General features: G+C 41.8%; 2 protein-coding genes across 3 annotated transcripts; one reads left to right on the top strand and one right to left on the bottom strand.

Moving 5' to 3' along the window:
- Positions 1–19,952: 19,952 nt before the first annotated feature.
- Positions 19,953–82,246, top strand: VOPP1 (VOPP1 WW domain binding protein). Its single transcript, XM_030446339.1, has 5 exons — positions 19,953–20,368; positions 60,757–60,815; positions 75,630–75,707; positions 77,786–77,922; positions 81,799–82,246. Exons 1-5 carry the CDS (start codon positions 20,318–20,320, stop codon positions 81,978–81,980), a joined length of 507 nt encoding a protein of 168 aa, XP_030302199.1. The 5' UTR covers positions 19,953–20,317; the 3' UTR covers positions 81,981–82,246.
- A 4,855-nt stretch (positions 82,247–87,101) lies between these two features.
- On the bottom strand, positions 87,102–120,187 carry LANCL2 (LanC like 2). 2 transcript variants are annotated; one of them, XR_003987205.1, is made up of 10 exons: positions 119,134–119,781; positions 107,969–108,086; positions 105,193–105,400; positions 102,850–102,997; positions 102,084–102,230; positions 98,618–98,800; positions 96,377–96,553; positions 94,180–94,252; positions 89,172–91,612; positions 88,492–89,003 (listed from the first exon to the last, which is right to left on the bottom strand). XR_003987205.1 is itself a non-coding variant. In XM_030445311.1 (9 exons), the coding sequence occupies exons 1-9, from the start codon at positions 119,341–119,343 to the stop codon at positions 91,497–91,499; spliced, it is 1,380 nt and encodes a 459-aa protein (XP_030301171.1). In that variant the 5' UTR covers positions 119,344–120,187; the 3' UTR covers positions 87,102–91,496. The 2 variants fall into 2 exon arrangements, 1 of the variants encoding a protein (XP_030301171.1); XM_030445311.1 differs by having other exon boundaries at positions 87,102–91,612; positions 119,134–120,187.
- Between the last annotated feature and the right edge of the window lie 21,335 nt (positions 120,188–141,522).

Raw genomic sequence — 141,522 nt, 5'->3', positions numbered from 1 at the left:
CTGGAGAAAGAAATGGTACAAACTACAAAGCAACCTCTTCAGTAGAATTAGCTGAAGCAGTATCCATTATGGATTGCCTGTACAGCCACTTTTGGATTAAGGTGTACAATATGCAATATACCTTTGAAATGTGATGTATTTGTACAGCAGGAGATATCTAAATTAGCCTCATATTGGATGACAAAGTATTTTGTGTGGGCTCTGAGAAAGGCATTATGTAAAAGCAATAGGAAATCCATCAGTCCTGGGGACTGTTACAGCAAAAAAAAGGGAAAAAGGGAAAGTATTTTATTTACTGCCAGTAGACTTAACAAAGGACTCAAGGTGAAGATGGCAAATAGGAAACAAAACAAGGAAAAAGAAACCAAACAACCCCATGGACTGGATCTCCACAGTTTTGCTGCATGCAACAGAGAGTGCTGATGTTACCTTTTTTTCAGTCATGTGAGGCAGTATGGTAGAGCAGATATTGGGATGGGTGATGTATTTAGCTGTGAAGGGAGAAATAAGAAAGGGATGGTGTAATAATTTCCTGAAGATAAAACCAAAAGATAGCTACAGAATATGTGCTCCAACACCAATGAAAAACAGTTGCAAGCCTTTCATAAGCTGCAAGAGGGAACCAGGAGGTGGTAGTGGGAAGTAATAAGCATGAAGAGCTGAGGAGCCACGTTTGTAATGATCACTGGAGCCAGAAAGCACATTCTTGCTTATCACATCCCTCTGCCCAGCTCCTCAGAATTCAATGCTCTGAGCAGGCATGCTGGGCAGGCAAGGGTCCAGCTGCCAATAAGTCCCATCTACCTTCCTAGGGAAGGCTTTGCAGCATATAGAAGCACAGATAGAATGTGAAACTACATCAGTAGTTGTAGAGAAATAAGATAAACCAGGTGCCTCGAGTTGCCAAAGAGTGGGTGTGAGTCCACTTGTGCCTGGTTAAGGCAGGCCCCCTATTACCAGGGGGCCAATAAAGGTGGGACACACACCCACAGAGAGAAAGCTCAGCTCACTCTTGTGTGAGGCAATGGAGAGACCAGCAGCTCGTCGAGCCTCAGGAGCAAGAAAGGCTCCTCCTGCTACAAGTAGTTTTTTTGGTCAGGGCAATATGGCCAGGCCATACACTGAGAGGTGCCGTGCAAGATGATGTGAGCTTGGATGCTTCCTGAGAGTGGCTGTGGGACCTGGCATTCCCCAAAAGCTGCAGCTGTGTGCACATAGTGTGGGTTTGAAGACATGGATAGAGTGCACTTTCACTTTAGATGGAAAAATAGATTAAAACGTGGATTCCTGCAAGTATGAGTCTCAATAAAAAAAGGAAAAATAAGTGGCAGGGAGCAGTTTCTCCTCTGACTAGGGTACCCCACGGTTTTTCCATAAGGAGTTTTTCCATAAGGCTAACTAACCCATGGGGTTTTGCACTCAGGAATGGTCTCCTGAGAGAGCATCACCAGCAAATGCCAGTTTAAGCCCAGGACTGCTTGCCATGCTCTTGCACTTGTGCAGCAACCCTTTTGCTAGATGAATGATTTTCAGAGCTACTTTTTGGGCTAGATTTGTGAGGATGATTGAAAAAGAAAAATAGCTGAAGGGAAAAAGAAAGTTATTTTTAACCCAGATTGGTTCATTATTTATGCTTAATAGGAGAGCCTTAAAGAGTCAGAAAGGCACAACTGGGAGAGAATCATGTTGCAGGGCAGTGTATGGCCTCATCTGCCTCAGGTGGGGCTGTAGGGCCTGGGTTTTAGCCTCTGCTGTGAGCTCAGCTTCTGGAAACAAGGCAGGAATGACTCTGCTCTGCAGCTCTTATTCGTACAAGTCGCTGTTCTAGATTTGCAATGAAAAAGGTTGGCTGTTAAAGGTTGCTGCTTTTCCAGGAAGACTATACCTTCCTTTATTTTTTTTTTTACTTTTTAGGACTCTTAGGTTGGGAAAAAAAGTATAAGTTGTGTTGTTATTTTTTTTCTCTTCCCAGCACCCCTAAGCTGTGTTAGCTTTTGGAGAAATTGAGTGTTCCTTTTAGAATGTGGAGAGAGCCCTGCCATGAGCATAGTGAAAGAGGCCAGTTTAGGAAAGGATGGTGGTCACTTCTTGTGTTATGTACTCTGATCCTCTGGCCACCTTCCCAGTGGAGGCTGGGCAAGAGAAGGAAAACAAAGGCAGAAGTGAAACTTTGGTTTTTATATAATAGTAAGCCTGCCTCTTTATAACTGTTCATGTCACAGTTGTGCTAAATCCATCCCTTTGTAGCAGCGGGGTGGTCAAGCACAACTTAGAGACAGTACCCAGCTCAGAAGGGAAAAGAGATAATTAGGGTGCTGCTAGCAAGCCATTAACTGAGGCAGAGTGCCAGCCTGCTATCCATGGACATCATTTGTGGAAGCTGTGAAAGGAGCCTGTGCTTCTTGAGCCTCAGCTCAGTGCCTGAAGTACATAAATTACTTTCTCCTCTTCTTTCTTTGTTTTCTTTTATCTTGGGAGATTACTGAACTAAGAGTCTGCCTTCTCGTAATGAGGCCAGAGTACATTGGGATTATCTGCAGGCATCAGTTAATAAATAGCAGAACAAAAGGCAAAGAGCTGGCTGAGGGTGATCTGTGTCAGATCTTCACAGAGCAGCAGCCCCTTTCTGTGCGGGGTGGGAGCAGGGAAGATGAGAGACGGGGCAGGAGGGTGCAGCTTGGCCATGTGCCTTGTGCAATTAAACTAAATTGCCTGACTCTGTTACCTCTTCCCCCCTGCCTCAAAAAGCAAGGGTCTGAATGGCTGTCAGGCTGTGGCTTGTAATGAGACTGAGCTATGCAGTGGCATGTGTAGTGTCTGCTGTGGTGGAGGAAAGTGAAGTAAGAGATGATGGGCTGCATCAGTGGGGACAACATGATCTCCCAGACTACTCTGAGAAACACATCTATTTTGACTTATTACTCGAGTGGCTATAGTAAGTCATCAAGCAGTTACCACTCATCACCTCAGCAGGAGATAGGACCAGTGTAAACAAAAGCCATATTTACTTAGTATTCTTTTATTATTATTTCATTCAGAACTTGTTTCGGAGCCTATCAGTAAGGTTGCCCAACAATTTTCCCTTGGGAAAAGCTGGTTTCAATTGCTTCTAACAGTTCTTGACCATTTGGACTGGGATTTTCCACACCAGATACCTGACTTAAACAGGGTAGAACTGGAAAATTTCCAAGCCATTGTGGTTTGAAGAGTTTTGATTCTTTTTTTTTTAGCTGTTACCTAGGGAATATACATTATTTTTCCGCTGGTAAAATGTAACTTTTTTTTCATATTTTGAAGTGATAAGGTGGTATTTGCTGCCCCATGGTGATCTGCCAAAACTTGACAATATTATATACGGATGGAAAAAGATAGATATAAAAAATTCTTAACTGAGCACCGTCCTTCCCCTGGCAGCTCAAGGGTAATGGGATGTTGTGCTCTGAGAGTAATTGGGCAAATAATTATGTGCTGTTTGTTTGCTGAGTCTGCTCTTCTGTTTTCAGCTTGCAGATTTCTGTGTTTCAATGTGTATTCCTTTGGTGAAAGCCAGGCCAGCTAATTAGTCCCAACTAAAGCATTAAGGAGGTATTTTTCTTTGAATAAAGACTGCAGGGTTGGGCCCTTAGTGTAACTCAAACCTCTGTCTTTAATAGAGGATTGTATTTATTTTTGACAGACTTGGGCATGAAATAAAAAATGAGAAGCTCCATTCCCTCCTTCAGGAAAACACAGCAATTGGCAAAAAAATAATTGCTTCTATAGAACATCACATGCCCGGGTATTCTTCTAGCTGCAATCTTGTGACATTAGCAATGCAGATAAAGTCTTGCGTTTTCATCTGTTTGGATCAAGGAACCTGAAACAGTGACAGTCTATTTATTTTTATGGTTGCTGAACCTCTATTAAGAGGTATTATGCATGGTGTTTGATTTTTCTGCCTTTACATCTTCACATCCCCATGGTTACTGTTTGATTAAACTTTGATCAAAGAAAAGACAAATTCTGTTGTTAGTTATTTAACCCTGTGTGCAAAGGGGCTCTGTGAGTAAGAAAGTCAATGCTAATTCATTCAGGCACAGGATCTCAAATCCTTTTTCAAGCAGAATTCCTATTTATAGGGAAAAATTTGACAGTTTTTGGCATACTATGCATGAGATGGTATTTCATTTTATTCCTGATATAAACCTGTCATTTCATGGTGTTTTCCCCCCCCATCTATTCACTAGAACTGCTTGCCTGAAAGAGAAGGAACGCTTTAAGGCTGAAAAAACATCTTTATGTTGGATGGCAGTGACATTAGGCAATTAATGCTTGATTGGAAAGTCAAACCCATTTCCTTTTCATTCTTTAAAAATGGTTGCTTATTTGCATCTACTGAGAGTGAAAGCCCAAGGTAGGATAGATTTGTTACATCCTTCTGATGCTGAGCAGCTGCAGCTAACTGCTAGAATGAGAAGTGACCCATGTAGAACAGCAGAGGATGCTAGCAGCCCTGCACACTTCATCTGTCCATATATATAAAGAGGGTAATTTGTGTTGGAACAATAAATAAATGCTCAGCTGGATCTGAGCATCTTGTTTCCTGAGAGGAACCAGGTTCAGGGGATGCTTCTTGCAAGGCTTGATTGAGTAGCAGCTCAAGTGGCCACCAGTGCCAAGAACATAGCTGGGGAGAGCTTGTCCTCTGTGGATGGGACCTCTTTGGGTGTTTGACTTCAGCATTATGAGCTGCAGTGCAATATGGCCATCTCCCCTCTGTACTGGGATGAGTCAGGATCAGGCCAGCCTCATCCTTGCTCTGCTGGACCAGGGAGTGAAAAAGGGGTTGCAGCACAGTTTACCAGGCAAATGTAGAGTCTGGAGGCAGGCTGTAGAGCTCAGTGTGGGAGCCTTGACAAGTCTGATTTTAGGATTTTCATCACAGTGTTTCCACTGGCAAAAGAAGAGGAAACTCTGGTGAAAGAAAGAAGTATGAGACCTGGCCACAGTCAATACTGTAAGTGTGGGACGGTGCCAAGCTGGGTGGAAAAATGGAATTATCACTGGTTTCATGGTTCTGGAAGTGACTGGAAAGAAGTGTTAAATTTGGTTTAAGCCAGGAAGCTGTCAGTCAGAAAAAACAGAGAGAAGAAATTCAGGTAAATACTGCTACTGTGACAAAATTAGTGACAGTCAGGAGGATTGTTAGAAATATAAAATAATCCTGGGATAAGCTTTACAAGCACTTAAGGAAAAGTCCTTCAAATGATGTGGAAAATGGGACAGAGAAAGAAGGTAGAATTTTGCTTAAGCTGAGACAGTTAAAAAACTTGATAGCAGACTGGGTACCCCCTAAAACTGTGAAATGTGCAGGAATCTTGAACTCTCGTATTAACAGGTTAATGTGATAATTCTAGAAGACCTAGAAATGAACTACCTACTCATCTGCATGTGGAAAGAGTGACTGGGGATTTTACAACTGCTCAAAAAGCAGTAAATTGCACTGTAGATCTGTGTGATGTGAGCAAGAGCATTTGATGGCCATTCAGTTGATCTGGACTTCATTGGAATTGAAAAATGCATGAGATAGGAATGAGTTTGAACTACACTGTTTGTGGCAAGTTAAGGGTAGCTGCCTTCCTCTTTACACAAATCAGGAAACAAATGCCTTATTTATTTTTACTTAATGAGCAGAGGTTCATTCATCATCTGCTCTGACAGCCACAGGAGACAAAAATATCTTCAGGGTGTCTCAGGTGAATTATAGTAGAAATTTGCTATGAATTTAAACACAAGTTGTTGACATATGACTTCTATGTGGATTGATGACCCTTGGTCTTTCTCCTTTTCTCCTGTGCCCTACTCAGCTATGGATTATCATCCAGGGATGATGAACAATGACATTAACAGTTCAAGGACTAACTTCTGGAGTGACTCAAAAATTAATCAGGCAGGGATCAAACTCTCTGGCACTTACAAACCACTATTTTTTTATGTGGAGACTTTACGTGGCACTTCCCAACCACTATTTTTGCCATGTGGGAAATGGCATCCAGTGGTCCATGTAACAGATTCTTCTTTACATGTGACCAGATGTAGGGCACTAGCAGGAAGAAGATTATTGCAGCCTTTGGAAATGGGAAAGTCCCCATTGTGAGTCAGTTTTAGGCTAACTCCAAAATATGAAGTGAATGAAATTTCATAATGCTGCAGCTAAGGAGGGAAATGTGTCATACCAGCTTTGTCACTAAGGCTTCAACAGAAATATGACCCAAAAACTGTTTAAAAATGGCCACAGTAGCTCTTTTTATGTGCCCCAAATGCAAAGCATACCAGTATAAACCATTACAGTCAAGATAGAGGACTCTAGAGTTGCTGAAGCCTTAAAGACCTTTTCTTCCTATCTTTCTCCTCTCCACAAAGCTGAGAGCGCAAATTTACTGTACCAACAAAAATGTTGCTCAGTCAGAGTGTGGCAGACAGATGCCTGGGTGATCTATGCAGCTACTCACCAGATCGGGTTAATCAGAAACTGAAAGAGAAAGAATGGGATTTAATTATAGATACCTCTTTGACTGAAGTTAGTACTTCTTGAAATGCATGTAACTGCAAAGTGCTTTATTGAGCCTCTACACTTTCCACCCAGGTGTCATGCAGTTCAGTCCCAGAGTCTTACCAGACAGGCTTGCATGCATATTTCTGGCTAGTTAGCCAAAAGGAAATTACTGAATGGGTCAGTTTTTACAATGTCCAAGGCTAGCTGTTCACAATAAATGCTTGACAACTGAGAAGCAGGCAGTAAATGACAGTCAAATAAGAAGTAGAAATGAGGGCAATGAGAATTCTCGGCACTTATTCTCTTCTAAAATGGTTTGATGGTTATATGCATCTGGGATGGTATAATATGCACATTCAAAATGCACTTAGAAGGGCTGCTTTTGGCTTTTGCAATACGGCCTCCTCCTGCTTGATTGCTCATCCACTTCTCTCCAACCTCTAAGGAAACTTCTGCAAGCTTCTCTGCTTCTCTCTGCCATCTCCTGATTCACCCATGCTTTGGCACTTCACAGGGATCTCTTCTTCTTTCCAGCAGCCAGGAAAGCTTTTTGTTCTTCCTCTAAGATTCAAGCTCAACACTTGCAAGTGGCTTCTAAAAGTCCAAGAATGTTCCTTAAGGGGACATTCCAAAAAGCTCCACAGCAGAACCAAAATATCTTTCTTCCTACCTATCCTAGCATATGCTACAGCTGCAAGTAGGAATAGACATATTTCCAAAGTGTAAAAAGTAAAGGTGTTCTTCTGAATCTGAAATCAGAGATGTGAAAGCTGTGACAGTAAAAGTTGCCTATCTCACACCATCAGTAAAGAGGGAATTTGCACCATCAGAAAGAAATGCAGAACTGCCCAAACCGGGCCAGCTCCCCAGATACTCACAGCAGATTTAGACAGATCTTATTACAGAAGCTTTACCAATATTGCAAAATCTTTTTTATAAAGTATGAAAAAGGGGAACCCAGCATTTGCCAGCATTCAAAATAACCTCTTGAGACTCTTTCCATTTTAGCTTACCCACATTTCCAAGCCCTGGGGAAAAAAGTACATAACAGACTGTTGGAAGTCTTGATGCAAGAGTACAAATACTACCTGGGAAGATAGATAATGCAGTGATGGCAGCTCAGAGTGAAGAGTCGTGTTAGCAATGAATTCCTTCACTGAACTCCAAAAGAACCCATGAAAATAGTGGATGTGCATGAGGAACCCTAGAAAGGCATCTCCTCCCCATTATTTGAGCAAGGTTACATGCAACTGCTGTATTGCTGTAGCATACTGAATAGTGCTAATGCAGGTAGATGATGGACTGTGGACTACGACCCAGTATTTCTCACCTTGATTGAAAGGTAAGCTGGCAAAATGGCAAAAAAGTTGCAGGATATTTGATTTTGAAGCCAATTGAGTTTTGAGATTACTTTCTTAACAGGCAAATGTCAAGTAATGAGTTTGTAGAGGATTTTTAAATTACAATTTTTCCTTTGGTTTTCGACAGAATTTGATTAGTAAAAATGTTTTTTGGTAAATTTAGGGGAAAATTGAGTGAGATTCTTGAGAGAACAAGAAAATAGGCTTATGAGTCAGGAGTTTCCTTTTAGTTTAATGGATGTAGCCTGTACGTATTGATAAGCCATGGCGTTTAAGTAGATGACTTCTGGCTTATGTATGAAAAGTCACATTGAGCCTGACAAGGAGTTGTGTTGGAAGTGCCTTTATTTTGGTGGATGACACTCCCTGCCAGTGGCTCTGCTGAGCTTCAGCTGCAGCTTCATTTGCCTTCCTTGGGGTTAATGTGGGGTGCTGCATGGAGAGGTGGCAATGGGAGACCTTAGATCCAGAGGCTGAACTCTTTCAGGCCAAACAAGCTCCTTTAAGCAGAAAAAACAGGAGGAGCTGAGAGAATATGGGCATTAAGCTAAAAGTAGACTAAACAAATGCTTCTCAGGGCTGAGGATGACTGGCTGCAGCTGAACGTGTTGGAGCATGGAGCAGAAGGAAGGCAGGACCTCAAGAGGAATAACTGAGTTCCTAGGACTCAGCATTGCTGGAGTGATAATCAGTTGTGACTCAGAGCACAATACAGGAGAGAATTTCTTCTGCTTTGGTCAGGAAAGTTATCTTTGTGTACAGCACTGTTATAAGACAAGACTAGATTGAGAATTCATCTGTTCAGTGTCATGCAGAAATCTTATCCATCAGAAATATCCCTGTGAGACCCTACATGCTGAGTGGCTTACTGCGCTAAGGTGAAATGAGGTGACAGTGCTTTCCATGTGTACCTAGGCTGTCTCTTTTTTGATGACTTTCTTGTTAGAGATGAAAATTTAAAATTGTAGCACATCCTGTGTGTGGATGCCAAGACAAGGAGCAATTTTCCCTGGTGTGTACTCAAGGGGCTTCTACACATTTTTTCGGAAGAGTCTGTGTCCCTTGCAAAGACAGAACTATTACAGAAAATGAATAGCTTACAGAGGCTCACCAGAGCACAAAGCATTTTTCTCATTCTGCATACAGAATAATTGCAGAAAAAGAGGGATGAAAGCCCGAATGAAGTGTAGAGGCCCTTGAAAAATGCCACCAGACCAGACTGTTGCCACCTCATCCTCCTTTCCTATTGACCTGTCCTTTCATCTGAGCATTAAGTGTCCACTTCCTTTAAATAGCTTTTTATCCTAACCAACTCTCCTAATTCACAAAGCTGCTTGAACTTGTTTATTTTTGTTGACTGCCTGCAACAGGAGGCTTTAATGCTTCATTCCTTGTAACTGAGTAAGATTTCTGGACTCTGCTTGCATTGCTTAAAGCAGCCAGGCAATGGTCATCTGCCTCAACAATTGTAACTCAGCTTCTTTAGCCAGAAATAAAATAGACTTCATGTGTTTTGGGACTAAGAGAGTGAAGGAGAATAGTCACTGTAAGACATGGTCTATCAGGGAGAGCATACGTAGTTTGTGTCAGTAAACGCAAACAGGGAGAATTCTGATTCATTTATCTGCAGACTGAGAAAGCTACTTGATATTCTTCCTCCTTGGCAGAAAATGACAGCACACAAAGCAATCATGTTATTAATTCAGATGAATCGTAGCACACATCCCTGTGTTATATAATTATTTCATTAAAGTGAAGGATCAGTTTAAAACTTCATTAAATCTAACCAGCAGAAAATAATATAATTCCACTGCATTTGATTTAATTAAAATTTGTTAGTTCAGAATATGAAAATGCATTTTAGCTCAGGAAGTTTTCTGAAAGGAACATCGCCTCCTGTATCACGACCCTTCTCAGCACAGGTACACAACAAAGCAACATACAAACAACACAAAACAACAGATACAGAGAGCAGGGGCAGCAGATGGGCACAAGGAGTTCTTGGGGTCCCGACTCAATAAAGCTCACTGACTTCAGCAATAAAGGTGGCCTGCATGCAGTCATTAAAACCTCCTCTAATTAGTCAGGAGGGGTTTCTGAATTAGCAGAATAAGTATTACTCATTCAATTCAGTCTCCAGAGCTGGAGGCACCTAAATTCATTTTCTGAACTGCAAGAAACAAGGGCTCTGGGCCAAAGCCTGCTGAAACCAAGACAAAGATCCCCTGCTGACTTCAATAGCTTGCTCAGTCTCACCCAATGGAACTAAATGACTTTTTTTTCTTTTCCTAAAGTGAGGTGTTTTTTTTTCCTGTGCTAGCTTTGTACAATATTTTCTATAGCGGCTACCTTCGTTCATACCCTGCTGTTCTCCTACATGCAATTTCAGACAATTATTGTTTTCAATACTTCTAAATTTTACATTGTCAGGATAGTTTTCTCCGTGGTTTCACAGAGTGAGTTGACCAAGTTAAAATTAAAGGTTGCCAGCATAAATTAGATTAGGTTGGTCTAGTGATCTGAAAAAGTGCTGTAACGTGTTTGTCTTTATTTCCTTCAGTAAGAATGGCTGGGTCAAAAGACTGCTATTAGAATTACTCAGTTTACACCATTATCATTACAGGTCTGATGGTATCCTATTTGGATGCGACAAGACCAGGTGATAAGGTACTTCAACCAGAAATTTAGTAATTCCACTGGTTTATTTTTAGCCATGAAATTTCACATTCCGTTTGAAATGCGTATCAGTATAATTAGCAATAAAGTAATGCCATTTATTGACAAGACAACAACAAGTTGTTACAACAACAACTTCTTAAGATCATCTATATTATGAAATCTCAAGCCTGACTTTAAGAGAATATCTTATTCCAAGATTTGGAGATTTCAAGAAATTGGCATCTTGCTTTTTATATCTTAGCACAGGCCTGAAGTCTCCTGTCCATGAGGTATAAATACAACAGACGTAAGAAGGGTGATGTAAGTTAGCAGGATTATCTACAAACAAATGTTTTAAGTTTGACTCTTTCTAGGCACAATGTACACACTTCAAGGTTGAGTTTCTGCTGGAGTCATGGCTGGCTCAGTCTTCTTTTGCTTGCCTTTATACCTGTTGCTTTTTGTACACCAAAAAGCAGACTAATGTCTGCTTAAGAAGGAAATACTAGATATTCATCCTGAATGGAGTCCAGAAGCATTTCACTTTGGGAGCTGCAAAACTCTTTGCAAGGAGAATCTCTGCAAGCTTCAAAGCAAGGTCTATTAACAACAATACATAGATAATACTTGTTAAATAATTGGTGTTTACACTCCCATTTGCTGCTGTGGATGGCTCTGCTGTGTGGCACAGTAAGCTGAATGGTTTACTCCACTGGCAAAAGCTGTATTCCTTTTTAGTTTGATGGTACCTGGCTGTTTGTCATCAGCTACCTAATGCATGAGTGAGTAAAGATTGTTACGTTGAAGCTGTAGGATATGAAACACTTCTCTCTGTGGGAGCAATTCCCAACAAACACTGTATTGGATCATAACTCTTCCTTCTCAAGCCGATTTTTAACACAGCTGCAGTCGAAAGAGATTCTCTTCTGGATCCATTTTTCGTTATGGAAACTGCTATTGTTTTAGACCTATTTTCTGCTCTTTTGTATGCTTAGCTGTTTGTTTAATAATTTAATCAAATCAAAAATGCACGTGGGAATGCATTGACTGTAGAATAGTTCTGTTATTTTGAGGGCTATGGTTGCACGATGTCAGTCAGTTTGAAAGTATAGGGACACCATATCTGCTGTTTTTTTCCTTCCTTTTGCAGAGTCAGTGGCTATTTTGAAAGAGATTACACAGACAGGAATGGGATGAGTTAGGACGGAAAGACTTGTTCTAGCAATAAACAGGGAGATATTTTAAACTCCAGTTTTTAATTTTGGAGGAATGTTTGTCCTCACTGAATAGCATTAGTGTTTTGTTAAGGCCAAGCAAATAATATATCACTGACTTCAACAGACTTTACTGTTTACTAAGTCCTTACATCTAGATTTACCCAATGAACTAGACTACACCTAACATCCTCTATTACCCATTCTCTTTCCCCGTTCATAATCTCTCTTGAAAATTTGTTTGCCTGAAAGCTCAATTATTTCACATGAGTGTGTGGTGGATTCTCTCCAGAGTTTAAAACAGCATGAGTCATGACTTTGCTTTACCTCGTGTTGTTTGTGGCAGGCAGCTTTGCAGATGTGCATGCCCTGTATGTTTATCTAATCTGTGTATCCATGCCATCAAGACTGCTTCACAACACTGACTGGTAGATAGACTGTATTACTGAAGGGCTTAGGGTCACTCACTGAGCACACTTTTAGACCTTCACTCAAGTGAGAAGGAAAGGTCACCCATCTATCACAACTGATGTTCTGTTCTCTGTTTTAGTCCCTGTTGTTTTTTCAAGAAGCTGGGGATAGGCTTGATCTCCTCTTTCCTTTCTTTTTATGCAACCCTGGTAGGGGTGGTGGTGGTAGTGGTGGCAATAGGGAAACAGGGGATAAGAGGTGGATGAAGATGTCACTGTGGGTACCATTAAGGCAAATATTCCCTAAGAGTGGTTGCATGTGTGTTAAATATAGATGGAGAACACATCTCAAAGGTGGCTGATTAAAGGTTAAATAATCTTCCTTTTTGTAATAGTCCCCATGAGGCTCCCTAAAGTTGCTAAAACAGACTGAGTGAACAGCATCGTTGCACAGTTCTTTTAACAGCCTACATATTTCCATTATTAAAAATAAGTTTGTTTTACTGATCATATATTCCATTAGTATTGTTATGATTTCTTGTCAATTCTAACATCAATTGCAATTTATCCCTTGTGATTTCTCAAATACATCTAGTGTTGATTTTTTTTTCCAGTCCAGCAACAGCTTAATCTTCTTCCCATCTCATTACAATATAAGAAAACTGAGGCTGGTGAGGTTACTAAATGCCTGTAGTTCCCAGACAATAGATGCATTTTTTCCATCTTTATTTAATGGGATGTTATTTCTCACATTGAAATATCCAGACCATAGTGATGGAGAAATTCTCAGTGCATTATAGAGAAATTCACACTGGAGGAGGAAAAATAAAACAAAATAAGCAAGTAGTTAATACTCTAAACAAGTGGTTAATGCTCTAAACAACTGGTTAATACTCTAAATGAATATGGAAAACCCCTAGTAGGCAGCTTACTTCATTTTCTGTTTGACTTCAACCTGAAACCTAAAGCCTGATTCTCCACTTGCACTGGTTTTATATTTTTCCCCACTGACTTCAGTGGAATCAATCCTAATTTACATTGGTATGAGATAAAAATGGACCACTGAGGTCCTCATTGTTCCAGCCTGTAACCAATGACCTGTTAGAGCTTTTTTATTCTCTGCCTAGGGAGGTGCTGTAAGGGTTCAGAGACTGTGTACAGCACAGATGGGAAAATGAGAGAAGACAAAGCAAAAATAAGTGCTTCAGGACTATTTCATTCCCGGGAGGACATGCTCATAGGCCACAGGTGATGGGTTGCATTTCCATAATGCCACTGTGTGCTTGGTATTGCATTCCCCAGGCATTTTCTCCAGGGTGCTACGAGAGCTCGCTGACAGTGTCTGGTACACAACATACGCCTGACTATGATCAGTTCTGGTTCTTAGTCTCTGCCAACATCCCTTTCCTTTCCTCATCCTTTTTCTTTTAACACTTAGGGAGAATAAACATGTTTTAAAATCAAGTGGCTGTTCTGAAGAAGAAATAACTGGTGAGCAAAGTAGAGAGAAAGCAAGGGCTGACAGGGTCACGTAGACGTTTAGCCAGAGCATCTTTTTTTCTTTTTTTTTTTTTTCTTTTTCCTTTTGCAGTTTATTTTACTGCCTAATAAGGACCCTGGAACAAGAAGTGGTTTGGTATGTTACATACTTACATAAAAATTACAGCTGAGTTTATTCAGTCCCCAGTAATGGTAGGCAGCAGCTTTTGGTTCTGTGCTTGGCCATAAGGGGAGGTGCACTATGACTTCTTTCCCTACCCTGCCTTCCTACCACAGGCTCCACTTTGCAAGGGAGGAGACAAACTGTATTTATCTGCCCCTTTCCCATTATCACTCCCAAGGCTTGCAGGCCATCAGCAACTACATGTATCAGCACTAGGAACCTCTGCTTTAGATTATTCCCACCTTTGCACACCATGCTGCTTATGTTCATCATGCCCTGTTGTGCTTAGAACACTTGTGTTAAAACTTAAAAACCTTTTGTCTTCAGAGTCACACCCCACTGCACTTCCTCATCCCCTTGTGAGTTCCAGACTTCCCTTACTGACAAAAGCTTACTGATTTTATGACCCTGGGTCCATCTGGGCAAAAATTAAACTGTTTCTCTGCCTCCCACAGATGCAATTCAGCACTGTTTTCCTCCCTGGCAGATGCGATCATCTGTCCAGAAGGCGGCCTGTTCTTTTTGCTCCCTTAAAAAACATTTGAATGCAGAACAGAAAGTTACTGCTCTGTTTTAACAGTATGCTCAGGTCTGAGGCAGCACAGACTGTGTCTAGCTCCAACAGCGTGTGTTTAGACTTCTAAATATCCACTGTGATCAATAATGGGCATCCAAATAGGAATTCAGAGCCTAAATGTTTTGTTGGTACTGAGCTTTGGTCCTATACCAATTCTCTGAATGAACTTAACCTTCCTTAATCCTTCCACCAAGCTAACACTTGACGTTTCACCATGGGCTCCAAACAAAGAGTTTGCATTTACAAATGATCCATCTTGCAGGAAAAAATAATCCCTCTGAGCTCCTGCGTTCTCTCGCACAAAGCATTGCTATCGTTGCTGAGAGAGTGAAACTTGGTTCTTGGTTGAGAAAACTGAACAAAAAACCAGTTGATCTGATTGACATGGCTATTCTGGCTGCATTGAGTAGTATGTCTAATCAATATGCTTTGTCCTTCAGAATACTAATGCTTATTTTGTACTTGCTGCTTCTCAAAGTACTGTTTGCTATAGAATTATTTGTTTAGTATGTCAGATAAGTATCTGACTCCATGAAGAAAGTCTGCAAGTCACAGGGTGTGAGCAGCATGGCTGTTCTTAGGGAGCCCAGGCAAGGTGGTTTATAGATAATCACCCCTAATTTCTTATCATATCTGTTAAATATGTTAGATTTTCTTGAGAATGGTGTCTGAAGTGGCCATAGATCTCCAGTGTGGTAGTATATAGTGACCATGACTACTACGGATTCCTCTTTGGAAGTCTCTGAATACAATTCAGTAAGCAGCCATTCTGTTTCAGTTCAGTGACTTTTATTTAATGCCAGTACTTATAGAAAACTGAACTTTTCATGTCCATTGTATATATTATTGAAGATTTAGAAAATTAATATCTGGATGCATTAGAATACTAAACTACAAACTGGGTACATTTTTTTTGACTGGTGCTGCCTCAGCTCAATAATATCCTCCACACAAAAATTAAGTTGTACCTAGACATAAATATTTACATTACCATTTGAAGGAGGTCTACAGTGTCTGGATCACCTCTCTAAAGCTTCACAGACTCTTGCTGAAGATATAACTATTGAAGATGGATGCACTGGGAGTAACATGTTGCTGAATTTGGATGAGATTATTAAAGCTTAAGCAAGTCCTATTGCTTAAGTCATATTTCCTTTAAAGTTGCATTTAAAGTCAGCCACTATGAGTAGTTATTGGTGAAAGTGATGAAAAAAAAATGCTCTTTATTCTGGGCAGTGTCTTATAATTTAACTATTATTTTGCAAAGAGATTATACCTTTGTGTAAACTGCTAGGCAGTTAGAAAAAATGGGCATGGTTTTTCAGAAAATGTACCACATGTCTTAAAAGAGGAATAGGATCTTTTAAAAACCACACCACTGATAAACAAAGTGCTTTGAACAAGATGCGGAAGCTGCAGAAATATGATATCATATTTGGCTTGGCAGGCTATTGCTGCATTCAGGAATACTTTCTTCTACCTATTTTAAAATGACTAATGCTAATGTAGTTTCTCAACAGAATATTTCAGAATGTTGACGCATTTACTGAATATTTTATGTAATTTAAAAGGACTTTATTTTACTTACTGACAAAGGCTATTGCCATTTACATAGTTATAAAAAAAGAAACTCAAAATGTATTTGAAGTGGTCCTGCACTTAAAATACAGAGTTCAGAAAACAAACAAGAATTTGAGTAATTTTTAATAACTTATGTGAAGGAGCTAGTGGCATATTTCAATACACACAGAATAGTGAATGTAAATAATAATTGCAGAAAAGCAAATGACAATACTGTATTGATTGTTACCTGCTCCACACACAGCCCTTGTGGAATCAAGTATTTCTTGATGGTATCAGAACAATCTTTTCAATATAAACAAGAAATCACTCAATAAAAAGCAGGTCATAAGAGCTATATTCTTTAAAAATATACACTAGTCTGGGTTAATAAGAAATAGGGCCTCCAAGATACACTCATGTGAATGTATTTTAAAGTCTACCTTAGGAACTGTTGTACCTGTCACTCAATTTGAAAAAGAAATAGGTAGAGGAGTGGCAGTCTCCAAAATAACATAGGCTTTTGTGGTGCAGGAAATACAGATGGCTGAGAAAAAGAAATATGCTAATATTAGCAGCTCCACTGAGAGAATGATGGCAATATTATTGAGGAACACCATGGTGGACATGGATATTTTGAATATTCCAGCTGCAGTGCTAGCCTCAATCAGACAAAATAAAGATTCATTAATGCTACTGCTCCGGGAACTATTACATTTTTTAATATACAGATATGTTTCTATGCTCAGATTCTGGATGCTCTAAATATTAAGCTCTTTGAACACTGTATCTGAAGAAAGACTGGGATCTGAAGGAAGACAGGATGTGAAGGAAGGGGCTGGGATTTTTAGCTTGGGGACTTTGCCTCTGACAAAAGCCTTATCTCACTTCACTGCTGTGTCAAACTAGCACAGTGTGTGCCCTGCTCCACCTTGCTCATGAGCTGCCACGTGGAGGATAGAAAGTGCTCATTTATTGCCAGGCAAGCTCTAAGGGGCTTTGCTGCAACTTGCACTTTTGCTGAGAAAATGCCACATGCTGGGCTAAATTCATTTTTACTCTAACTCCATTAAAGCTAATGGGCTTTCCCCAGAGATGAAGATGGTTACTTGAAGCTAGAAGGAAAGAAGACATCACATAAGGAAGCTAGGATATGACTGAAATTAAATCCAAACCCATTTATTCCTGGGTCAGGAGTTGGTTTGCCTTTTATCTTTTGGCCTGGAAAGAATTTTATAGCATAGGATATCCATACCCCTATTTAGTCTGGATAATAAACCATGTACTGGCAAGCATATGCCTCATTTGGTATCCCTAAATGAGTCAGGATGTTTGGCTTCTCCATGAAGAGTCATCATGTCTCAGTGTGTCTTCAAAATGCTGTCTCCTAAGTCATGCCACGCAGAAATAAGGGATGGAAAGGGAATTTAATTGTTAAAGCCGTATGTCAGACTCTAAAAACTGGCTTTTTCAAACTTCTATGAATTGGAGCCTTCTTGAAGGGATTTCTGACTTAGTATGTGAGACAACATGAGCTAATCTATCTTCGATGATACCCAGTGTACAGTGTGTCTTTCTCTGTATCCCAGATGCAAAAAAGCTTTACTTTTCAGCTCAGGCTATATATATATAGACTTATGTGTCTAGTTGTTGCAGTCAGTCTTCATTGCTGGACAAAGTGATGGCCATGACATCTCCTTGGGCATCTTCTAGCAAATTCAGAGATGTGAGTTTTCATCTGAAAACGGTACCTCACAGTTGCAGATTGTCTGGAATCAAATAGACAAACAGAGGTATCAGAATCAGTGGTTATTCAGGAAGGACTTGTACAGGTTGCCTCTGAGTACACAATGTCACACAGTGCGTGGGACTTTGTTAAAGTTTACAGTCACTTCTTACCTAAAGCACATGACCTGGGCCTGAGAGGACATATGATTAATGGTGCCAGCTGGAAGCTTCCCCTAAACTCCCCCAAAAGTTCACTGCATGGAAATAATTACCACCTGATGACATTTTACTGAGCAACTTGGCATCAGGAGATGGCAATTTTCTTCCTTGAACACCATGACAATAAGGAAGTGCTGAACAAAGGAACTGTGTGTTGCAAGGATGTGCTATTTGTTTTTACATAGGCAGCCCACAAAACGACGGTGAGAGGGTAACACATCCTTCAGACCTGCTGCTGGGAAATGTCTGTTTCAGAGGGAAACAGAAGGTAGGAGAGGCTCCCTCTTTATCTATTTTGACAGTCTGCAAATGACTAAGTAGCCTTCCTATAGAGCAGAGGAAGGAGACCTGCATACACTCTGCTCCACCCTAAACTCCGAAGAGCTGTACTTCCCTCCAAATAAAACAATTGACATATCCAGATGCAGTTAGTGGAAAGGTCTTGGGAAAAGGAGCAGTCCTGAGACCTCTAGAAGATGATCCAGTGCTGTCACTAAGCACACTGAGACAATGAAAGACCAGGGCAGGAACACAGCCTCTCTGAAGTGAAAAAAGCACACCCTGTAGGCAAGGGACTCATCTTGCCCACAAAACTCCTGTTCCCACCCATAAGGCTGACCATCACAAAATCACAAATCCAGAGAATGGATTGGGTTGGAAGGGACCTTCAAAGATCACCTAATCCAACCCCTGAGAATAGACAGGGACATCTTTCATTAGATCAGGTTGCTGTTGTTGTTATTTTAATTATTATTAATGTTGTTAACAGGCTGAGGAAGGTGGGGTTTTTTCAGCCTAGAGAGGAGGAGGCTACGAGATGACCTTATAGCAACTTTCCAACATCTGAAGGGGGCCTACAAGAAAGCTGGAGTAGAGCTTCCTAGACAGGTGTGCAGCAAGAGGACAAGGGGCAATGGTTTAAAACTCAGAGGGGGAAATCTAGGTTAGACATTAGGAAAAAATTCTTCCCTGTAAGGGTGGTGAGACACTGAACAGGTTGTCCATGGCAGTTGTGGCTGCCCCCTCCCTGAAGTGTTCAAGGCCAGGTTGCATGAGCGATCTGTTTCTTGAGCAATCTGACCTAGTCGTAGCTGTCCTTGCCCATGCAGGGGAACTAGATGATCTTTAAGGTCCCTTCCAGCCCTTAGCCATACTATGATTCCATGATTCAAAGCCCTGTCCAACCTAGCATTGACATACCCAGGGATGGGGCATTCACAGTTCCTCTGGGCAAGATATTCCAATTTCTAATTACCCTCGCCGTAAAAAATTCCTTCTGTATGTTAAGTCTAAATTTATCCTCTTTTAGTTTAAAGCCATTGCACCTTGACATGTAAAAAGTCTCTCTCATGTTTCTTATAAGCCCCCTTTAAGTACTGAAAGGCTGCAATAAGGTCTCCCTGGAGCCCTCTGTTTCCCAGGCTGAACAACCCCAACTCTCTCATCCTTTCATCGTAGGAGAGATGCTCCAGCCCTCTGTCCATCTTTGTGGCCTTCCACTGGACCTGCTCTCACAGGTCCGTGTCAACCTTGTGTTGTGGAGCCCAGAGCTGGATGTTGCACTCAGGTGTGGTCTTCCAAGACTGGAGCAGAAGAGAAGGATCACCTCCCTCCACATTATTGGCCTTATTTTACTCCACTGAGCCTATCCTGCTTTTCGGCACCTGAGGCACCCTTACCGGCTGGTCACCTGCCCCCGGAGAAGCTGCACAACCCCTCCCAGGGCCAGGTCACGGCTCTGCGGAGCCCGGGCCGATCAGCACCGCTGCCTGGGATGGGGGAGGGCTGTAGCTTTCTGAGGGGATCGCCATAACGGCCGCTCCGCGCCCGACCAACGGAGCAGCCGTTTCCGACCTCCAGGGCAGGAGACGAGGGCGTTAGCGGGGCAGAGGACGGGAGAGAGAGGGACGAAAAAGAAGCTTTAGCGGGGCAGGGCGGGCCCGGTCCTCTCCCCACCCTCAGCCGCGGTGCCGCCCGGCCTCTTTGTGCCGCCCTCCTTCAGCCGCGCTGCCCTCCGCCTCGCTTCGCTTCGCCTCGCAGCGGCGCTGCCCGCCCGGCTCCGGCTGCCGCCTCTGAGGGGGTTCGGCGGGTCAATCCGCCCCCGCCCTGCTGCGGGGCTTCTCCGCCTCCGTCCCGCCCCGTTTCTTTGCCCCCGGCGCGGGTTTCTCACCGCCCCTTCCCCCGGGTTGACTGTCAGCCCGCCTCGCTCGCTGCCCCCTGCGTCTCCGTGTCCCTGTTCCCCCGCAGCCCCCGGAGCTTCCCCAGCCGCTGGGCGCCGGGGATGGCGCCGCTGACTGCACCCCTGCGCGCCTAAGGAGGCAGGGGCGAGCCCTCCGCCGCCGTGGGAGGAGGAGGAGGAGGAGGAGGAAGAAGAGGAGGAGGAGGAGGAGAGATGAACCGCTTCCAGCCCGGGGTCGCGCTGCTGCTCTCGCTGCTATGGGAGGTGAGGTGGGGCGGGGGGGAGCGCGGATCTGCCTGCCTGCCTGCCTGCGGCACCTCCGACAGCCCCGGAGCGGCGGGGGGAATGGGCCATCGGTCGCGACCTGGTGCCGCGCCGGCAGCGGGAGGGAAGCTGGCAGCCCGTACCCAGCTGGAGGGTGAGAGGTGGTGTTACAGTATGTATTTTGGGGTTAGTGTCTTTGCCGGAACGGGTTTGGGTCCACGATCTGCCGGGCAGTGCACGGCCAGGAGTGAGCGAGAGCGACGGAGCGGGGTCGGGCTGGACAAAACCCGTCTCTGCTGTCCAGAGAGGCTGCCGGGGGGGCGGCTGCTCGCAGCGTCCTGGCTTGCTTTCGTTTTAGTTTATATTGTGGGAGCAGAAAAGAGATTATCCGTCTTGTGCTGGCGCAGAGCGACACGGGACGTGTAAGTAGGGGTACGAGCTGTTGGATGCTGTCTCTTCCTTTTAAGCTGTCCGACTCCAGGGAGCAGGGGGCGTCAGCCTTTCCTAAGGGTCAAGCGTGCATGTTTTGTTTCTATTTTAAGTACCCGCTCGTGGACCGAATGTACATTGCGAGGTGGAGGTGAGGCGGCATCAGCGGCGTGGTTAAACTTCTCGGAAAGCCCGGGTATCGTAGCTTTGATGGTTAAAACAAACAAGGAAAAAAAAATTAGATAATTAGTAGCTGACGTTAATTAGAGGGGAGATTTCTGCCACACAGTTATGTCACCGGGCTAGGAAACCAGGTCCTTTTTTAAGCAGGCAGATCCATAGATGCTTTCTGAGGGCGAGCTGCCTCTTGGTCTTTGGTTTACCCTTGGGGCTGAGGGCAGGCTTGGAGCATCGGCCGCCAGCGTGGGACAGGTTGGTGTCGGGCACGCATCCATGTGCCACTCCCCCGTGGCAGGTTGGCTGACGCGCTCCAGTCATCGGCGGGACACGTGTGGTGGCAGCGTGCTGACGGGTGGTTCGGAAACGCCCCAGGGTTTCTCCTTGGTTCGTCTCGACATTTATAAACCCAGAGGCAGTCTAGCTGAAGGTGTTGGAAGGGTGGAGAACTGTGTTATCTCTGTGATGGAGCAGTTTATACAGAAAATTAATTTTTTATTTTTTATTTTTTTTAACCCCAAACATACCACCAAACCCATACATGGAAACCAGAGTGCTGTCTGTGTAATTATTTTTTACAGTAATGGGTATAATTTATGAAAATTATGTTTACTATATGTTCATGCCACCTATGTAGATGAACGATTTCTGGTATGTTGCCCACAATGTCATCCAGCATTATCCCATTAAAACACTCAGATCAAAATCACCATTTAATGTAAATAAATGTAACTCTTTTTGAGTTAATTGGGCTACATCTGGTTACTCTGGCTGTAAACCTATCTCAGAGCCTGACCCACGATTGCTCCTTGGCTCTGCAGAAGCTCTTTGCCCAAATGGCAATATGTCGATTAAATGAGACGGCACTGGCATTTCCCAGAGGGAATTGGCTCATCTGAGAATGTGAAAGGCTTCGCCCCTCCAGGATCTGTTTGATTAGATGCTTCTGCTCTCTTAATGCACATTTTGCTGAAAGAGATCCTGTGTGCCTGAAAAAAAGTAATTTGCATAAATTCTCTTTGGATGTAGCCCATGTTGCTGATATTTCAGCTTTTATACTGGTTTTAATCATGGGTTTTTTTCCTTTTTCTTTTAATCTAGAATGTTTGTTTTGCCATCTGGTTTTGTGGATTTTTTTCTTTTTTGGAAGTACTTAGGATACCTTTTTCAATCAGATTCTATGTAAACAAGAACTGTTACAGATTTTTTTAAAAGTTGTACTTTGCAGGAGGAAAAGGCACAGAAACAAAATGCTGGGGGTTTAAATAACAGAATGAAGACATCTGGTTGTTTAGCAGGCTTATGGTATTTGAAACTTTAGCTGTCTTCCCTACCAACTTCTATACTGGCTGTTATCCAAAATAGTATTGTTACAATTTATGAAATCTAGCTGCAGCTTTGAAGTGATCTTAGTTAACATGTAACACAGCATGAGTTGAGGAATATATTTTTCATTTAGCTTTTTGAAAAAGGCTTTTTCCTGTTATCCAAATAATGGCAGGGCGGGAAAGTCATTTAGACCTTCAGAGCAATTTGTTGTAGCTTAGTGATGTTTAAATTGGTTAAATTACACAAGATACTTATCACACGACATTCATATATTTTCCATGTGTGTATATTAAAAAACACTACTGATTAAAGGAATAAGTTCCTTCACAAGTAAACATCCACCAAATGCATGGTGGGTGCATGCGTGGATGGGAGGAGTGTTTCTGTCTGGCTTTCAGGTTGAAGCCTGGTCAGTGGCTGACAGTGCCATGCTCCTGTGAGAAAGTGATGGTTTGCTGTTCCTGATGTAAGGGCAGAAGAGGGCCTGAGGGGCAGGGGAAGGTGTTTGCATGCAGTGATGGGTGGTTTCATGAAGGTGGCTGAAGGCGTTGCTACTGAAGCAGGGTTTACAAGGATGAAAGTGCTGGCGCTCAATGCTAGGCCAGGGGTCTTTTCTCTAGAAGAGCCTGAGAGAAGCTGTTTACAGAAGTGCCTTGACCACTGTGGTGGTAGGAGAAAGGGATTAATTCCAGGCTTAGTTGTTTGACAAGGGGTTTCCACCATAACCATGAAGACTTCCTATAATGGAAAAAAAATCTCCAGCCCCTGGACCCAGGAAACAGCTCTGAGACGACTTTGTTGTTAGTGGAGAAAAGCCAAAGATGCCCTGAGTTTTGCTTACCACTTAGCCATGCTTAAACAGTTTAACATAGAAGCTAAAGTGAAAGGCTTTTAAATTGGATAACTTGGCAGGTAATTCTGGTTCTTGCAGGAAGAAATGAACTCTGTTGGAACTTCATCTGTCTTTTTCAAATCAGTTTGGCTACTTGAAGGTAGCAGTGTGTTATTAACCACAGTGCCTGAAATGCCTTTTTTTTAATTTATTTTTTTTTAACCAGGAACCTCCATGTCTAGGAGACCTGTAGTACTGGGGCATGTGATTTTGACATTCACAAGCAGCCAGTGGCCTTGCTTGGTAGCATGGCTCATTGGTTCCCCTCATGGGAGTGTGTGTTGTCTGTTTTTCACTGAGTAGATAGCTCTCAATTCTGCGACAGACTATGAGGAGGTCCTTAAAATCATGTCTCTTTGGGTTATATATAAAGATTTTCTGCTTTTATTTCATCCAGCATCCTCAGGGCTTTGGCCATCTGCACTTAAATTTGACTTCAGTGAATAGCGTTGTCTTTGGGATGGGCAAAAAACCCTAAACAAGCAGCCTCCTCCTCCCTGCCCCCTCCTGAGCCCTTGGTGTTGATCTGAGCTTATTTTCAGCCTGAATAAGGGCACCACAGTATCTGTATGGTTTGCTTCTCAGGCCGAGTGCTCACTTTCTCTTCTGCAAAGCTGCAGAAGTGCTGAGTGGAGGAGACCTGGTTGCTGAAGCTCAAGTTAGGGATGAGAAGGCTGAAAAACAGAGCTGTGTGAGCCTGGTAAAAGACCCTGCCTGTGTTGCAGTGATATAAAGAGGGTGTTGTATTGTAATTGCTGCTGGGTACCTTACTGGGTAGTTTCAACTTTCAAAACTGTCAAAAAATGTTTGGTGCCTAAGCTCCTTATTGGTCCATATGGTGTGTCCAGAGGAACCTTGGAACTAATGCAAGTACCTGAATATTTAAGTCAAGCTTTTTAATGCTCTTAATTAAGATAAGATGAGACCTGTGGCAGTCACTGAAGGTGGTGTGGTATTTGGGTGTAAATCTCACGATATAGTTACATCCAATATGTATACAAAATGTAGATCAACCCTTCTGGAAATACTATCATTGATATTTCTCCACACTCAGTTTCTCATCTCCAAAAACTATGAAGTGAATGCTGGTAGAAACACTGATAATTGGATAGTTGGAAAAAAGCCATCAGTATAGTCCTTTTGTTAATTTGTCAGATGAAAGATACTACAAAAGAGCCAAGTGTCTTTTTAAAAAGAACAAAAGGATGGACGTGTCATATGAGCATCAAACTGTGTTAACTTAAAATAAAATTCAAACACTCCTGACAGTCTGTCATACAAGATTTGTTTAAATAAAAGCAAAATTTGCTAGTGCTTCTCAGTTGGGTAACTGCTCTGTGGAGCTTTTCAGAATTATTTTTGTAAGCAGACTTCAGCATAGCAGATTTTAGTAAAAAAGAGAAACCTACAATCTCTGTCCTTCCTGAAGAGGTTTTGGTGTTGTTTTTTTGTATTTGTTTTGTTTTCTTTTTAAATCCTTGTTGGAACAAGCACATTAACATAGGCAAAACCATCAGTTTTAAATAAAAAACCCAACACATTTTGATCATAGTGGGCACACGCAGAGTTCAAGAAGGTGTCTGGATTATGCACAACCACCCCCATGCCCCCGTTTTTTATATTGTTTTCTATCCATTAGCTATCAGGTTTTTCTTTATATTTGTTACAGGAATGTATGTACCCTTGAATGGACAAATGTGCATACACACTGGGGTTGTGTCTCTATAATATTCCTCTCTGTGGAAGCCCACTGATAGTGTCCTATTGATGTTTTAACTCTTGTTGGGTGGTCATCAGTGGGTGGTGAGAGTAATAATCCTTTACAAACTGCTGGAGAGAAACCTATCCCAAAAATTTTGATGTTAGTGTAGGTGTGTCCCCTACCACTCTCTTGATTGTTACGTTTAGTTACATAGGGGTTTAGGAGCTTAAAAATTATTTTTTTTTCCCTTACAGTGGGTTGGAAAGCAGCTATTGCGTTGCTGTGTGAAGGAAGGAAAGAGCTTACTTATGATTTATAGTTTGGAGATCTAACTGGTGCTGGCAAGCTTTCCCTGCCTCTTGACAGCAGTGAGATGGGCTGTGATTTCCAGGCAGGAGGTCTGAGCTTGGATGCTTTTTTCACTTTGTTCCTGCTGAGAGGGAGATGGATTGGTGTTTGCTGCAGGAAAGGAATGGTGGCCAAGTGCCATTTGCATCCTTTAAGGGGAGGTGCAAATAGCTATGTTTTGGGTTTGTTTGGGGCTTGTTGTTTTTTTTTGTTTTTTTTTTCATCAGAAGAAGCCTCTGTAAAACCTGTTTATATTTTTTATACCAGTCAAAAATGTTTAGTACCTTCCATTATGCTTTCTCTATAAAAGGGAAGTCCTCTGACTCTCTATTTATATTGGTACTTCCCACTCAGCTGGTGCAGGTGTCTGGAAGGATAGCTGTGTTAAACATGACCAAAACAAGCCTGTAGACTTCAGCTGCTCTTTGAACATGGATTTTGCTAAGATTGGTGAAAAAAGGCTCAATGGAAACTCTCTTTGGTTTAATGCAAATTTATTTTGGTTTACTCCACTAAGAAGCAGCTTAGGAAAGCTGGAATCAGCGTGCCTACGTACAGATTTGCACTTTTCATCTCTGTAGGCTGAGTTTACAGACAGGAATATATAAATGCTTGATCTTATGCTTCAGAATTTAGAGTAAAAATTTCTTATTTCTTGCTCAGATGAAGTGGCTACCAGTGTAGCCATGGAGGAATCTGAGCAAACCACAGATGCTGTGGAAGTCTAATCTACCAAAAAGAGGCTGGGAAAAAAATGATGGAATATTTTTCCATTGATTCTCCAGAGGTTTGTGAAGTTCTAGCATCAAGAAACATGCTTCAAGGGAGAAGAGGGAACGTATGGCTTGTAGTGGGATTGCCCATTTCAGTAGCAGACTTGTTATTTTAGTATGTTAGATGTTGTCTAAGCGGACTTTCAGCAAAGACAATACTACATTTTTAGTAACAAATAATAATAATAAAAAAATAAAACCCCTACAGATCCTTCTCATGCAATGCTAGAGGGAAAAACCACCCAAGTCTGTTTTTTCTTTCCTCAGAAAATGCTGTTGATATGACTAACTTTTCCAGATGGTACCCTGTTGTTTTCCCATATTGCTTGCCAAGTGTCCATCAAGAACTTCTCAATCCAGAGCTAATGATGTCCCCAGCCTTTGCTTTCTGTGGGGTAGGAGGGAATCATGGCTGGAAGCCACACCTCTGGGGAAGGTCCACCATCAGATGCAGTGTGGGAGGGGACTGTTCTCCTCAAGCCCAGCTGATGGGTAGCTGTAAACACAGCAGTTCTCCAGCATACTCTTCATTCTGTCTCTCTTGGTTGGAGGCCTGGAAGGAAAAAGCTTGGCCTTTCATTAGAAGTGACTGTGAAAAGATCATGCAGCTAAGTAGCTGGCAGTAGTTATGAGGGTGGATCCTCTTTCCTAGGTCTTGCACTAGTGGAATTAAAGGTGAAGCTCATGGACTCTAAGTATGCAACCTATACCTTTCCAATTTATCTTTCCAATACACTAAGTTAAGGCTTGTATATCTAATGTATTTTTATACCTTTCTAGTTACACACATTCCAGTCTGTTTGGGTTCTTCCTCATAGGTGGAAGAATTGGAGTACCCTGAAATGAAATTATTACAAGAGGAATGTGAGCAAGTGGAAGGGTTGCAAGAGTCTCATAGACAGCAGACTGAATACCACAGGCAGTGTGTGTTTCAAGATTGTTATGTTTGATGTGAGAGGAGTATTTTGCACATTGTCATCTTCTTGGGGTTCAGTGGTTCTGCCACCCAAGGAAGGGTGATGTTTTTGTAGACCTACTCTGCTTAGCTCAGTGTTGGCAGCAGGATATTTGCAGTGACTTGTGCCACCATGGGGTTAAAAGGTGGTAGTGATCTAGAAGATGTAGTCCTCAAGAAATCAGATGCTTTCTTAGGGAATGTACACTAGCAGGGGGAACAAAACAAAACAAAACAAAGGTGCTAATGGCTGTAGTAGCAAAGGCAGACCTTTGTTTTCATGGGACAATGAAATTCTCTTGAGTGTTCTGGCCTGAGTCTGTATTTCTTCCTTTCTGGACAGGAGACAAACCTTACCTATCCAGAGAAGTTTAGTTTGGTCTGGTTTTATTACAGTCCCTTTAGTATAGACAAAACAGATTAAAATTCAAGTGCTTGTACTGCACTGTGACTCCTATTTGGGCATAATGGTCTGATAACAGTGTAAGAGCCTCTACCTGGAGGATTGCCAAGGTGTAACCCTGTGTTTCAGCTCTCCCAGTTTTATTAAATCTCTTCACTGTAGTGGTTAGAAAACCTGTTAATATGGTGAATTCCTTTTTTCTTTCCCAGGGGTATGTATGAATGTGGAAAGTCTGTGGGAGTGCTTCTTGCTGAGGCAGGTGACTGTAAGGGCATTTCAGCAAGAACTGGGTAAGGATGAAGTCGAGCAAGTGTTTTTCTTTCGTTTCTGTTCCTGGGAAGGGGAAAAAATGTCTTGCTCATCACTACAGATAATTATCTCCATGTAAGTGAGATCCGGGAATTCATTGCTGGCTCTCTTGCAGTGTGAGTTCCCAGCTCAGCACCCTCCTTCCTTACCAGATTTGGAACTGTGTGTTCTACCTGGTACAAGAAGGGTAATGAGTGTAGAAGTCCACTCTAATTTGTTTAAATGCCATTAAATTTGGAAGGATTTCTGTCCAAAACAGAACAGTAAACTTTCCTCTCTGCTTTCAAATGCTCAGCCAGTTGTCTAGCCCCCCCGAAAAAAGGGGGGGAGGGTATGTGTGTGATAAGTTTTTGAAGCTACTTTTATATGCTTTGTTTTATTTTTAAGGCTGACAGGAGCTGCTTCTATCTTGAGTGCTGCCTTGTCTATCCCAAAAGTTATCCCTAATGAGAATCATGTTTTTCAATGGTTTGAGCAGCAGTCGTGCTGAGGATGCCTGCTGGTCCCGAGCTATCAGCAGTGCTGTCATAATGGGCACTAATGTGTGCACTGAGGTTTGCATGAGGAACCCTGATTCTGCTCTGATCTGTTTTTTCTGATGACATCTTCCATCTGTGATACAGTAGAAATAATAGCACATAGGACTGGGTTAAACTTCTTCAGAACTGGGTCACCCAATAGTTTGAGATAGTGTAAGGTAACGTTAAGGCACTTCATTATCTTTTTCAGTAGCTGAAACAATAGCAGCCCTGTTCCCACACTTGTGCACATGTCCTTGCATGAAGTGTATTGTGCCACCTATGCTAAGGCTGGGGGTTTGACTGCATTTAGCTGTGCAAAACCTGTATTTCTAGGGAAAACAGGGAGCAGAGAAGACAGTAAGTGCCAGATAATGGCCAAATACTACTGTTTAACCTTGAGAAAAAACCTAAGGCAGATGCCTTTGAATTTGTGTGTTAGTTGGGAGAGGTGAATTAGATAAAAAAATGTTAAGTTTGTTTTGTATTCTGTTCATTTGGTATTCATAGAACTAGAAGTCTCAGCATAGTAATAGAAAAGTGTCCCAGGATCTGCAGGTGATTTGTGGATCTTGAAGCTTGCATTTTCTGAATTCCAGGACTTAAATTGTGCTTCTCACTGACCGCAGTGAGATGATGACTGACTTCTTAAAAGCTGACTTCTTAAAGCCCTGGGTGAACATTAGTAAACTGTCTCCCTACACCCCATATGTGGCAATTGTCTGTGTAGACATCTGCAGTGTTCCTAGAAGGCATCTGATGAGATCCTAAAAATGCTGTAGGAGACATGTTGGGGTATGCCTAGAACCTTCTGATAGCTGAAAGTTCCCCGAGTGGCTATGCTGACCTACAATGTTGGCTCGTTGTGTGGGTGCCCATCACAGCATGTCCTAGGGCAACTCGTTGTGGTTGCAGTGTCACCCAGCTTTCCTTGTGCATGGAAGTCACAGGCATGGCAGTGGCACAAAGCCAGGAGCATTTGGATTAAGCTTGTTTTAATTCTGTAGTAATCCTGACCTCCTATTTTTACTAAAGCCTTAATCCTGGTTCCATCCAAGGCCCATTAAAAGTCAGCGGAGACATTTCACTTCCTTCAGGATACCTGGAGAGTGCTGCGCAGCTTCAACTTTGTCAGTCTCAACCAAGTAGGGGTTCAGGTTATCCACACATCTTCTGGATGATGATGCAGCATGGGTAAGGATGCTTGTGCCTTCCCTGGGTAGAAGGCACACGTTTATACACTGGTGCTTCTGAAAAACTCGATTGTCTTGAGTTGGCTCTGGCTGTTGCGCATCCATGCACCTGCATCCACCTGCACATCCATGCAGCTTTCTGTGGGGAAAGAGCTCCTTCAGCTGGCTGCGGTCACCCTCCATGTTGCATAAGGAGAAGAACATCGTAGTGATTATATAAAAGAGATTATGTAACGGGATAATTTGGTAATCGCCTCTCCAGTGAGTGCTAAGAATAGCTTGTGAATATACATTTATTTCTTTGATAGCCATCTGCAGTGACTAAGTGCTGGAAACTGTGGGTGCCAGGCCATGGCATGGTGTGAAATACTTGGCACCTGCTGTGTGTGTGTTTGCACTGAGGCACCCCAGCTCCACAAACCCTTATGCTGCTCTGGCAAGACATGTCAGCTCCTCTTCCCCTTGCATGGTGTGTCCTGCTAAGCAGGTACGGTCAAGATATAAAACTGCTCTGACTGGAAGTTGTCCAGGCTCTCAATGAACATGTGCTGGCTTATGATGGTGTGCAATGCATAAGCAGAGGAGGAGGGGACATGTGTTGCTTCTCCATTGCAAATTACCCCATTGCAATTGGGGTAATTTTTGCTTTCTCTTGGTTCCCAAAGTATTTTTTTTTAAATTTTTTTTTATTTGAGGTTCCCACCCTCTCTGAGGTGTTTGGGTGTGCTGGACAATTTCCAGGATCTTGGTGAGGAGCAAGGAGCCTCCTGGGCTTCTTTGAGATTATGGAGACCCACGTGTGCTTCAGCTTGACTCCTACTTGTCTCTCTGCTGGTGGGTTTGTCCCTCACTTGCAGAAGGGAGGGTGACTCATGAAAAAAATCAGATGCAGCCAGAACCAGTGGGAGCTCCTGTAGTACTAAGTGAAGTCTTGAGGGAGAAACTGAGGAGCAGATGGGTGCTGTTCCTTGCAGAGTCTTAGCCCAGAGAAGGTTGTATACGGGTAAGCTAAGGATAGCTTGGGAGAAGGTAGAAAGAGGGTTAGAAGCTGCATCAGGGAGAAGAAATGAGCGAAAGCAGTTCTCTGGGCACTGGTGATTCATCTGGGAACATTTATCCTGGCTCTGAAAATTTTCCTGCAATTCTTGGCTTGAATGCTGGAGTCCGGGTGGCTTCTAGGTTGTTTTCTGGATTTAGTGGGGGGGGTTTTTTTGGTGGGTTTTTTTGTGTGTGTTTGTTAGTTTGGTTTTGTTCTGATTTTGTTTGTTTGGGGTTTTTTTGTTTGTTTTGTTTTCCCTGGCCTCTCCTATTCTTGCTTTTGTGAGTTTAATAGGGTTTTACATTCCCCTGCCCTTACTGTCCTGAAAGTGCAATTGCCACTTTTTGTCATTGCTCCAGACACATCATCTTCTCTACCTTGAAGTGCTTTATTGGCTCCTCATCTCTTGTTACCTGAAGCTCAAGCTGCTTAATAACCTTATTTTCAATCTGTCACAATCTTTTCTGCACCTACAGTTCTGACCTGGTTCCTTCCATCTCCTGGCCTTGATCCTGACTCTAGTTCCACCTTTCTTGGCTTATGATGGTTTTCTTCTCTCTTTTGTACCTTATTGATTTCATGATTCGCAGTAGTTTCCACTTCTTTGGGTATCCAGTCACCATTCTCTTTTAAAAATGCTTTAACTTTTCCTGCATGCTGCTCTTCACTCTTTTCAGTTCCATCTATGGTTTAGCCCTGGAACATCCAATATGGACTGTGCCCATGAGTTCTTTACTTTCACAGCTTTGCAGAAGGAAAGGTGCTTAAAAGTAACCTGTAACATTTCTCATGTGTTGCAATTAGGTGTTGGGTACAGATTTAAAAAGTATAATTAAAAATAGTTTTTACTTGTGAAAAAATATATTCCATCTTGTCCCTTTTGCCTGACTATCTGCTTCCTTGCATGCTTTTTCTCCTTTTTGCATGTTAGGTTAGAGATTTGAGGGTCCAGCTTGCTGCTTCTCTCCACAATTCCCTTTGCATCTTGAGTGAATCCTTGTTACAGCAGGATACCCTGTGTACAGGCCCTTTGTATTTATGCCTCTTTTAAGTAGGGGAATGTTCTTAATAAATGGGTTTTTTTGCATAACAAAGGTGGAAAGTAGGCAGGGGAGGCTGCATGTGCAGCTGGTACCCTTTCTGTGAACTATAGAAACGACGGGCAGGCGTAGGACATGGGTGATGTGAAATTACTGTGATGCCATGTAAATTCTCTGGTGTTAAATGGACCTAATTTTTCAATCTCAAACTACACATCTGGAAAAAGTTGAGTTAATTTCAGAGCTTTTGTGCAAGGCTATGTAAGGATGAGTGAAAGGTGTAGTGGGAGAACATGAAACCGTACATGAAAACTGTTTAATTTGCAACTATGTACATTAAGAGTAACCCTAATGGGACTGATAGGCAAGTGTGAAGTAGTTAAAAGAGGAGGACTGCATTCCTGTACTGTATGACTGCTAAATCCAGTGAAGTTGAAATGATATCTCATGTGCATCAGCATTAATGAGAGGTCTGCAGGCAAACTAAAGTCTAAGATCAAATAAAAAAGATTATTTTTTTGTTTCATCTGGGTAAAGGGCTCAAGGTATATAAATACTGTATAAATAGCTATGAGGCCAATCTTCAGATCTGGAGCAGAGACACTGTACAAGATTTTTGCTGTACTTTTATCTGCCTTGCCAGTGTCTCATGCAGCATGTAAAAATCTGAATAATTTTATTAGGAGTGTGTATTCTTCTGTGTTCTGGGACTTCCAAATGTTTGGCAATGCAGGTTGTTAAGTCCATGGCAGAAACCTTGGGTTTCAGCTGGAACGTACTGTCTGCATTGGATTTGGTGGCAACACTCTCCCTGTTGCAGGACAACAGGTTACATGTATTGGAGATTTAATTCTGATCCTAATCAGTGATTTGCCCTTCCAGGCAAATAGACTGTACAGATAGCAAATTTCTTATGAAGGTTCAAATTCAGTCAAATAAATTAAGATAAATAGATTTCCAAAACCAAGTCTGATGGAGAAAAGAAGTGTCTGCAAACATCACCCTGCCCAGATTGCCTGATGGAACCAAGTTAATAACTTCTAATAAGTTTCCTTTTGAAGTGTTCCTGCAGCAAGCTTTTAAAAAAGATCTAGAAAGGCTTGAAAACAGGAACACTTTTTACAAAGTCTTTCCTTCAAGCAAGAGCATTTAAACATGATGTGAAGCAAGGTTATAAAGGGACAATTAATACTTGTTTTCCTTCTACTGCCCAGAGAAAGCTTGGCAGCCTTATTCACAGCAGTAGGGATGGCACTTGTAATTTCACTGTCAGCATTTGCAGGTGTTACTCTAGCACAGCTAATGCCTCCCTGGACATCTCCAAGGTGACTGCCTTACTTACAGAGATTTTAAACACATGGGTCTTGAGGAAGCAGAGACCTGACTGAAGATGTCTGCAAAACCAAATGACTCTTCCAAGGTGTTTGATCTCCCATTCTATGCAGGTTTGCCAGATTTGTCTCTACTTGGCCCTCCCTCAGCCTGGCAGGTGTTTTCGTAGCCAGTTGGTGGCAGGGATGAACCACCTTTTGTGCCTGGAAGTTGTACATGTGTCAGCTGGACACAGAGTGGCTGAGCAGCCAGCAGGACAGCCAGCTGGCAGGCTGCTATCCTGATGCTGTGCTGTGTACAGCTTTTGCCTGCAAGGTCTGCCTGGACCTACAGGGACAGAGGTGGTGCTCACACCCACATGCACTCTCACTGAAGGCAGCAAAATTAATTCATGTGCCTGACTAATAACTGACTCCTTCAAGTGAAAAAAAAAAATAAAAATATCACCATTCGTATTTCCTTCAAATAAAGAACAAAACCTGATCTGGTGTAAGTGTCTAGATGCTCTAGATGGAACTGGATGATCCTTAAGGACCCTTCCAACCCAAATCATTCTATGATTCTATGAAATAAGGCTGTAAGACTTCAGAAGTCTCTGACAGTTTATCACTTAGAATTTTATGGGAAACCCAAGTTTTGCAATTATTTCTGATGACAAAAAGTAAGTTTGTCTGGCACCTCTTGAAGGATTTCATAGTACTTAAAAAACATGAACTGTGCCATAGCATGTTCCAGTCACATCCAGGCCATACTCATAGCCATTGGGCTATGGTTCAGAAAGCAGTGGTACAGTAAGCAGTGAAAGTGCCATGCACAGTGCTTGTGGCAGAATTAGAAGCTTGGTATTTCTGACTCCTAGTTTCCCACTCCAGTGCAATATAAGGAAGCTGCTTTGACTTCACACTAACCACCAGGTAAGCACATGCTTTGCAACAAATATTTTCTTTTCTAAACACAGGTATACTTGGAAGTCCCATTCTAGACATCATGTAGATGGGATGAATCCATCCAGGCATGTGATCAGTGTGGAGAAAAATTTCTTGGACTGAGACTCCTTTCCCTGTGGAATTGTCAAATTGTCACCCTAAAGTTTGTTAAGTGCATCCTGTTACTAGTGGACTGTGGTCAATAGGTACATCTAGACTTTTATACTATAGTGTCATGGTTTAACACTGTCCTGGCAATTAAACCGAATAATAGACACTCTCTATTAATCTCTCTCTCCTCCTTGATAAAGAAAGGAGAGAGAATAAGGGAGAGAGACTTATGGGTTGGAAATTAAACCACACAACTTTAATGAAACAGTAATGATAAATAGGAAAAATTACTAAATATATACTAATATACAGGAAAATGGAAACCACATTCCTTCCCCCTTTCCCCCAGTAACTCTCACGTCACCACCGAGGCTGCAGGGCAGCCCTGGGAAAGTGCAGGCTGGACTCCTGGAGTCGGCAGCAGTCGGGAACTGGAGGCAGGAACACACAGATTCAAGCTTGGACAGATCAGGAGCACAGGCAGAAGAACGGACAGAATCCTTCCAGGATGCCGGTGAAGGAAGGGAAGCAGGAAATCAGGAAATCCGGAAATCCGGCTTGGCCCTCGTGATCCCTCAAATTTATACTGAGTATGACGTGTATGGGATGGAATACTCTGTTTGGTCAATTCTGGCATCTATCTTGTCCGTTCCTCCCCAAAGGAGGGCTCAGGTGGGACCTCTTTATCCTCCTGGAGGGTAAAATGTTCTCATCAGAGCTGAGCAGTGTCCTTGGCTCTGCACACCAGTCTCTAGTAGTAACTATAAACATCAAGTGTTATCAGTTCTGGAAACACACACTGTCTGAGAAACTTGCTGTTAATTTCAGCAAGTGCAACTACTTACAAGAGACTTAGCTAAAAGCAAAAGTACAAGACAGAAAATCACCTTTATCCTGGCCCAAACCAGGACATATAGGCATCCTCATTCTACTCTTTTGGTGTATTCATCTGGACATTTACTACTGAGCTGTACTTGTATTGGGATTCTGTACTTGACTTTCTGTTGATCTAATTAACCTCAGACTTCTAGTGATGGCTGTATTGATTTGGGTAGAGATGAGCTAAGGGAAATCTTCACCTGCATCTCACCTCTTTGGATAGATGGCTAATTCTGTTTAGCTTATTGTTGTCTTTTTATTGCTGTCTTCAGACACTGAAATGCTAACACTCATGTTTGAGTTTGGGTTGGTTTTTGTGTTTTTTTGGTTTTTTGTTTGTTTGTTTGTTGTTCGGGTTTTTTTTCTTTAATTATTCAATGAAATATGCAGCCTTAGGACAGTCTAAAGTTTTGTGAAATTGGGTCAAGGCCACTGAATAGTTTTGGGAAAACTAGAAATAACATCACATTAAACCATTTCAGCACTTTCAAAAGCTGGTTTTGTTTAAATACTTCCGAAAGCCAAGGAGTTGAAAGTATAGATTTACAATATGTGGTCAGAGGAGAGTGAAACTTTTTTCTGAAAAGCTTGGCATTCACCCAGGGAATGGGAGGCCTTATCTATCTCCTTTATGTCCTCAGGATCATTTGAGTGTGTGTCACTCTTCTGAAAGAGTTCCTAACATGCAGGGATAGGGTGTACTGGAATGTATTTGTCAGTTCTTGACATTAACCTCCTTCTCCACTGTGTAAAATGCAAAGGCAGTAGTCATTAATCTACGTGGAAAACTGCACATGGAAAACTGCAGATACTTTTTTGAAGAGAGAGACCTGTGTTTGCATTGCTTGTTGCAAACATACCCCTTCAGAGACAGAACAACACAAAAATTAATGAGAAGAAGGGATGAGACTGTAGATTTCCTGCTTCCTGTTGAACACCATCACCATGACATTGGAAGTGCCTACAAATGGTATTTGGGGAATTTGATTAGACTTGTTGGAGAAGGAGGTAATTCTGTCCATGCTATTTTTTATGCACTGTCCAAAGAATTTTGCTACTGTCTCATGCTCAGGATAGGATGCTGGTGAAGATGGATGTTTGATCTTATCTCTGTGCATTTATGCAAATAAAAACACTGCCAGCACAGGAAGCTGAGATGTTGTCTTCTCTGGTCACCTGCAGCTTAATGTTAATTCATTTTCTGGAGAGGGAGAGAGGTTTCAGTACTTCTGGGTGGGAGAGAGACTTATCATAGATTTGCCATATCCTGACAGAGCACGTTAACTGGTGCAGGTGAATCTTAACTGCAAGGTGACAATTGCTGCTGCCTCCCTTCCCTTACCTTTCTGTTCCGTGGGTGTGTCTTCTGGGACACTTAGCAGATTGCAAACCCCAAAGATTTAATTTTTTTTTTTAAAGTTTTGATTTAGGAGCACCAGAAACAATTAGTTTCAGAACCCCAAAAATTAGTTCTGTACCCAGCTCCTGAATATGACTTGTTTTCTCAGAAGATTTCTGTTAAAATTTCAGATCAAGCTAGTACCATCTGGAGTTTACCTGCCCCTACATAATTAATTCATATGGTGATATGAAATATTTATATTTCATGAATAGCTTGTAAAAATCTGTCTCTTGTCCTCCGTTTACACTGAGAGCATCTTGTAGCAGCTTAATGAATGTTATTGTATATCTAGGTTAGAAGTGTGGTAATACTGGGGAGATTTATTTCAAATAATCACTGTTTCTCTGCACTAGGTAGGGAGATGGGAAAGGTGGTTCAGAGAAGGCAATGCCTAGTGTGCCTTTCCCAACCTTAAAGATTGTTCTGAAATGAGTCTGTATAGATTTGGACTTATAGCATTGCTATGTGTCTTTTCTAAGCACTAGATTTTTGCAGGGCTGTGGTGTTTCTGACCTTGCTGTGACAGTTCATAATTCCTCCCTTAGGCACTCCCTGTCTGATGGGGAGTGCTGAGGATGGTTTTGGATCTGGCCTTTTCCTTTAATGAAAATCTTAAAGCAATCCTAGGTACTTCTAAAAAATATGTATTTATATGAACTGATGAAATGTCCCCAGAACTCGATGTTTAATACATAAAGTGGTGAGCTTATAAATTCCTGTGTAAGTCTCTTCTGTCTGCTGCTATAATTGATTTTATTTGGTGGTGTGTTTTTTTTTTCCTAGCACTTTGAAATAATCCAATGATTTACACTTTTTCTGGACTAGTCCAGTTTTCCAATCTTATTTCTGGCTGGTGACAGGGCTGGTAATTCTGCATTGATTTAGCACTGGCAGCTCTATTGTAAAGAGAGACCATTCAAGGGCTCTGTATAGTGAAACTGAGATGAACAGTTTTATAAAAAAAAATATGCACATCAGCACCATCCATACTGAAGTTCCTCGTACCAACGTGTAGAACTGGCGCTCCCGATGCTTTGTTGATTTAGACTCAGAGGAAACCCTGTGTGTGCAGCCTGTGATCACAATTTTATGTGCATAAATAGTGCTTGATTGTACAATGTTCCCAAAGACTGCTCTATTCTACTGTCAGGCAGACACAGAGCAGGCAATGTCAAAGCCAGCTGCCTACACATATGCCTTGCAAATATGCCTCAAACCTGAGCTGGAGGGAATACATCTGTGGGTACATACACAGCCCAAGCTTCCCACCTCCTCAGTGCTCCCTGCCTTAGCTGAGGCTGTCAGCCAAGTTGATAATCAGTCTTGGTGATGGGGTTAACTTTTTTATTGGCTGCAGAATAGCAACCAGTGACAGCTGATATAACAGTTAAATAAACCTGTGCCCTTTCATTAAAGCTTGGCTTACGATAGAAATATTCAGTTGCCTCATTAATTTCTTCATAGATCTGAAGATGTTTTTCCAACCAGTGTTCTTACATGTCATCTACTATACTTAATAGGGAGCAATATGAAAGTATGGCCCCATGGCAGAGGGCAGCATCACTTAGGAAAATGGGGTTCTGCTAGTGGCTGGGCACATTTCTTTATGATCTTTATCCTGTGTTCTTTTAGCAATTAGGAAACAACTTCTGTTCACAGGTAGTCTAGGAAGCTATGGATTAAAAGATGTAGGAAAGACAGAGGCAAGTTTGACTGAACTGGTTTAATCAAAAGCTGGTCTATATATTAATTGAGCAGATTCTACTGTTAACAGAGGTAAGGAACAGGGATTCCTGAGTGATAAGGAGGAGGACCAAGAACCGCAGAATTACCACTTGCCATGTTTTTGTGTCTCACACCATGATGACTATGAACTGGAGTCCTGTCCAGTTTTGAACTTAAAAGGCCTCTAGTTAAACTCTTTTTTTTTTTTTTTTTCTTAAAAAAAAAAAAAAAAAGGAAAAAATATCTGGATATCAGTTTAATTTCTGCTACTGTAACTTCCTGGGTTCTCTTTTTCTGTTTGTTTCATGGCCTCGGTCACATCAACTTTCTTGTTGGCCTGAAAAGCCTTAGGCAGTGTTTGACTGGTAACATAGCTACAGCTGTACCTCAGGAAGCCACAGGCGTTAGCACTGAAACATCTTAAACACTTTTCTATCCTTCATCAGGGCATGGCTATCCAGTTTCTGTTGCATCTCGATTCTGAAATTTGGATGCATTATTTTGCAAGAAAAAATCACTCTTCCTATTTAAATACATATAACTTTGATTTGTTCCAATTATATCCTTTCACAGACAGAACAACACAAAAATTAATGACAAGAAGAGATGAGACTGTAGGTCTTTTGGTTCCTGTTGAACACTATCACCATGACACGGGAAGTGCTTACAAATGGTATTTGGGTAATATGTTAGGCTTGCTGGAGAAGGAGGTAATTCTGTATGTGCTATTTTTTATTCACTGTCCCAAAAATTTTGCTACTGTCTCATGCTCAGGATAGGATGCTGGCATAGATGGGCATTTATTCTTATCTCTATGTATTTATGCAAGTAAAAACACTGCCAGCACAGAAATCTGAGACTTACTTGACTGCAGATTGCATTTGATTGCAGAATCTGCTTTGAGTTTTGTCTTCAAATTAATTCTATCTCCTAGCAAAGTTCAGTGATAGTATTATCTCAAAATTATATTCCCATGGTTTTCCAGGTGCTTGACCTAATTTTTCAGAAAATATTTAAAATAAGAAATGTCTTCCAGAGATTTTGATTTGTCTCAACCTAAAATATCTTTTGTGGCTTGATCATAATGCTTTCATGAAAAGCACCCTTAATAGACTATCACACAGACCCATCCATATGTTATGTGGTTGTTTAGGAGGCAGAAGTGAGAATCAGATGCCTCTTAAGTCCTCTTTTAGCCAGTTCTTGGGCCATGCTGTTCAATGGGACTTTTCCTTGGGTGGGAGGAGATGCTTCCCCTACTTGGAGAGCTGTTGCGTTAAATGGTCTGTGTCTTGCAGGCCTAAGGTCATCTTTGTGGTGGTTTATGGATTTTTAAATCTGCACGGTCATGGAGTTTGGATTATTTGGCTTCAGATGTGTAGGGAGAGTCTGAATATTTAATGGAGTAAGTTTTCCATGTATGAATTTGCAGATGTTTTGCTGGATTGGTTGTTTTTTTTCTCAAACTGTCTATAGGGGCAGATATCATGTCTTTTAAATATTTTATGCATATTGTGTGGGTTTTAGTTAATTAATACTTTATGCTTTCCCCTGAGATATGTGGTAGTGGTTACAACTCAATTACTTGGTGATTATACTGAAAGATGAATATTTCATTTATTTGACATAGGAAATAAAACATATTGTCTCCATGCTGGTTTATTTCATTTATTTGTGAAGACTAGCACATTCAATATCTGACCAGTGTTCTACATTTATTCTGATGAAAGAATGAAAGTAATTCTTTGAGGACTTTTTAGAAGGTACTTTGGTGCCTTGCTTTATAAGGCTGCTTCTAAGGCACCTTTAAAAAGGCTTTTTGCCATGTCACCTTCAGACACAGACCAGTCATATTCTGTTCACAGCATTAATTAATTGAGCTCTTGGTAATTGCACATTGAGAAATATATGTGATGAGATAGCTGAGGCAAGTTTCCATCTGTACCTGTGCTCTGTCCTGGACAGTGGCAAGTGCTTGTGCCAGGAAAGGCCACGAAGAACAACTCTGCTGTCTGGGGTCCTTTCCCTTTATACTTCCCCAACACATGGACCAGTTAGATCAGAGATATTAGGGTGTAGCTTCCTTTTAATTTCCATTAATTACTGTTTCAGATCCATCTTCCATGGATTTATCTAGTTCCTTTTGAATATATCTTCTGTTGTTTCTTGCAGCAGCAGATTTTGTCTATCTTCTGGGTAAAGCAGTACTTCTTAAACTAATTTCCTGCTAAGACCAGGAGAGTTCATTGAAACTAATGTTACAGGGCTTATTGAGTAATAGTTCTGTATTCAGCCTCATTCAGCTGTGCATTTAACCTTGCCTCTTGCACACTACCCAGGCATTTGTTTTGAAAGCTGAAGATTCCCAAACTTTTTAGACCTTTCTTGAAAGTTAGCCTCTCCATCTCATTATTCTTTGTGGTTATCCTTCTGAGATACAAACACTTCTTGGAAAACAGAAGTAAGGGTTTGGAGGTGCACTTTAAATTCCTAAGGGACAAATTGGTCACTAGTATCAGCTGAAAATCTTGAGATTGCCTTCCTATATGGAAACTCAAAACTGATTATTAAAATAAAGCTAATTTCAACTTCTAAGCTTTAAAGGAGCTGTAATAAAATATCTATTTGATTTTCTGTAGATTCCAGTATTGTTACTGACTTTAACTCTGCATGGAATAGTGGAATAAAGGATGTTTCAACAAGAGAACTTAAGACCATGAAACCTACCTTGAAATGATTTTTTTTTGTTTGGTTTGGGTTTTTTGTTTGGTTGGTTGGTTTTTGAGAAGGGCTGTTTCAAGTGCATCTGATACTTAAATTTAGAGACCTACTGTTTCTACATCATGTAAATGAGGAGTGGTTTATTACCATGCTTTAGACCTGAGCTAGTTGAACAAATGATGTGAAATTCAAGCATATGGTTTGATCCCAGCTCTAAATTCTTCTGAGACTTTACACCACAGATACACTCTTTCCTTTGTGATGAATTGGAAATCGTACTATGCAACAATCCTCTACTTGGTTCCTAGGTCTCTTCAAAATTGTTCTACAAGTTCAAGAAAGCCATTTGATGGGGCTTAGAAAAAAAGATAAGAGCGAGGAAATGAATTACAGACAGCCTAATGCCAAAATAATTTCTGTTTATACAGATCCAGAAAATCAGTCAGCAAACTTGTCAATGCAGATGGGATTGGAAAAAAATATTGAGATAAATAAGTCACTGTTTCTGTAAGAACACTGATAGTAGTGACATGTTGAGAGCTAGATCCTAGATAAAAATATTTGTAGGTTTGCAAGGCTAATGTGTTCAATGTAGGTACTTGCTATTTGTTGACACTATGATCCTGAACACAAGTGTTTAATTTGTATGCAATATCAGAAAAGAAACTATTATGAGATTCCTAGATGCTTCTGATGTTTCTGTGATATTACTGATGCTGCAAGATGTTCTTGCTTTATTACTGATTGGATGAAAATGTAACTTAGACTTTTTGCATCCCTGTCCTGGTGCTTTCTTTCTAAATCAACGCTAATCTTGAAGTAAATCTGTAAAGTTCATGATAAGCCTCCTTCATGCTTCACTTTCCCTAACCATTGAGAAAGGCTTTCAATAAACACCTGCTATTTCCTTCCTTGTTTTCCTGCAGGTCCTACCACAGATTCTATGTCATGAATGTGAAGCCCAGAAAGGCCAGCAAAACTGTTTAGAGACGGAGTTTTGAGCCTTTAAACAGCAAAGGTGTTTATTTTCAGATCCGGGGAACTCCCAACTTGCGCTGGACAAAGAGTTCCGCCCCTCGAGGGAAAGGGCTAGGGTATTTATACAGTTACAGGGGAGGTTACATACATATTCATAAGTTTACAACATACAATTATAATATTCATGACAGGTGGAGTCTGGGCAGAGTCCTCTCCTGGGAGATGTCAGGGGGGTCTTTGGATGAAGTAAGAAGTCTTTCTCAAAACTTGAACTCTTTCTTTCTTGTTTTTGATGACTTCATCCTCTTGTTACAGAGCAAAATTAGAACCATGTGATGATTTTTCCCTTATCTGCTGGTTGTGGCATTTTTATCTTTGTGCAGGTGTTCACATTCTTTTGATGCCTAGTTAGCCTTGGCAGTGCCTTGTTTTGAGAACAAGACCTACACTTTTACAGAAGTTAATCCCCTCTCTGCCTAGTTGGCCTTGGCAGTGTCTTGTTTTTAAAAGCAAGATCTGTACTTACAAGACAGAAGATGTTCACACTGCTTTAGTGGAAAGTTACAGGAATTAATCCCCCAGGAGTAAACCCTGTCAGGGTCTTTCTCTGTTTCAAATGCAACATGTGAAAGCAGTTGGGTGGCTCTGTTGAGACCATTTGCTATCATGTTGAGGAATGGTGCCTCAGTGTTTGCTCTGTTTGCATTTTGCTTTCTGATGCTTATATTGTTTTATACCTTGATAGCTGCTGTTCCCTTTTTGTGTAGTGATTGTGCAGTAATGTCCAGGTTCCTTAGTAGGGCTCCAAGATGCAACCAATGTTAAATACAACACAAGTCATCCTGACATACTTTGTCAAACTCTACTTCTGGTGAATTTATTTCACCACTATTTCTCTCTGTAGTGTGGAGCACAACAAACAGCTGGTTCTTCTAGCAGAAGGTCAGGAGAACAGACTTTCCCACTGTTATTTTTCCCTTTAGTCCATATGGATTTCTCGTTAGACCTGGGGACAGACGCACTATGCCTCTGCAGTTGTATAATACGATGTTGCTTGCTTTTCTGTCCTGAACTCATGATGAAATAACCTAAATGATAATAAAAGCTTTAGCACCAGCTTCATTTCATGTTAAGAGACTAATGAAAGCAAACAGTAAGTAAGCTGCTGGCTCCAGTACTCCTGTAAAAGGCATTAGCAAAATAACATTACTGGTCCTTGAGAAAGAAAAACAGCAGTGACGAATTAAAAAATTTGCTCTGAAAGCAGTCAACCATGTGTCAATGAATCTACAGACCCATTCTTAGCATGCTAGCTGCCCTGAACTCTTCCTTTGAGCTTGAGAAGTCAGCACTTTCTCATAATTTGTTTCACAGCCTGGCTTTTTCTTTGTTTTCTGTAAATATCCTTTTCAGTGTTTCTAGCAATGCTGGCAACTGCCCAGGTGCCCAAGGAGCTTTTCCAGTTAACTTGTGTTCTTGGAGACCTGACAGATCATGCATTTTATGCATGAGATTGGCTCATCTGGTCACCTCTTATGCTCTTGCCCTGCAATGCTAGCAAATAATGTATTTGCAGCATTGTAGCTCATGTGCCAAATCCAGTGTGTTAGCTTTGAAGAGCAGGAGTCTCCCCATAAGTGATACCCAAGATGTCCCTGCTAGGAGGCGTGGCTGTGGGGAGGTGGGAGACAAAGCACGCCCATCTCATGGGACCCAGTATATGGAGCCTTCTGTACCCGTTAATAGTTGAAAAAGTCCTGGGAACCCTCTAATAACTCAAGATTTGTTAAGTGTGCCTTCAAAGGTGCTTATGCCATCAGTTTACTGCATATTTCAAAGTATAGAGAAATGGTAAAACTACCTGCTTACCCTAATCAAATACATCCTTTAGTGTTTTTCTATGTTTAAGAAATAAAAGCACTGCTAAAAATTTGGTACATGCATGGGCAGCCAGTGGTCTAGTTTCAGACATGGCTACTGCTTAGGGTGATTTTACCTTTGTACTTTCTCATGAATGGTAAAACTACCAGCAAGCTTGTCAGAAGACCTCAACTCTGCTGAAACTCCCTTTATTTTTTTTAATGGTTTGTGGTTAGGTTTTGCCTAAACCAACACATGGTTCTGAGATATTTGGTCCCATCTTCCCTGTCTCTTCCTTTGTTTTCCTTCTTTCAAGCTAAGAAAAACTCACTTTTGGAGTTTCACGTGCTGAATGTAAAGATGTCATCATTGCTCTTTTCCTGGAAAAGCTTTCACCATTTCAGACTGTCCTAAGACATTTTCTGAGTATATGCATTCCCCAAAAAAAGCTTGAGCAACTAAAAAGTCAGTATCAGCTAGAATGAGACTGATACTGGAAAATGTAGATGACCTTAGAACAAGTGAGAGGATGAAATTATGCCAAAGCAGAGCATTAGAATTATGAAGATAATAATATAATTAGAATTATGAAGAATTATTATCTCCTCTATTTTGTGCTGTGTTCTAGTAGTTATGCATTAGATACAAATAAGGGAACTGAGATTACTTTCTGTGCCCCTCTAACCTGGAAGGGCTTTTCATAAGTTCATATGGACTCTTCTCTTCCATTTCTATGCCTCTGCAGAACTGGGTGAACCAGCACAGCATCATTGCCTTTACCTCTTGTCCAGATCTTGTTTCTCTGTTAAGATTGGTTTTACTGTTCATACAGAACATCTGTCAATCATCTGAATGGATAGAATATAATATTTTTATTCCTGTTATTCTTCAGTTTTGTTCAGCAGTGTGATTGGCAACCTGACAGTTCACGATTTAAGTGTCTTGGTCCCATGTGTTTCTCCCCTTCATTATTTTACTGACCTTTGAAGCTGTGAACCTCTGAAGAGTGCTCATACTCTTGTTTCTAGTCTCCTGATGTCTGCTCTGGCTTAAAGAGGATATTTCTAGCCTATTAAGAATGTCTTTACCATACTGCCTTTTAAATTGACAATTTTGGTAGAGCTTTTTCTGAAATAGGACAAGAATTTTCTAGTTATCATTCTTAGACTCTTGGTGCAGTGGGGAGTTATTTTCTACAGTCTTTGCTATTTAGTTGTCGGTCTCATGTTGGTGATCTCCCTCCCCTGCCAACATCAGCAGTTCAAGGGGTTATGATTACTTTCACAAATGACCAGGGAGCTACAAAGCCTGATGGTTGAAGACAAGAAGTTTGACATTTCATTCTCTTTGAACAGAATTATAGGAAAGTGAACACAAAAAATTCTCTGTGAAGAATTCCAACAGTGTCTTCCTTCAAAGCACTACTAATTCAGTTTCAAAGTGAAGAGGTTTTACTGATGATGTTTCCCTTCCTTTCTTTTTATTTAAGTGGATGTTGTACTGTTCCAAGAGTGGCCTACTTTGATATTCCTGGAAGAAGTCATCAAGTCATCACAGATGCAGTCATTGTGGATGACTCTTTCCCCAACCTGCAAAATACTATGTGAACAAGGGACTATGCTAAAACAACTTTGTGATATGGGTTTTAAATTCTTTCTTTTTCCCCTTTCTCTTTCTTCCTCCCCACCCCCCTCTCCTTCTACCAGTGAAAGGAAAACACAATTAGCCCTTCAGTTTCATTACCTGGTAGTATAGTTGGAAGTCTTAAAGTCTCACTGAAGACTTCTGGCTGGACAGAGCTGTAAGTGTGAAGAACATCCTCTAGTGCAAAGGTGTCCAAACTGTTGTACGAGAACCACTAATGGCCCATGAGCTGGTCTTGGCAGATGCAGTTACTGCCTGCTTGTGTATGTGTAGTGTCCACTCATATTGGTGTGGTAGCAGCTAAGTTCTCTTTCCAAAAGCTCTGTATTAAGTAGGCTGTTAAAGTACAGGACCAGAATCTTGTTTCACCCCTTTGCACACCCTTTTACACATGTTGCAGTGCATACAGGAATGGTGCTGTGATATCAGGTGTGCAGTTTTTTGTGAAGAAGTTTCCTGTTTTCTTTGGTTGTCTCATTTTACCTATTTCTACAATTGCTCTGTGGCATAGGTGGTTGCTTACATTATTCGTAGCTCTAACACTAAGTTTAAAAGCAGAATAAAATGATTTCTGTGGTATAATTTCCTTTTCTGGAGGGAAAAGCCTCTTTTTAGCCAGCTGGTATCTTCTCAGAGAAATATGCAGCCTGCATGGACCCTGTCTGAGACTGCTGTGGCTGCTGAGCAGCTGTATCTGCTTCAAATCATGAAGCCCCTCTCTGAGTTGCTAGGGATTTTACCCTATGGGTCCCTACCTAGCTGGATAGGTGTCTGTATGCCTTGATATAGTTATTGTCCCATGATGTGACCCATATGCACAAGTATCTTCTGTCATGAGGACAGACGTGTGCAGGGAGCAAGCTGCTGACAGCCAGGACAATTCATCTAACATGAATAACAAGTTCTGCTGTGTTACTGCTGTCTCTGTGGCTATAGCTTTGCTCTGTTCTCTTAAACAGTGGGAGAAGGGGAGCAGGAAGGACCCATGACACCTTCTCTGAGCAGAATGAAGTCAGAGAGAGCCCAAAAGGCCAAGGAACTGGTGTTGGTGACTGAACCATCTTAAGCACGTTCTCCACAGCTTTCACCATAGCTTTGTCCCTTTGCAGAGGCTTCCCCCAGATCCACTCAACTGCTCTTCTCCATCTTGGGACTGAGGGATCTGACTCAATCATTTTTGCCAGACAGTTCACATGATCTCATAGAGAGAGATGAACCAGAGTCTCTCATCTGTTGGGTGTGGGATGGAGCCTTTGCTTTCAGGAGGACGGATGGCCTTGCCCAGGGAAAATTTGCCATGGGCTAAACTGTTTGGTCTTTTTTTTTTTTTTCCCTTACCCTGGAACAGATCTATATTTGAGCATAATAGAAAGTTCTTGGTAATGCTGCAAGCTTTGATGTTTTAAAAATCTGTTTTTTTCCCTCTTTCAAAACTATTACTTTTCATGTTTTAAGTTTTATTCTGCCAGTGGGCTCTCGGCAAGGGGAAAGCAGAATCTTTTTTGCTAAACATTACCTGGTGAATGCTCTGGGTTTACGACGTCTAACTGTGCCTTTGTGCATGTGAATGAGTCAAATTAAGACCAACAGAGATAGAAACTCTGTATTTCCAAGCATAATCAGCAGTTTCCCAATTTCACTGTCACTTCTGAGCCTTTGAATTGTACTCTTGTACCTAAGCCTTAATTTTTCTTTGTAGTTCATCACTACTCATGGATGCTGTGTGTGAATTTATAAGCAGTGTCTTGCTACTAATTCTGCTTGGTGTGGTTTGTAAGTGGGTAAACATGAGGAGATACTTAGCAACTGAAGGCAGGTCTGCAAGAGATGCAACTGAATAAGCATTTCTGCTGCATCTGACTCCAGTGCTTCAAAAGAGGTTTTAGTATTTAGATATGGTTTTAGTTTTTAGATTCTCCTTGTTAAGCTTAAGAGGCATGTTTTTTCCATTTCTGTCCCAAACAAATTCCAAGTAATTAATTACTTTTTTCTGTACTGAACTAAGGAAACCCACTCATCCAGATTATGTACAAGTTGGTTAAATATCTTATTCATGGATATAAGTAAAGCCTCCCCATGAAATGCATTTCACACCAGAAACACTCAATACTTAAAAAAGAAAAAAAAGCTCTTCATCTGTAAAAATGTTTTCAACTTCATTAATTTTTTATTAAGCACATTTTTTTTCTATACGTGTTCGTAAGTCTGTGAGCCTGATCTAGCCAGCTGGTGAGTAAACTAATAATTTTAAAAGAGAATCATAGAATCATAGAATTGGCTGGGTTGGAAGGGACCTCAGAGATCATCGAGTCCAACCCTTGAACCACCGTTGCGGTTGCTAGACCATGGCACTGAGTGCCACATCCAGTCTTTTTTTAAATATCTCCAGGGACGGAGAATCCACCACTTCAGTGGGCAGCCCATTCCAATGACGGATCACTCTTTCCGTAAAGAAATTCTTTCTAATATCTAACCTAAACTTCCCCTGGCACAACTTAAGTCCATGCCCTCTTGTCTTGTTGAAAGTCGTTTGGTAAAAGAGCCCAACCCCCACCTGGCTACACCCTCCTTTCAGGGAGTTGTAGAGAGCGATGAGGTCTCCCCTGAGCCGCCTCTTCTTTAGGCTGAACAACCCCAGTTCTCTCAGCCTCTCCTCGTAGGGTCTATGCTCGAGTCCCTTCACCAGCCTGGTTGCCCTCCTTTGGACCTGCTCCAGGACCTCGATATCCTTCCTGAACTGGGGGGCCCAGAACTGGACACAGTACTCCAGGTGTGGCCTCACGAGGGCTGAGTACAGGGGCAGAATCACTTCCTTGGACCTGCTGGCAATGCTGTTCCGGATACAGGCCAGGATGCCATTGGCTTTCTTGGCCACCTGGGCACACTGCTGGCTCATGTTCAGCTTCCTGTCAATCCAGACTCCCAGGTCCTTTTCTGCTTGGCTGCTCTCCAGCCACTCTGTCCCCAGCCTGTAGCGCTGCATGGGGTTGTTGTGGCCAAAGTGCAGGACCCGGCACTTGGCCGTGTTAAACCTCATCCCGTTGGAATCAGCCCAACTCTCCAGTCTGTCCAGGTCCCTCTGCAGAGCCCTCCTGCCTTCTAGTTGATCAACACTCCCCCCCAGCTTAGTGTCGTCTGCGAATTTGCTGAGCAGGAGAAAATGTTTGGTGTGGAAGTCCAGTGGTCTATGTCATGTTGTCCTCCTGTCCTTTCTCTGCTTGCTGTATTAGTTGACTTGCCTTTGGCATTTGCATGAGCTAAAATATCTGCCTTCTGCTCAGATAGCCTTGTGCCAGCATTGTAGCTGGAGCATATTGTTCCATCATTAAATGGGCAATGTTGAATACTTGGGAAATTAACAACAGCTGCAAGTTCTTCAGCTATTTTTATTTGTACTGTGGCTATAATTTTTCTAGTGTGTTTGCACTGGAGTTAGAAAAGGAAAGGAAAATAGATCCCCCAAGAGGCTTTTTTGTTTTTAATTAAAAAAAGGCCCTGCTGAACAAAAGCATCCATAAAAAAAAATAGTAGTGAGGGCAGCGAAGCAGTTTATTCAGTGTTACATGGGCCCCTTAGTCTGGTTGCTGGTTTTCTGTGGGTTTTAGTGGCACCTCAGCACATGGTGAAGTAACCAGAACATTCTGTGATCTGCCTTCTCTTTTAAAAGTCCTACTGCTAGTAGCATCTGTCTTAGTTTTTTGTAAAGGTTTATGGCAGCAAAGCAATTTTCTGGTTTATTTATGTTTTATGCTTCTAGCCAGACATAAGCCTAAATCCACAGCAGCCACTCTATTCAATGGCCTTTGGGTGAGGCCCTAAAAAAAAGCTATGAAAGTTTAAGAGAATGCTTGTAAAACAAGATTTATTAAGTATCCTTTAATAGTCCAATGGCTCAGATTTCTTCCTAGAATTTCCATGATTGTGTGTCGGGCATGACAAGGCCATAAACCTTTAAACCAAAAGGTCTGTGTGGATCCCTGACCTGGAAACTTGCCCTGGTTCCGAACGGGTTCAGGCTTCTGCCCTGCTCCTTCCCCTTCAGCACCAGGAAGCCCTGCTGGTGCAGAGGGGAAGTGGGAGGTGATGCTGGGGGAGAATGGATTGTTGGTGCTTTTTGGAGCACCTGGAATTAATATTGCTTGCAAGAGCTAGGATGTTGTCTTGGAGTTTTGAAATGTAATGAGAAACAGCAGCGGGAAGGATCACTGAAGGGAAAAATGAGGCTTTTGCTTAGCTGTGGCCTTTTTAATATTCTGACTATATACTTGGTGAATACAGGAGTGAATGAGGAAGCCCATGCTGAAGCATTACCCCTTCTGAAAGTAGAAGATGATGCTCCTTAGAAGCTTTGCCATTGAGCAACTGTAGGAGTCAGACATAAGCACGTTGTTTATTTGAAAAGCAATTTAGCAAGAATTCTTTTTTTTTCCTTTAACTGAAGAGAGAGATGGTCCAATTCTTTTATTTCCTTGTGTGATCCAATGCATGTCAAGATGTTCATTCTTTAAGCTGGACATAATTTTAGAAAAATGCATGCCACTGTAGGAATTCACAGCTGTTTCTTTAAAAACATTGAAAATATTTTGGTATATTTTTGGATTTGAGTGGAAGAAAAAAAATGAGGTGGTTTGCTGTTGTTTTCAGTAACCTACAACTTTAATGGCAAAGCCAAACCTCTTCCCCTTAGCACTTGTGCATGTGCTTAGTGTAACTGCTGTGAATGGTCCAGAGTCCTCTTATATGGAATACTGTTCAGGTGCTCAGAGGACTGAGGCTTTATTTGTTATTTAATGCCTGATTTGGGGGTCTATAAACTGGGGTAAAGATTTCAGCTGTTTTAGAGAAATGTAGCTTTACTGACATTCTTTGACACCTCTGCCTTTAAATTTTTAGAAGTTTTGATCTTTTAATTAAAAAATAACCATGTCATGGAAAGCGTGAGTCAAGGGCAAACACCTTCTCAATGGTGAGATGCCAGGCTTTTCCCAAACTGGAGGCTAAGCACAAGACAGAACAAAGGGCAAAGGCACTGTAGGAGGATGATAACAAGATTTCTTCCCTGGGCTGGCATAAAGAGCTGTAGCTAATTCATGGTGTGTCATGCTTCTGTGTCAGAAAAGGCTTTCTGGTTTGAAACTCCGTTGTGGGTGACAAATGGGAGCTGCTGCTTCTCACTGGGAAGGGGTGCACTAGCTATCTATCTGCAGTGTAAAAATGCCAAAGCCAGCAGAGCTGTCCCCTCACTTTTACCCTTCATGAGATGGTGTCATTCCTCTCTGGTGGCCTGTCAGTCAGTCAGCCCCTGTTATTTCTTTGGCTGCCACCCCGTTCTTGTGACCTCTGAAACCTGTTTGGGAAGGTGCTGGGAAGAAGCTTGACTGTGTCTCAGTCCGTGCTGTTAACTCCAGTTAGCCCTTTCTGCTGCCTGATGGGTTTGTTGCTGAGGAGCAGAAGGGGGGAGGGCAGGGGAGGTAACTTCACTGTGGTCTAACATCCTTCTGGATAATCCACATCGTGAAAACTACGCCTGGGGGGTCACGGGAGGTGACTCCAGCATGATTCTGGTTTGATGCTTTGCTTTTACCTGTTATGTCCAGTTGGCAAATACACTGGTGAAAAATGAATTAGCCCAAATTTTATTCCAATTCTCATTTTGCCAGTTGTCTTTGACACATAATAGTGTGCTTCTATTCCACTTCTTTCTCCCATCCCTGAGTTGACATTTGGGGTCAGTCTAATCAATCCTTTGCCTGAACAGAACTGCCCTGGAAAAATATAGGAATTATGATGGTGCTTTAGTGCCTTCATTCTGTGTTGCTGTTTTTCTCTGGCAGGAACCTTGTAGCACTTGGAAGAGCAGCTGGCAGGCCTGTGAGGAGAGGGTCAGCAAGGCCATCCTGTCTTGTGGAAGCAGAAGCAATTCACTTGATAGCCCTGGAGTTACCCACTGCTTTCATGGGGTTTCAGCCTTCAAAGAATGTTCAATTTACACAACATTGACAATACTGACCAAACATGCAAGTGCATCTGTGATTGTTTCTGAGTTGTCAGTGCTGTTTCTATCTGTTAATATGGGCAGGTACTATTAAAATCATCAGCACTTTCAGTCTAGTTGAATAATTTTCTAGCTGCTGTATTTATAAATTAAACATTTATGGACATCTCTCATGCTATTATCTAGCCCTAGCAATACCTTCAGCTGGGGATCTGGAGTTTTTTTGGAATGCAGACCACATGCTAATGGAGAATGAATGTTTCATTTATATCTCCATCTCACTTGTGCAGTTCCCAGTTGCAGAATGTCCCTGAGGTAACCTCAGATATTCTTTGTGAGGAAATAATATTAGTGTAGAGTGTTGTGATGCCTGTGTCAAAGGCAAGAGTGGATTTCATTGCAGTATCCTGACTTTTCTTTGTGTCTTACAGCTTCTCCACATGTGAGTAAGATCTATCATCTGCAACCAGGAATAAAGTCCATAACATTAGATGAACCACATCCCAAAAGAGTAGTAACCAGAGGTCCAATTTGCATTGCAACTATTAGAGGAAGCTGAGACTTTGGGGTCCCAAGAAAATTCACTTTTATGGATCAATGTTTGAGCAAGGAGAATGCTCTAATTTAACAAGAGAGGGGACATGGAAAAAGCTACCCACCTCCAGCATGTCCTTTATCAAGTTGAGAAGTGGGGTATTTGAGGGATTTGAGTGGGGGATTTGATACAAGACATGGCTGCTATACCAAGAGATTATTTGAATTTTTCTGGTTATGTAAATCCAGGATCTCTATCTAGACAGTCATATTTGAAGCCTGCAGTAGACACTTCATCTTCTTTTGTTGTTTGTTTGTTTCCTCCTTCCAGAAGCCCATTTTGAATGTGAAATCTCAGGTGATCAAGTCAAACCAAGGAAATGCCAAATGCTTATATGCTTTTAATTGAAATGAGGAGATTTATCAACACTCTTAATGGGTTATGTTGAAATTTGAAAAATGGAGACATCTGAGATTTTTGTTTAGATACATTCAGGCTTCTAATAGAGGAAGAACCAAATGCCTTATGCAGGAAGTTACTGCATTTGGAAGAAGGCTTTGTCATTAGTAGGCTGACTGGAAGGAGCTGACAATTTCCTGTTCTAGTGCTTTCATAGGAAAGACTCCAAGGGCAAATGCTTTGTATTTCTTCCTGCTCAAATAAGTAGTTGTGACATACAGCTGTTGGATTTGTCTTACTGAATTTTAATAATCGTATTCTATCACTATGGAAATATATTGGACCAAGTAGAAATTTAGATTCTTGGTTAAATTCAAAAGGCATTGATGTTTCAATCCACTTGGTGAGTGTCTGTCCAAAAGCCACCTCCAAAAGCATCCTCCAAAATAGAGGATGTCCCTGAAAATTTGAATTGACTTATAAAACAAATACAAATTTGTGACACTTGGTCAAACTTTTCTGCTATTTCTTTGAGGAAGGTTCTGTCCTGAGAAGGATTCCTATTTTCTGTCAATTAGTAGGAACTTTAAGAGACTGTGTGCAAGAGTGGAAAAACCCGATTATCAGTCTGGATGAGCCTGAATAAGCTTGCAGTGTTCCAGGAACTGAGTCCCAAAGCAAACAGTTTTCTGGACTGCAGCATGGAGATGATTATATATCAGCATTCTAATATTGCCATTAACATAACTCTATTCAGTGAGCTAGCCTTGCAGACCAGACCATACTGACCTTTGCTGTGTCACTGTGTGAGTTTTAGTGTTTACCTTAAGGTAGCTTAAACTAAAGATCTGATGTAGCTGAACTAAATGAACTGTAGTTCCTTCTAGAACTGTTTCTCCAGCCACGGTTTGGTTGTTAAACCAGGTTGGACCTGGACCATAAATTACATCTGTGCTTTTCCCTTGGGAAATTGAGATGGGTTGTGAGGATGTGAATGACACAGTAATGATGGCTGTTAATGAAAGCATTTGTAGCTAAGCATCTGATAATTCACTGTTGAGCAGGTGGGAGTTCACCAAGAACAAAGCTTCCCCTGGCAGAGTTTTTAAGTAGGGATTTCTCAAGAAGTATCTGGATTCTGACTTGCTAGGGTTTTGTAGAAACTGTTTTTCAAATCACAATGTTTCCAAGGTAACCTCTTTAGTCTCCACTATATTAAAATGATCACTTATTAAATACACATGTGATGTGAATAATCTGATTTAAAATTAACACATATTCCTAAACTCAATGTAATACTAACCATGATGAGTTTCTAGAATAAGCTCTTGAAGGCAGGAACTTAGCTTGGCCTTGCATACCTTACAGAAGAAGAAGCACTTAGATGATATTTCCTGATTACTAATATCTTTTTTTCCTTACACTGAGTGTGTGATTGGTCGTGATTGGTCATCTTGTTTCTTGAAACTGAGGAGCTGCTGCTTTTAGTGTTACAGATGTTTTCAGGACTTCAGAGTACAAAGGATTTTAATCTGGTATTTGCAATTTTGGAATACATTTCTCTATAAACTAAAAAGGGAAAAGTCCTAGTTAAATAAACAAATATTTTATTTTCCAATAACTCCTCATATGAAGGATTCTGAGGAAGATGTGCATCACTGGATTAAATGTCAAGAATGAAAAATAAGAGTTGCAGGGAGGGGAGCAAGAGTTGCTGTGATTATGCAGCTGCACTCTGTCCTGTCAGCTCTCTGGCTCTCTCTGGTTGTGGAACAAATGAGCTCATGGGGAATGCATAGCATCAACAGAACAAAGCCTGCTAACTCCCAAAGCAACTGCCCTGCATCCTGATGACTGTCAAAGAAATCTATCCTCCTGCAGCCTTTGGACTGTCATCGCTTAACTAACCAGCATCTGTATTGCACTGCCTCGATCTTGTCTGTGCTGCAAATGAGTGAGAAAACTGAATTCTTAATCCGTCTTCCTTTGCTCAGTCTTTGCTTTGATTTTATTATTATGGGAGATGAAGGATGGCCCCTGAAGATTTAAGTACTAGGTAATTTAAAGCCTATTTTCATTCTTGGGGTGGTAAAGTGAGAGAATGATATATACATAGGAAAGAGGAAAATTTGCCTGTTCAGTAGGAACTGAAGGCAATGAATGCTGGCATGGTTTTAGATAAAAACCCAAATCTACACTTTGTGCATAGTAGTACTGTAGATAGTATCAGTTCCTGGGAGAGGGGAGTGCCTACACATGGTTAGGGCTAGAAATGAAACAAGCTTCCAGTTTGTAGGCGTAGGAAAGCAACTTAGATACCTATGCCTTGATGGTGATACTGGAAGTGTTATCTTGTTCATTGGAGGTTTAAACATAAAATCATTCTACCACCTTATCCTTTTGTCTGTAAAACCTGGTAAATGCTCTGTTTAGTTTTTAAAGAGTCTGAGTGTAGAAGTAATAAATTTCCTTGCTCTTGATCTTCCTTTGGATTTCTGAGAAATCTTGAAGATTGGATATGATTGTTGCATGCAAGACAGTCAAATCATAGAATGCTATGAGTTGGAAGGGACCTTAAAGATCATCTAGTTCCAAGCCCCCTGCCATGGGCAGGGATATGTACCACTAGATCAGGTTGCTTCAAGCCCCATCCAGCCTGGCCTTGAACACTTCCAGGGAGGGGGGCAGGCACTGCCCTGGGCAACCTGTTCAAGCATCTCATTACCTTCACAGGAAAATTTTTTTCCTCAAGTCTAACCTAGATCTCCCTTCTTCAAGTTTTAAACCATTGCCCCTTGATGCACACCCATGTAAAAATTCCCACCCCAGCTTTCTTGTTTGACCCCTTCAGGTATTACAGAGTTTCTATAAGGTCACCTTGGAGACTTCTCTTGTCCAGGCTGAACAACCCCAATTTCCTCAGCCTATCTTCATAAGGGAGTTGCTGGAGCCCTCTGATGACTTTTGTGGCTTTCCTCCAGACACATTCAAGGATCTCTGTGTGCTTCTTATGCTGGGGACTACAGAACTGGATATAGTACTCCAGGAGGTCTCACAAGAGCGGAGTAGAGGGGGAGAATCCCCTCCTCTGACCGTCTGTCTGTGCTCCTTTTGATGCAGCCCAGGACACAGTCGGCTTTCTGCACTGCAGATCTCTGAGGTCCCTTCCAACCCGGCCAATTCTATGATTCTATGATTGACAGCTCGTGTTAAGCTTCTGGTCCACCATCACCCCCAAATCCTTCTCGGGGCTGTCCTTAACCCTTTCTCTTCCCTTCAGTGTGTTGAAATATTGTGAATCAAGTCTCATAGCAGTGCTGGAGGTGTTAGATGGGTGGTCCATTACCTCGAAGGGCCGTACAGCCCGTTGTGTGCCCGGGGGTGGTGCTGGGGGGCCGGGGTGCTGTCCGCGGTGCTGAGGGCGCCCCGAGCCCGGTTCAGCTTGGCTCGGCCCGGCTTGACCCGCTACCGTCTGCTGCTGTGGGAGGGAGGGAGCCAACCCCTGTCTTAACTAAACTGGCCTCTGGAAAACCAGGTCTTCAGCTTTTCCTTTTTGTCTTCCTTTGCCTTCCCTCCCTCCCTCCTTCCCCCAGGAGTCTGATGAAAGGGTTGTATTCAGTTGAGCCATGGTATCATTCCATGACTGAAATGAATTCCAATTTACTGCATGAAGATGGAAAAAAAAATTAAAATAAATGAGGTGTGCTCCTGAAATGACATTACAAAGGATATTTGTATTTCTTTTGTGGGAAATATTAATGAATCTAAATATAAAATAATGCTTTGTGATAGACTCCTATCTAATGCTAATATATATTAGAATATATATGCTATAGCATATACCCAGCTGAATGAGAGGTAATAGCCATTAAGAGAGTCATCCTGCAAGACTAGGACCCGTTTCTGTCATATCAGTATTATAGGTAACACTGTAAATACCTGCTTTTTTCCTTCTGAATCTACCTGTTTGGTTTCTTATCATTGTAATGCATAATGGCAATTGCATGTAGCATCTAGCTTTTTGTCTGGTTAAAAAGAAAGAGCCACACCCTCAGTTGCTCATAAGTGATAGGGTTCCATTGAGTTTGTAATTGATAGTAGACCCGTGCTTCCCACAGAATCTGGCTTTGAGCAGATGTCACTAACTCACTCTGCATGTTCCTTCAGCATACAGATAGCAATCACGCTCCCACTGCCCTCCACAAACATGCCTGTCCATAGCAGGCTGCTTTTTTCATTGGCACCTGTAACAGGAAAAGGTCTGTACTCATATTGGAAATTATTTACTATCTGCAGATGAAGCTGTAATTGTTTTTACTTCTTAATTATTATTTTCCAGTTCTCCAATAAAGCACTGAGTGTGAATTCACCACAAGAGCAATTAATTGATCAGATCTTTTTTTCTTTTTATTGTCCTGTGGACTGAGAGATAATGATCTGCAATGTGGAGGATATTCCTGCTAGAGATAGTATTTCTGCAATTCCTGCAAAGCATAGCTAATGATCTGCAGAGTACCATCTGACATTCAGTGAGGAGGCTGCCTGCTCTATTTTCCCCCACACCATGTGCCTGTTACATATGTACTTGCATTCTGTATTTTATGGTGTGATCAAAACCAGTCTTTGGTTAGTGTTTCAGTAACTTTTCCTTCTCATTGTTCTTACTGGCAGCAGTAACATTTGGAATTTGCAGTCTGTGCCAGGAAACACATTTTTCTTCTTAAAGGAAATCTGAATGAATTTAGAGGCCTCAAGAAGGGATGGCTTAGAGTTTATGTTGCTGCAGTCTGTCAAAGAAGGCAGGCTACAAGACAGATCCTAGTTTATTTAAAAAACAACAAACAAAACCCCAGATCTTGCATTTTTATTCTTTCCAGGTACACAAACTTAAGGAATGTATTCAAGCATGTGACTAATTCACATACCATTAATTCTGTAAAGATTACACATGCACACAATTAAACCTGCATAATTTATTTTGAAAATTAACATACTCTTATATCTTTATTGTGTAGCTGTGCCAAATTGTTTATAAGCAAAATGTGAAGAGTCTTTCTCCTAGAAAAGTTGGAAGCATCAGCAGGGCTGTACCAGAGCTTAGTTTAAAAAACATAAACTTTTGGGGGTTTTTTTTGCTATTAGTGAATGGGCAAATGGCTTCTTAAAGATATGAACAAATGTTTGTTAGAAACTCTGAGGTGGACCCCTTTGTAGAGGAGCTGGTGGAGTGGACACCAGGCCTGATGTTGAGGTCCTTTTGTATTGCAGTAATACGAGTAATCTTCCTTTTGTTTCTGTTTTGTGGACTGCAGTGAGTTTTGCTGCCAGCTGTGGTTTCTTGAGGGTTTGGTAGTCTCAGGCAACTACCAGAACCCCATTCTTCAAAGGCTATGTGAGGATGAGAGCCTGATGCTGATGGTATACATGCCCTCTCATGCTTGTGTAGCTCTCCACAAGCTGAACTAAGAGGCTGATACCACTCGGAAGAATAATTTGGACCTTGGCAAGAGACAGATGACCACAGCCTGCTTCCGAGGGTGTATGAGGGATGGGACAAAATAATCCATATCTGTACTGTGTTCATCTACTCCTACTTAGTACCTTAGTTCCAGAGACTCTCAGATCCTTAGAGACAATGATCATAGTATCATAGAATCATAGAATTGGCTGGGTTGGAAGGGACCTCAGAGATCATCAAGTCCAACCCTTGAACCACCGTTGCGGTTGCTAGACCATGGCACTGAGTGCCACATCCAGTCTCTTTTTAAATATCTCCAGGGACGGAGAATCCACTACTTCCCTGGGCAGCCCATTACAATGTCTGATCACCCTCTCCGTAAAGAAATTCTTTCTAATATCCAACCTAAACCTCACCTGGCACAACTTAAGACCATGCCCTCTTGTCTTGTTGAAAGTCATCTGGGAAAAGAGTCCGACCCCCACCTGGCTACAACCTCCTTTCAGGGAGTTGTAGAGAGTGATGAGGTCTCCCCTGAGCCTCCTCTTCTCCAGGCTGAACAGCCCCAGCTCCCTCAGCCTCTCCTCATAGGGTCTGTGCTCGAGTCTCTTCACCAGCCTGGTTGCTCTCCTTTGGACCTGCTCCAGGACCTCGATATCCTTCCTAAACTGAGGGGCCCAGAACTGGACACAGTACTCGAGGTGTGGCCTCACCAGCGCTGAGTACAGGGGCATATATTTATATATATTCTCATCTTAGCAGTGAATTCCTGAGAGGCCTGCTAACCAGCAGTGAAGATGGTGCCACCTGCTTTATGTTGGGCTTCACTGGTGTGAGGTTGCCACTGAGATCAGTAGGAGTGTTAACCAAGCAGGGTCTGCAGTTCTTCATCATGCATGTGTAAGCCTGTTTGATGTGTGTGTATTGGATTCAGCTCTGCTGTTCACATTAAAGGTCCACTTGCTTGTCTGATTCCTGTGTAGGAGAGCTGAACAGCTGCCGTGCAATATACATACCACTGTAGTAGCAGAAAAGGAAGATTCAGGATTGGTACCTACTATTCAGGGTGCCACATATAAGGACAGTTTGTGCACTGAAGAATTTCTAGTGCAGATCTAATCCCTGTAAACTGGAGAGAACTGTTACTTGCAAAACTTCCCTAGGCTGGAGCCTTTCTAGTGATAGCTGTAAGCATATTGGCTGTCTGAAATAGAGTTATTAAAAGGCAGAAACAGAAATTTTACAACCTGGGAGATGAGGAAGGTGGAATCTTACCAACTAATTTTAGAACTTGTAAAGCAGATTAAAATACAGAGAGTAGAGTGAGCAGAATGAGTGCTGAATATAAATGTCGTCTTATGCTTGTAAAGGTTACGCAGGCTCCGTGTGCTCAGAAATATTGCTGGGAAAATATCAGTTAAAGTGCTCAAGACTGACAAAGGCTTTAAGGCTGTTGAGGTAAATGGTGAATCATGTTGGCTGAGAAACAGGAAGGAAAAACACTTAATGTTGTACACCTCAAGCTCGACTCTGAAATCGGGCTTCCCAAGGGGCTGACCTACAAGCACCAGGTTTTAAGCCAGGGTCTGCTGATCTGCAGACTTCAAAGGTAAAGAGCCAAAGTATTTTTTTACTGGCTCAGCAGCAGACCTGCTGAGTCTACAATGCATATGTGTTTGTAGAGTGTTACGGAGACAACTTGGCATATTCCTCATTTTAGGGTGAGAGGAAACAGGAAGCTGGTGAAAAGATTCAGAAAAAAAGGCTAGTGATATTGGAAATTTTGAAGGAGGGGCTTAAAACAGGGGGAAAGGCAGATGTGGAGATAGATCTCTGAACACCACTTGCTTCAGCAGCAGCTGCAGAGCCCTCCTGCGTATAGTGCCTGAACCACAGCCTTGATTTGAGAGGGGAACAAGCCTCTCCACTCTGTTTATTCCAAGGAAAAAGCTCCACTCCTTTCAACAGAAGTTAAAGCTTGTGCATCCTGAAGGCTGGCATGAGGTTGTTGTATTAGCAGAAAAGCCTGATCACACAATCAAAAGCATCTTCTACTCCTCTCATCCCTTTTACCAGTCTTAACAATTAAATCTGCAGCAGTTTGTCTTCATGGACTGTAAATGATCTATCTGTGACTTAGCTCATCAGATGCTCATTAAAGAGCTTGCAATCTTTGTTATGCATGTGAAATGAGAGCCGGGAATCTAAAACCACTTTGTCTTTAATTGGATTAATTTAGTATTTTGGGATTTGGGGAAGCTTATAAACTTGTATGAGCTATTGCTTAAAGGTGAGCTGCCAAGTGAACATGAAGGATGATCTAAGCACTGCCACTCCCTGCATTCTCCGAGATAGGGTGTCAGGTGTGAGTTGCAGAGGGAATTGTTGTTAAAACCCCTGGAAGATATTCCTTGCAGTCTCCCAACATTCTGGCTGTGTGTCATCAGGTAGTGCAGCTTGTGGTGGAGAGCTAAGACTGCAACAAAGGTGGCATTTTAGTCTATCAGTGTTAGTGGGATACACACAGATATTTTGTGGGTTGTCTGTAGACTTTGGCCTTGACATCTGGTTTTCTTTTTTAAGCGCCGTTATTGTTCTGAGCTGCTGTCTGTACTCAGGCAGTGCCTGGAACGACGTGTGCTTCCCACGTTGCCTGCACACAAATGCTGAGAAAATGCCTGTCACCATCCTTTAACAAGGATACTCTGGCAATCTGCAAAAGAGAACAATCCCCCTGGGCTGCAGAAAGCAGTTTCCTTTCCCTGGTACTTTAATGAGCCCTTGAGATATTTCCAAACTGTAGGAAGAGGAAATGGCATGGATGTTTTTCCTATTTTTCTCTTTTCCGAGCCCAGCTCCACACACCAAAGACTTCCAGAAAGGCAATTCCCTGTAGTTTTTGAATTTACATTGTAGCCTTATGCATAGTGTCATCAAATTGCTTATGTCTTGGAGGCCTCTTAAGTGACTACAATCACAACAGGGTCTTGAGTTCTCATAGTCCGGTTCTGCCAGGGAATACCTGCAGCTGTATCCTGTGTCTGGACTGAAACTATTGACTTTGGTTGTGAATCATGGGAAGCTATGGGGCCCCACAGACAAAGCCCTGTGTAAGGGATCTGAACCCTGGCTGAGCTTGCTGCCATTTCCATGAACTGACTTCCCAGTTGCTGTGTGTGTGAAGACTGAAACCTTCAGAATAGAAACCTTTTCTAATTGCTCAAAGTCACAGTATTTAGAAATACTCTGTGCTTGTGTTTATACTTGTACATTCTCCTATGTAAATATTAATAGCATGTTTTTTCTTTCTTTGTAGTGTACAGAGGCGAAAAAGCACTGCTGGTACTTTGAAGGATTATATCCTACATATTATATGTAAGTAGTCATCACTTTTTTGTTTTCCAGTGTTCAAGAGAGGATTCATTTCTGTAGGCTCTTTGAGTGTTGTTCTTTCACTAATTATACTTTTACCATAGCTTCTCTGAGCCTTTCTAATTTAAAAAGAAGATGCAGTAAACTTCCCTCCTCCTCCATGTCCCATCTCCTACCCTTTCTCCTTATTAAAAAAGCCTACAGATTCATTTTACCGCAAAATCCCGGTGACCTTTCGATTCAAAACAAAATGAAACATCTTAAACAGCTCTTATTTCAGAACGCTGAAAAGGAAACTTAAGTAGAGCCTGTGAGGACAATTCTCCCCTTGTTTTGAACCAGGGCAGGTAATCAGGCAGAGTACCACGAATGCTTTGGAAATAAGTTTGTCACTGTTGTTTAATTTAGAGAGTCGGGATCATTTGTTATCCATTTGTTAACTGTCCTTTTGTTAGGTGGCATCTACATTCACGTCAGGCTTGGGTGTGAACCAGTTGTCAATGACCTGTAAGTGCATGATAGAGGATCTCTGAATTCTAGTGTTCTGTTTTTGTTGTTGCTTTGACTTTAAAGGCAGAGGAAATGTGTGGGTGGGAGGTATCCTCCCTGTGGATTTGGGGGCAGAAAGGAGATAAATGTACTAAACTTTGTTCCTGGGTTGTATAGGTTTATAATTGCAAACACCTGTAAACATAAGTTTAAAGACAAAATAAAGTGGGGTGGAGGAGTAGGTAGCAGCATTAGATCATTTGTTCCCTGAGCAAGCTCTTCCTTGCTGAAGGATTGAAAATTACTGTAATCTTTATGCTACCCAAGAACTTTCCTCCCTTTTCTTCTCCACCTCCAATTCATCTGCTAGGAATGGGAGCAAAATCTTTGATGCAAAAAGCAGCCAGGAAGCCAGGCGAGAAACAAAGCTTACTGAAAGAATGAAACACTGTGTGGCTTAATCACATCTGAGCCTGAATATTAACTGCCTAGGAGGTGTTTGAGTGTAGAACTCACTGTCTTTTTTTTTCAGGTGACTGAAATGTTGAGAATTACTCATAAAAGGTTGGCCAGAACAGATGGGTGAATTTAAATAAGTTCACTTTCTTTGCATGCTAATAACAACAGGACCTTAGTTCCACCTACATCTTATTTCTTTTTGCTGCAGTGTGGGAAAGAAGATGGGATGGTTTGAAATTATCAAAATCCCACTGTACCTTGTCATTCAGGAGTGTGTTACTCATCCTTACCTCGGTGTTCTTCGTATGTTTTTGCCCACACACTTTGGAAGCCAATGTTTGTTTCCCCTGATAGTACAAAGGGATACTTGGATATTGTGTATTAGCTCAGACTCATTGTGCTACAGTTAAACACATTCTGAGTTCTGTGAAAGCAAGGGTTACAAAAGGGAGGCTCATTATCTGCAAGTGATCTGGTACATGCGAGGCTGCTTTCTCATTGGTTTCCTTTTCAATATTATTTTACTGTCTTCCTTGTGTGCCAAAATGGTTTATTTTCTAGAAAAGCAGTGTGTTTATTTTCCAGGCTATCAAAGAGGCTAATTATAATTGCACACAGCTTTGAACAGTGGAAGGAAGACGTTTATGAGAGGAGCTCTGATGTTGATGGGTTGTTGGTTCGTTTTGGGAGATCTTTTAATATGGAGGGGAAACTCTTGTATATTGGCTATGTCAGGTCAGTCAGAAGACTGTTACTAGTGGTTGTGTGTGTTTGTAGTAGATACTGCAGCACCTTGTGTTATCCAAGTCATTGCGTAAACCTGTGGTGATTGCCAGTCTCATGGATAGTTTAAGTAAATGGAAAAAAGGAAGGGGGAAGGTGTGTGATTATTGTGATGAGTGTCATGTTAATGCTCTTGTTGTTATTGTGATTAGGAGTTTAAGTGGGGAAGAAGAAACACTAAGGAACTTTTATCTGGGAATGATAAAGCTCAAAGTATAGATTATGTGTGACAAGTGAAGAAATGTGGAAGTGAGGGGAGAAAAGCGCATTGGAACCCAATAAGTTTAAAGGGGGCATGCATCAAAATGATAGGAAGGTCACTGAAGTCTGCAGTGCCTGGGGTTTCCTACTTAGTAACTTCTGCACTTCAGTTTCTGCTGTCTGGCATCCCCAGCTGCTTCCTGCCTTGGCTGTCCTTTTCACACCTGTATGGTGGAGGAGATCCACACCACGAATCCTTGGTGTTTTAGAGTGAGCTCCCCTTGCTTTGGCACTTGTTTGACTCTTTGCTGAGTTAGTTCAACTTCCTAACACTACAGAAAGTTGTTCATTTTAGCACGTTGAAGTCAGTGTTGAATCAGCTTGGTACAGTTTTTGGTGGACAGTGGTGAAATGGGAGTATGCTGCATCCTGAGGGGGAGGAGGCATGAATAGAATCTTCTTCATTAGCATATGGTTAGATATTAAATCATCTAAAGCCATAGTGTGTTACTTTATCCTGAGAGCGTCTCCTTTGTGCAAATCTAGATCAGGGGTGTGCTGTAGTGAAATGGGTTTTATTTTATCTTGCAATTTCTGGAAGAACAGTCTGTAGGAAGCAGGTACATTTAGTCAAATGAGTTCACAATAGATTCCATTCCTTTCTATCACTGATTTTCTGACAGAAGTTTGTTCTACCCAGTTAACATATGTAGTCTGTCCTTTGGTCTTGAGACTATCTTTGGAGACTTAAGAAACTCACAATGCAATCCTTTTTAATTACTTCCTTATGATTTTGGTCCCATGCATGACCTCCTTCTTGGAGACACTTTGTATTATAACGAAAAATTGTCTTGTCAGCTCTGAAGTACCAAGTCCTGTGTCTATTCACAGATCTAGTGTGGCATGTTTGGACCAAGACACACCTGGACTGGCATGTCCCTGTGTCTTCTATCTCTTTCTCTCCTAGAAAATGGCTGCTTCTCTTTAAATTGCCCAGAGTAATAGAAATCCAGGGTGGAGTGTCATATAAAATGGTTGTTTACTTTTCTCAGAAGTTTAAAAGCAAGATACCTGAGTTAATCTTTCCTGTAAAAGCTCTACTTCAGCCATCAAACAACAGAGATAAAACTGTCTCCTAAGCAAGAGGAACACTGGATAAGAAATCAGTGTGCCAAAGTAAGTGTAGTGGAAATTCAGCTAGACTGGGGTGTAAAACTTGCAGTGATAGGACTGTTCATCTTTTGGAGCTTTGTTGGGCTTTTTTCTTTTCTTTTTTTCTTTTGTTTTTCTTTCTTTTCTTTTCTTTTTTTTTTCTTTTCTTTTCTTTTTTTTTTTTTTTTTCTTTTCTTTTCTTTTCTTTTCTTTTCTTTTCTTTTCTTTTCTTTTCTTTTCTTTTCATTTCATTATTTTTATTATTATTATTCAATCTGTCTTCCAGTGTAATTATTAAAAAAAAAAAAACAAAACAAAAAAACCCAAAACTTTTAGAGATGTTGCTCAAAGCTTCCTTGAAACTCATTGGTTGTGCTTTCTTTATAATTAACAGCTAGAGCAAAGGTTGGAGGAACTGAAGGTTTTTACAGAGCAAATGATACATCTCTGTCCAAATGCTTAATGGTATTAATACCTTTTTAAATTTATTTTTCCAGTGAACATAATTATTCTAGACTTCATAAATAAACAGTAAGATTTAAGCTTTTTACCTCAAACATGTTTCTTCCAAATATAATTCAATTTGTTAAGGCTAGACTGAGGAACTGATAGTTTTCCAGACTTTTGTGCCTCTACTGTGTGAATAATATACAGCTTATTTCAGACCAGAAGCTATCATGGAAAACTTTCCAGGAATTTGATCTTCTGCTGTTGACACAGATAATTTCAAAGATTGCTTTTAATTTACTTTGCTAACCAAACCAACTCTTCTCTATGTCCTGGCCACTGGATACTTTTCTCTTGCTTCAGAAAAATATTTATTTGTGTGACCTGGAAAAATAAGTGAGCAAATATAAGCAGAGAAAGGAATTAATCATTGGAGTCTAATTCTTATCCTTTGGAAAAGCAGAGTGTCAAGTTATCTCTGAGTTTGCTTAAAAAATTAGATTGTACATCTCCTCATGTGGATGCACAGAAAGCAATTCAGAATTTAATCTGTCACAACAAACTCAACTCTGATCATTTACAAAGGTCCTCAATCCTACTTCCACTTAAATAAGCCAACTGTCTTATTCTAGAGGTACTTGAAGTGCTGATGGTAGGTGGAAGAGATGGTCAAGATACTGCTATTACTTTGTACTAATGTGGATAATGACAGTGCATTAGCTGTTGAAACCACCTCCTCTGTTTGCAGATGCCAGCAGCACTTAATATACTCCAGCTGTTTTTCCCACTTCTGAACTGGGAATAGCAGAGGGAAGGTTGCCTTACATTTTGCTGTTGAGGAGTAGTTTGAGTAGAATGCTTGTGAATGTCCCCTCATTGCTGGGTGACTTACATTCCCTGGTATGACTGACCAGTCTCATGGGTCTTTTCTGTTTATTGTTCCTCCTGTTGTTAGCTACCATCACATTGGAGCTTTTAATCAGGTTATAAATTCCAGATGCTAGAACCTGCATGGTTTTAATCCTCTCCTTTGCAGGCTCCATGGCATATTTAAAAAGCAACATTAATGTTTCTTAGTATGAGTGGAAAGCATGTGTCCACAACAACAGAAATACTGTGGCTGATGTGACTGGATCGATTAAGGGGTCGCCCACAAAGGAAGGTTTAATGCTCTCCAGTGTTAAACTAAATTATTACAGTTCATCCTGTTGGATTATTATGTATTGAATTTTTAATAATGTGATATTCTAAGAGAAGTAGCGAGGAAGAGAGTATGTCTGATGAGAGATAACTCGGGTGGGAAGGGTTCTCAGGAGACCTCCAGCCTATCCTCCTACTCTGAGCAAGGTCAGCCATGAGGTCAGACCAGGTTGCTCAAGGCTTTAACCACTTAAATTTTGGGAAAACTCCAAGGAAGAAGGTGACACAACCTTTTTGGGCAATGTGCTCTGCTGCCTGGATATCCTCACGGTGGATAAGTTTTTCTACATATGGAGTCAGGACTTCTTTTTGTTTCAGTTTACATCCATCATGTTTTCCTCTCACACTGCACCACTGGGAAGATCTGGGTTCCATCTTCTTTGTAACCTCCTCCTCCGTACTGGCAGGCTGCTCTTGAGTCCCTCTGATGCTATTTCTTCTCTAGGCTGAACAAACCCAAGTCTCTCAAGCTCTCCTTATAGAGCAAATGCTCCAGCCCCTGACTATCTTGGTGGCCCTTGGCAGAGCTTACTCCAGTTTATTAGTTTCATTCTTTTTACTGGAATGCCAAAACTAAATGTGGCATTTTAGATGTATTTCAAGAAGTGCTTAGTGAAAGGTGATAGTTACTCTCCTTGATCCATTGGCTGGGCAACTGGCTGTTGACACAGTCCAGGATGCTGTTGGCCTTTATTGCTGTCATGGCACACTGCTGGCCTCATATTCAGCTTGCTGTCTACCATGACCCCTAGGGCCTTCTCAGCAGAGCTACTCCACAGCCAGCAATATGTTCATCCTTTCCACCGACAAGACTTGGCATCTGTTTTAGTTCTGTTTCATGAGGTTTCTGTCAGGCCATTCCTCCAACCAGTCTCGATCTTTGAGTGGCAGCCCAGCCCTTTGAGCTCATTGTCTGATCCCCAGTTTGGTGCTTTGTCCAAAGTTGGTGAGAGTATTCTGTTGTCAATTCCAGCTACACGCTTGCCAACAGGACAGGCCCTAACTTCTGTGGTACTACCAGCAATTACTTCATACTGACCCATTTACCACTGCCCTCTGAGACCCACCTCCCAAGCAAGTTTTTTATACCTATCTAGATGGCCACCTGTCCAAACTGTAATATTCAAACTTGTGTACAAGAATATTATGGGAGACAGTGTGAAAAACCTTGCTGAAATTGAAGTAAAGGACATCTGCTCTTATTCATCTGGGTTTTGAATGTAAGCCCTTGTGTGCTTGGTGGCCAGTCTGTAATAATGATTTTGTGAATTATCTAGAGCCTGCAAAATGCTCCAGATGAAAACAATAAAAGAGCAATTTTCTCTTGCTGTTAAATCTGATGGCTTGGAGAGCACTTCTCTCAGTGTGTGTACAAGAAGCTGGAAAAAACCCCCACAAAAACCAGAACAAGCTAGACACATTGTTGCATGATGGGAGAGACATTCTGTGCTCCACATCCTGTTATGTTTACTGCTTTTAATTAAGTTGGCTTTCCTGATGATATGCTTAGCTTTCCCACTGCAATTACAGCGGCATGAAGTGTCAGCAGGTGTGTGCTCAGGGCAGTAATCTAGCTGTTGATTTATTCCTCCATTTGATTTGAAGCCAGCACGGAGGAAGGAGAGGGGAGGCAGCTTGTAATGTTTTTGCACGCTTCCAGGCGCCTTGAATAGCTGGCACCGTACTGCAACAGAGACCCAAATTCAGGCCAGGGGCACCAATTTAGCAGTGAACAGCCACTGATACACAGCAGACACCACAGGTTAGCATATGTAGTTCAACACAAGAGTGTAAATGCACAGTTTTTATCACGGAGAACAGCTGTAGTTATCAGATGACCCGTATGCAAAGGCAACAAAAACCCATGGGCATTGCTTAGTCCTGTGTGGTCTTTAACGATAAGGGTACAAAACTTCACAACTAGCTTCAATTATCTGTGCCCTTAGGGTGGTATATTCCTCGCTTCAAATAAGGGCCTAGATTCCCTTGATGTTGGTGGGTCTGCTGAGGTTGTAGTCCCAAGTGCTGTAACCACGCAGCAACTGAATTTGCTGAATTTGCTTCAGTGGGTCAGTTGTCTGATGCACAACCTGGGAAGAATTAGGCTGCTGAATTAACAGCTCACTCAACTTGCTAGGAGTGAGTGAGGCAAGAGGGATTTGGTATCTCAGCCTTTAGAGGCAATTGAGCAGGTGACTGACTGAATTTGATACTTGAGGTCTGAAGCTCTGAATAGTTTCGGAGTCAGAGTCTGGCTGTGCATAGGCAGCTTATTCTGAGAAAGGTGAGGAAAGAGGAAAGGGGGCAGTCTCTGTGTTCTAGTGAAGTACTCTCTGAAACCATACTCTCTTCTGGCTGAGGTGGAGGAGGGAACCCAGTCCCCCATCCCCTTCTCAACTCCAGAGGATGCAATAACCACAGTTGTGGCTTATCATGAATAAGCCTCAGTTTTCCTGTTGAGGCCATTTGACTTGAAATGGTCATCAGAACATTAACTCTTCCATGTCCTATGTAAAAACTCTGATTCAATAAGCTCTGAATAAATTTCTTCAGGCTTCCTGTCAGTGGGGCAGGAAGGCTTGTGTCTGGTTTGAGCTCCATTGTACATCATCAAGGAGTACTTGACCCTGAAGTCATCTGGAAACTTCTAGCCCTTATGGATAGGAAGAACCTGAATTAAAATTTTGAAAGGCTTGGTGGCACCTAACTGTTGGCCCTTAGTATCCATGTGCTTCTCAGTGTTTAATCATGTGCTAGCTTGGTGAAGGAAAAAAAAAAAAAAGATTTACTATGCATGTTAAATTTGGGCTGATAGCAAATTCATGGACAATTCTCACCCTGCCAGCAGGTGGCTTATAACCTCCCAAAGAAGTAATTAGATGCAGGAGAACTTCATCTCCTGGAGCAGCAGGAGATACTCCCACTAGGAGCACCTTGAGATACAAAGAACTTATCATCTGTTTAATAAGGGGATCCGATGATTAACTAGAAGTCCTTGTTCCTGTTGGTATGAAATATATACAATTCCTCCTCCAGAAAAATAAAACTCGTCATACAGATTTTCTTTGGCTTACTTTTGCCAGAGCCTCAAGGTATGCTGTTTCTTCACTTTGTTCTGAGAAAGAAAGGCCTGCAGCCTATGTTGAAAAATGGCTATTTAAGGTACTGTATACTGCCACTGGACAAAGACCATACCATGGCAATTCTTGCTATCTTCTGCCATGGGAGGAGCAAAGGTAATTTTTAGATGAATGTGTGCTGGCCAGAAAGCCATGTGGTGAGACTTGCTGCCTTTACAGACAAGGAAAGTCCCTCTAGAGGGTGACTTTCCTCTTGGGGTCTGAGAAGAGAGGGCAGGGGTTATGGCAGGCCATTGAGTAGCAGAAGGCTTGTAAGAGGGTCTGTTTGATAGGAGCAGCTGAGCAAATACTTCTCATCCCATCAGAAATGGGGAAGGTTTACCATATTCTGCCTAGTTCTTGCACAGAGATGGTATTTATGGGTTCTTCACCTAAAGAATAATTAAGATATGATCCCTTTTCCAGCTGTTGCCTGCTCTTGTTTTTTCATGTCTGTGTGAAGGACAGGATCCAAGTATCTTCTCTTGTTATAGGAGATATCAGTTGTGTCAAAGCAGGCAGGAATGCAATCTGAGCAAATACTGTTTCTGTCTCTGTTGTTTCTAGTCTGCAGAAAAAAAACCCCAACCTGACAGCCCTTTTCCTCCTTTTTGCCTCATGTTTTCTTATGTAGGTAAGGACTGGGAGACATATCAAGTACCTCCATAACTATATATCTTGTACTTTCCTGGGAACCAGTGGCAGTGTTTTAATCTCAAGTACAGGTATTTCACTGATGATGTGGCTTCATTCAGCTATGAAACATACATGTTTTGTATATATTATATTAGTTATATATCTTCCAAAATCAGACCTACATTTTATGAGGCACTATTCTTGCATGTGCTAAGAAACCACCTCTGCTATGTATAAGAAAAGAAGATAAATGCTTTTGGGTGCTGAGAACCCATGACTACAGGTAATAGTGATGGAGTTGCCTCCATGCTGAAAATTAGGCCATGTATGACAAAAAGGTACAATTAGTTCCAAGACCAATGCTGGATAGCAGATGCTGCCTATAACTCTGCTCCACCAGACAAAGACCTTGCCTGTGTTCCTGCTCCTCAGGCATTCAAGTGAATGCCAGTGAAAGGCTGTGGCTTTGTGCTGGAGTGTCTTTCTAGAGAGAGATTAATCCACTTTGAGACTCAGAAATATTTAGGTGGACCTCCTGAGTACAGAGTTGATTCTGTTTTCCCATTTCCATGTCCATGGGCTGCTGTAGCAAAATTAATTCCTTGGAATAATCCCTCCACTGTGCTTGTAGTATTAAGCTGCTCCATGTGTCTGGTGGTCTTCCCCATGGGGGAAAAACTGGCTCTTCCCTTACATGGCAATACAGGCAATTGTTTTGGTATGAAAACAGCTTTTTGTTGAAAGATAGAAATGCACAGTTAAAAAGGTATGAAATAAATTAATTATGAAATAATCTTGGTAGAAAAATAACTCCCTCTCTTTCAGTTACATGGTATCCTCTCTCTCATTTCTGATCTTTCAGGTTTGAATCTTGGGGTAGTATAGTCCTGTTAAGCTCAGTGGCATAACTCCTCATTGATAGCTTCTGAGCCAGGTCTCTGAGCTTCATCAATAGCTTATTTCTGCTACTCACATTGTAGTGGCTGCCTGCCTTGGTTTTGTTTCATGGCTTGTTTGATGTTTCTCTGTTCAGCATCACTGTACCCTGACAGCTGAATTCCAAGAGAATTTAAATTTATTTTCTTTTTTTAAGTTTTTAAAGGTGTTTTGTTTTTTTGTTTTTTGTTTTGTTTTGTTTTGTGTGTCCTAGAATAACTGAATACCTATGCACACTTCAGCTGTCTGCCTTCATCTGTTCAGTGGTAGCAGATCTGAGTGTTCTGGTTTTGTGGGCTCAGCACTGAGTCTGCCTGGAGTCTGTCCCTTACCATCCTTGTGAGCACTTAGGGTTCTCCTTCTGGTTTCTTGCCCATGCCAGTATTAGGACTACAGCTGGGACTTCCTTAGCTTTTTGTGATGCCACTAGCCACCCGCCCCCAAAATATTTATTTTCTGTTCTGAATTTTGCTATATCCTCCTTTGCCTAACTTCCTGGCTCCCTTTGGTTCCCCCCTTCACTTCATAACGTGCTTCTTGTATTCCAGTGAATCCAAGTTTGCTTCACAGAGCTTCAAAATACATGCAGCAATCATTTCACTGGCATGCAACATTTTTTGGAATCAAAGTGAAGCTTGTCTTCAGGACACTGATTAGCAATCATACAGTTTACTGTATCTGGTTGCTGGGGGGCTTTTGTGATGCTTTTTTACCCTCTCATTCTCATTCTCTCTGTCTGCAGTAGGGTTTCTACTGTTACATGTGGATTAACAATTTATATTTTGTTTTGCTCTTCCAAAGAAGTTGCTAATCAAACATCTTAAATGTTAAATCAGGTTTTGGTATATATGATGTAAACAGTCTAAAAAGGAAATCTAAAAACTCTGCAGCCTGCATTTCAATCTGATGGTGTTAATGGGAAATACCCATGCTGAGTGAGGACAGGGAATGTTGTCAGACCACTCTAGCCACAGAGCATATTGAAGGCTATAATCCTTGCTTTACCTCCTTAATTTCTCCACTTCTTAGCAGGTATCAGTCAGGGAAGGTTTTTTAAAATGCTATTGTTTGCTGCAGTAGCTCTGCTAAGAAGGGATTTTTTCAGCTGTGTGGATGCAGGTATAAATGGAAAAGAGTTTCTGGACCATTTCATTAAACAGTTAGTATGCACAGAACCACTTGCAAGTACAGCGTTGGTTTGTGGAGTGTGGGTCATGCTTTATAACCTTACCTAAAATTTAGTGCTTTCTTTATGTATTAAGGAATGAAATTCCTGTGATCTGATATGCAATGTAACTTTGCACTCTGACACAGCAGTTCCTTGGTGTGCTAGCATTACAAGGTGTTGTACATGCAGATGCATTCATATCACTCTACTTAATTATGAATGAAAAGATGTGCTTTCTAAATCATAAGTCACATTTCAGACAGTTTTCAGAAGAGAGGCATGTGCTTGGTAAGTTGCAGATTAGCAGAGCAGCTAATGGATCATGTCTTGTCATTCAGTGGGTAAGAATGCAGAGCCAAAGCACGAGTGTTATGCATTAAATATGCATACCAATTCAATAAATATATGTGTGTATGCTTTATTGTTTTTCTGAACCAGGGTCTTAATTCTGCTGGGATTTGCTGTCAGGCAGTAAGAGAGAGTATTTCAAAGACTGATTATACTTATGCTTGTGCTACTCTGTTAATAAGCTGATCTAATTGTCATCTTTTGCCTGTTAATAAATACGGCTTTTGTAAGTAAGTGACTTCTTTTGTAACTGAGATTGATGTTGTAAGAAGTTGTGTTGTTTTTTCATAGTGCGTTGAGTCAAGAACAAGAGATCAGTCGAGCTTCTGTGCTACCCTGCTAGCAATATCAGCAAATAGGCCATTTGTTCTTCCAGTCTTTTTTGGCAGTGCATCAAGTGGTGGGGAATATAAAGAGAAGGTTGTTATCATGGCATCCTCCTTGATTCCAGGCTCCTACATATGGTATATGTGTTCATGTCCTCAGGCATGCAAATAAAATGCCCATTTGGTTTTACGGGTAAAAAGTGAAAGGGTTACTAATGTTAGATCTCAAAGGGATTTCCCTCCCAGTCATGATACTGGTTTAGTTTCCCAGATCCACTCAGCAAATGTAGTGCTTAGCCTGGGATGAGTTGCCTCAGAAAGCTTGCTGGCTGTTAGAAAATTGAAAGGCTCCAAAGGCTCATTAAGGCTCCAAAGAGCCTTAGTGAGAGACTCCTCCATCTTTTGGATCATCATTTTCAGCCATTTGAAAGTTCAATCATCTGCGCAGGAAACAACTTCTCTTTGGTGGCCTGTTTGTTTGCCATTCAGTGGTCTCAGGGGCTTCATAAAAATTCAGTAGTTGAGCTTTTCTCTCTTCCAGCAGGTTCTTTATCCCTCTTCTGCAGGAAGAAAAGATAAACTACTGAGACTTTAAAAATGGTGCTGAGTTGTAGCCTAGACAATTTAGAAATTGAAATAAAAAGTTAATTCAAGTACTATACTCCTCATACAGATGCTTTTTCAATCTTAGTGGTTTGAATGGCTAAATTGTATATTTTAAAATAAGCTTTTCTCATCTCTTTTGACTCTGGAGGAAGCAGATGCAAAATATGCAAGGTAAGGGTGGGCACAGAGATGTGTTATGTGCAACCTCCCTTGGCTCTCTGTTTTAGTTAAACTTTTAACTCAAGATCTTGAGGCTTGATCTGGGCTTAGGTGACAGAGACCTGGTGCATCCACCTCCCATCCTGCATGTGGTCATCTGTAGGTGTCTAGGCTGACAGAGCCAATGTGTGGAGTCAGAGATGAAGACTGCTCACATGCCTAAAATCTTTGGTTTTTAGTCCTTGATTGCCTCAAGAAGGGCTTCTGTATTTATAGGCTCTGTTTTCTCTCTGCTTTTCCAGCCCAATGAAGTGCTTGGTGAGCAACATCACTTACAGTAGCAAGTGCCCATCAGCTTGGATAAAGTATTCCAACCAAAAGCATATTGAAGAGCAAAAGGAATACCATGACCTCGGTTTTAACCAGGCAGTGGCTGCCATGGCATTTTATAAAGACCTGAACACATCTTGAAAAGTTGGGGAGCATGGAGGGTTAGGATTAATTTCTTGGTCCAAATGGGACTGAAGTTAATGTTGACTTACTAAGTCTTGTTAGTTTTGTGAGGTCTGTTAGCTCTGGGTATGAACAGTTGTTAGAGTCGTAGCAAGCTTTAAAGAATAAAAGTTGGATATGGGTCACTCAGAGTCAGTGGTGGCAAAGTAGGTGTTTTGTCTTTTGGTGTGAGAATCTTACTCTGCTTGAGTCTCAAGCTGGGTGCCTCAGTATATTAATGGGCCTTGCCTTGCTGATCATGTCAGATCCTCTGGCTTGCTTAAATAAATCTTCCCTACTTGTCACCAGAAGAGCTGTTTTCACTTGCAAAATGACTGATTATGTATCCACAGAACATCCTATTCTGGCCCCAATTAGAGGCTGAAGCCTATGTGACATGATGTGTTTTGTGAGTGAAGGCTTGTTCATTGGGCATATAAATGTGTAATTGTCTGTACAATTATCCAATTGATTTTTATTTATCTTGTATAGAAATATGAGACCACAGTCATGTATTTTCCAAAGCCAAATGCCTAATTAAATATGTTCATTGAACATACAGATGGGAACACTGTTAAAAAGATCAATTGAATTGTGGTAGCTTCTTATTTCTTTTGGTCTGTGGATATACTAATCTGAATTTTTTCATCTAAGCCTGCCAGAGACCATAGTTTCTGTGCTACCTCTGTCCTTTTTCCTACTCAGTATGTTTTGTTGGCGTGGGGACTGGCAGTTACCATAGAAATTCTTCAGAGGTTGCAGTTAATACATGTGCTAGCTTTTAGTGAAGTGGAACCTTTTGCTTACAGCAAAAAGGTGTATCAGGTGCTCTGATACATTTAAAATTGTTCTATTCCATGTCATAGACTCATAGAATGGGACCTTAAGGATCATCTGGTCCAACTCTTCTAATGCTATTGTTTATCTGATATGTCGCAGCTGAGACTTAACACTTTCCAAACTGGGGAACACATCACTTCCCCTGGGAGTGTCTGACTGTCCTCATAGTGAAAAATTTTCCTCTTGTGTTCAAATGGAATCTCACCAGGAGCCCATTGCCTCTTGTCTTGTCCACGTGACTCCTTGTCAATAGGAAATCTCCATCTTCTTTGTAGCTGCCATTTAAGTACTTGAATATCATGATAAGGTCTCCCCTAAGCCTTCTCTTCTCAAGGCTGAACAGACCCAGTTCTCTCAGCCTCTCTTCATAGGACAGGTGCTCCAGTCATCTGATCATCCTCATGGCTCTTCTCTGGACCTTCTCCAGACTGTCCCCATCCTTTTTGTACAGCAGGGACCAAAACTGAACACAATACTCCAGGTGTGTTCTCCACAATACTCTGACAAGCGCCGAGTAGAGTAGGATGATGACTTCTTTATCTCTGCTGGTGATGCCCATGTTGATGCAGCCCAGCATCCTGTTGGCTTATTTGCTGCTGCAGCACATTGTTTGCTCATGTTGAGCCTCTTGTCCACCAAGACCCCCAGGACCCTTTTCACAAGACTGCTTTCTAGCCATGGGAATCCCAATTTGATATGTGGATTGTTTTAGAGGAAAACCTAGTTAAATAGTGGGAGTTGTTGGCAGTTGCAGTCCAGTGGAAAAAAAAATGTTGGCAAAAAAATGCCTTTAAATTTGCAAATAACGGTATGCTTGAAGTTTTTTCTGTGCTTAGTGGTTTCTCTGTTTGGAAGCTACTGATTTGCAGAGAATGAGCAGTCTGGAAGTTTTGACTTTGCAGCTGTTGTCTGTTGCAGTGAATAAAACCCCAAATGGCTCATAATTGAGGTCTTCAGTGTTTATTTACCATGAAAGAAAATTAAAAAATATTGCTTTATAACATGTCCTTTTATAATTAATTTATTAAGCACTGCATTCATTCATGCTGAGGTGGCTTTAAAAGAGGTATATAGGGGGATAGTTTCAATTACATGTTCCCAAGTTGTGATAGAGTGGTGCCATGGATATGAACATATGATTGACAACTTTATCCAGCCAAGGGCAATCTATTCTTATTCATAGACCCACAGAATTTTTAGAGTTGAAAAGGTCCTTTAAAGACGAACTAGTCCATTCCCCCTGCCATGGGGAGGGACATCTTTCACTAGATCAAGTTGCTCAGAGCTCTGCCTGACCTAAGCCTGAACACCTCCAGGAGGCTTTGCCTCCCAGGCTCACAGCAATGTTAAATAATGCCCCTGGCAGGGGTGTGATCACTGTCAGGGTTGGGAGACACCATTTAAACCTGAGTGACAGCCACTCCCCTAACAGCCTTTTCTCTTTATTTCTCTGCAGATGTCGCTCCTATGAGGACTGCTGTGGCTCAAGATGCTGTGTAAGAGCTCTGTCTATCCAGCGACTATGGTATTTTTGGTAGGTCAGGGCATTTGGGAACTTTGTTTGTCTTGTTCTTGTCTTGTTCACAGGACTTAAGCCAGGATATTGCCAGCCCTACAATTTAAAAATAAAGATTAAATATGCAGTAATGTATATGGGTACATATAAATGTAAGGACTTTTTGCTTACAAAATTCTCCCAATGTAGTGAGAAGACACTGAAAAAGGAGGTTACTTGTGTCATACTGGCCTCTCCTGATTCTGTATCCTGATGGTCTGTTGAGGCAGAAGTCACATTTTTATCCAAAACTGCTGGATTCTTTATGCCCGTCTTTGCTACTACCAAGCAGCAGCATTTGTCTGTTTTTTATGGGCACTCAGTTTTAAGAGAGGATTGTATAAGGACGATTGTGAATTCAGGCAAGGTTTAAGAAATCTGAAGCCAGATGAATTGAGGCTTCAATTAGAAAGGGAGAGAAGTACATTTATGACTGTGAGGTTTTCACTGGAGATGACAGCAAGGGAGAAGTAGGCAGAAAGATTTGAGCTTGTGAAACCAGCAGTTCAGTAATCTGGATAAAGCTTAAACTAATCACTGTTATATGCATAATGAAAAAACATGGGAAATTTTTCTTGGAGAGGAATTCAAGAAATCACCTGAATAAAACATTCTCATTACAGTAGAGAAAATGCAAAAGCTCTCCTAAAAAAACTGATTTCAGGAATTTTTATATAGAATTTCAGAACTGCTTATAAAAAAGCCTTCAAAATTGATACAAATAAACACTGAAAAACAGAAGGCTGATATATACTATAATACAGAGATTTGCTGAATCTGACTGGGATTTCAGTGTACAATCCTTACTGATATAACTGAAGAGCTCTACATCTCAATCCCTGAGGTGACGTTGTAAATCTCTGTTTTTCTGTTCAGAACAAATCCTTTGCAGGAATGCTGCCAAAATGTATTAATATTGGCTCAGGGAACCAGGATCTCCTTCTGCTCTTGTTTCCACCATAGATAGAAGAACAGAATTTCACCCTCTGTGTGAAATACCTTTTGCTGCCGTGCAGTGTCACACTCTTTCTCTGGGGAACCTGGAGTGCTCCAGAAGAGCATGGTTTGCCCATGCCGAAGGCTTGCCTCTGGTCAATTTTGGTGGCTTCTGGCCAACTTCCATCCTTTCCATAAGAGCACAGATGTCATTGCCTTTCATTAAAGGTCCCTGAAGTGATGTGGCAGTTCCAGGCAGAAGAACCATTTGGGTTTGTGGGGGTTTGCATCAGTCTTTAACATGTCCAATAACTAACCAAGGAAACACAACAAAAGGCACTGTCTGAAAAACAAAATCTTCTGTTGTGCCCTGGTTGCATGTGCCTGTTTCCACAGCACTAGGGCAAGGGAATGATGAGGACAGTTTAGTCAGGTCAGAAGAGAAGCTGAGAAGAGAACAACTGTGGCAAGATTGTCCTCTTTCTTGAGAATGTATATCCTGTCTAGGAAGCACAAAGCAGAGCTTCTTCAGTACACAAAGCAGAGTATCTTTAGTACTGAATGGTTCAGTCTTCTGGCTTGAGCTTAAATGCCAGCTACCATATTTCCCATGGGAGACAAAATAACAGCACTGGGTAATAAAAGAACGCGTAAGAATCTTCTTTTAAGGGTAACAGCAAAATAGTATTCCTCTTTGTCCTCCAGAAAACTCCTGGTCAGCCTCAGTGCTGTAAGCATGAAGTTTTGTGTCCAAGATATGCAGTTTGAAACTGTAACAACTTGGAATTTCAATTCAGCATCCCTGTGGCAAAGGTCAGCTATGAACCTGAACTTTCCAAAAGGTCAAGGGTGATTTCATTTCAAATTTGTGTTTTACATTCCAGAAAACATCAGACAATAGTACTAATGTCTGAAGGTTTCTGTAATATATCCATAAGTGTCCCATGAGTGCTATCTTAATTGATACAGACCTGCTCTCAGGAGACAGCCTTTTTAAGAAACCTTAATAAAAGTTGTAGGCTGGTTGCTAGATGAGGCTCATGTTTCTCTCAGTGAACAATCTGGCGCTGAGAGCTGCCTGAATACAGGTGGGTTCTGACTTCCCTCTTCTCTTTGCCTAGGTTCCTTTTGATGATGGGAGTTTTGTTCTGTTGTGGAGCTGGTTTCTTTATCCGAAGGCGCATGTATCCCCCTCCACTAGTAGAAGAACCTACTTTTAACGTGTCTTATACCAGACAACCAGTCAACACTGCATCAGGTCAGACTGCTTATTGAACAAGTTTCACTTATTTCTTATGCCAAGGCATTTGAAAAGGGTGGGTTCGGGGCTTTTATTTGTTTGGCTTTTGGAAACTGTGGGACGTGGACAAGGGATTGCACTGCACTAAACCGTGCAGCCACCCTCTGTGATGACTGTTCTGCCTTTCAAACAGCAAACTTCAGCTGCTGTGTACAGGAGTGGGTTTGAAGTGAAGGATGACAGGACTATCAGTGCCCTTCTGTTGTGGTTACTTATACCTATACAGCTGTGTGTCTGAGCATGGAAGAAAAACAGCAAGTTTGAACTTTACTGAATAGACAAAATGGTATGTATACAAAATGAAGTGACACAAAGGAAGATTTTTAAATACAGAGGTGAAGGAAGGTCTGACATTTTTCTTCAGTGATCTGGCTGTCATGCACTTCTTTTTAATTTGTCTTCCATGTTCTGTGCTACAGTATTCTGCAGCAGAGTGGTCCCTCTCCTCTTGTTAGTCTGATTGCTGTTTCTCTGGTCAGTAACGGCTGTGAGCATCAGGAGGATCTGTCTTGTGATAACTTCTCTGGCCATAGTGTTTTCTAAGTTTGTTAATTTTTCCCCTCTGTCCATTAATCCCATTTGGGAGATTCCTGCAAAAAAAAGACTCACTTTTAAGTAAAAGATGTTTGTGCCTTATGTGAGGGCATTTTTAATCCAGCCATCTAGAAGACCTTCTACAGTGCTGAAATTTTATCTCAGTGCACTATTTGGTGCTTGCTTTCTCCTTGCCTCAGCATGGCCAAACTGAGACATTTTTAACCACTCTTCAGATTGCATAAGCCAGTGCAGAGGCAGGCATGCTTGATACACTGACACTCTTCCTCCCAGGCTATCATTTTATTGTATGTTGTATTAGAGAGAGCTGAAGCCAGAGGACAATGATCTTTTTTGACAACATATTTTGGAACTGTTGATTTGTTGTTTGTTTTTTTTTCCATATCCACTTGGAAGTGGAGATACAACTGAGTATTTTATAATGAAAAGAAGTGAAAAACTGGCGCCTCAAACATCTTTATCAAAAATCATCTTCTAAACCATTACAGTTTGGTGCAATACTGTGGCTGCATTAAGACAGCTTCCTTAGAAAAGTGTCTGAACCCCCTTTTATGTTGCTGTGACTACAAATATTGTGGAGAGGTGCAGCAGTGGGACTCTCCCCACTGTCCTGCTCATTATTGCACACTCATGTGGCTCATGCAGACTGTGGAAATGCCCTTTTTGCTTACTTAAACATGTACTCCTAGGCATGCATTTCCCCCCTCTCACACATCTAAATGGATAAAAAGATGCTACAGACACAAACTGGCACTTTATCCACTCTCTTTTTGTTTAAATCCTAAGAGGTTTTCTTAGGGCTTCCATTCTGCATCTGTTTTTGTGCTTGTGTGAGCAAGCATTTCCAGAGAGAGTATTTATTTTTCAACAGTGGAAGGTTGGGAGGGAGCCAGGGCAACTAAACTAATATTTTTAAGCCTGAAAAGTGACCTCAAGATTATGTGAACAGGGCATGCCTTTGGCTGGACTGGTAAATACCAGTTTTAATTTTAGAGCACGTTTTTATTTTTTCATGACATTTAATTGAACCCAAGTTATGGTAGATAGAAAATAAGCACAATCCCTTTGATGACCCATTTATACCACCTGTTTCCAGACTGTTATTACTGGAACATAAAAGCTTTGGGCTCTGAGCTAACTCCACCAAATTTTTTTTTCCCTATTCTTCTGGGAATATTCAACAGCAAAAGCTATGGGAATTAGTAGTCAACCAAATTCTCACTTTCTGCTGGCTCCTTCTCTTCCAGACCTGATAGCAGTTGATTCACAGACCTGATTCACAGTTGAGCAGCAGCTCCTTGCCCATCCTTCTTCCCTTCAGTAACAGCAGCACCTTCTGCATCCCAGTAGCAGCCTGGAAGCAGGAGTGCTTTTTCTATGAGTCTAACTGGGAAAATGGATTGAACGCCCCACCTACAAACAGCATTTTGCAGACCTGGTGATACCTTTCACTTCAGCCCTGACCTACATAGCCCCAAAATGGCAGTTCAGGTGCTATAAAAAGTTGGGTCCCTTCATAGACATTTAACAAACACTTACTGAGATCCTCCCACAAGGAAGTTGATATTCAGATGTTGTTTTCTGTTGGGTTTAATGAACTGAAAAAGTATCTCCAAATATTGGTGCCCACATTTGCCCCACCCCGTCTGCCCCAATACAATAGTAATATATGGAAGTTTTAATGAAAACAGGTATTTTCCTAGAGAGCAAACTGCAGTAAGCTGCCTCGCCCTCTCCCAGTTCCTCACGTGGATGGAAACTGCAGAAATGCAGAGCTGGGCAGGATTTAAGTTTGAAACAAAAAAGCTTTGGAGATGTGCTGCAGAAAAGGTTATCAGCCAGAATTTTGGAGGGCTAGGATTTGGCTCCTCTTCCCAGCTTGTCTCTCCCCCAGCTGCGTGCTGATGCTATACATGGAAGCAGACACAGGGCTTCTTGTTGCCACAGCAAAGGAGGAGAGGCTGCAGAGCAGCCCTCTTTCCCCAGACAGGCAAAAGGAAAAATTACTGTGGTGGTGTGTTAAAAATTATTGTGTTAAGAAGGAAATAGCTTCATTCCTGATCTGCTTTGTCCTCCTTTGCCTCCAAGCATCCCAGCAAAGCTCCCCAGGCTCCAGGATAGTTTGCATCCCTATGCCTTATGGCTCCACCCACCTGATTGAATTTTGTAAGGACATGTTTTATGGGTTCAGCATGCAGCTCCTTCATGAGTGCTTTAAGTATTGAAGGATGTTTCAAGCTCCAAAAAGCCTGTAGTCTTTCTGTGGCAAAACAGAGTCCTAGCCTCTCTAAGGCATGGAAAGCAATGACGGAGGGGAAAATCCCTTAGAATCTGTGTCACTATAGGAAAAACAGACTAGCACCTAAAGAAGAAAACCTATTCCTCAGCCAGGATTTTTGTTTTCCAGTTTAGTTTTAAGTAGACAGAGAACAAGAGAAGAAAACTAATTTATATCTTGAGATAGAGACAGTCTGTGACTTTAACTGCTGGAATTGCATTAAGCTGTCTTCTACCCCTGGCTGTGATATCTGAGGAGGGTTACAGGCTACCTTTGTTATTCATCATGGCAGCAGTCTCTGTTACCCCTCATGTATCAAGTGTAAGGAATTTTGCAATTGATTGTAGTTTCCTTTTCTTGTCCCTGCAGGCTCCTACATAATTTCCTGAACCTAACCTGTGCAAAGCAATCTTGTCCCATTGTGTTTGTCATTCATAATTGGCTTCAACTTGGGTTTTTGCTTGGTTCATGCTTACTATTAAGCCATATCATGCCTAAAAGGGAAATTATCTTTTTGAGATGCCCTCTGGTTTACAGATCCAGTTCACCACAAAATAGTCTGTGGTGACTTTGGTGTCACTGTGGTGACACTGACTTTTGCAAGACCTGAGTCAGGGCTACAGTGGAAACCCCTTTGTCCATTTATTTGAGATCTCTCACCTCTTTTCTCTGCAAACACGACAACTTTCCTCTTTGGGATATTGAGCAGGGCTCACTGTTTTTCCTTTCAAATGGTAGTCACCTGGGGTGTTGGTGCCCTTTGTTTCACTACATGATTTCAATTGCATGCAAAACTGAAACTTTCTGATGGAGTCTCAAGAAGCAAGTATGATCCTGCAAGCCTGTGTTTTGTCTGGAATGGGAGAAAGGTGGCTCTGTGACTTTGTTCTGAGGAACACTTTGAAAAAACTTGTCCAAGCATGCTGAGCACAGGCCCTGAAAAATCACAACCCAATGCCCCTGCTGCTGTTGATACCTTCTCTCCTTTTCCTTTCTTTCAGGGTCACAACAGCCTGGAGTGCCGTATTACACAGATCCAGGTGGACCTGTGATGAATCCCATGGCTATGGCTTTCCACGTCCAGCCTAATTCCCCACAAGGAAACCCAGTTTACCCACCCCCACCTTCCTACTGCAACACACCACCTCCCCCTTATGAGCAGGTGGTAAAATCCTCCACGTGAGGACTCTGGCTCTCTGACCTGACTCTGTGAGAAGAAGCTGCCATTGCAAAATGACCAAGATGGAGGGCATCTGCCCTTTTGAACATTTGCTAGTTCTCCAAGTTCTCTCTCCCTTTCTTCCTTGCACCTTTCCTCATTAAAGTTACTTGCTAAGGGGTGATTTTAATTTTTTTTTTTAAAGTAGAAGTGGATTTTTTCTTTGTCTTCAAAATGAGAGAAATTGTCTTTGTAACGCTTTTAATGGAAACCTGTATTTAAAACCTATATGTCTTTCTCTTTATTTATTGTTCATTTCAATTGTGGGTTTAATTGCATTGTGGCAAGGCTAACAATAGCAGTTCCTTATGCAATACTAGAGTGATTTGCACTCTCCTAAGACCCCGTAGCATAAGTACTCTCATCTAGTAGAAGAGGCAAGACAATGCTTTTGCTAGAAACGGTGACCATCGTTGTTTTCTTTTAGAATTTTCTTGTGGAGTTTGATTTTGAAGCACAAAAGAAAGGTGCTGTGACTTGAGCACCAGCATTGGCTGAGTCATGGCAGGGGCTTTGCCACGTGCTCTAGAAAAGAGGGAGTCGTTACTTAAGATGCTGCATCTAAAAGCAGGATAGGGACTTGAGTGTGTCTTGGCCAGCACCTGGACTCTGCTGGTGTGATCAGCATCCTGGCTCCCCTTGTTTTGCTGGTAGTGAGATTGTATGAAACAGCCAAAGACCTAAATGTTGGTTGGTAGTGAGAGGGAGGTGTTACAACCTCAGAGCTACTTGTAGCTTGTGCGTCTCAACAGAACAGTGAAATACATAAGTTAAGTTTTCTTCCCTAGATTGTAGAATACATAGGGTAAGAAATGGGAGCGCACTTCCAGGTTTGCTCCCTTTGACACTGATGGGAGCTTTGTCTGGAAAAAAATAGTAGCTTTCACTATGGTCTTACTGCTGCCATGCAGAGTACCAAGCAGAGCAGTCATCTCCAAGTGATGGATCTGTAAAACTGCTCTCCTCCCTACACCAGGCAAATAAATAATTTCTTGTGGCTCATGCTTAAGAGCATTTCCTTGACTTGATATGCAGATGGTCTTAGCTCTACATGCATTTTGCTGTGAGCAGCCCCAGGATTCCCAATTCACCATGTCATGGTTGTGGCTGACTCTTGGAGTGACCACAAGTAAACACCTTCAAGTAAACAGAGAGCCCCTTTCCCTGTGAGGGCTCTCAGGCCTGTCAGTGTCTAGCAAAAAGGTGACGCTCCTCAGAGATGTAACTACATGCTAAGGGAACCTCCTCCCTTCCTGCATATTCACTGCCATGCCACTAAGGAGTGACAAAAAGAAGATGCCATCACTTTATAGTGCAGATGGCCCTGCAGAGACAGCAGAGCCGAGAGTTAGGCATTCAATACAGTATTTTGAGTGGCTTCTTACTCACTGCCAGTACACCAGCTGCTCTCCTGTCACTCCAGCCAGGACACACAGGTCACCTTGAGGTGGTTTGGAGTCACCTGATGTGTGTTGCACAGGGAGCAAAAGCTTTGTTGTGCTGTTAACGCATGCGAGTGTCTTGTGAGGAGTCATTCCTAGGCAGCGAGCTGGATTCCCTAACTGGCAGAAAAGAGTGTCTCTTGTCTGTAAGGGTCACTGTTTCTAAAAGCTGCTGGTGGAATTGGTCATCTGGAACAAAGTGAGCTTTTGAGGAGCTCGTTACCACAGACCTGACCTGGTGAAACTAACTAAGGCTTTCCCTTACTGTGCATCATAATAAGGGACAAAGCAAAACACTTGTTTATGCAGTGTAGGCTCAGTGGACACTTAAGATAAAGAAAAGTACATTTTATATATGATTACTAGGTCCCTCTGGCTGCACACCACAACTGTTTATATTTTCTAAATTCGTGTGCACTTGAAGTTTAAAGCTGTGCATGTCACAGAATATATTTGTGTATACAGGACATAATTTTGTAAAAGCAAATTCAACCTTTCTTTTTTCTGTCAATGGAAATGGCAGCAGACCTCATGTTAGTCCATAGATGTTGTCACGTCCTTTTATATTACAAAATATATCTACAAGAGCTGGTGTTTTCCTGACCACATGAAATAGAGGCCTTTTATAGTGCATTCTTATGCTGTATATTGATATTCAACTTCTGCTGAAGTTTTTCTTAAGTCTGTCTGGTTTATTTGCGAGTGTTGGTGGATGACACTACCTCTTGCAACACACAAACTCCTCTCCTCGGTCTTCTCTTGAAGACACACCACCTGTGTGTGCACCCATATGAATTACTTGTGAGCTGTATACTTGCCTTTCCTCTCATTACCTTACTTTTGGAAGTTTTTAGGTTGTTTTTTTTTTTCCTTTTTGGGGGGTTTTGTGTGTTTTTTTTTAAAAAAAAAAAAAAAAATAGAAAAAGTGAGGAGAAAGAAGGTAGAATCCCTGTCAGTTTTTGTGGGGTGATATTAATAATACAAAGTTGATAGGAGTGTACATTGCATGTTTTGCAAGGTTGGTGGGTTGTTGGATGGATGGACAGAAGTAGGTCTTTCTACAGTCTTGAAGGCCTCTGTTGCTCATGAAACTTGTGCAGGCTTTCTTTTGTAATGCAGTTCATTAAAGTAAGATTGGCTGTTGCTGTACCTCTAGCTCTCTTCATTGCTTTTTTTTCCTGAGCTGTGTGTTTGAAGTTCTTTGCATTACCCAGTAGAGTTAGGAGTGTGATCTCTTCTGTGCAGAGAAGGCAGGGCTAATGCCACTCAGAGACTTGTTCTTGGCAGCACTTTAGCAAGCCAGATGTGAAACACAGGCTATAGTTGCACCTACTGGAAAGGACAGTGCTGCTTCCCAGCAGCAGGCATGGAAGTAAGGTGTGCAGTCCCACGGGTGAATGAAACATCATCTTCCAACAGAATTTTTCTTGTCAGAAGAGATGTCGTAGGATCTGCCAGCTTCTGCAGCTTCACTTGTGAACTTCTCCATGGTGTGTTGCTGCTTTATCTACTGGGGTTCCCACATCAGATTCTCTGGGTGTTGCTACTGTGTCCTCTCTAACCCAGCAGAGATTTTGGTGCCTCACTCTCAAGGCAGGGCAGTGTTTTAACTGCTAAATAAGGTTGGTGCTGGTGGCTGGAAGCCTTGGGGTTGTGTGGGGCACCCCTCTGCCCCTTGCTGGGGCCACTGGAGTAGGGTACAAGGCTGACTCCTTCCCTGACTTTGAGATCTCAACATCTACATCAGGAAGCTAATATAACAGTGGAGATCAGTCTCCTGGTTCTTGTAAAGGAGTTTGATCTGGGGTGTTTAAATGTTTCAGCAGGGCTTAGGCAGCATGGAAATGCTCAAGCTGAACCACTGAGCTTGTTGGGGAAGCCAGGAACAAATGATGATCCCTCGAGGTCGTACAGGAGGCAGTGACTGGGAGGAGGGTGCCCAGGTGGGTAAGAAAACTTCTGTCTCTGCTGCTTTGACCCCTGGCATAAAGGGGAATGAGAAGGGGAGGCAGTCTGCAATTACACTGCTTTGAGAGAAAAAGCACTAGCAGGGACTCTTGGTACTCCCTCCCTCTCTGGTGTGGCCAGGCCTTTCTACATCCAAGGCTTGTGCAGCAAGTCCTGGTTGCACTCTGGGGTGGGAACCTGTTCTGTGTGTGGCTGGGCTGCTGGTGTTCAGGCAGAAGTTTTGCTGTCAGTCCTGTGCCCATGGAGAAGAGCAAAGGCTACGGATGACTGGATGTGCTCTGCCCTCTTTCCTCCTTAGGGGTCATGCAGGGAAAGAATGAGCAGAGGTCTTTGTAGGTTTGTAAGGACCCCGTGATCGTTGTGTGGAGATTGTGCCTCTGGGCAAGCAGTCATCAGATTTCTCTCTGAAGGGCATTGGTGGTACTGAAGGGCTTTGAAGGTGGTATTCCTGAGACACCAGCTCTCAACAGGTAGTCAGCCATCTCACACAGGAAACCTTTCTGACCTCAGGCATATTCAGAGGCACAGACCTGGTCACATCCCAACTCCATGCTGGTGAGACTGAGAGGCCTCTTTTGCTTCCCATCTTGCCAGCTGGCAAGGGTTTCTCACCTGTAGGTAGCCACATGTGACCAACACCCCATCCTAGCCTCATCTCCCACCAGCCTTGTGTCTCCCACACATCCTGGAGTGGATTGAAGGCAGAGCTTACCCTTCAGCCACGTGTGACACAGCTCTAACTTCCTCAGCTCACACTGAAGGACAGCTGGTTGTTGCCAGAGCATTTCTAGGGCTCAGAACATTAATTTTTTTTCTTCCTCCAGAAAAAAAGTTTTCTTCCCATAAAGCACCTTCCCTCCAACATGCTTGCTGCCTTACATACTATTGAGGGAAGGCTCTGTACTAATGGGTCAGCTGAGCTCATTGCTGTTGAAGGGGTCATAAGGTTTTGATGCTGCTGCTGCTGCTTTATTCTTCCAGCAGATACACAGCCCCAGAACTCGCTGTCAGGACCGAGGCAGCTGAAACACCTCTGTTAAGGGGGGTTAAGGACGCCCATCAGGGCAGCCTTCTTTGGGCAGAAGAGGCTAAAGCAGCACCAACTTATTTATGGATTTTTATTCTTGATTCTCCCCTCCACCTCATTCTCTCTGGTGCATCTGGGTAGCCAGGAGAGGGGCAAAGGTTGCAGCAGCATCCTGCAGTGCCTGTCCTGCCTCTCTGTAATTAGCAGGCTGACTCATCAGTTGTGCTGTAAATAGGACCCAGCTTGACAATGGAGGTACCAACCCTCCCATTGCTATTGGGGGCTGCCAGGCAGCTGCGTCTCTGTTTCATTATCACTTGGGGAAAAGATAATGTAGTGACAAGATTTCTCCCCCTCTCCTCCCCACCCCTGGGTTTGTGGGTGGGTTTTTCTTTTTCCTTTTCTTTAGAGCCCCAAGACAGCTTACACTGCAGTGAAAAACAACAGCTGAGAACTGCATTTTCCAAGAGGATCTTCAGCCTATGTGAAGCAGCAAAGGAGATACTGCTCTTAAAGCAAACAATCCCAAAACCCTCAGGTGGATTGTTTTATATATATAGAGAGAGAGATACACCCAAGAAGTGCTTTGCCATACAGATCAGCCAGCAGATAAAACAGCTTGTGAAACATCAAAATAAAATGTAAGGCTTTGATATTTTATTGTATTTATTTTTCTGGTCTAATTAATGCATCACTGCTAAGTCAGTGGGTGAGAAAGATGGGCCAGGATGTCTTTGCAGCACTTCCTCTGATCCTCTGTCCCTGGGAAGTTGTGCTGCTTTCTGGGATTTCAGTTGTTTGTACTCTGGGACAAGGAAACTGCTACAAGGAAACCTCCAGCATAAGCTATTTATACAAAGCAACTGCTAGAGAACAAGGCTATTAAAAAGAAGAGGTTCAGCTGTTAGCCACCACCCCCAGCTGCCATTTGCCTCAAGGTGAAAAGGACAGCAGAGAAAGCAGAACAGTGACAAGCAGACCTTCAGCCTCAGCTCCTTATTTGCACAGGTGTAATTTTGGCTTTATGTAAAGAAAGAAGTCACAAGACAGGTGTATGTAGCTCTACCTATGTCTCCCTCTGTATTTTAATCCTGCTCCGTAACCCTAAGATATCTAATAGCTACAGCTGGATTTACAGCAGCCCATTTGCAGATGTCAAGGAGAATCAGTGGCTAAGGATAGGTCACTGCTGCTCCCTGCATGCAGAACAGCTGCTCTGCCATGCAGAACCTGGCTTCTTGCACCTGTGAGTCAACATAAATCCAAAGAAAAAATGGGGGAAAGTATACAATTTAACCAGGAAAAAGACTGCTGCATCAAAACACCCTGATGGGACAGAAACTGCTGCCTGGCTGTTACCTGAAACACAGCACATGTGCTTCCTCCCACCTCCCTCCTCTTTTTAATGAGAACTCTTGTGCTAGAAAAGCTTTAACACATTTGTCTAGATACAGCTAAATTTGTACAGATGATCTTCAGGTCCTAGAGATAATGCTGTTAATTAAAAAAAAACAAATATAAAAAAGCAGGAGCTGCTCTCAGTGGCAGAGAGCAGCACATGGGGCTTTGTAAAAGAGAAATACCACCCCTTGCTTGCAACATACTTGAAGTTTCCTTCTGTTAAAGCCTAGCTAAGGGAAAAACATCAAGCTCTCTAAAAGCTGGAAAGCAGATGGTAGGCAGCTGGACAGAGAGATTTTTGTACGTGTGTTCTTAAAAACCAGCTTGTAGTGAGTCAGGCTTTAGCTGCACTGTTCAACAGGACATATGTGACCAGAAAGGAGATCAACACTTTGAACTAAGCAATGCACACTAAAAATCACACTGGAGCAGCAGCAGTAAAGGGGCCTGAAATGCTAGCAAAAGATGAAGGCTAAAAACCAAGCCACTTGTCTGCTTTCTGGCACGTGTTTTACTCTGCAAGACTACAGATCAGGAGTCAGCTGTCAGTGGGACAGGTATCAGAGGGAAAGATGGCATATACAAGGGAAGGGAAGGAAGAAATAAAAAAAAGAAAAAAAAAAAAGAATCACACAAATGACCACCACATAGCTTGATCTTTACTAATAAAGCCAAAGAACAAAACATCAGCATTTTTTTCCTCTTATTCTGCCCAAAGAGTATGTCCATTTTAAACACATTTTGCAACAGATGGACTATAACACACAAACAAAGCAAACCAGGGAATAGTAAGACATTTTCCACGGTTTAGTTTGGTATGATTTCTGAGAACAATGCCTTGATGAACTATGTTTTTTCACCTCCACACAATAATCTTTCTTAATGGACCACCTAGATATTACAATACTGTGATGAACAGAAAGGAGGAGCCAAAAGGAAAGTCACATCAGGAGAGGGGGCTGATGCACTGTTAGATATCTGATTCCTGACTTGATACATTACATTTCCAGCCCTGCACTATTCCAGGAGGATTATGTGGAGAGACACAGTGCCAGGCCCCATCCCATCAGAGGGCTGGCTACAGTACAGAAGGAGCTGGTAGCTGACTTGCTTACTATTTCCACAGGTGTACTCAAGCATGTCAGAGATCTGCTCAGTATTAAGCTATTCTAAGTGTGCATATACCTATGTATTTTGTTAAACCTGTAAGTTTTAATGCCCTTTGGGCTCCAGCCAGCAAAAATCATCTCCCACAAGAGCCATGGCAAGCTCAGAAGCCAAGAAGAATTATATGTATCTATCACTGACTGAAAATACCTGCCTGTCAACTCTGTAAGTTAAGTGGTCAGCACAACACAGGAAGGGCTGTGGCATCTGTGCTGTTTGCAGGCAGTTCCTGCAGACCTGGCAAGCCTCCTCCCTGGTTCTGCACTCACAGAAGAGGGGAAGGAATAAAGTGGGAGTGATGTGAAACAAGATCAGGGATGCCATCTCCCTTCTGTGCTAGGGTTTGTGTGAAAGTTGACCCTGGGCAAGTTTCCTCCCTGGCTTATCTATGGGCAGTATCAGTGATCCACAGGCTGCAAACAGAAATAACAGACCTTAGCATGCTTGACAGGAGGAACATCTCATTGGAGACGTCCCTCTGCTGGTACACTGTGCAGTGCCTCCTGAAATCAGCTCCTGACAATTCCTCACTGTTCCCTCTGCCTTCTGCCCCTTTGCTTTGCTTCACCACAGCTGCTTCTCATGCAGCTTCCCTCATTTCCACTGCCCTTCTGCATTTCCCCTGGCCCTGGCTGCAGTGATACAGCTGGGTTTGGTGCCCCATTACCTCATCTTCTGCCCTTTGCCAGAGGGGTGGAAAAGTCTCTCCCACTGCTCCCACATCTTACTCCTACCTGACAAGCCAGCAGAGAAGCTACACTGTGACATTAAGTTGTCCCTGCACTGGCACTGCTGCCCTTGCCCTGGAGAACTGATTGTGGAGATTATCATCCCAATGGATTTGGCAACAGATATGATAAAGTTCAAAGTCACCTGCTACTGTTCAGAGATTTATGCAGGAGAAACATTCATCTCCAAGTGCTCAGCAGATGGTCCACAGGTCACATATATCCCGATGCACTTCTGAAAGGTTAAAGTATCTGCCATCTGTCACACTGTCAGCCAACAAAAGATACCAATTAAAATAAGCACCTGGAATGACAGAGCCCAGGGAGACCTGAGGGAAGGATGACAGCAGAGCTTGAGCAAGTCAGAGTGCACTGCACTTATCTGTCCCAAGCAGTAAGCACATGTACTATCTGGAAAACATAAGCCTGCTGTAAGTGTGCTTACAGTACACCCCACTGCTCTTCTCAAACCAAAAGCCTGATACTCAAGAGCATCTGAAGGCAGGTCTAGTATTTCACAACCCCACCACACTACCATGGGAAGCAAAGCACTAGCAGCACAGTTAAAACTAAGGGCAAAGGGCTTTTTTGTTTTGGATTTTAAGATGAAATCAACTTCAGGTACTCTACTTATGGTTTTATATTGCTCACCAATCTTCTGCAGCCTCCACAAGCAGCTGATATTTATTGCTCCTATCACACCACACGGGCTAAATGCAGCGGGGCTGGGAGGGGGAGGGAAGGGCAGAAAAAAAAAATAAAAAATCACTGTTTTGGTTTGGAAGCTACAGCCATCCCAAATTACAAGCATGAAAACCTGCCCTGATGCCCTCCCTTACTCAATAGCACAGTAGATGCTGCAGGACAGGTTTATTACAAATTCACATACAGGAGAGAAGCACAGTTATGCTATCTCTGCTCTGCTCCTGGGAGCAGCAGGAGCAGTGAGTATGAGTGACTTCAGCTTGTTAAACTCATGCCATGGGATGGGGCTTTACAGAGGTGGGGATGAGCATCTCCTCCCTCCTGCTAGTGCCTAACAATCTAACCAGGTACAAGTGTCAAAGGGGGCCTCTCCTTCAGACTTTCAGAAAAATTTCCCACAGCAGCAGAAAAAGCAAGTCAGCTCCCTTCCAATGTGCTACACTTCTGAAAAACTGAGGTGGCCTCATACCTCTTCACCACAAAAGGCTCGTTTCCATCATCTCGGCTTCGAGGGACTGGGGAGAAAAACGCAGAAAAAACACGAACACAGAAACATCTTTCCTCTCTTTTAACAACTACCAGCTCAACAGTGAAGCTGGGCACTGTCCTGCAGCAAGCTCTCTGGCATAAGGTGTGACTCTCCGAGTAACCACGCTGTGGAAAGCGACACAACTGCTGCTGCTGGGCTCATGCGAGGGCAGAGCAGAGAGATTCGCACAGAGACCGGCGCTTGGCTAACAACACAAGGCTCAGCTCAACAGACAACACCAAAAAACATGCAGAGCATGTCAAAGACCTGAAGAAGACAAACACAACAGAAAAGAGAAAGTTCAAAACTTGACTTCTCTTGTCGTACATCTGAAGGCGTCACTTTAACAGAACTTAGATGTGGCTTCTCCCGTTCATGCTCTAATGACTTCATGGTCCTCTGGGTGAGAAAAGGGGTTTATCCATCCATTGGTTCAGGGTCGAGTTGGTTCTGTATCAGAGGCACTAAACAGTCCCATCTCTTTTGGCATCAGTTTCCATTCAAAATGATCTTTTAGCTGTCCTGTTCCACTTTGTTTTCCCTCCTTTGAGGTCCAAGTTCAAATGCCGGAAACTGGGAAGTCTCTGGTACTGAAATATCTGAGAGGAAGTGAATAGCTCCAGCCATGCCTAAAACATAAGAAGAAAGAGTTATCTGGGACTCTTCGACCTCAAAACAGCACAGTTGACAGCAAAGGCAACAGCACCTGCTTGAACACCTCCTCAATAAATCTTTTTTCAAACAGGTATACTTATAGTCTATGGAAAGGCAAATTCAACTGTACTTTGCCCAGAAAAACAAGTTTCACTTGAAAAGTTGAAAGGCAAGAACTAAGATTTCTCTGCTATCATCTTTTCAGATGCACAACCTTGATGCTACTTCAATTAAGAAAAAAAAAAAATGCTGATATGGCTGTCCCTCAGAATTTGAGCAGCTCTTGCTCGTCATTTCACTAGTGAAAAAACAAAAGCAAAACTGAATTATATTTGAGATGTACAGGTTCGTTTGTTTGCTATTCATAAAGAGGTCATCCAGAGCCTGAAGCACTAACTGCAGCATCACCTAATAAAACTCTAAGGGTGACAGGAGACAAAGGTTCTCTGCAGCAGGAGGGCACACAAACACAAGCCCACTTTTATGATCCTATTTTATCAATAGCTAAGCACATACAAAGGAACCTTCCTGAAATACAGCATCTGATACAAATGAAACAATTGAGACAGTGCTGAAAGATGCAACTTCCACTCAAAGTGTACACATACTTGTAGAATTGGGCAACCTCAAGCACAATTTTGGCTACTAAAGACCATCAAAATTAAGACTTTTTTTCCTCTCAAGTTTGAGACTTTCTAGAAATATCTGTAAAAAAAATCACTGACAAAAAAAAAAAACAAACCAACCTAAAGGTTGTACATCAGTATTAAGGCACAAATTACCCTTTATTTAACATTACTTCACACCTCTACAAATTTCAAAGCTCTTATACAAGAGCATCTATGCCTCGTTTTTTTTCCCCTCTATGAGTGCATGCAAGGAGCTCTCAGGAGTAAGAATACTTCTACTTCTCTTCCTTAAACACTAAGACCATAGTTCTGTATTTAGAAGGGATGCAAAACACTACTGCTCTCTCGTGTTCACAGCCTGGATAGGTTTATTTGTGAAGTAATCCTACTCAGTCTGCTGTAATTTCACATCTCCGTGATAGGTGGCACACTAGGCTCATTGTTCAAAAAGTAGCTGTGCAACTTTAAATCCTACTTGGGCCTGTGATTCCTTGCTGCTGTGTTTCTAAAACCTGAGATAAGGAATCAAATATAATCTATAAAGAAAAGAAATGCAGAGGTCAAGGAAAGTATCTAAAAATGTATCTGAACTTACAAAAAAGTCCTAAGAACTCAGCATTTCTATTCAAGTGATTTGGGTTCATATTAAAGCTTTTCATTGCTTTAGTATTGCAGCAGGGAAAGTCTGGTTTTGACATACCAGCAACTTCCTTTCAGCCCCCTTATCTACAGCTGCTCCTCTGCCCAGTCCCTCTGCTACAACATCTGGACAGAACTATTGCCTTCTGTTTGCTTTAAGCAAGTCTGCAGATGACACCAAGCTGAGTGGTGCTGTCAATAAGCCAGAGGGATGAAATGTCATCCAGACGGACCAGGACAACCTGGAGAGGTGGGCTCTCATGAGGTTCAACATGACCAAATGCAGGCTCCTGCACCTGGGCAGGACACATTATCACGACAGGCTTGGGGACAACGTTTTAGAAAACAGCCCTGCAGAAATAACTCGGGGGTGCTGGTGGATGAAAAGCTGGACATGAGCCAACAGTGCCTGCTTGTAGCCCAGAAGGCCAATCTAATCCTGGACTGCATCAAAAGAAGTGTGGCCCAGCAGACTGAAAGAGGTGATTCTGCCACTTTGCTCTGGTAAGACCTCACCCGGAGTACTGTGTCCAGCTCTGTAGCCCTCAATACAAGAAGGACATGGACCTGATGGAGTAGGTCCAGAGGAGGGCTACAAAAATGATCAGGAGGCTGGAAAACCTCTCCCACAAAGACAGGCTGAGACAGCTGGGGTTGTTTAACTTGGAAAAAAGAAGGCTCTAAAGAGACCTAATAGTGACCTTCCAGTACCTGAAGGGGGCTACAGGAGGGCTGGAGATGGACTGTTTATAAGAGCCTGTAAAGGATGAGGAGCAATGGTTTTAAATTAGAGAAAAGTAGATTTAGACTGTATATTAGCGAAAAAAAGAATCTTTACCATGAAGGTGGTGGAAAAATAGGACAGGTTGCCCAGGGAGGTAGTTGAGGCATCATCCCTGGAGAGGTTTGACAACGCTCTGAGCAACCTGATCTAATTGAGGGTCTACCTGCTCACTGCAGGGGGTTTGTACTAGATGACCTTTAGAGGTCCCTTCCACCTCAAATTATTCTATGATTCTATTCTATGATTTCAAGACAAGAAACATCAGCACAGCAAAATTTTATTCAAGAATGACAGTGGCCCTGGCTTTACACTGGAAACCGCTGAAATGTAAACATAAATGAAGTCATGATAGTGAACGATTTTGTCTTCCCCACTCCATCTTCTTTAGAGCAGAGGTGGTGGTAGGGGGTGGGTCTGTTTTTAAAAGCAGAAGGAGGTTTGCCCTTCTTTCCTCTATAATACAATTTCATTTGCAACACCATCACTTTACCTTCAAAGAGAGAATACGGTCGGTCAGGAATACGACATCCATGTGCACCATATTCCAAACACCACTCAGCAAACTGGGGAAACATTACAAAAAAAAAATATTAAGACTCTGAAATGCAAGCTTAAGTATCTACATATCTTTAATATGTTCTATACGTAGAATAGTGAAAGCAAAGACAACACAGAAATCATTGTCCGAGATCAATTTGCCCCACATCAACCATGACAATGCTAAAATTAGGTTTCAGGATCTGTATTTCCACTGCATGAGTTTCAATTTTTAACAACATAATTAGGTGGGCTGTACTTAACTTGTGTTTTCTGTAAATCAACCCCATACACATCAATGAAAAATGCTGCAGGAACAGATATATTCAGTTTCAAGGGCAGAATTTTTCTAATGCTATCGGTTTCTTATCTGTCTTGGTGCTTAATTTATCCACATACTCATGACTTAGCGTTGCTAATTGCCTTTTAGCTTTCTTTCACTTCCATGCACCAGTTTAGAGTATTACTTCTCCAGCTGTGATTACTTGGGTTTATTTATTTGCCTTCCCCAAGCTTTATGAAAAATCATTATAAATACAGTTAGACAATTAAGGTCATCAATATTTTGTTGCAGAAGATGGAGCATCATTAAAGAATTAACAGTATCTTTCCTGTGTTTGATCAACACTGCTGCAGTAGCTACATTAGACCTACATGACTTATGAACTGCAAATGGATCAATTTAATGGCAACCATCTATTCCTCCTTTATGGCTCCCCAGAGCCTACAAGAGGCCACAAGTTCCCCTCTTATTTCCATGCCTGGAAGCAAACCACTGCTTACACAAAATACAGTGAGAAGATTCCAGCAAAGCAAAGAACTAAGGGGTCTCTCTCACCCTTTGTCATTACTGCGAGACTGGGAATTCCATCAGAAATTTAAAAACACACCCCAGGGCACAGAAGCACAACCATAATTAACAAGTTCACAGCTTCAGCACAACTCACGCATCTTATAAGACACACTAATGTTTATTAAACCATATTTAATAAGTAGGATGGGGGAGGGAGGGAGAATTATCTTCTAGCAGGAAGATATCTGCCATGATTTGCTACACAGCCTGAGCATTCTTGCCATCAGCAGTGGTTTCATCACAATGCTGAGCAGCACAGGGGCTGGATGCTCTCTGTTGCCTGGAGCCCAGGATACCACAGCCCCTCCCTCTCTCTACTCACAGACAGGCCAGCTAGGAGTGGCTCAGCCCCCTGGGAGCCTGTCTGATAATTCTGGAAAAAAGTTGTGAGGCCAAAAGTGAGAAGCACAAGCCAGGGGTCTCTGTGAGCCCTGGCATTTCAAGCTTTTCTGGTTCATTTGCATAACAGTTTCATGACTCCTGAGAGTTAACTAGGGATTTCTCATGCTTTGGTAGGATGAGACAAGCATCAACTTTTTAAAGCTCTGCTGATGGAAGATAAACTGACAGTGGAGATGAATACATGAGCTTTACATGCAGCCCATGCTCATCTGAAAACAAGTCATAAATTTCCCATTAAAAATCCCAGTATTTTTAAAAGGGCTTCAGTTTAATAGTTATGAATGTAATCTGACACCCAATATCCATCAATAAAGCTGAAAAAAAAGGAACAAACAAAACCAAACTAATCTTATATAGGAACTAGTAACTAGCACAGTCAGAGTGACAGAAGAACCTGGACAATTCCAGCGGAGAAATTCTGAGTGTATCTTTCTATGCAATTTGTGTTCATGAAAAAAACCTAATTTAATAACTGCAATGCAAAGCTCTAAAAGTCACAAAAAGGCACTAGTTTGAAAACAAATAATTACAAAAGACTGCAACTGTTACCACTTGAGGAGCTGAGAATGACTCAATGGAATAATTAATATGACATAAAATTACTGTTATTGTTCAGGCAGGATGATTTTCAGACTGTTTTATTTTGAATATGTGTTTAGTTCCTCCTGTCTCACACAACATTTGTGAGTATGAAGATGGTGCATGATCTATGTACCCAGAGTTGCCCAGTTAAGGTTTGAGTAAAGGGGAGAAAGTGACTTGACAGTGGTGTCCCACTCAGACACACAGCCAGCCAGCCAGCTCCAGTTTTAACACAAAACAATAGATTTCCTCTTGCATAGGCATTAAAAAGCAAAAGGGAACAGGAATTTTTGGGGGATGCCACAGAACTCACCTTACAAGCTCGGTAGAGGTACTTTTTGTCCTGAGTTAGGTTATAGAGAGACAAGAAGGAGTAGCCATTGCCAGCAGTGCCATGACAGATCCCATATCCTTTTCTCAATAAACCTCTCTGCCAGATGACATCACTACACTCCATAGCATCTTTCAAGTACTTATCCTCTTTAAAGGTCTGTGGAATCAAAGTAAAAAACACACATAAATTGAAGCACGAATGAAAACAAAATCAGGAGATGTTTTGCTATTAGAGTAGGGTTTTTTCATATGAAATTCATTGAGTTTTACCAATCCATTCATCACAGACTTCAACCTTTTTTTCTTACTAAGTTGCCTCTCAATTCTCTGCATGAAAAAAGAAAGAGCTTTGAAGTTTTTGTTTCTGAAATCAGGACCTCAAAGGAAAAAAATTTGGCTCTTCAGCCTATATATGTTTGAAGAGTACACGGTCCTTTGCTTCTCCCCCTCACTCCCATACCACTATGTCACTTGATTTGAAATACAGAAACATAATTCTTCCTTCCAAAAAATGCAACATAGAATATTGGCTGTCACATCTGATCCTAAAGGGCTAGGTTCTGGTCTTTCCAAGTAATTCTTGCTGGTTACTCCCCGTCTGCCTCTAATTCCATGTCAAAAACACATGAGAATGTCTCTTTGCATAGCACAAGGCTCTTTTCTCTGTGATAAGTACAGGTAGGAACACTGCTGCCTTGAATAGTATTTGTATTGGAAATACAATACTAGCCAAATACTAGCCAAAAGCACTAGCCAGTTTGGGCAAAGGACCAATTTTGCAAAGTTTATTGCAACTGAAGTCCATTTTGGACACAGAACCAACCATGGGAGCAGAAAACAAATCCAAGTAGTTTAGCTAAACATCACCAGACTTCTGTCTTTATAAGACACTACTTTTTTGCTCCCCTTTGCCTATCACTCTACAGCTCAACAAAACAAAACAAAAAACCCAGTAACTGATGCACTGCTGTAGACCTACCCTTTTAGAGATAGCATGCCCTGCAAATATGCTACTTAATAAGGTAATAGAAGCAATTAACAGGCAAGCTTCTTAAATCCACAAACTTGATAAAAAAGTCCCTTTCTCTGAATAAGGTTTGTTGGCTACTGAGCTGTAGCATTTCCAATGATGGCCTGGCAACCACATTTGATTTCCAGGTCAAACACTGCCATATCTGTTATTGCAAGTCCCCGTGCTTAACATGAAAGGATATCCAGCAAATCATTCTCCAATTTTTCTTATCACTTCTTCAAAAAAGCAGATTATAAAGAGTAAAGGGAAAGCATCATATGCCCCATCATCTTAAGAGAGGCCAGAAAAGAGACTGCTAAACAGAACTTGTCCCATCCCTCTTATCTCCTGCAAAACATTTTGTGCTGGGGAAAGCACTGCACTGGCAAAGAAGGGAGGGGGGGGCTGGAAATGCAATCTGCATTGTTAAGTGAACCTCCTACCACCACCCAAAGAAAAAGAACTGTGACTGCATTCAGCAATGATGCAGGAGAGTCATAATCCACACTGCAGGTAGCAACACCAGTAACTATTCCATAAACCAAGCCTGATTAACATCAGACTACCCAGAGGCCAAGCAAGAAGCAACCAAAGAGGGCTGCCAAGTGCAGAAATCAATGTGCAAAAATCAATTTGCATAAATGTGTAAAGGCATACTTTCAAACATCATGCAAATCAGAAGTGCACAACACAAATAAAGTGATAAGAGCAAACAGCAGGCTTGTGGTAGCTCAGCAGTTACACTTATGCCCTAGAAAGGGCACAGGATCTTTGTTCTGACATTAAGATCTCAAGAGTTAAATGTTAATAACAGAGTAATTTATGGGAGACATTCTCTGGTAAGGCACATGAGCTTAGGCTTTAGAAAGCCAACATAATTCTTAAAACTCTCAGGATGAAGATTCAAAGAATTTAGGTCAATGTTGTCACACCCAGCATTCTGATACCAGATTGTTTAAACACATGGTCCTTTTCCAAAAAACCCTACAGTCTAGTAGTTGCTATCATCCCAAGAAGCAATTTTACCTATTTATTTCCTCTTTACAAACACACCTACATTAAGTTTGAGATTTTTAGGTGGCAAGCCTAGCATTCTGGTTTGAAAATCTAGATCTAGAAAGAAGTAAAATGCAAGCCCTACAATCTAACAGGCCTGCCTAAAGGTCTCTCTGTAAGAACAGAGGTCTGTAAGAACACCGAGTGATTCACCTTATAAGCTTGCATGAGCATGTGGATGACTCCAGGAGCTCCATGGCACCAGTGAACCAGTCTGTCAGTCTCATTGCTCAGTGATGATGGGTAATTCCCAGATCTGAATTTTTTATGACGCACATAGTCTATGCTTGGCTTCACCAGCTCTGTCAGGGTCTCTTGGTCCACATTTGCAATTGGCTAAAGGAAACATTAAGAAAAACATCACTGAAATCATAAATGAAAGTAGTAGCAAATTGTCTATCAACGGTTAATTCTATGATCTATTTTCAAGTACCCTACATATGTGCCCTTGATCCAAATACTTTGAATCACTTACTACAGATTTAATTAATGTCTGCTTACAATATCCTTGTAAGGAATGTTTTTACAGCTACTGTAGAGACAAAGAAATTGGGCCACCAAGTTGTTACCTGTCCTACTGGAAGTGACACAGAAAGACTATGGAAGAACTGGGAACAGAATATGGATTTCAAGACTCACAGACCTCTCTGCATACCTTAAAACAGAGAGAGAACACTTACAGGAGATAGATGGTTTTAGAGGAGCATTGCTCATAATACACACTTAAAACACAATGGGTTACACATTTTGTTTTAAAAATAACTAATGTAGACAAACCTGTCCTATTTCCCAAGAAATGGAATGTATGTAGTGGCATACTTGGCAAAGGTTAATGATTTCCATCATAAAAAAAGCTATGGGCTGTATTTCTGCATTTCCATTTTCAGAAGCAACAGGTAGCTAAACATCTTTGTACTACAAACTCATCCTCGGATTGCTCTTCTGAATTTTCTTCCTTATTTATTCTATTTAATTTACATTCTTGACAAAAGAATATACCCATGAACCTGCATGTTCCTTGCAAGTAAAGGGTTAGAACCTGGGTATCTGTTAGGTCTGCAGCTGTTCTTAGTTGGCATTCTCTCTTCTACCAGTCCATTTTACAGTCTTGTCATAACGGAGCACTATTTTCACACAGGCCTATATGATTTCTGGAATTCCAGCAAGCTGTGGGAACAACTGCAGAAACCAGATCCTACAGAAGCCCAATAACTTGGCTTATTTGTCTCTGTTGCTGATTTGATGTCTTACAATTTGCTTCCCACTATCTCCAGCACATCTGCATTCAATAGGTGAGCGATGTCAAAACTGACAGTCTCACAGCCAAATACAATACTTGAAGCAGATATCTTTTCAGTAACTTGAAAAAAACCAGAAGTCTTTATTTCAACTCAGCCAGGAAAACTTTACCAGACTTCTACCTACCAGGTCCCTGAAGCAAACTCCACTTTTGCACTCTTCTGAGTGGAAGAGAAGGCTCCAAGGAGACCTTACAACAGCCTTCCAGCACATGAAGGGGACATACAGGAAAGCTGCAGAGGGGCTTTTCACCAGAGAGGGTTGTGACAGGACAAGGGGCAATGGTTTTAAACTGAAAGAGGGTAGATTTAGGTTAGATTTCAGGAATAAATTCTTTACCATGAAGGCAGTAAGACAGTGGAATAGGTTGCCTGGGGAGGCTCTTGATGCCCCCTCCCTGGAGGTGGATGAGACCTTGTTCAATCTGGTCTAATGGGAGGTGTCCCTGCCAATGCAGAGGGGTTGGATCTTTATGATCTTTACGGTCCCTTCCAACCCTAAGCATTCTGTGAAGCTATGAAACCTTCACCCTGCTAATCAGAAGTACACCTGAACACATATCAGTTTATCTTGAAGAACACCCCAGAGGTGATCAACCCTCTCCTGTGGGGTAGGAAGGCTCTGGGGGACCTTGGTTTTGGGGCTCTGATTTCATGCTGCACCCCTGCAGCAGGAGGAAAAATGGATGGCCACCAGTAATAAATACCTTCAGTTTTCAGCTATGCAAGGCAAGTCCAACCCAGCCCAGCCCAGCCCGGAAAATTCAAGAAGAGCAGAGATCTTTACAAACCTCCTTATCACCCTGTGCCTTCTGAGAATGCCTGAATACAAGTCAATTCTTTGCCCAAGCAGATGAGGTTCTCAGCTCCTGGATGAGTTATATAATACTGCCAAGCTCTTATTCTTCTAGTACTCTTCTCTAACTAAATCCATCAATACACATTTCCTCAAAAAGGTGTTGTACAGCCAATGGGAGGTGTCCCTGCCAATGAAGAGGGGTCGGATCTTTATGATCTTTAAGGTCCCTTCCAACCCTAAGCATTCTGTGAAGCTATGAAACCTTCACCCTGCTAATCAGAAGTACACCTGAACACATACCAGTTTATCTTGAAGAACACCCCAGAGGTGATCAACCCTCTCCTGTGGGGTAGGAAGGCTCTGGGGGACCTTGGTTTTGGGGCTCTGATTTCATGCTGCACCCCTGCAGCAGGAGGCAAAATGGATGGCCACCAGCAATAAATACCTTCAGTTTTCAGCTATGCAAGGCAAGTCCAACCCAGCCCAGCCCAGCCCGGAAAATTCAAGAAGAGCAGAGATCTTTACAAACCTCCTTATCACCCTGTGCCTTCTGAGAATGCCTGAATACAAGTCAATTCTTTGCCCAAGCAGATGAGGTTCTCAGCTCCTGGATGAGTTATGTAATACTGCCAAGCTCTTATTCTTCTAGTACTCTTCTCTAACTAAATCCATCAATACACATTTCCTCGAAAAGGTGCTGTATGGCAGTGATGAACAGTGGCCTCCACATCTCAGGTGCTACGTTGGACACTTTTTTTTTTTTTGTTAGCAAACACCCTTTTAACAAACCATTTTCTGAATTCTTCGCTGAAAATACAAAAAAATTCTCTCCCATTTTCCTTATTTCACGTGGGAGGGATGGGGAAAGGATGGACTGATATGCCATCTTCTTCTGCAGTGGGTGACTCAACTCTGCATGACTCACAATATTTAATGTACAATGAAAAGACAGTAATCTGATGGTGCATAAACAATGATATTGTGGTAATTCTTAAAAGCAGCAATTACATGTAAAGGAAAAGATAAGTTAGGATTTTAATGTGTATACAGAGTAGCTTCTGCTTAAACCAGAAAGCACTGTGCAATTATTCCATCAGCCTGAAAAAGTAAATGAAGGATGGAGACTTTGAAGAGCTTCCTTAAAGGAAGGAATATTTCTCAGAAAATCTAGTAGAGCCAGGGAAGGAAAAATGGAAGCCAGGAAGATGGGAATAGCAAGAAGGGGCTAGAACAACTTGCTGAAGGGAGTCTAAGTGAACATAAGGGCAAAGGAAATTAGAGCAGCCTGAGACCCCAGTGAGATGGTCCTTACAAAAAACAGCTGCAGTGAGGTTAAGACATGTCCTCAGGTAGCTGAGTAGTAACATCTTTGCACAGTTCTGTGCTGCCCAGATTAATTCCAAGCTGTGAAACCCTGACCCAGTCACAACACTGCACATGCATGAAAGCTGAAGGTAAGATCCTCTGACTGAAAACAAGAAATCACTGGTGTTCTAACCCAGCCCACGGAAGATGCTCTTACCTGCATGAGCATGTAATAGATGCCAGCCACTCCATGGGCTGCTCCAACATACTGCTTCTTGTGCCACTGGTACAACAGAGGACAACGGTCTGTTTTCCGCTCCTCCTTTGAAAAGCTTTTCCCCGATTCAATAATAGCATCTATTACCTAAGGAAGAGAACACATTCCTTCTGTCTGTCTCACTTGCTTTGATTCAGAGCATTTGGCTTTGTAATGACTAAAACCACAGTAATGAATGTAACAATAAACAGTGATGGGATAACAATATTCAATTAATTTAGACATGAGTGTTGAGGTAGAAATGCTATTTTTCCTAAATGAGGAAATCACATTTCCAAGAGTAGAAATTCAATAAATAAATACTTCTAATCACACTTTTCCAGGCCTGCCTTCTCTGATTCTGCTATCTACAGAACATTCATCCATTTTTCCCCACACAGAATTCTCTCTCTTTTCAATTAACACTTCCAAACTTGTGTTTTAAGTTATTTGGAAACAATTTCTCATCCTCAAATGTTCCAAAACTAGTTACATATTAGATCCACTTCCATGGCTGGCCACAGACCCACCCGCACTGGCCTGTCTCAGTCTCAAGTGGGCAGCAGGGAAAGGGGGAAGAGATTGGAGGGATCTATGAGACTGGGTTTGCAGTTCTAGGTCCTTCTTCTTTTTAGCAACCCTCTCTTAATCCCTTGAATTACGCAAGGGCATGATTCCAGTTCAACCTCACCGATGCTGTGTGACTGGAGAGAGAAAAGTATCTTACCTCTTTGATAACAGATTGTGGGATGGTGTTCGGACCAATTTCAGTATTCAGGTACAGCAAGGCATACAGATAACCTGCTCTGCCATAAAGCAGCTCATCTGGAAGTTCAGCATCTGTGCTTATGACTGTCCTTTGGAGCTGCAACAACCTGTATCAGACAAGGAAGGTAGGGAGGGACAACATCTTCTCTAGAGACCATACTGGGCTATGTACAGCACAAGCTGTACATCGGTCAAACCTGAAGCAGAATGAGCACTGAAGCTTCAGACTTCCCTTCAGCCATCTCTACCTCAGCTGGCTTCCAGGTTTACGCACAGGAACTCAGTGTGCCTGCCACCCCTGACAGAAAAACAACTGAGCTAGAGCCAGGCGAGTGCTACTGCAACCTACCCAAGCTTCTGCGCAGACGTATGGGTGTGGCAGAGGGGTTGGAGGACACTGAAGTGCTCCCCCAACAAACAGGGAAACCTCCTAGAGCCTCTGGGAATTTTACCTAAGCGAGGACCCTTAACTGTAGGTGTGTAAAAGGAAAAAAACACAAAAAGGAAAAAACAAAAAAAAGGAAAAAAACAAGCTAGAGCTGCCAATATCACCATTCAGCACTTCCGTCCCTAGAAACACATCTCAGATGTTTAGCAGTTCAATTTTGTAAAGGGCACTGCTATTATGCACAGGAGTTTTGCCTGCCTTTAGAAATGGAAAAACAACCAAAACCTTGGGCTGGCCTTTGCAGCTCTCATTTGCTCCAAAGAGACCCCCTGCTATTACTCCAATAGTCTGCATTAGAACTGAGGTGGAGCAGAGATCTGTTTTCCTGCCCACTCCCTCCCTATATCTTTCTCTTTATGTTTATTAAATTGGCAATTAGATGAAACTATAGAGATGATCACATTTGAAGCTGAGAGTAGGCAAGACAATCCAGATTAAGACCTAACTCAGTTTCCAAATCCCCCTGGCTGCTATTATTCAGCAGAAATGTTAGCATTGATATCATGACCATGCAAAAACACTGACCCCAATGCCTTGCTTATGCTGTCACTGCTTAATCCCATAGAAAAGCCACTTGCTAAAAAAGGAATTTTGCATTTATCCTTTCTTTAAACTACACTTTGGACTTAGAATTAAATTATTTTTTTACACTGTCCACTGTTAATTTTTATTACTGAAATCATAAACCGGACTACAAGGTAGAAAGTTTAAGAAGTGCAATCACGGATTACATTTTGCAATCCATAATATAACACTCAGCTGGTGTCATGAATATATTTGTAAATAAAAAGGGAAGAAAAGAAACAAATAATCAAATTAACCTCTTTTTCAGTCCTCCTAGAGATGACTTTCCAAGGATAGGTGACACTAAAAAATTTATTGCTAATCTCACTTTGCTATTCTTGCCTTACAGCAACACTGCTTTGTTTAGCTGCATCCAAAACGACATGCCCAAGTTTACTAAAAACAAGAACACTCAGACCTACCATCCATTTAGAAACTGAAATATTAATTCAGGAACAGCATCAGAGATTAATCCCACTAAAATTCTAGATTAGAAAAAGAACAATTATATTCCCAAACACAAACCAGAATGGAGAACAGAAGGTTAGTCTGCAAATTCTGTCAAACTAAGGTATGCTTCTGGACCACCAGCAGGTAGATTGCTCCTGCTGAATACAAACCCCAAAGGGCTCCAGTGCTTCCAGCCCTTTCCAAGGTACAGCAATCAGCTCTGTTCACCCAGGAAGCTCTACATCCAAATGGGATTTCTCACAACATTTGCTACATTGAGTTTACTTTGAAAGGGAGCTGAATTTTTTTTTTCAGGCAATCCTTCACATGGATTCTGACCTAAGTAAGGCCCTTGTCTTTGACAGTTCAGCAAATATCTCCGTCTTTGTTTTATTAAATCTTTATTACATGTCAATCCAATGTACCATGTTTCTGTCTGGATGTTTCCAGATCCCTGCAGTGTACATGTTTTGTAATGAATACACACTCTTTATAGGAAGCATCATATACTGCACAAGCACTACATATTGCCCATTATAAGTTTACAGCTTTTGTTAAATGTCACTTTGATGTGACAAAACATAAGTGTGCATGCACTACAAATATGCCCAGGACATCCTGTCCTTATGGTGACAGGAGGCCTCAAGATAACCTAACTGTGTAATCAAGTGTAAGCCAGCTTTCATAAAGTCTACTTTGTATTCTTGTACTGAAAACATATAAGGGGAGAAAATGTCACCATTTTTCAATCCTGTCCTCCAAAACTCTACCTGCTAATGTTACTGAACCAAAGCTCCTTATAAATGAAAGGCATAGCTTTTTCTACCATCAACCACTTACTTGGCAACACATTCTTTAGATTCACTGTCATTTTTCAGCTTGTGATAAACCACTGCTCCCACTGCCAGTGGCCCAGCATCACCACAGAGGAAAGTAACTCTTCTGCCATTCAGATTCCGAAGGATTCTCTTCACATAATCAAGAGATCGCTGCAAGTGACTCTGGTTTTTTGTGACACGGTACAGTTGCAGGTATAAGAGGGCAATACCTGAAACAAACACAATAAAAAGAGATAGTTTAATTTCCTTTTCCTTCTTAGGAGATCATATTTCTCTCTTAGCTGCCTGTGAACCAGTCACTCAAATTAAAACAAGTATTTGGGCACTTAAAGCATGTCAGTCAAGGGTTCTAGCTAATGCAATGGGAAGGCACCAAGACTTCAATTTACATTTCAATTTGGATTATGACAAAAATTTAAAAAATAAAAATAAAGAAATCAGACTGAAGCCTAATGGCAAACTCCCAATTTGCAGAGAATGAAGATTTATGACACAGGCACTAATGTACGGTGAAGAAAGCACTGAAGACCCAAAAAGTGGGGCTAACAAGCATGTGTATGACCAATATATTGACTGTACAATACTCATTTATCAGATGCAAGAAAAGACCTATTTTCCATTTTATTCATAAAAGGATCTTTTGGTGAGTTACTGAATTCAACTTGCTAAGTTCTTTATAACCTTTAAATATATTTCACAAGATTATGAGCCTCTACAAATTAGGCTGTAAAAGCTTTGTACAAGCCAGAAAGCAAGTCAGTCCTCAGAGAATGACAGAAGATAATATCCAGCTTCATTAAAGTCATCACATAGTTTTCCATTAGAACAAAACAAACTTTAAATACTGCAATAATACAGACTGAAGAAAGTGAAACAAATCCATCCAAGTAGATGTTTACTGGCTAACTGCAAGCATGCATGTACAAAGCAAAACATTTACCTCCAGACCATAAGGCATCTAAAACTCACTTCTGAATGGGGAGAGCACTCTCCTGAGCCACAACTAAAGCTGAGTACACACAAGACCCACCTAGCTCCACAGAGAGGCTACCTGAGGTGTACACAAAGAACAGCAGCACCAGAGTGCTGGTACATCCTCACATGCTCTCCAGACTGGCTTTGAACAGGATTTTCTAGAGGAGTCCAAGAGGATAGCTGCAGAGCTTGGAGAGCCCAATTCAGTAGGACAGGAACTTAAGGATTATTTTCTGGAATTTCTGTAATGCTTTTTTATGCTGCTCTTAAAATGGCTCCTCCATGAGGTCTGTCATACACAGAACACTTGCATAAGCAAGACAGACTCTTAATATGAGTCCCATGATTGTTACATGCCAACAGAACATGCTCCAAGATTTTAAAGATGTTTCACAGACTACAAGCCAATGCTCAGGCCCATCCTGACAATAAGATTTGTCGAGACTTCATATATAATAAGCTTCTGATTAGCACACTAGAAAAATGTTTCAAGAAGCAAGTTTGGAGAGAAAGTATTTGCACTAAGTATTTTAAAAGTCAGATCATTTAAATATTTTTATTCAGAGTAATTTCCACAGGAGCCTCGTACAAAGTTCAAAACTTGCAATAGATGTAGTTGATCATCCTTTCCTACAGGATGGAAAATCCCTACTCTCAGCTCTCACTAGACTGCATTACTTGTTCATCTATCTTGTTTCAACTAATAACAGCTCTGTTAATTTTAGCTTATGACTCATTTTGAGCATGCTCTGGTTTATCAGCTGTAACCTCAGTTGTCAGTCACAGTGTCAGAACCCCAGGAGCCTTTTAATGTCAGGATGAGAAAGCCCACCACTGGAAATCTTCTGCACTCACTCAGCAGGCACTCACTTTCAGACCCTGAGACATATCTACCCTTTAAGTTCGAGTTGTCTAAACTTCCCCACCTATCCACCCACAGCACCATCTGTACCAAAACATCAAGAAGAAAGCAAATAAATTTCACCCTTTTGTTGCCAGAATTAAGCCTGAGCACGGGAAAAGCCTGGAGGGTTTCCTTAAGCTGTTCCCCCTCATGACATTAAGATAAAAGATCTCCTCGGGGCACACTTCACACGTGCAGGGCTAAAGCACAAGAATGCCTGACATGGGTGCTATACAGAGCAGGAACGGGATGTCATTGTGTTAGCAAAGTGGCACTTGAGAGGCCTACATGGAAAAGCATAGCAGCAGCTTGAAAAGCAGTGGCTACACCAGATTCAACAACAGCAGGCTCTGCCTAAAGGAGCAGAAGGGCTCATTCACATTTTGGCAGCATCACTGATGCAATGCTATGATGGTGCCCAGCAATAACCAGCACTTGCACATGCCTATGCATCTCCACCTCCATACTTCCCCTCCTCACACGTTCATTTCACCATTTTTGTACAGAAAGAACCAGCACAACCAAACTATCAACATTCCAGACTCCCAGCTGCTGAGCATGGAACACTTGACCTCCATTTACTCCCTCCAAAATGATTAGACAACTGTTAACTAATAGTCAGAGGAGCAGAAAAGGTAAAAATAATTAATTTTAAGAAAACCTTAAAAAAACAAGAGGTAAACTGAAGAAAGAGCAGCCTTAAAAAATCCACTTGAAGTCAAAAGAAGTTACTTCATACAGCAGTGACCAAGGGTCCAAACTTAAAAGAAAACAACTCACAAATGCCTGCATCAGACTATTTCTGACACTCCTGTAAGAATATCAGAACCTCCTCCTGTGAATAAACCCCATTACATCATTTAACAAACACATTTCAATGGGATTGTAGCTTTCTCACCAGTCCAGCCAGTGTAGGCAGAACAGTCATGCGGATCTGCTGTCTTCAGCCCTTCCTCCATTTGTTGCAGAAGGTCCTTGATTTTTGCCTGGATCCGTTTTGAGAACCGAGCACTGACCTGAAAAAAGGAGACAAGAGAGTGAAAGTCAGAAAATAAAAGAATCCAAGAATGAAAACTGTCTGCTGCACTTTCTTGTTTGGAAAAAAAAACAAACAAACACCAAACAAAACCAAACGCCCCCCCCAAAGAAAACAAACAAAAAATAATTGGACCGTAGGTAGTACATACAGCAATCATCAGTGTAAATGTGGTTCATCTTCAGTGCGTCCCATGTAAAGCGTTTTGATTTAGTAATAGAGTAAGTTACTACTGTAGACAAAAATTTTCTGAGGATATTTAAAAAGTCACATAAAGAGCTCCTATGGACATTGTGACAGGATTTTATTATATGCTGCCTCTTACCTTGTGTTCTTAATACAGTAAACAAAACTTCTCTGAGGTAAAAGTCAAATAGAAGCAAACAGAACAAAACCAGCTGCTGCCACTCCATGGACCAGTACTCTATTGAGTGTCCTGGTACCAAGACCATGCTATGGACAAATACAGCCCAGAGAACCTACAAGCCTCATGCTCCAGCTTCTTGCTCTCATCACAAGGTCCCTGCACATCCCGCAGGAAATGGCTAAAGGAAAAGAAATACTTATATTTGAGAAAATGAAGTCAAAGTCAAGCCAGAATCTCTAATGATGTGCTCAATCACATAATCAACGATGTATTCACATTTTTTTCTTAAATCACAGACTTCTTTTGATGTCCCAGCCTCTCATCACCACACAGAAGGCAAGCTGTCTAAATGCCCTTTCTCTTGCTTCTTTGCCGTCTCCTGTCCCTAAAACAGTATTAGGAATAACATACTTTATCCTGAGAGGAGGATATTAAACTAAGTAACATATTAAAAAACAACAACCTGAAAGAAAGAGCTAGACGTGAATGGGACAACTAAAAGCAGTTCAGAAGCTTCAGGCTCATGCACAAAGGTGAAGAAACAAATCTTTGATTTTACACATAGCTTAGTTACACTTTTGACTAAGTTTACATAGATGCTATATATGAAATATAGCAGAGGATACTTTACTCTTGTCAACGTTTCTCTCTCATTAAGCATACTGTAGGGGAAGATACATTACAAATTACTCTATTAAACCATGGAAACAGTCAATTAACTAGAACTTATTGACCAATTAACTTCCATGTTACGTCATGAAGTCTCTTCACAGATTCCACCTTTGACGGGGACCATCAGGAACAACAATCAAAAATGCTTGGCTATTAAAAATCATTAATATTAAACACTATATCTTAATGATTAGTTTATGAAAAACTATTTTATATATTTAAATAGAGCTTAAGGGGTAGGTTTAATTGTAGCACAATTTATCTACTACACAGCTAGAGAAGAAACCCTCTTCCTTTCCTAGGATGTAGGAAAAGATTTATCATTATCAAATAATGGAATGATTTTGACAAAACAGCAATATAGATAAGCCTTGTGCCACCCAAGAATATTTCCTGAATGTGTTTTCCATAATCTACAGAAGGCCTCAGGAATACGTATCACTTGCCATATCTTAGTTATCCAGGAACAGCCACAAGATAAACTCTCTAGGAACATGGAAGCCAGCAGAGCTCCCTCCTCTCCCAAACCAAGAGACACAATGCAGTGGTCATCAGAAAAAGGGCATTACACAACCTGGCTCCTTGTCAGCTTACACTGAGAATAAACTACTGTTTTCTGAACAGTGTTTCATCTCCTTCCACCTCTTCTTTCCCCATCCTGTTCCCAAGTAACATCTGAAATAAATCAGATCAATGAAGGCTTAGTTTGACACATCTAGATTTATGGGGTTTTTTACTGGAGAAAGAAAAATAAGCTCATTAGGAAAGTAAGTTCTTGTTTGATTACAAAATATCCAAAAATGGAGAGGTTCAACTAAAGAGAGCTGGATGCCACCATGCAATGGATTACTCAAAATACACACTTTCTACTCATGTTCAGAGCAGTACTTCATAAAGAAATCGGTGAATTCCAACATCCAATCAACAGCTTCAGGAATCAGAATATAATAGGAATTACAGAAGTCCTCTGACATTCCTTAAGTCTCCAGGGTCAACAGTTCAAATACATTTTGTGATGGTAAGATAGGGAAGAGGATATTATACCACACCACTCTAGGACGAAGCTAGAGCCCCCTTAACTTTCTCCAGCAGCTCTAGAAACAGCAACCAATCATAGTAAGCACCCAATGCCTATTGTTCCTTGGCCTTAATGTGGTATTTTTTTACACAAGCATCTTTTTGTTAGGATACTCGATCACACAAACACAACCTTCCTCCCACCCTTTTGACCAGTTCAGTGAAGTTTCAATACAAAACAAAACCCTTCCCAATGGGCAGGGCTTCTCTCCTTTGGAACAGCTATGCCAAGGCTAAGGCATATGGTGAAACAGCACGAAAATATCCACGCGGATGCACCCAGGCATAGCACTGTCTTATCTGAGTTTCAGACTGCTGGCTTATTTACCTACTACACATTATAAACAAGCTGGTTACCTTTTTGTTCTGACAATACACCTGCTGTTACCAAATCAGGACATTTTTTAATCAAACACCAGATTAATTACCTAGAGGCAAGAAGGGAGTACTAGGACACCAGGAAACCTGGTTTCTGCTTTGAAACCTCAGGTCTGTACAACTAATTTATCTCAGGCTGGCACATCCCTCTCTTTAAAATGGGAATTCTAGTTTACTTGACTTAGTGCTTGGAAAAGCAGAGATTAAAGCATTATTTTATTACTATAATTAATAATTACTTTTTATAACTATATTTTAGTATTATAATAATTACTATCAGCCCAAACAAAACTACTCCCCAGCTTATGAAGCACAAGAGTTTTCCCCATCTACTTACTCCTCTGCCACAGCCTCTACCTTTTTTCTGTTGCTCTGAAGCTTTAACTGAGCACCGTCACTACTCATTTTATAAGACTGCACTATAAGCTTATAGCATATGCTTACATGCATTAAATTAATTACCTGAAGAAAAGAACATTGAAAGGTGTCTTTAAAAGATTTACAAGCCTTCTTCAAGCAATCTTATGGCAGCATTACAGCTTAGCATAAAGCACACTAATTCATGTTGAGTGCAGATTGATTTTCATGAGTAGCATATTCATTTCATAAGGATTTTTCCAGCTGTCATCCAGGCCTTTTCTATAGGTAACTCTTGCTATTCCTGTCAGGAGGAACAAGAACCAGGAAGCCTGATCTCTGATATCCAGTGCTGCATCTAGTCCTGGTTCACAAAACACCAGATGGTAACAGGAGGTGAAGAGTTATCTAACTAGAAAAGGCAGTGTCCAGGAATTCCACTACAGCAATAGAATTCCTGGACAGAATTCCACTGTTGCTTTAGAAAGAAAAAACGCTGTAATCCCATCCACTACTCAAGTTTTATATTGACAAAACACAAAAAAGGGAGCTCATTCCTCATCATATCCAACAGAACCCTGTACCATATTGACTGTGGTAAAAAGAAAGGCTCACTATCAGCATGAAACATAGAATCATATAATCATAAAATTATTTCAGTTGGAGAAGACCTTTAGGATCAAGTCCAACCATTAACATAGCACACTGGCATATCTACCAGTAAATCATGTGCCTAGGCACCATAACAACACATTTCTTAAATACCTCCAAGGAATGACAACTCCACCATTTCTCTTAGAAGCCTGTTCCAGTGCCTGACAACACTTTCAAGTGAAGCCATTTTTCCAGACAGCGAATCTAAACCTCCCTTGGTTGAGCCACCTTCCTCTTGTTCTACCACTTGTTACTTGGGAGAAGAGATTGACACACAGCTTAGTACAAACTCAAGAGTTGTAGCAAGTGATCAGGTCTCCCCTCATCACCTTTTTCTCCAAGCTGGAGACCTACAGTTCTCTCAGCTGCTCCCCATAAGACTTGTGCTATAGACCCTCCACTAGCCTTTCTTTGGACAAGCTCCAGAACCTCAGTGTCCTTCAAAACAAAACAGTGCAGAAAAATCCAAATACGTTAGTTATGTAAGTTCATTGTTTTGTGATTTATTTGAATCATATAACTTTTTTCACTGCAGGGGCAGGGAGGCAGTATACAAAGCTACGTTCCAATCCAAAGTCTTTTAAAGCCAACAAAACCACAACGAATGTAAATATATGTGTAACATCACTTACCATTGGCACTAACAACATGGTGTCCAAATCATGTTGTCTTTGACAGCAGTACCTCTTTCCCCTATTGCCATTCTTTCAAGTTTAGAATTCCTAAAAAGAACTTAAATCTTTTGTAAACCCAGCACTAAAACCACACATATGATTTACAAAAAAATACACCATGATGCAAACAAAAATACTCCTAAAAGGAATGAACATTTCACTTTAGGTTGATATTACAGGCAACTTACTATTTCTTACTGACCTACTTCTCCATTACAGCCATTTCCAGTTTTACAGACATGGCTTTAAAACACAACAGCACCAAGAGCAGGTGAAGTAATAAGCAGATGCTATTTTCAAGTTCTGCATCACGATTTCTGGTACGAAAGAGAAGCCTTACTGTAACCTAAAGTCCTGCATGCACACACACACATTTGGACCAGATACCTCAGTACTTACATAAATCTGACAACACCACCATGAGATCTCATGGCACTTGAGGTTAAAAGTAATACTCGGGTTTGACAGATATGAGGTGATTTATCTCACTTGCCTTTGCCAAAGACATTTAGATACCAAAATGTTTTTCAATAACACCTCGCAGCATTTATGTGCATCACGACACATCTATGTCAAGTAACTTGTGCAGAGCCATGACAGGACAATGGAGGTCTGAGCTCAGCTTTTTTACAAGTTGCCATAGTACCAGTCTTCCCTACCACCAACAACTCCAAAACAACCATAATGCTATTAACCCTGATTTGCTATTAACCCTTGTTTACTCCATCAATTTTTGGGCAACTGATGCTACATCAAAAACTAGAGCGATGAAGGAAGCAATTGATTCAGGAATAGCGTGGCCAGCAGGTCCAAGGAAGTGATTCTGCCCCTGTACTCAGCGCTGGTGAGGCCACACCTCAAGTACTGTGTCCAGTTCTGGGCCCCTCACTTTAGGAAGGAGATTGAGGTCCTGCAGCAGGTCCAAGGGAGGGCAACTAGGCTGGTGAAAGGACTCGAGCACAGACCCTATGAGGAGAGGCTGAGGGAGCCGGGGCTGTTCAGCCTGAAGAAGAGGCGGCTCAGGGGAGACCTCATCGCTCTCTACAACTCCCTGAAAGGAGGGTGTAGCCAGGTGGGGGTTGGTCTCTTTTCCCAGACAACTTTCAACAAGACAAGAGGGCACGGTCTTAAGTTGTGCCAGGGGAAGTTTAGGTTAGATATTAGAAAGAATTTCTTTACCGGGAGGGTGATCAAGCATTGGAATGGGCTGCCCACTGAAATAGTGGATTCTCCATCCCTGGAGATATTTAAAAAGAGACTGGATGTGGCACTCAGTGCCATGGTCTAGCAACCTCAACGGTGGTTCAAGGGTTAGACTCGATGATCTCTGAGGTCCCTTCCAACCCAGCCAATTCTATGATTCTATGATTCTGCAGAAGCAGCAAGGAGATGGCCTATATACTCAGTGCTACCTACCGAACACACAAAGTACACTATTATCTCATCTCAGTTCAAATCAGGGTAAAAAGAGATATTTCAGAGAAAAGTGGCTTTATTGTTTGAGATGTGCAGAACAGGAGACATAATACCATACTGGGTTCTTTTTCACCAAAAGTGCATTACTCAGAGAAGAAGGCTCAGTTTGAGCTGGCACTATGGTGTGGGCTAATTCAAAAAACAAACTTACATGAAAGGCTGCATGAGGGACACAGCAGACACTGGTAAAGGAGGAAGAGGTGGGGAACGACACTGCTCTGCTGAAACAAGAAATCCTGGCTGTCCTGAAGTCACTGGGAACCCTGCCACTGACTGCAAATGAGCCAGGTTTCACACCCACGTGCTGGAACATGGGTTTGTTGAAGCAGAATGAGGTCTCACATTCACCTCCACAGAGCTCCCACAATAGCAGACCAGAAGGAATGGCAGTTGGATCCCACCTGCAGAATCTAGCAAGGTTAGCTGGGAAATGACCTGCTTTTTTGTACAAAAAAGCAAGTTTTACTTTGTTTTTACCAAAATCAACAGACTGTTGCAGCTCAAAGAGCAGCTTTCTTATCTGAAAATACCAGATCCTATGAAAGCTCATCACACAGGCTCTGAAACAGTTAAACACAGCTCTCTGACACTATTCAGCTAGGTCCTTCCAGAAACAAATGCCAGATCTACAAAACCACATGCTGAATAAATTATGTGAAACAGTGCTGTCTGTAAAACATACTGCCCTGTTTTTTTAGTGATCCAGTACCTAGTGCTCTACATGTCATAGTTAATAAAAAAATAAACCAAATAAATAAATAATAATAATAAATAAAAAGAAGGAAAAAGGGAGAGAGGAGGGAAAGAGAGAGAAATCAACAGTTCTGGGCAATATACCACACTGCTACAAGTGGCTTCTAAGTATCAGGCTTTAAAGCAGACATCATCCTCCAGCTCAGAGGAGAAATGAGTGTGAAAAACAGCATTAAAAGCAATCCATTTAAGCTACAGAAAGACTTTCTGCAAGTATGTAAGAACTAATGAGATTGCCTCTAATGCATTTTGTGCAAAAGGAGCTATTTGTCTCATTGGTGACTAGGCTGAAAAAATCCCAAACCTAAAGGTTTAAGTTTCATAGAGTCATAAAAAGCTTCAGTTTACTGATAACAAAAATAAACACAATTAACAAGCACTGAGAGACATTACTCTATGTTTTGGGAAATGGAAGCTGATAGAGCAAAAGAGCAATACTGAAAATCACTGGTCCTGACACAAGCATGTTACTCTAAAACTAAGAAAAAACCCCTACCAATACTGTCTAAATTATTTTGATATCCAGACTGCAAGTATACTCCATATACTGAACTTGGCAGCGTATCAGTACCTGTTAATGCCCACTCAATTAGCCAAATCAACAAATCATTAACTCACACCTCTGTAAGATAAATCTAGAAACTGGTCAAGAGTAGATGGCTGTGAGACAATTTAATCAGAACTTGGCTTTTAATTTTAAAAAGGATCTTCATTTAGAACTAGCTGTCTGAAGTCAAAACAGGTCTAAAGATGACGTTATTGTCCTTAATAACAGGAGGGGATTTCAATATAAAAGTGCTGGAAAAGCATGAAGTGGTATTTAATGCTGATATGAATGATGAGGAAGGAAAGAAGCAGCAGTTGTTCCTCTCAGATTGTATACACTGACTGCCCTCAGCTAGCAATACACAGTGAAGTTCAGTGAAATGATTCTCAATTTTGATCAAGACTACCACCAAGCAAAACTAACTTTCCTGCAACAGAAAGATCATTTTCAGTGCACCAAGTCTTCTCTCTATTAAAACAGGACACATCTGTGATGGGGTGCCAGAAAATATCCAAAGAAGTGGCAATCTCAGTAAACATTGCTACCCTTGCCATAGATTCAGCAAAAAAGTGGGACGATACATTTACTGGCTCTAGAGGTTCGATTTTGCCTGCAGTGCAAGGAGTGGGATGATTCCCACTGGTGTAAGGGGTTGCAGAATCATTCTCAGACCAGAGAGAGCTAGCTGCTTTTAGCAGGACAAATAAAATTGCCAGTGAGACAATCCAATACATATAAAAAAAACCTCAGGGAGTGGAAGGAGGCAATGACAAAGTATTTCAGATTTGATTTTTTTTTCATATTTTAAAAGAGAAGACTGAAAAGCAACATAAAGGAATTATCAGGAGATGGAGAAATCACTAGGAAACTAAACATCACTAAATCAGCCAGATGATAATCTAAGTAAATGTTTTGTTTCCCCACTGATAATCTTTGCAAATAAGCACCACTAGCTTTAATTACACAAACTGATTTTCCCATGAACTAGGGAATATGCTTTAAGTCTATAGCTATTAATTTCTCTGCTTCCCCTTTTTAAACAAAGGCTAACATTTAAAACTACATTTCTTAATCATCTACAATTAATGCTCCTTGGTGAGTCACTACCTTCAGCTTTCTCAGGCAAGTTACAAAAGCAATTAAAGTCCACAATACTTCCCAGGTAAAGGAATATAATTAAGAAAAAGTGAGTTTCAACTACATGGGGAGAGAGTCCACCTAGACTGCCACGTTTACTGTGACAATTTTTGAGAAGACAAATCAGCAGCCTTGAGTTTTTCTCTTCTCCTGCTCCTGTATCTTCTAGCTGCTTGAATTGTACCTGGTGTTTACAAACACTTCCATGTGCAGCACTTCGTCCCAATTGTCTCACATTTCAGACAATGACTTGAAGAGCTTCTCCTTTTGTCAGACAAGTGAGCTTTAGATGGCTATGGTGGCAGCTTATGAAATCAAATGGAGGTATTAATAATGCATTGCCTTCCATGACAACAGCACAGCCCCAGATGGGAAGAATAAATAAAGCAGTGCACTTCTGAAAGCTTCTCTCATTTTTATGAAACTTGTGTTACTGTGTACAGTGGTTTATAGAACTAACTTCCTAACCTGTTAAAGTAATGTTGTCTTTACCAGGGCTTTAGGCAAGGATGTTTCTGTTGTGAGATTGAAGCCTGTTAAATGGAAAAAAAAACCCATCCCAAACCAAAAACCACAAACAGCAAAAAGACCCCCAAAACACTCATCAGCAAGTCTCACAAAAGTCAGGGTAGTACTAGGATGGACAACGTGAAAATGCTGCAAAGATAAATGCACATAAATATACTCATGGTCCAGAAATATGTCTGAATATTCCTTAGATTTTGCAGGCACAGAAACAAAAGAAAATGTGCACTCACATGTCTTCTCCTATGAACTGCAGAGGTGAAAAAATTCAAAGACCACTGAAAGTTGCTGTAGTCATAGCACTTGGATGCAGTATAAATTATGATCTTTTTTCAGAGAAGCTTCATACCTTTGAACCTAACAAAGCACAGACACCACCATTTTTGAAGTAAGTGCTCAAAGATATTTTCTGAATAAAGCTCTACAAATAGCTGCCAACTGCTACACAGTAAGAATGAACCTCATCCACCTCTGATGCTGGGAAAAAAAAACATTTGCACCCATTGTAAAATAGCATACTCATCTACAGCAGAGCAAAACAGAGATTCCTAACATGAATGAAGGTCTGAAAATTCTTGACTTAACTCAAATAACATCTCTGAACTTGGAATAGTGCAAGAGTTAAACCTGAAGTAATCAGAGTTAACTATTCTGCAATACAGCCAGTATTCTCTAAAAACAAAACAAAAGAAAAAAAACACCCAACAAAAAAAAGCCCCTAAACGAAATAAGGGTGGTCACCTTCCTCCAATATCAGCTCTTGCTTTGGAAAGCTGTAGTCACCCTAGATCAGCAATAAATGCAGGCTTTTTTTCTCTTTTAGAAAAATGGACATTAAGTGTAGAATCTAAAGCAAGTACATATGATCACTGGCCTACAGAAGGCCTTAGAAAAAAGATTCTTGGAATGTTTTTTTCCAACGTAACAATTCATAGCTACACGTGTTCTGCCATCTCCTTTATACTTCTGCCTTTATACTTCAATTTACCATACCTGAATGTTTCTTTTGTACAGATACAAAACAACAAAGAAATAACAGTTCTTAAAAAAAAAAAATAGAATTTACCAGCACTGAGTAATCCTACCAGGAATTTTTGTAAGAAGAAAGCAGAATTCACTTCCAAACCTATCCTTTAACCCTTTCCAAGAGCTAAATTCTTGTTTTGACAATTGCAATTAGATGTAACAGTAAGACACCAGTCCTCCTAAGTATTCTCTTCTGTACACTCTGTTTAGCCATACACAACTTCAGAAACCTCAGCAGCAACAACTAGTGAAACCTCCCACTGCCTCAGGCATATGGTGAGCTGATACTGCCCGGCCCAATTTTAGGATGCTCAGGAAGAATACTGCCCCCACCACTGAGCATCAACACCCTCATCCCACCCTATCAGCAAATCAAGATAATTTCTTATTGCCAGAAGCAGGAAAATACAGAGTTGAGATTAAAGGTTCTCCTTTATTTCCTTCAGTCAAGAGTCAAGTGTGTGAGGAAAGGTAGCTTCCCAACCACAGCACTCCTAGCAACGTCACCACGCAGTGGGTTTTTTTGTCTGAAAGATGACAAAACAGCATGGTAGTAGAAGATGAGGCTGCTCGGGGGCTAAAATGACAGAAGGTCCATATTCTGATTCTCCTTCAGTTGAAGCCAGCCGCCGTGGTAACAGGCTGGATCAGCTTCTGTGCTCAAAAGCCTAAAACGCGCACAGTTCTCCAGCCAAGTGACCGTGGTGTGGAGAAGTAGAACAGGAAGATCGAGAGCTTGGTGTGACCAGACAGACCTTCTGCGGGACTGAACTGACTGCCTGGTGCCTATCAGGGTGCAGCCCAACTTAAAAACGTGTGCCTGTGACGGCAAACACATGCCCTGGTGCACCGCACAGCGCTACCTGAAGCCTGAGCGTTGCTACCTCTTGAGGGGAAAACCTCATCTTTTCTGGATGAGTGCTCAGCCTTTCCCATCCCTGCTCCATTTCTCTGGTGAAACTCGGGCAATTGCTGAGTGCTGTGACCGAACCACCAGCACCAGTGCACAGGGAGCACTGCCTTCAGACCCTGTCCCGCGTGGGGAAAATAAACACCTCTCGGCGGTCACCTCCACCGATTCCAAGCAATACGCCCGGACTGAGCCAGCGCAGAATTCCCGCTCCTGCCCCCCGCTTCTCCCCTCAGGCGCCCCCGAGGCCGCTGCCCCCCCCAGCGGCGCGGACAGGCCGCAGGCCGCCTCCCTCCCTCCCGCCGCCGGAGGCTGCGCGGGCCTGGGGCCCTGCCGGAGGCCGGCCCGGGGCAGCGCCCACGGACACCCGCGCCGCGGGGCCGCTTCTGCAGGAAGATAGCACCCCACGGGCGACACAGAGCCCTGAGGGCAGGGACGCGGCGCCTGCCTGGGTGCCCACCGCCTGGGACTTACCTTCCCATCGGTGCCGAAGGGGAGAGACTCCTCCTCCGGCGGCAGCGGCGTCGTGTCCCGCTCGGTGTCCGCTACACTGGGGGCGGCCGCGGCTACGGCTCCCGCTCCGTGGGGCTGGTAGTCGGGGTAGGGGTTAGCGAAAGCCCGTTCCTCCATCTCCGCCTCGCCGCCCAGCTGTAGCTTCAGCCTCTTGGACATGCTCTCTCCCATCTCAGCCGGCCCCCGGCCCGCCTCCCCGCACGGCAAGCCGGCGGGGACACACTCCGCCCCGCAGAGCGGCGGATTTACTGCAACGCGAGCGCCGCGGCCGGCAGCTTCCTCACGGTTACAGCCGGCGCTCGTCTGGCGGGGAGGCGCGGCGGCGCTGGGGCAGGAGCCGGGGCTAGGTCAGGGAGGGCGGTGAGGGGCGGCCCGCCCGCTCCGCGCTGAGGCTGCGGTGTCAGCGCCCGCGGCCGCTGGCCCATCTGGGCCGCCTCAGGGCAGAGGCGCCGCCGGCCCCAGCCTCGAGCCGCCAAAGCTCAACTCGGGAAAACGAAAGGGAAGCTGCGGCGCCGCGTCTCTGCCCGGCGTCCCCGTCAGCCGAAAAAGGGGAGCAAGGAGCGCGGCGTGGCATCACACCCGCAGGGGCAGAGCGCGGCCGGGGCCGCGGGCAGGCCCCCCCGCAGGGAGAGGCAGCCCACCCGCCCGCGCAGGCTGGGTGGTACCGCTGCAAAGCCCGCCCGAGCTCCTCATCGTCCCCAGCCGGGGCGTCAGTCCCTCGGGCTGCTGCTGCCGCCGACCGCACGCCGGGCGGTGGAGCGGGGCTCCCGCCGGCTCCTCCCGCCCGTCCCCACGTAGGGGGGGCGAGCTGTCTCCCGGCGCATCTCAGACGAACGGCAGCAATAGCAGGAGGGGGAAGGACAAGCCCAGGAGCAGGCAGTACGCCACCAGCTCCTTCGCCCGGGTCATCCACACCCTCCCCCGGGCCGCGCTCATCCGCCGGCAGCCCGAGGGGCCTGCGCGCCCAGCCCCAGCGGGAGCGAACCGATTGCAACCGCCTCGACGACCGCCCCTCAGACGGCGACGGGAGGCAGCTCCCCAAGGAGAAGGCGGGGGGTGGCCTCTTTCCCTCGTCCCGCCCTCGGATTGTCGTCTCGGACTGGTTCCTTAGTGTGGGCGTGCTGGCTGCACGCTCCGCTCTGCTGCAGGCGAACGCTTTTGCCCGCAAAAGCAAAAAGAAGAAAACCACTCCGCAGTTATGGAGGGGGCAGGTGGTGGCAGCTTGCTGTCCCCAGCCTGTGACTCCCCTTTGGCAGGTGGAGAAATACTCCGGCGCTCGGGGGGGTGTGAGGGGAGAGTGCATCCCGACCCGGGAGGTGCAGGGGCTCGATCCTGTGCAGATCGAGTGTTTCTGCTTGGCATCCAGTCCTGGTGGGGGATGAGAGGACCTAAATACCAGGGCACCATGTCGGCATACATTTTGCCTGGACCTAAAGTTAGCAGAAAAGTTCCAGGTGAAGGGGCAATGGTTAAATCTTTTCTAGTCACAAATAATTGATAGACACTGTCAATATTGTTGTAGCCTTCAGTAATTCTTATCATATACTGAGACACCCTTGTGTAGGAACAGGCTGTACAAAGCCTTCAATCCAGCCAAACACAGCATTGTGTAAAAATATGGACACGAGACTTCATTACTCCATTAAGTATTTATAATTTTTTGCTAGTAATTGGACATCAGCCAGACCATAGGCTATTAATTCAAGATCTGGACACTGTGCAGATGTATTGATCTCTAGTGTTCCATGATGAGTAATTTTATCGCTATCCAGATGCATATTCAGCTTGTAAATTACACACAGGCTTCAGGATATGGTTGTTTGTAATTATATATATGTGAATAAATGGGGCATGCCTGTTGTTTTGCAGCAAGATGTAAATTTTAGGAAGTATTTTCGCAGTCTTATGTATTTGAGATATTGAGCTGATGACAAAGCAGAAATTACAAACAGTTTGTCTGACAAGAATTGCTTTGTATTTACTCTGAAACTAGCCATCCACCCAAAAATTATGCAATCATCTATAAAATAACATATTCTGTAATAATTTTTTAAAATCACTTTATGCTTTTTGTTCCTCTTTAATGGGGAAGTCTTTTGTACTTTTCTGCAGAGTTTGAAACAGTAAATGCAGAACTTTTTAAAAAAAAATTGCTTGTCTCTATGTAGACATTTTGTAGGCAGAGTATGTTATCATCTTGAATGGTTTCCTGCCCAGAGAAAACACCAGCTGTGGTCAGTGCAAGTACCTGCATCCCAACAACGAAGATCCAAATGAAGCCTTCAACACAAAGCTGTGGGGCTTCTGTCTTCTTACACCTTCTACTCTCCTTGAATCAAAATGGTGGGAATATAAAAGCAAGACCAAAGTCTACCCATGAGGAGTTTGGCAGGAATCTTGCAGGAACAGGTTCTTCTCTTACTCTGGACCAGTGAGTTGGAGGTTGGTGGGTTTGTATCTCTTGCATCATTGAGGTGTTCTGATCACTGCTGTGTTTAACACCATGGTAAACACATATTTCTGAGGCACTTGTCCATGGTCACCGATCCTCAGATTTGTTGCATTTGGTTATGTTTAGCCTCCAATGCACAATCTGATTTTGTTCTAAGCAGGTGGGATATAGTTTGAAATCATTTTAGGCTTTTCTTTTGTTTCTTTACCTTTGATACACACAGAGCTTCCACAGTCTGAATGTGAATCATGGATAAAGGGGGAGGAAAAAGGTTGGGCTGAGTGAGGTGGCAACCTTTAACATAAGCTTTAAGCAAGAACAAATTCATATCTCTCATCTGTAGCAGTACAGAGCAGGAGGCCTTGCCTACCAAGATAATAATTTCTTTGGCACTCATACCCAGAATACTTCTAAATGCTACTGAAAGCAGTAAGCCCTCATGCTTGCTTTCCACTCCAGCTATACACTCCTGTTACCTGCCTTCTGCAGCTCTGGCAAATGAGCAGCCCCGCAGCAAGGTGGTCTAGCCAAAAGCTGTTCTTTTCCTTTCTGTGGTGTAGGTGAAGTTGCAACAGATATTTCACCAAAGCCTTGTTCGTACTTAGGCTTCGGTTTCTTCATGTAAATCAGGAATATATTTCCTTACCAGATTACTGGGCTACTCACTTTTTACACAGGAGGAATTTAAAAGCCCCTCTCTTTTATTTCTCCTGGTCTTTCTTTCCCTCTAATCTCCTTTACATTCTGCAATGTCTGTCATTGCGCTCCTGATGAGACTAGTGACATTTTTAAAAATAGTAAAACAAAGTATCTTTCTTCTTGGGCCAGGACTAAGTAATCAGAATCTATCCATAAACCATCGTGCTGTGCTCTCACAGGTATTTTGCTACTCGATTCCCACTACATATAGTAAATTATCTTGTCTAACAAGGGGGGAAAGAGGGTCGTATATCACACAGCAAACCCTCCCTGGGCTAGCACACAGCTGCCCTTCACACTGTGCCCCGTGAGAGCTACATCATTCTGTAACATGATGCAGCTTGCAGAATGAGTGTGAGCAACCATCAGCAATCTCAGAAGCTGTGACATATTTAGCAGTTCCTTCAGCAGCTGTGTTCATTCTTATTACAGTATAATTGCACTCATTTATTTTCATGAGCAATGGCTATAGATCCATGTAAGCAACAGCCTCATCCGTGTTTTGTTCTGTGGAGACAGGATCATGAGTATGTGACTTCAGCATCCATGGTAAAATGCCTTGTAAATTCTGGGAAACCACTGTAGCAGCTGGCATTAATCTCATTTTATTTCTAAATACAGATCTATGAGATTCAACTGAAATTAATTGAGAGAACTAAGAGCTTCAGGAATAGACCCTGCTAGTGTGATAAGTAAGGGAGAATAAGCCTGTACACTGCTTTCTTCAGTATTTACCTGTGGAAAAACAATATGGTCATTTCTCTGTTGGTGTCAAGACAGCAGATCACAGAATCACAGAATCCTCTGGGTTGGAAAGGACCTCTTGAGATCATCAAGTCTAACTCTTAGTCCACTACCACTGTGGTTACCAGACCATGTCACTAAGTACCACATCAGTCTCTTCTTAAAAACCTCCAGGGACAGAGAATCCACCACCTCCCTGGACAGCCCATTCCAATGCCTGATCACCCTCTCTGTAAAGAGTTTTTTCATGATATCTAACATAAACCTCCCCTGGCAGAGCTTAAGACCATGCCCTCTTGTCTTACTGGTAAGAAGAGACCTGGGAGAAGAGACCGACCCCACCCCTGGCTACCCCCTCCTTTCAGGGAGTTGTAGAGAGTGATGAGGTCTCCCCTGAGCCACCTCTTCTCCAGACTGAACACCCCCAGGTCCCTCAGCCCTTCCTCACAGGACTTGTGCTGGATCCCTTCACCAGCCTGGCTGCCCTCCTTTGGACCCACTCCAGGACCTCGATATCCTTCCTAAACTGAGGGGCCCAGAACTGGACACAGGACTCAAGCTGTGGCCTCACCAGCGCTGAGTACAGGGGCAGAATCCCTTCCCTGGACCTGATGGCCACGCTGTTCCTGATACAGGCCATGGTTGCCATTGGCCTTCTTGGCTACCTGGGCACACTGCTGGCTCATGTTCAGCTTCCTGTCAATCCAGACTCCCAGGTCCCTTTCTGCCTGGCTGCTCTCAGCCACTCTGTCCCCAGCCTGGAGCTCCCCATGGGGTTGTTGTGGCCAAAGTGCAGGACCCGGCACTTGGCCGTGTTGAACCTCAACAATCTCATCAGTAGTGACTGGGCAGTTTATACCTGCTTCAAATCAAAGATCATACCTTTATTCAGCATAAATTCTTTCATACTGATTTTCGATTTCTCTGTCTCTGGCCCTCTCCTCTTCAGACTGCACTTGGTCTATGCTGTATCCTTTGTGCTCTACAGCAAACCTCTTTCTTCTTTATGCTACCATAGACCTATTATAGCTTATGAGGACTTCCTAATTCCCTCTTCACCAGTAATATTCCCACCACTTAGCACTACTTCCTTATTTCTTTTTTTTTTCTTTACCACTGTCTTATATTGTATTCTGCAAGTAAATTCCTTAAAACTGTTTAAGCCTATAATTCTATTGCTGTTTTTAGTATGGATGATATTACAAAATAAAATCTGCAGGATCAGGGTTTGCATTAGTATTGCAAAAGAATGAAACATTTTGGATCAAATTCAGTGCTACCTTTCTGTTCAACTCTAAGTGGAGTATAACCTGGTGTAAGAACAAATGGGTTTGTGTGATATATTATTATAATACTGCTTTCAGCAGCAACAAGTTTCTTTGGCTGCCATAAGTAACTGATCTGTATTATATTATTATCTTGCTATGTAAGATCTCAGAGCTTTCTGTGACTCTTGTATGACACTGTGCTAATCAACCACCAAAAAATATTCTAATAATAACTCCATCCAATATGGTTCTCTTATTTTGTGTTCTTACAAAAAGAATGTTGTCAAGACTGTTGCACTTCTATTTTGATGAGTGGACACTAGTAAATTATAAGCCTGAGAAGCAGTTGCTGCACTATAGCTTGTTTTTAAAGAATGGATTTTGTCATAATCAAGCATTTCCCCTCCTTATTCCCTCAATCCCAGTGCGTTTTGATTTCCATATCCTGGGGAGTATACCTAATAAAGAAATAATGGAAAGATGCCTTTAAATGTTCTTATAGGTCTTTACTATGTCTGATAAAAATGGAACCATCTCACTGTTATTAAAATGTACCCTTCATAATTATCAGTCCAGTGTTGGATTTTCAAAGGAGCTATTTTCAACCCTGACCATGCTTGTGAGCCCAGAGAAAGAAAAGTTCAGTCAGTGTAAAACAAATGCCTAGATAATATCTTTTGAATTCTTCTTATAACCTCTCTCCAAGTTCTGATTCGCATCTCTAGGAAGTCTTGTTTTGTCAGAAAGTATGAGTAAAAAAGTCAGAGTTCCAAAAATTAAAGTGACTAGGATCTTACAAAAGAAATCAATAGTAAAATAATTTTAGCTATATGTGTATCAAAGAACAGAGAAAAATATGGTTTGGTTTGGTTTTTGTTGTTCTTGGTTTTGTGTGGGTTGTTGGGGTTTTTTGTTTGTTTGTTTTTTAATAGGGTAAGGAGAAATTTATTTACTGCAAATCCCTCCACAATCTTTATCTGTGCCATTATCAAATTAGATCATAATGTGTGGACCCGTTCAATGACTAGAAGAATAATGAAGTGGTCCATTACCAACTGTTAGTATGACCTCAATAGCATGCAAAGATCTGAGCAAATGTTGAAGAAAAAATTAATAGGGGAGACTAGGATAAAAGGAAAAAATACAGTGTGTTTGTAATATATCACTCAGACCAGAGAAACTCACTACTATTCTTTGATGAGAAAAGCAGTTCCACAGCTAAAGGACATTCAGTAGCTGTCACTTATTCATACAGCTACAATAGCATAACTGGTAATTTCTCATGTAGCCCAAGAATAGATTAATACAATTACACAGTAAGCAGGGAGCTAACAGAAGGGGAAGCAACCATGTGCTGCTGTCAAATGAAATGAATGGATTTAGAAGGAAATAATGGCATAGAAAAAGGAGTGGATTTGGAACTGATCATGTTGGAAATTTATATTAACAATATTTGTGCAGAAAATAAGAAAAAAAAACCAAACCAGTTTATTTTGAAGAGAATGATCAGAATGTCATAATAAAACATCCAAGAGCTTGAAGTGGGCAGCTGTGAATGTGGGGTTGGTAGTTCCAATAGAAGTAAAGGTGTATTGATCTCAGTCCAAGGTCATACTAACTTTGCCTCAGTAGAGCTGGTCATTCATGCTTGAAAAAGATCCATTAAAATTGGAGAAAAGGCAATGAATGGGAATGGAGAGTCTGTTTTATGAGGAAAGCCTAAATCACTATCTTTTTTAGCACAATGAAGCCTGAAACGGTGTACAGTTGTGGTTTACAACTATGAGAGAGATATAAATACAAAGCTGTATCTACTAAGAGAGAGGTAGAATTACTCAGGACCATACTCACAACTGAACAAAATAGTTGTAAGTTGCCCATGATGAAATTCAGGCTTAAGACAAAAAGGAGTTTAACTATCAGAGGAAGAGGGTTTTGATCACTTTACAAAGACCTCAGTAAATATATTGGGAAAAAAATGCTATAAGGTATATGTTGTGAATAGTAAGTCAAGATGCTTGTAGTTCTTTGCCCTGGGAAGTACAGTGGTCTCCGGGGATGTGTAAGAACTTCTTATTCATTGGCAGCTTCTAGTAGCCCATGATTAAGAGAGCACAGTGGGTTTTTTCCCCATCATGAAGTTCCTGCTGAGAGTTATACTGGCAAGTGTGATGCTTGTAATATTCACTGAGCTTCTGGGTGAGACTTCCCACAGCAGACTTTTAAAGTCTGTTTGTCATTAACAGTTCTTCACATGTGGTGTTTACACGGGGATGGACAGCAGGCATCTAAACCTGCTTAAAATTCTGCCAGGGGAATGACAAGCCAAATGACTCGGCTGACAGATGAGAGAAAGTTAGAAAGGGATGGATCTAGGCAGCTTTCCATTTTACAGCTTGAAGGCAGATTTCTGTCTGAAGTGAATTCCCCATTCAAATAGTTTCCTGACATGCATTTTTGTTTCTGTAGCTCTCTCCTGGTGTTTAACTTTACAAATATTTCTGTCATCCAGCCTTGAGCTTCCAGGTCTAACAATGAGAAGACAGCTGAAGTATGAAAGCAGTGTCTTCCTGGAAGCCAGTTATAATGTCAGCCTGACATAAAAGAGGTTACTAACCATATTTAAATTTCTCTTAACCTCAACAGGTTAGGAGAAGGTATTCATGGAATTTATGTGGAGTACATTCCCATTTTTCCTCAGACATTCTAGCTTTGAAGAACATTTTGAGTCACAGAATAAAGGAATGATTGTTGTTGTGTTGTCCCTCCATCACTGTTGGGATGGGTGTAGTTCACCTGAAACACTGAAGGGTACTGATATAAATATCCCTCTGCAGTTATGAGGAGGCCAAGAAGAGTCATAGAGTTCGGAAGTGTGTATGCCTGATTGATGTGAGGGGAGACTGCTAACATGTTAGAAAATCTAAGCTCTTCAGGGGTTTGACTAGTTTAGATTTTCTTAAGTAACAAAATGGATCAACATTATTTCTCCTTCTATGTGTTGCAGATCTATTGCCATACCGCATCAGAATTAAACAGATCACCTTTGCACATGTATGGAATAATGTTGACCTTTATCAAGCAGGACATAATCTGTGGGCTTTTTCTTATCTTTTGTTTGACCAGAAACTACAGCAGGTTTCAGATACAGGGGTTTCTTAACACACTGGCACAACTTCTTTAAAAATTGTATATTCCAGGGACTGAGGGGGAGGAAATGGTTGCAAAGCTATTGATCATAGTTTGCTACTTTCGGAAAAGTACAGTGTGAAAGCACTAAAATGAAGATAAGGAGCTTCAGTAAACCAGACATTGATAAACTCAGGGAATTTGTGAGTAGATTCTCTTGGGAAGATAATTTAAGGAAAAAGAAGTGCATGAGAGAGAGCAATTACTGAAAGAAGCTGTATTAAAACACAACAGCAAATTATTGTGCTATAGAGGAGCAAGAAATCAGTATGAGAAGAAGGATATAGCTGCAGCAGAAGCTCTTGAAAATCTTAAGTATTAAAAAAAGATCTATTTACAAATTAGGAACACAGAAATCTAGCTAAAGCTGAGTAGAAAAAATGTAGGCAGAAGTGTGTGGTTGAGCCTAGGAAGACAGAGTACAAAAAGACTTATTGCCACTGGGGGTGGTAAAAATTTCTATGAAAAGATTGTATGAACACTACAAGACCAGAAAAAGACAAAATTCAGGCCCATTCCTTAATAGAGAAGGACTGAAAATAATGGACCATAATGAGACAGACAAGATATTTAATGACATCTTTACTTCAGGTGTGACTTAAATTGTGATCAAATGCCTAAAGCAATTAGGTTGTTTACAAGAGCAAGGATGCAAAAATCGGAGTAGGGTAAGAAGAGGTTGTAAAATACTTAATATATTATGTATACTAAAGTTACAGTGGCCTGGTGGTATCTAGCCTGGAATATCTAAGAAATTGAAGCAGTATCTGAACCATTAACACTTATAGGAAACAAAAGAGGAGAGGGTTCTCTAGGAACTAGAAGAAAATCCACAGAATGCATCCTTCAAAAGACGCAAAGGAAGGTTCATGGTTATAACAGGTCTGCCTGTGTTATTCTAAAAGATACACAAGACAAAGTGTTAAAGAATCAATGTGTAAAGTACCTAGGTAATAAAGGTAAAAAAACATAAGGTAATAAAAACAGCTGGAGCAGATCTGTTGACAATAAATCACGTCAGGCTAACCTTATTTCCCTCTTTGACAGAGTAATTGTTCTTGTGGATAAAGACAAAGCAGTAGATACATCTTTTCTCTGTTAATGTTTGGTCCTATCTAGCATGTTGTTAAGGAAACAAAACAAACATCTACCTACCCATGATATCGTGATCCCACACTAACGTTTGATGTTAATCATGTTTGATGCTAAACTGTAGAGCTTTGCAGAATGTATATTTCTACTCAGGATTTTCATTAACAGCTCAAATTCTGAAACATACAAATTTCAGCAGTGGGCCTACATTGCCTCTAAGTGTTAGTTTTATCTGCTAGGTATTTGAAGAAGCCCTTCCTGTTGTCCTTACCCTCTCTCACAAGGTTTAATTACAAGGAGACCTTAGCTTTCCTACTTGCCTCTCTGCATTATTGGAAAACAGTCTTATATTCTTCCCAAGTGGCCAACCCTTCCTTCTACAAGCTATAGGTTCTTTTCTTCCATTTGAGTTTACCTAGCAATTCCCTGTTCAACCATACTGGTCTCCTAGTTTCCTTTCTTGATCCTGAGCTTGGAAGAAGTGGTCCTTGAATATTAACCAAACATCCTGGAGTCCCCTACCCTCCAGTACCCTGTCCTATAGAATTTCCCCCTGCAACTGTTTTAAAGAGGGCAAAGTTGGCCTTTCTGAAGTTCAGGGTTCTGATTCTACTTGGAATCCTGTTTCTACCACATCAGATCCTGGACTCCACCATCTCATGGTCACTGCACCCAAGGTTGCCCTTCACTGCTTCAACCATGTCCTCTTTGTTGGTTAGGACAAGATCCATCAATGCTCCACTCCTAGTTGGCTCCTTCACCAGTTGCATCAAGAAGTTATCATCAGTGCACTGGAAGAACCTCCTGGATTGTGAATGGCTGCTGAGTAGTCCTTCCAGCAAGTATCTGGGTAGTTAAAATCTCCCATGGGAACCCACAGGCTCAAGGTCACAAGGTTGTTACCAGCTGCCTGTAGAAGGCCTCACTGACTTCCTCATTCTGATCAGGTGGCCTCTAATTGACACCCACCACAGTATTCCCCCATTAGCCTGCTCCTTAATTCTAATCCACAAACTCTCAACATGTTCCTCATCTACCCCTGGACAGAACTCAACACATTCAAGTTGCTCTCTTATGTAAATAGAAACTCCCCCATCCCTCCTTGCTACCCTGTCTTTCCTAAAAAGGAAAAATAAAAGGTCCTAAAAAAAGGAGCACCATAACTATCCATGACCAAATTCCAGTCATGTGAACTGTCCCACCGTGTCTCTGAAATTGCCACCAGATCACAACCCCCTCACACAGATCTCTAACTCCTCCTGTTTGTTCCCCATGCTGCATGCATTTGTGTATGGGCATTTCAGGTGGCAGGCTGAGCCTCCAGACCCCACCCTTGGGGAACGGGTGTCCTTCTGGTCTACGTTCAGCCATAATATGATACTGTTACAAAACTAAGCAAATCTCTCATCAGGTGCTGTGCTGAGCTGACAGAAATGCTGTAGGTAACACATGCAAGATAATTATCCTTCCCTGCTTGGCCCTGGGATACCAGCACAGGCACTGAGAAGTTTTGGCCACCATACTTCCTGAAGTGTTGGCAAACTGGGAGGAGTCCAGAGGAAGGAAATAAAAAAGGTGGGACATAAACACAGTCAGAAAACAAGATCCAAAGACATGGCTTTTGAGAACAGGTTGAAATAAATGGCTTTGTTTGGTATTGTTACAGTTTAGGCCCAGACGGTACCAACCAGGCCCCCCGCTCACTCACCCTCTACCCCCACTGTGGGACAGGGAGAAGAAAATCCACCCAAATGCTCATTAATTGAGACAAGGATAGGGAGGTTTTAATTCTCCAATTACTGTAACAGGCAAAAAACAGATAGATTCAACTTGGGAAGAAAAAACCTAATTTAATCTACAAGGAGAAAGAGGAAACATAACCAGATCTTCATACCTACTCCCACCCCACCCCACCCCTCCCTTCTTCCCAGGACCAGATTGCTTCATTCCTGCTTCCCCTTCAGGGCACAGGGGGACGAGGAGTGGGGTTTAGTGTCAGTTCCCTACATGTTGCTTCTGCCACTCCTTCCTCCTCAAGGCGAGGACTCCTCACATTCTTTCCCCACTCCAACATGGGGTCTCTCTCACAGGGGAGAATCCCTCCTGACCCCTCCGACATGAGTCCCTCCCACAGGTGCAGTCCCTCAGGAACTGTTCCAGCCCGGGCTACACACAGAGTCACGGCTGCTGTGGGAGCAGTCACCTCCTCTGCCACGGGGATCTACATGGCTGCAGATCCACATCTGCCCCTTTCCATGACCCTGCACAGGCTGCAGCTTCACATCTGCCTACCTATGACACTTCAGGGGCTACAAGTCCATATTTAGCTCACTATGGTCCTTCAAGGACTGCTTCACCATGCTCCCCCATGGGTTGGAGGGGGACAGCTGTCATCTCACCTTGGGCTGTAGGGAAATCTCTACTAGGGCACTTTTGCCCTTCCTTCTTCTCTAACCTTGATGTCTTTTCTCTGGTATTTTTTCTTTCACCTCCTCCTTTGCTCTGAAGGTCTTGTTTTTTAATATATTTTTTCAGTTTTGTTTTCCTTTTTTAAATGTGTTACTTGCAGGTGCACATCCGTCTCTCCGGATCTGCTTGGCCTTGGGCAGAGGAGAGTCTGAGGGACTGAAACCAGAGGAGCTTGAAGCTTCTCAGAGGAGCCACCCTTGTGCCCTCCCAGACTTTTAAAACACCACTGCACTAACCCAAGACAGGTATAGGAAAGACTAGAGATAAGATATAATAATAATAATCCAGTGTTCAAAGGCCTTTTAAACAGGAAAGTGGTAATTTTTTTCTCCAAGACCCTTGCAAATAGTCTGTAATGAATTCAGTGAATTGCCATTGGATATACTCTGGAGTCTGGTATTAAGAAATATCTGTGTGCGGTGCCTAAATACGATGCACAGAGGAGTACTCTTTATTACAAATTGTTAGACATTGGTTAGGTATAATTAGAGCAGAAAGGACTGTGATCCCAGGAGGTCTTTACCAGGCTTGCATTGCTGTTAAGACCAAGAACACAGCAGGATTGACTGTTATTATATTTGCAGATAATTTTAAGTTCTACGCTTCAAATATACAAGGCTATTTTGGAACCTCTTTTGTTTTCTATGAATGTTATACAACCACAAGTAAGAAAGAATGCAAATAAATATTTTTTTTTTAACTGACATTAACTTGATGCCAAGGAATGGCATCAAATACGTGGGAGAATTAAGGATATAATTAAGAAATTGTGGGAGGCCTGTAAAGAATTACATATGGTATGTATAATGAAATCACAGTAACTTCAGCAGGCCAGTCAAGCTGGTATCCCCAGTGGCAGAAATCAGGCTAATTGCACATAACCTGAAAGACTGTTCTTAGGATGTATGATATTGTGGAAGAGAAAAAGGAGGATAAGACAGAACAACATCTTAATGTGAAGGATACAAGAAACTGAAAGACAATAAGAGTTGAGAACAGGCTGTAGGAATTCTGAAGACCTCAAGAATCAAAAGTAACAGCAGAGAAATATGTTTAAGCACCAAATTTGTGATTATTAACCAGGGCAGAGACTGTAAAGACTTCACATTGTAATTTCTCCAGCCAAGTGGCCTAGTACAGTAGTCACTGGAGAGCTATGAGCCTAAACCTCTTGGAAAGCTGGGAATGTAAAACCTGACTTCATCCTGTCACTTCACTCCTGCTCCAGTGGTTAAGAGCTCTCCCAAACAGAGGGTCTGTCTGTAAAGATTGTGGCAGTGCTGGTTTCAATCATGTCCCACACAGCAGCATTGCTTAATAGCTACTAAAGACATGTATTCATTGGAAAAGCTCTGGGTTTTTGAATGCCAGTTGTGGAGCAGATTTGGGATGTAATACTACAGTCACCTATGAACTGGGAAATACAACACTCTCTTTAGACTTAGATGTTGGATCCACATACAACTTTCAGTGGCTCTGAGCACTGCTGATACCCTGGGAACGGGGGACTTTACTGACTGCTGCCTCTGTCAAGGCAAAGCTTTGGCTGGTGTCACCAAGCGAGCTTAGTTACGCTTTATATGCAGTCCAGAGGACAAGTGTCTGTGCAAACACAGTGAACCTTCTGGGCCCCAATTCCCTAAGTACTGCAGCCTTACCCCAGTCCAGATTGATCCCCAGAGATGAGGTGATGGATCAACAAAAAAGAAACTCTCCCCATCTGGAGTTGTGACAGCCAGGAACTTTATAGTGTGGTGCCAGAGCTAGCTGTCCACCATATTCTTTTCCAATTGTAACCACATCTGTTTGAGCCCCTCTTCTGCAGAAGCACTCTTCCAAGGACTGGGACTTTGGGATCTCTGCATCAAATATGAGTCCTGGGGCTGAGCCTGGACTCTATTCCTCCTCTCACATGGGACAGGCAGGTGGAGACCCTCAACACAAGACGTAGATGAGGAATGCTAATGGAGCTGAACTCTCATCTAGATCAAAAAGATATCCCTTTCCCACTCAGTGACAGGCATGCTGTTCCCACTGCATCTTAAATATTGATTTCTGATAGCAAATGACCCAGTACAATGAGGTTTCCACTCCTTAGCAGAAACCCTGGCATCTGCTATGGTACACTGTTTAGGAAAGGCACAGAGTAGGAGGGAAGGAAGATGATGTTCTGAGGAATGTGTGGTTTCTGAGGAAGATTTAGAAGCAAAGAGAATTAAGTTTGAATGAGTTCTAGCTTGATTCCACGTCAATCCTGCAGCTATCAATCTGGAGTCATTATCCTCAGAGCATCAGTGATTGCAAATGCCCTTCTTATCCTTCTGAGCATAGATACGGGTGTACACATCCACTGACCTGCACCTTGGTGGAGCAGCAATAGATAGAAGGCAATAAGGGTCAGATCAGGGAGGCAACTGTCCTTAGCAGATGGGATTTGTTAATTCCTTATTCTTAAGCAGGCTCCTGCTGTTACCGAGAGGGGGAAAAAATATGTGATTTTTGTGCATCTGACTAAGGCAAGCAGAACGCCTCTGCAGAACACAGAAATATCTGTGTCTACTCTAGTTTGCAGGGACTCAAAAATCCTATGAAGTCTCTGCCTGGGGATGAATGGAGATGGCACACTGACCTGTAAGTCTTAAATGTCCACTTGATTTTTGAAAAGAGTCAGAAGCAGCCACAAGGTCAGCATCTTTGCCTTCTAATGCCTGAGGCTTTGAAGTGGTATTCAAGGCAATCATTTATCTTGTATCTGTGAGGAGTTAAACAGCAGGGTCTTTTGCTTATGGGAAATAACAGTTGAGCACTGCTCCTGACAAAAGAGAAGACATAGTGTCTAAAGGAGTAAGTTGGCTAGCCTTGTACTGATTCCTGAGAAGATATCACTAACCATCAACAAAATAGGCAAAGACCTAACATGTAGAGCATTTTATTTCTCTACAAAGGGAAGGATTTATACACAGCACTTACTTTAAGCTTGAGGTATTCTTAATGTATTATAAACAGTCCCTTTGTTATTAATAAATAAGCTTGAAATTCAAGAAAAAGCCTTTTAATCTGTAACTTTAAGCAAGTTAATATGCAAGGATGTAATCTGGTTTCTGTATCCAGAATGCTTAATATTGCACTTCCAAATTATGAGGTCACCTGTGCTACAGCTAAACTTAGATTTTTCTCAAGGATAGGTGGAGATGCATACCCAGAGGCACGTTGTCCAGAGAACACGACCTGCTTATTTTTCTCATATCAGGAGCTATTGAAAAGAACAAATGTCTAAGAATGCAAAGTGAAACAGTGTAAGCATACATATTTATCTAACAATTAATTGAGCATCTCTTGTAACAGGAGTGCTGCAGAGAAGTGACTTTGATAACTTGCAAATCCTGAAAAGAAATCAACATAGTATTTAAGAACTTAGCGTGATTGATATTTTTTTCCTATCTTTTCCATTACCAGTGTTTAAAATGTGCCTATAATTTGTACAACCTTTTTGGCTAAGACTTAATTAAACAATTCTGTCCATGAAAAGCAAAGCAAATTAGAATCTGATGTGTGTTTTCCTAACTGTAGAACATTTTTAGAGGTCACTTCACTAAGATTCAAATGATAGTGTTTTTATCTCGAAATTACCACAGAAGATTCTGAATAGATGCACAATAAGACCAGCTAAATAATAAACACCTTAAATATATGTGTCTACTTTCCTGATTTCACTGACAGTAAAAGAATTGTGAGCAAGAATTGGGAAGACTCAAAACTTTCGATGTATTTTTATGTAGTAAGATTATTTTTTTTTCATGACTTCTTTCTTTTCTTCTATGTTTTACCAATTCAACTCTGGGATTCGGTTTTCTATGGATAAAACAGTGCATCAGTCTTCCCAAGTAATGCAAATCAAAGAGCATAACAGATCAATTTCTGCAGATAGTTGAGAACTTAACTTTGAATTATAATGTATTAAGTATCGTTTATTGCCTCAGTCCTTACATGTTGGTATTTCGGATTTTATCAGTGCTCCAATATACCAACAGAAATGCATGTATATTACTCCTCTTCTAAATAAAAATACATTTACCTTATGATAGTTAAGATGTGCATTTTACACATAGTCTCTTGATGGGATTAATTAACTCTACACCAGGGAGCAACTGGGTAGCAATCTCAAGAGTGACCTAAATGGGTGCACAGATACCCTTGTGATTCTACTATCTCATCCAGGGTCAAAGCTGAAGTGCATTGCTGCAACAAGGAAAGCAGCATGTTTTGCTGTGGTCTTGCCTCTCATTAGATGTGTTTAAAAAAAAATCTTGTGAATATGATGTGCTTGTGGCAACTCCAGAATTTACAGTATCAAGTAAAGTATGTAAAATGGATATTTGTTGTCAAAAAACTGACTCCAGAGGAAAAAATTGACTTTAGTTATAATCTCTCCCTTATCAAAGATATCCTATTACTTTTAGAGGAGTCATTATTTCCTCACAATATCAAGCAGCAATTGGTGGTAACTAATCAGAGACTGCTTGCTAAAGCTGCCATCCCCAGATTTTGATTTGCATTCAGTGGAAATTAATTCCTGTGCTATTTTGGTTCTACTAACAACTTTAGTAATGTTATATTTTCTGCCTGCTGCCGACTGGTTTGTCAGTGTTAGTTTTTAAATTTTATTCTTGGTATATATGTTGAATTTGTGTTGCTTAAGTGACCTTTGTTCTTTTCTCTCTCTAAAAAATGAAATGCTTCCCTCTTTTCCAGTTAATCAAAGTTTAGAAAACCACTGCCTCAGGGGCAGTTTAGTCTCTTTTGAGTTTAAGCTTGTCTGACACTGTTCTTGCCAAGATCCTCAGGATGCAAAAGAATCACACGCACACCACCTGGGAATAGATTTAGTGCTCAAGCCCAGACCAAATTGATTTACTGGTTATATATGGTATTAGGGAAAACACATTTGCATCTTTTCTCAAGACATGAGATCACTTAAGTCCAGGAGGAGCAAAACTCAAGATATATCTTTTCATGGGACTGTCAGACATTTTATGCTTGCCAAATTTATGACTTTTTTTACACCTCATATTCAAGTGGGTATTTGCTGTTGCTTAATGTTCTCTACCATCACCACCCTGCATGGCATTATCATCTTCAAATGAATAAAAAGTATCTGTCACAGCACATTTTGTGATTTGGTGTTCTTGTGTTCTGAGCATTTTCTAACCTAAAGATGAGCAGATCTGAGTTTCATTGCAAATCTTGCCAAAGCTTAAGTGTAGCACTTGAACATAATCCCAAATAGTGTTGGTAAGAAACCATGCAATTTCACAGGGATCTGTGGGAATGCTTTTTGTCACAAAGAAGAAAAATGCCCTCTTTGGTGACATTAATACCACTTAAACTTGTGGTGTTAAATTACCACGAAAACATGTGCTGAACAGACATCTTAATATAGACCAACACCTTGGTTTTTGCAATGTACAAATATACCCGTCTAGTAATTCTCATTTTTCCTAACTTTCATGGGCTTATATCCCTACACTGCCATTTGCTGTAGCATTTGACCTTTTCACCTACGTTAATTTCCTTATCATGAATACTACCAAGTACTTACTTTAAAAGAGGTGAAGGTTGGTGTTGGGCTACTGTAAGAGAACATGAACACAGAGGACTATGTGGAGCCAAGGACAGCTAAAAGAGCCACTAATTTTTTCTTTGGTGTTTGGCAGAGTTGAAGCTGGGAGATTTTGGGGTAGTAATATGTGAGATAGGATATTAATAGAACATTGATGGCTTTGCAACAAAACCATTTCATGCCAGCGCTGATAAACTCGATAGATCATGAAGCACTGAGGCTACTTCCAGTGCAGCTGCTGCTTAGAGGTGCAGTCTGAAAAGCTAAGGAAATGCTCCTTTCATCCTTCATTCCTTCTCTGCCTTCATTCAAAGGCCTAATGCAATCTGGAAATATAGAAATCCAGTTTATAACCTACCTTAAGCTCCTAGAAGCAATTTCCAAATTTTAAGTATTCAGTAGCTGTCAGACACACATCAGTACTTCCTCCTTTAGACATCTATGAAATACTGGACTTATATCAGTCTTCAGGTACGTGAGCATGAACAGAATTAAGCTCTGCTTTTGTGAAACCACTAAACTTGAACAAAAATAGTTTTCCGATAGTCCAGTTCATGTAATTTACACTGAACCCAGCCCATCAGAAAGCACCCTAAAGTGTTCAGGCTCTGATGAGCGGTGGTGTCTCACTTGAGTTGGTCTGCAGAAGACTTATGTACTCAGAGAGCCCTCTCCACAGCAATGTGTCATTAAAGACCTATTTTATATTTTGCACAGCAATGTTCACGGGGACATCTCTGAATCAGCACCGATCTCAATGCAATGCTGGTAGGACCTTGCCTTACAAAGGATGGAGGTTTCCCAGTAGCTCACTGTGTCCTGACAGCATCTGGCTATACTTCACAGCTAAGCTAATGTTGCATCCAGTCTAGTGTAATGAATGGTTTCTGACATGGACAGCCTATTAACATAGCAGAAGATTCTGCTCATTCTCTATCAGTTACTCTTGTGAAATCTGAAAGTACAGTTGCTGAGGGAAGCCTAATTCAGTAGCTAACTGCTTTGCTTTTCAAGGCTGTGAAAAACATGAGATTGTTTTCACTCACAAGGTGCCTTTCGTCCCTCCCTTCACCTCTGACACAATATTCCTGTTCCAAACAGCTGAGATATTTTTGCTAGAAATGTCAACAAAAATAAGCATTTTTGGCAAACACACACACTAAAAACACAGCCAGAAAAGAGAAAAACTGTGGCCCACTGAAGACTGGGGAATTCTTGCATAATTTGATCTAAAGCAGCCATTATTACTCCCGTTACAATTACTGCTTCTTCTTGACAGATAAAGGATAACTGATGTAAAATTAAACCATTTGGGAAGCAGAATAAATTACAGTCATCAGTCTGCAGAGTGCTTCATTAAGTAAGCTAAGCTATCAGCTTTCCTTGGAAAAAAACAAAGAAGAAAAAAAAAAATCTTTCAAGCAAAGCAGCCCTGAATGGCAGAAGGCAGCGTCACCATAATGAATTCAGTGGCTGTCAGGATGGAGATAGCTACAGGTTTTAGTTAAAAGATCTTTCTCCTCAGCAGAGTGCACACTACTTGTGGCTATGTCAGATCTGGTCACCCTAAGGGCATAGAGTACTGGTCAGGGCTATGTGTTAATGCAAAGGATCACAGCATTGAGGTTAGAGAGACAAAAAGGATGTGAACCTGAGGAGGTGGCAGCTGGTTTGAGGAGGTGAAGGAAAAGTGGGAAGATGGTACAGCACCCCTTAAGGTGGAGATGATAACTGGGGCCTAAACAGAAGGTAGACTAAGGACATGAAGGAGAAATAGAAAAAATAAAACAAACACACAAAACCCATAAATAAACAAATTTAAAAAAAAAAAACAAAACTTTTTTCCTAGCTTTTGCTGGGAAAAATTCTTTGGTCTTGGCCTGGAGGAATTCTTTAGTCATGTAACAGAAATGAGTAATCAGACCAGAGTGAGAGAAAAAAGAAGAGCCTGGGGGACATTCCCAGAGAGGCACTTCTTGCTGAAGGAATATGATAATGGATGCAGAAGGTGTTTTTTCATTTTTTTTTTTTCAAGTTATAACAAGCTGTTTGGGATGTGTTGAGGCAGTTGAAATGTCAAGTGAAATAAGAGGAGCAGTCGCATTGCTGGAACGGGTGGTATAGATTTATCAGCTCAGGCATGGCAAGGTTGGATGGGGAGAAGAGGTGCACTTTTCTCACCGTAAGTGTTGCACTGTTGCTGATATTTCTGAGCCAAAGCTGATGCAGAACAGGGAAAAGGAAAGAGTGGATTAATGCCTCCATTCACATCCTAGATATGGGCATAATGAGTAGGTTTTCATGACCATGTATTAATCTTAACGCTCACAGAAAGTTATATTCTTGCAACTACAGAGGCTGAAATCTTTCATGTTCAGGTACAATCAAACATAACAAGTTTCTGTTGTACTGAAGTTTCCTATGGCTGCTTCCTAGGATAAACAGCAAGTCTATCTTCATGATGATTAGATGCAACATTTCAGTGATGTCACTATTTTACTCCAACAATTAAGTTGAATCCATCTCCCTACTTCATGTACATCAAACTGTCATCAGAAGACAGCTTCCAGCAAACCCTAATTCAAAGCAGCCATGTACCAGTAATTTAGAAATCCAGCCTAGACCTCTACCAGTTGTTTGGGGTTTCCATGTCCTTCTTTGAATATTTCTAACTCTGTTGTTTAATATAAACAGATGGATGGTTTAGGAAAAAAAAAAAAAAGGAAATATACTCAGATAGTGTCCTCAACAGATTAAAGAGTTAAGCTCTTAAGAAGCTTATCTAGACTCATCATCTCTTCCTATTGAACCTGTATTTTTTCAGAATTAGCAGTGATTTGATTTTTTTCCTTAAATTGTTTGCTTCCTGAGTGGGCTGTCTTTGCAGTGAGAAGCTGTGCATAGTGTGTGCTTCAGTGCGTGCTGCAGATTAACAGCAGCTCTGAGGACAGTGACCACTCATCTACCACTTCAAGGACTGCAAGGGGGGGGCAAACAGAAGAAGAGGCTTTAAAAAAAAAAAAAATCTTTCAAAATGATAATGTAGATAATGTGAGTTTATGAAAGGTGATGAAACAGCAGCAAACACATGGTGCTTGTGCTAGCCTACATCTGATAAGAAAACAGTCGCTTAGAGGAAAGAGAATGAAGATGGGGCTCTGAACTTGGCTGTATCTCGCTCCTTGTCACACAATGGGAAAAAACATTACCTTTGGCATGTACCAAACTTTCTGAAATAAAAGTTCTGCACTTTTGAAGCATTGAACCACAACTTACATCGACTCACTGAAGGACTGAAAGTTTTAAAAAGAGGACAGGACAGGAACCTTAACTCAAATACACCCGGATACACAACTTCCATAAGTTAGCACTGGTAACTTCCAGGACAACTCTGTAAATTGGCCAAAAGGGTGGAAAGCAACTGTCACAGGAAAATGTGCTGGTAGTCTAGGAGCTTTGATAGTCCCACAGAGCTTTGCAGAAGGAAGGGATGGAAGGGTTTGTAAGAGGCAAGGAGGTGCTCTTCAGCTGTGCAACATGAACTCAAGATCTCTTTGAACTTCCTGGTCATGAGTTTCCCAGAAAGATGAGGCAACCCTTTATATGATTCAAACAAATAGTAGTTACATGCTTCAAAGAAGTAAAAGATGTGAGGGTTGCCTTGTGAGAAGCTGAGACCAAAGCTTCAGTGAAAACTTCTCAGAAAGTGGGTGTAATGAACCATGGGGTCCCTCAGTGCAGGCCTGGCCAAAAGCTTTTATCTGCATGAACAGATGTGCCCTTCTTCCCTTAGGAAAGTTAAAGAGAGAAATCCTATTTATAGTAGCTCATTTGGTGTTCTAGTGTGTGTCTTGCAACCATTTCCACAGCACAAAACTGAAAAGGTCATATCCCATTTTGACAGCTGTGCTCTTCCTCCTACACTGTTAGCAAACCATGCTTGAAGAAAAGCTTCTGATGTTTCCAGTTACTCACCCAGTAGTTTATGGATCTAATTTTCCCCTTGCGCTGTTTCCCCTGACTGACTGAAACTGATGAATCTGGTAGAAACTGCAAATGAGCCAGTTTAATTGTCAGTGACGACTGCTTGCAATCACTTTTCCATTCTGTCATGGTAGTCACCACAGAAGCCCAAAAACTAAAGACATGCAGGAATCTATCATGGCAGAGCCTTTACAAAGTTGAGTTAGAAATTAATTAAGCAACACAGTCTTCAGAAAAGATGTGTGATACTAAAGCAGTCACAGCTGCACAAGACAACAAAATTTAGGAAAAATAAATCATCTAGTTTAGTTCAGAGCAGGATGAAACACCTCCTTTGAACACATTACTCATTATTTGTTGTTAGGATTCTCAGACCTTACTTCAAGCACTGATGAGAAACTGAACTTCATGGCCACTTGCCTAAAACAACCTAAGTTTTATGAGGGGGTATGGAGAAGTTTCTGTAAATGAATCAGGACCACATTTGGAAAGCAGTGGGAGTCAGATAGCAATCCATCTGCTAGGAGGCTGTATAAATGTCTAAGCATACATGTACTTTGAAGAACTGGGTCCTAAGTGATCCTGTTATACAAGATCCCGTGGTAAAAGAGACCCAGACACTCAGAATAGCTCAGAAGTCTATTTCTCTGAGCATCTATAAAGGGATTCACATTATGCCATACAGTATTTTGATGTACATAAATAGAAGATGAAATATATACAAAATAGTGCAATTTTAAATACAGATTTTCTGCAGTTTTATGTTTTGTGTCACAATCATTAGCTAGTGAGCTGAACGCAGCTTTTATACGATACACTAGTGATTGATGCTG

This window comes from Calypte anna, chromosome 2 (assembly GCF_003957555.1).
Source record: "Calypte anna isolate BGI_N300 chromosome 2, bCalAnn1_v1.p, whole genome shotgun sequence".
Taxonomy (NCBI): domain Eukaryota; kingdom Metazoa; phylum Chordata; class Aves; order Apodiformes; family Trochilidae; genus Calypte; species Calypte anna.
The sequence above is the reverse complement of the archived record's forward strand: the minus strand, read 5'-3'. Positions and strand labels throughout refer to the sequence as shown.

Excerpts from the sequence above, each read along its gene's own strand:
- VOPP1 (XM_030446339.1), top strand. The coding sequence starts at position 20,318 with ATGAACCGCTTCCAGCCCGGGGTCGCGCTGCTGCTCTCGCTGCTATGG. Across the intron at positions 20,369-60,756 it reads TGCTCTCGCTGCTATGGGAG|TGTACAGAGGCGAAAAAGCA; the intron begins GTGAGGTGGGGC and ends CTTTCTTTGTAG. Across the intron at positions 75,708-77,785 it reads CAGCGACTATGGTATTTTTG|GTTCCTTTTGATGATGGGAG; the intron begins GTAGGTCAGGGC and ends CTCTTTGCCTAG.
- LANCL2 (XM_030445311.1), bottom strand. The coding sequence starts at position 119,343 with ATGGGAGAGAGCATGTCCAAGAGGCTGAAGCTACAGCTGGGCGGCGAG. Across the intron at positions 102,231-102,849 it reads CACAATCTGTTATCAAAGAG|GTAATAGATGCTATTATTGA; the intron begins GTAAGATACTTT and ends TCTCTTCCTTAG. Across the intron at positions 91,613-94,179 it reads ACCGTATTCTCTCTTTGAAG|GCATGGCTGGAGCTATTCAC; the intron begins GTAAAGTGATGG and ends CTTATGTTTTAG.